The 108430-nt window shown below is 45.6% G+C and overlaps 1 protein-coding gene across 1 annotated transcript; it reads left to right on the top strand.

Moving 5' to 3' along the window:
* Positions 1-38406: 38406 nt before the first annotated feature.
* COQ8B (coenzyme Q8B) lies at positions 38407-107168 on the top strand. Its single transcript, XM_066581222.1, has 18 exons — positions 38407-38447; positions 40458-40546; positions 58817-59066; positions 60037-60119; positions 63652-63835; positions 65589-65861; positions 71531-71597; positions 71711-71788; positions 78475-78594; positions 81093-81178; positions 81267-81407; positions 82478-82559; positions 82712-82805; positions 84561-84702; positions 87381-87488; positions 88176-88241; positions 89335-89421; positions 104695-107168. The coding sequence occupies exons 5-18, from the start codon at positions 63659-63661 to the stop codon at positions 104992-104994; spliced, it is 1821 nt and encodes a 606-aa protein (XP_066437319.1). The 5' UTR covers positions 38407-38447; positions 40458-40546; positions 58817-59066; positions 60037-60119; positions 63652-63658; the 3' UTR covers positions 104995-107168.
* The last annotated feature ends 1262 nt before the right edge of the window (positions 107169-108430 follow it).

Raw genomic sequence — 108430 nt, 5'->3', positions numbered from 1 at the left:
TATCTTTCTGCGTATTTGCACAGGAAATGTCCCCATAGAAGTCAATAGGGGTGCACAAATGCGCTTGAAATTCACAGGGGGATACATGAAGCGCTGCGTAATTGCATCGAGAAAAGAACATCTGGAACGAATTAGCCATTTCAATCGGTGCTTTTGTTTGCCGTGAGCAAATGAATGTGGCTTGCGGGCGCAAAAAGTACAATAAAATACGCTGGTATGTGCGCAAAAAAGCCTCATTCTGTGCGCAAATGCATTGCAGTGAGGTGCATGCAATTGCAGTTCTGCTTATGTGAAGCCGGCCTTAGGCCTCTTGCACACAGGCGGATTTTTGCTGCAGAATCTTGGGCTGCGTTCGCCTCTGGGTTCTGCAGCAATAACCCTCCATAACACGCTATGGAAAAAATGATTCTTCATGCACACGAGCGGGAACCAATTGCGGTTTCCGCTTGTGGATGAAAAATCGCAGCATGCTCCATTTCATAGCGGTTTCCACATGGATGGCTTCCGTGCGGACCGTCCGCTGTACAGATGAAGAAACTAAATGGCAGGTACACGCAGACGCCACTGCTGCCAGTGCTGGATTCTGCATGCAGAATCTACCGCGGCCGTGTGCATGCAGCCTAAGGGTGCATTCACATGGGCAACAGTGAGTCGTGCCTGACATTCTCAGGCGAGATGCACAACACACGGACACCCCGTCTGTGTGCTGGAGACCGAACATCTGCATGAAAATAGGACATTCTGCGATTTTTATGCATCTCGCAGCATCGCAAGAGAAAATTCACTAATGTAACCCATTAAAAATAATGGGTTGTATTTTCGTGCGAGTTTTGTTTTCTCGCAGCACACGGAACTTAGATGCCAATACACGCTCGCTGATTTGTTTTTTTTCTAATGCACCCATAAACTTTAAAGGGGTTGTTATGTTACCGGACGGCATTCCCCCTATACCACCTGTGCTAATATAACGAAAGCATTAGTGCTTATCCCTCCTCTGCCACCACAATCCAGATCTGCAGACCCACTGTGGTCCCAGTGTTTGTTGTGGCTTACCCCATCTCTGCCACTGCGATCCAGATCTGCAGACCCACTGTAGTCCTCGTGTTTCTTGTGGATTACCCTTCCTCTGCCACCGCGATCCAGATCTGCAGACCCGTTGTGATGCCGATGTTTGTTGTGGCTTACCACTCCCTCTGCCACTGCGATCCAGATCTGCAGACCTGCTGTGGTCCTGGTGTTTGTTGTGGCAGATCACCATAAGTCACCTGCTCTGCTGCAGTGATAGTGCCCATCTTCCTGGCAACTGTGCTAACATCCTGGGCGCCATGATGCCAGAAGTTCAGAACGGTGACGCTGAAGCGGTCAGGTGACTTCTGGTGGCATTATACGCACAACGAAAACTGGGACCACAGCGGGGCTGCAGTGCTGGATCGCAGCGGCGTTGGACAGGTTAGTACGCATCCTCTTATTTCAGCACAGTTGGTGGTATAGGGGGAATGTTGTCTGGTAACGGGGTGATTTTGGACCGAGAATACAGACCCATATAGTACATGCCGCGATGTATTGTTACACGTAACATCGGTTCACCTAAAAGCCCGTCTAAATACAGCAATTTAATTCAATAGGTCTGTGTGCTTTCTGTATTCAGCCAGTAAAAAATGTCGACTGAATATGGACAGACAATACGCCAGTGTGAATGGGCCCTATTGTTTATAAGCGACTAAGTGTGTAGTTTTTGTGCCGATTCCTGCCTATATAGGATCTACATGGCACAGATTCTCAAGGGAAACTACGCATCGAATAGAGGGAAAACGCCGCGGTGCGGCTACTTTCACTCTACTTTTACTGCACTAGGCCATTCGTGTAAGTAGTCCAATAGGTACTCCTTCTCTGTACAAATATGCAGGAAAATATTGCCTGCCGCGTATTTTTGGAATCAAAGGGTTCTATTCACTTTGTATTGTGTGCGCAAATTTTTCATGCATAATACGCTGTGCAAATATGTTCGTGTGAATCCAGCCTAAAATGAATGAAATCCGCAACAAATAGTGCATGCCGCAGGTTTGACAATCAACGGCATGACTCAAAATCCACAGCGGGTTCTTCCCCCTGTCAGTGAATGGCGTTTGTTAAAGGGCTCGTCTGGTTACTGCTGTAGCGGAGATGTGAAGGTCGGGTGCAGATGTGTTAAAATAACAGATCCAGCAATAGTTACCATCCTCAAGCCTGGCGATCCTCATGGTCTGTCATGGTCTGCACACCCTGCTTGTCTTCTGCATCCTCCGCTGGCAGCACAAGGTGATTGCTCATCTTGAGTGATCATCTTGTGCTGTAAATGACACAACGATGATCGCTCAAAAGTCGCCTTAAAGCCCGAAAGCGTGAACTGTAAGAAACTTCCTGGAGCCTCCTGACTGGAGATAAAAGTTTTTGGACAGTCATACCGTTGGGGCTGCGATAGCAAAGAGTCTCCAAATCGCCGGAGAACGATTTGCGCTTGCAGAGGAAAAATCACAGCATGCTCCATTTTTGCGCGGGTTACATGCGGACGGCTCTCATTATAGTCAATGGCAGATGTCCGACGCACGGCCCTTCTGCAATGACATTGTGGAAAGGTTGCGGGTACACATGTCATCGCCAAGCAACAGTGCAGGAAAAATAAATATTTGGGAAAAAAAACAACTATACTGTGCATGTCCAACGGCGAGCCGTCCGGACCATCCGCAGTACATATGAAAATGAAACAACACAGGGAACGTAATCTGCTGCGAGAACCTGCATGCGGTATCCAGCTCTGCCATGTGCAGGCGGCCTAACTCTCGTATGTTGGGAAGTCATTTCAGGCTCAGCTGGGGAATCCTTGAGTAGTTTCGGAACATCTGCCTGGAGAATCCGGTGGCTCGGTGGCTGTGCTGGATTGGCCGTCGGGGAGATCTAGAGCCCATAAGAGGAGAAGCGGGACCCCGCCATCCAGATGTTGATTGAAGTCTGGATGTCTTCCCACACGCCCTCCCTGAAGTAGTCTACAGTCGCCATATTGGTTTAAGTGAGTTGTTGTCCGTTTCATACGGGTGGACATAGTTCCAATAGTTTAATTCAGTTTTGGACTTGGCAGACTTGAGTCTATAGGATTAAGGTCTCCCTCACACAGGCGCTTTTTACCGTGATTAGTGCGGCGTGATTGGTTTCAATGGAGCCTCTCAGACAGCCGCTCGATCATGGCGCTTTCCAGTGATTTTTGAGTGGTCAGTTCTATTTTTGACGTTTAGCGCTCCTCATCAATGGTAAGGCATGCTAAACTCCGTTGTCGGCTGTAGGGAGCACTAGCCGAAAGCGAAAGTAAAATCGCGGCGGTTTGCTGAACGCCTGTGTGAGGGAGGCCTTGGTCTCTGGACATGCTTTATGCTATAGATTTATTAATATACATAATTATTGAATACTAAGTAAAGTCGGGTACGCCTTTAAATAAATACTGTGGCCTTTTATAATCCTAATTGTGTGGTTTGTGTTATTGGTATTTTATGTCACGATGCATAGGACCCCATGGGTAATATGGATGGAAGTGGCCAAACTCTCAGGAGTGTTAGAAATAAAAACAACCATATTATAATAAGTTTAAAGGGTTTTCCATGTCAAAAATATTGCTGACCTCTGGATAAGGGTCTGACTCTTGGCACCCCAGCCAATCAGCTGTTTGAAGCAGCCGTGGCATTCAGGTAAGCGCTGCGAGCTCTTCATTGTGTACCAGGCACAGCGCTGCACATCATGTGACTGCCATAGCCCCTTAAGATAGCTGTTTGGCTGGGAGTTGGACCCCCATCAATATGATAATGAGGACCTACCCTAAAGACAGGTCATTATAGTTTAGTCCTGGAAATCCACTTTAAATGTTCATGATTGGCTTAGTTTTTTGTTACTGCAATAGAAAATGATTATATCTCTGGAACAAAAAAAAAAGTTATTACAAAACTTTTTTCTGCCGATTTATAGGGTCATTTTATACACGGAGGTTGGAAATCCTCTTTACAACAAGAAGGAATATGTTATTGGTTTCCTGTTTGCAAAAAGAGAGGAGAGAAAAGCTGAGAGATAAGAGGCTGCTTGCCACAAGTGATAATGTAAACCTCAGGGGGAAAATGGCTTAAAGTATGACTTGATGGGAACAGAGCTTCCTCCTCTGGTCGGGGCGTGCCAATCCAACACATACATGACTCCTCGGCTTCATACACAGCCCCAGCTGGGGACGTATTGTGGGTGCACAGACGTGACTGATGTATGACGCTGCCATGAATGTCACGCTTGTCAGCAGATTACTTGTGACTCAGACATGCGTCTGCCAGGAATAAGCTGACTGATGCATTGTATCGCTGCTGGCCCTCGGGGCACTGAAGCACCAATCACGACACCACTGATACCTAAGCACTAGACCGCAGGATGTCCAACCTGTGGAGTACAATGCAATTACTAATAGCCGCCATCCTTCCAAGAACTTTAACGCCTTAATGACCATCCAATTACATACTATATAATTTATAACTTTTAGTTAAAAAAAAAATTCGGAGGGGGGGGGGGGGTGGTAGATGTTTTTTGTTTGTTTGTTTGTTTTATCTTTACAGTGATCACTGTTAGGGCTCATTCACATGAGTGTATGAGTACATCACTGCCAAATGTTGCAGCGTTGTACTCATCGCAGCCCATTCGCTATGCCTTCAGAGATCGCGTATGGGCTGCAATAGGCATTGCGCATGCCCCGGACTATGAAATCACGGACATGCGCAGTGTGACTTTTTTTCCCTCAAATTCCACGTTCTGTGCAGCATGGGGCTCCTTATTAAGCGCGGCCCTGTCGCAGGCATTGCAAAAGGGAAGCATTTCACTAGGCAGCCATAGGGCTCTGTATGAAACCTGGAGAGATAGAGCATGCTTCGATTTATTTCTCCTGCATTTTATTTGGATGTCCTGTCGCAGTTCCAATGCAGATGTGAATGAAAGTCGACAGACAGGAATACACGTGCGTAATACGCTGTGACAATACGCCTGGGTGAATGAACCCTAAGCTGTAGGTTAATAGAAAAGCCACTACATTAGAGTGAGAAGGGGGGGGGGGGGGGTGCAGTATTTTTCTATTGATGGCTTGCATTTTTTTAGTCCATAGCTTTTTCCACAGGGCAGTGTGCTCAAGGATTGGCATTTTTTTCAGGCGTTTCACCATACTGTTTTTTTTTTTATGAAAGAAAGTTGGAAAAACTCTCTCTATAGAAAAAACATCCAGATATAACATCAGTAAAGGCGTAATCTTCCCCACCCTAACATGCAGAATTTGTCACACATCTAGAAATGGCTTCAATCTGGTCTGTGTCACCGCGCCAAAATCTACAGTTAATAGAGAAAATGTAGTTGTCGACCACAGCACACACGACACCTTAATGGTAAAGGGAGGACACTCCTGGATTAATGGTGCACGCTCCAAACCAATCCTGGATCACGGATCGGTATACTGCATAGTCACGTAAAAAGATGAAGAGCTGCACTCCAGGGAATTTTTGCCTCAAAGATAGCTTTATTGTGCCCACACAGACCACGTTTCAACCCGATACACCACAAAGACCCGTGGTGTATCGGGTTGAAACGTTGTCTGTGTGGGCACAATAAAGCTATCTTTGAGGCAAAAATTCCCTGGAGTGCAGCTCTTCATCTTTTTACATGAAAGTCTACAGTTAGGATATGTTCACACTACGGAAGAATTCCGCCTCTGAAGACACAGTCCAAATCTATGGCTTTCTGCGACTGTTTTCACGGCCCGATATCGCCCTCGCCATCCAAGGCAAGGCTTTTTTTTTTTTTACATACAGCTGAGGCAGCAGATTGCGGAGTTCTCCCATTGTTTGTAATGGGGCTGCTAGCTGTGATCTTGAAGCTAGATGGAACATGCTGGGTTTTTTTGTTTTGTTTTTTTCTTTAGCACCGCAACGCGATGCAGGAAAATACATCGCTGATGTGTATGAACCTATTCAAAAGAATAGGGTTCATATTTGTGCGTCTCGCAACACACAAATCTCGCGTGATTTTTCTCAGCCGTGTGAAAACGGTCTAAACCTGTACAAAATAATGAGCATTCCGCTGATTTTAAAATGCACAGCATGCTCACTTTTACATTTCACATAGATTGGGCTTTCAGTCCGCAGCGCCTAATTTCACTCTTCTAATTCTGCATACTTACTTGTCCGATATTCTCGTTATCCTTGTACAGAATTGTACCTAGAGGAGGTGCCATCCAGTGCTGTTACTGGTATACCGCTGATATCCGCGGCCCCACCACCCAGATATTTAGTATCGATTGCTTATATGTCCAAACACTCATCTACAACTGCAAGGATACGTTTGCAGATAAACTGAAAAATATCCACAGCAAATTGTGTGGATTTTCCTTTAAACGATGGAAAAAATTGTATGGGTGCAGAACAGGGAATTATGTGTGTAGAAATGTTCTGCTTTCATGTTGGCGGGACACAACACTTTCCCTGCTACTTCGTAGAGGGAATATAAGCTGTCATAAACAGCGGTCTATATACTACTAACGGTACCTTTACACGGGGCGATTATAGACCGAATAATCGCTGGAAATAGAGAGTTTGGGCGGTGGTCCTCCAATATATGAGCAGCCGCCAACAGGGCACTAAGCGACAAATTGCTTATTTGTCGAAGTTGCTTGGGTTTTAACTCTCCTAAAAACCAAGTAACTGTCATGCCATGTAAACAGGAGTCACTCAATATTTGAGCGACTGCCTGTTTACTGTGATTGGAGGTGGGCAGCTGAAACGTTCTCCGGCCCTCTCCCCCTCCATTCGCAGAATGACAGCACAGGAGCGATAGTTGCGGAGATGGCTGTCAGGCAGTAATACGCCAGACAGTCCTCTTATGTAGAGGTAGCTTAACTTACTCACAGGTTGGGATTTAAAGGAGTTCTCCCACCAAACACTTGATAAGGGATAGCTAGCTGATTGGTGGAAGTCTGACTGAACGCCCACTAATCCCAAGAATGGGGGTTCCCAATATCCCTGAATGAATAGAGAGATGGTCAATTATGTGCCTCACCACTGCAGTCATTTCACTGGGATTGCTGGAAATGGTTGAATCCAACAGTCTCCAACAGTCCCATTGAAATGAATGGAGATGAAACATGCATGCTCAACCTCCGCTCCATTGTATCGGGGACTTTTGGCACCAATCCTCTCAGAATCATTGAGGGTTCCAGCAGTTGGAACCCCACTGATCAGCTAGTTATCCCCTATCATGTGGATAGGGAATACCTCTGTAGTACAACCCCGTTAATCTAGCCATTCTGCTGTATTACAGCAAATTCTATAGGGAGTTGTAATATAAGCAATTTCCTGATCTACAAGTAAAGGGAACTCTGCTTTTCTACACAATGCTTTCTGCACCCCCAAGGCCCCCAGATTGCACCGGTAATAATCATTCTACCCCCTTGATTGTACAGGTAGTAGATGGCAAAATGCAAATACTGCTTTCCGGTAAGATAAGCAATAAATTCTGAACGGCATATGGAAAAACATGAAGCTTTGAATAAACAGCTGCAGCGGGTACATCCGAGAGCAGAGAACTCTCTATTACACATAGGACTTCCTGATAACATGGAATGAGCTCAGACGGTTACACAAACACATTTACACTATTAACCAGGACTTACGCGTCTCCGACAGGAAGGAACCGCCATCTGACAAATAAACACAGTAAATACACCGTGTTCTCTGCGAAACCTTGGAGTCTTTTACATATTACATAACGGCATTAAGTTGGGAGGATTTCCTAAGCGCTAGTAGTAAGAAGCAGCGAGATTCCATCGGTGTTGTATCTCACATCAACCACCCCAGAGGCTCATCCAAAAACCAGAGCGAGCCATCCATGTTAGGGCTCATTCACACTCGCTGTTTGCCGCCCTTCAGGCTTTCCATCTCCGTGTTCTATTTCTAGAGAAGAAATTAATACAGAATTAATCCGATCCGTTTTTTTTTGGCCCCATTGATTTCAATAGGTTTTTAAAAAACGGAAAGCAAACTGAAGGCTTTTAGTATGTCTATGTTTCATTGCGTTTCTGTTTTCATCTTTTCCAGAACAAATAGCACCGCAGACTACCTTATTTGTTCCATTTAAAAAGCGGAAACCAAGCTGAACGGAAGCAAAATGAAGGCTTTACCTTCGCTTTCCATTTCTTAAAAACCCATAGAAATCAGCGGGGACAAAAAAATGGATTTGTTTAATTCCGTCTCTTAGTTCAGGCAAAATGCTAGTGTAAATGAGTTCTTAGACGATTGTGGAGATATATTAACCCCTTACTGACCGCCAATACGCTTTCTTTTTTTTTTCAGGGCGGACACTAAAGGGCCTTATCTTAATGCATACACCTTTTTACATTGCATTGGAATAATGCCTGCACGAGTCTTCTGTGCTTGTAAGAGCTGGGGCCTGACTGTCTGATGACAGCTGGGCTCCAGCTCTAACAGCTGGGAGCAGGCAAATCTACAGTCCCAGTCATTTAACCCTTTAAATGCAAGGTCAATGCGATCTTAGCATGTAACAGGCTGAGGGCTCAGTCACACAGGCACATAAGGGCGCCGATGTGCCCGTCTTCCTGCACAAAGAAGACGGCCGCACCTGCAGTACGGACGACTCTCCACAGCACCGGAAGAAAGAACACATGACCGGCAATGGAGCCGGTCATGTGTTTGTTCTGCCGGCAGTGTGGAGGATCACCCGTACTTGCAGTGCGGCCGTCTTATCCTGCAGGAAGACGGGCGCATCGGCGCCAGATGCACCCGTGTGACTGAGCCCTGACAGAGGGATGGAGGATCTCTCTTCCATCCAACAGACCCCTGCAATCTGATCACGGGATGCCGATGTGTTGCTATGGCACTTGAAGGCTAGAAGATGGCCTCCGGTCTGCCACCTATGCTATAAAGCCCAACCAAAAGGAGATTCTCATTGGCCAATACAATGCACTGCAATACTGAAGTATTGCAGTGTATTATAGAAATGATCAATGCTAATGAAATTCAAGTCCTATTATGGGACAAGAGTAAAAAGTGTAAAAATATAGTTTAAAAAAGGGGTCAAACCCCCACTTTTCCCTCCTTACTATGGAAAAAAATGCAATACAAAAAAAAACCACAAGTTTTGTATCACTGCATTCATAATGACTCATGTTAAAAAGATTAGCTCATTATTTAACCCTCATGGTAAACAGTGAAAAAAAATATTAAAATAGCTAATTGCTTCACCAAAAAACATGGAATAGAAAATGATCAAAAAGCTGATGTCCGGTTTAGGGGCGCTCTCTGACTGGTTCTCTTTGTGGAGGTACTCTCTGGGTAACAGTATTTACTCAAGGAGGGTCTTTTGTGCAAAGATTTTCAACAAGCTTTGTGTATGGCTTCTAAAACCTTCTGGAAAGTTAATTCTTAGAAGTGGCCAACTCTGTTCTCCCATTGTTTATAAAACACAGCTGATACAACCAGCTGCTTACTGTATCCACTGTGTAGGGAAATGTCTGGAAGTTCTCAGAACTGGGGATGTGGGTTTATACAGAAGAACCATTTTTTGGTCTTTCTTTTAACAATCGCACTGTAGAACACTACCGTCAGCTACTTCCTAGAAATGGCTGATAACAGGAAACAACGGGACTTAAAATGATCCAAAGAGCCACCCACCTGCAATAACATCACGGGCTACAGGAGTGCAATACAACCCTTCCTGGTGTCAGAATCAGGTATTTCTGCTCCCTGGACAAACTCTTAAAATAATTTTTCGGGACTTTCAACTATTAAAGACCTGTCCTCAAGATAGATCATCTATAGTTGATTGGCATGGGCTCTACCACTTGGGATCTCCAGTGATCAGCTGATATTGGGCCCACGGTCATTGTGGACAGAGCTTTGTGCACATTGCAGTGGCCTGGGATGGTAGTGCAGGCGCAGCTCCCACTGAATTTATTAAGAGTCTGCAGTGCTAACCTGGGTCGTTGCAATGTTGACAGCACTATCTGCTTCTAGCTCTATCTTCAGTCACAGTGGGCTCAGTGAACAGCTGATCGGCAGGGACCCCTATCCTATGTATAGGTAATCAATTGTTAAAGGGGTTGTCCCGAGCCAAAACCTCAAAATTTTCTATTAGCCCATTCCCCCTGTCACCCCCCGGCATAAAGCAGCCCTTTAAAGCGGTTATAAACCGCTTTCCTACTTACCGTTTTGAAGAAAGAATAACTTATAAAGTTCTTCTTCCAAGATGGCGCCTGTGATGTCCCAGGGTGCGTTCCACGGTGCACCGCGCTTCCAGGAGGCTTTCATGCGCGTTCCCGAGACGCCGGTCACGTGAGCAGGTGACTGATGCCATCAGTGGAGGCGTGAAATTGTACTGAATGAAACGCCGCTCCCGTGCAGTGATAGCTCGTCTGCGCATGCGCAGACGAGCTGTATCGCGCGGGCACGCTGGAGCAGCTCGTTCACAGCGGGGAGAGGACAGTCTGCGCAAGCGCGTCTAAAACAGACTGCTGAGGAAGAAATTAGATGGCACCATGGCGACGGGGACGCAGAGACAGCGCGAGGACGGAGACAAGTGAGTGAATAACTTCTGTATGGTTCATATTTAATGCACAATATATATTACAAAGTGCATTAATATGGCCATACAGAAGTGCTTACCCCCACTTGCTTTCTCGGAACAACCCCTTTAAGTCCCAGAAAAGCCCTTAATGATATAGCAGAGGGAACCTCTAACCTGCTATACAGAACCTTTCTAGCACAGGAAATACTTCTACCCTAAGGGTGACTACCCACTAGCGTTTTTTTTCCGCTGCGAATTTGCTGTGTCTTTTTCTTCCAATTGTCAATGGGACTTTCTAATGTTAAAAACGCAACGCACGAAAAACGTGCGTTGCGTTTTTAACATTAGAAAGTTCCATTGACAATTGGAAGAAAAAAACGCAGCGAATTCGCAGCGGGAAAAAAAAACACTAGTTGGTAGTCACCCTAAAGGTGGCTTTACTGAATAGTTGCTTGAGCGAATGTTAGGCCCCTTTTACACGAGCTGATTGTCATTTGAATGAGTGCACGAGTGACATCACTGCTAATTGGTTGGCATTTGCTTGCAGCCTGTTTAGACAGGCAGATCATCGTTGAGAATCACTAACTTCATGCGAATTCCTATGTACAACACTGAGCGGGGAGCGTTCAGACGTAACGAGAAGTGAGCAAGACAGCTATGATTTTTATGCCGGCTGAAACTGAGTGACGAACAAAAAGTGCGCGGTGGCTCGTGTTTAGATGTAACGATTATCACCTTTGTTCGTTTGAGCGATAATCATTACATGCAAATGGGCCTTAAGCGACAATTGTTCTATGCAAACATGGCCGCAACCAGGTGACAAGCAAGAGAGAATTCGTTCACTAGTTACTTAGATTCATCTCACCTAAGAATAGTCGCTGGTTCATGAATTATCATCTGGTGTAAACGGGCATCAACTAGCCAACAACTTTGCAGGGAGATGTGCGCCTCTCACTGCATGCTAATTGACTGCCGCCTATTTTGAACATTTTGCCTGCTCACTGGTTCCTGAAGACATATAAATTCCTGCGAGTGATCCTCGACTGAAGAATCCCTGTTGGTCTTCGAAAGAATGCTTATTGCTAGGGGCTCTGGCTGGTTTTGGTTCAGCAGTGAATGTTCACTCGCAAGTTTTTATGGGCGTCCAGTGGACCGGGCAACCAAACCGTAAGTTGAGGAGGGGGTGAAATTTCAAATACATGCCCGCCAAAGAATCTAACGCCTCCTAACTAATTATAGGCCCAATGAGACACAACAATTATCGCTCAAAATTCATTCAAAAGCCATCTGTAGTGCGATAATCGTTGCGTCTAAACACCCGGCCATCATGCACTGTTCGTGTAATATTCGTCCATCGATGATTTCCAGCAAGCTAGAAATCACAGATGATTCTTATCAGCACCGCACGCTGATTTTCTCAGCGGGAAACCAGCTGAAAGCACCGAGAACAAAGCGGCTGTTTGCATATATAAAACAACTGCATTGTTCTCAGAGCTATCGTGGTGGTATTAGCTACTATAAAGTATGCAAAGATGATCGCTCAAAACTGTCAATCAAACTGGCGTAAATCCGCAGCGGAATAACGCAGTTATTAGGTTCTATTGAACCTAATAGCTCAGTCCTCACATGCGGTATTCTGTCGCGGGTAAAAAAAAACATGTTTTTCCGCGGCGGGAGGTCTCCATTAACATAGTATTCATGGAGACCGCAGAAATACATTGTAAAAAACCGCGGGCATATCCTGGTCTGTCTGTGGACATGACCCTGAAAAAATCCGAAAATAGTCATGCAATGGGTTTTCAAATCCACAGCATGCTCTATTTGGTGCACAAATGCTGTAGACTGTCACCGGGAAACTTGTGGAATTCATTCTCTGCTATGAAAGGAATGAATTCCACTGTGAAAATCTGCATCAAAACCCTTCGATACCACAGCGACATACTCCTTCACATAGTCCTGGAAGGCATCTAGGGACACAATGGCACAACCCTTTATTGCATGGCCATCACTTCTGATATATGATATTAAGGTGTGCCTGAGCAAACCTGGCAACCTCCCGATGCTTATCTGTACTGTACACAAAGTGTCTATATGCTGATACAATCTCTGTGCAGCTCTCTACTAATGATGAAATAAATAGACAATAACACAATATACAAAACCCCCACCCCCAGCATATTTCTAGGAAGTTGTAAAGCGTTTTATTCAACCATTACTTTGTCCTATCTGATACTGAGAAAGCTGGGTGACAACTAGTGATGAGCGATTAGTGGAATAATGTGGTCAGGAGTGATCTGCAGGGAGTGTATATGTGCTCTCCTCTAGAGAAGGGATAAGGAACAAGTGTGATGGCTCAGTCATTAGGCCGGGCTCACACAACTATATGCGGAAAAACCTGTGTGAATCATGCAAGGTTTTACCGCAGTGGAGCCGGTCTATCGCCGGGTATGGCAGTGATATTGTACTGTGCATGACAGCGTATCTCAAGTTTTTTCTTTGTTTACATATCACACGCTGTCCCTTCGCAATGGCGCATATATATATATACACTGCCAATATGCAATGTAATTGCGCATGAGTGGCGTTGATTATGCGCCCATAGAAAACAATGGCTCTCTCACATGTAATGTGTGACAAATAGAACATGCTGCGTTCTATTTTGCGCTAATGTATTACACAATGCATACATGCAAACAGCATAAGTTAATGTATTTGATTCCCCGCGAAATACCACATATCACACACACATACAGCGCATGCGTAATACGTGGTAAACTTGTGCTCAAGTTTTAGGTTCAAATCCGTATGGAGATTCAGATCCGACAACATCTGTATGGAGTTTATATGCTCTTTTTGTGCTTATTCTTCTCCTCCTCCGGAGAAGAAAGTACAAACTGGTGTGGTGGCTCAGTTGCAACGTTGAAGTCCTAGGTTTAACTCTGACCAAGTGCAACAACTGGATGGAGCTTTTCAAAGTCCAAGCAGATGCTTTCCTCAATGAGATTTGAACCTAGGACTCCAGCACTGCAAGGCAACAGTGCTAACCACTGAGCCACATTAATTGAAGAGGCATTATATTATATTATATTATATTATATTATCCCATCCCATCCCATCTCCCTTACAAATTTGGGAAAGCCCATTTTTTTGTGACCTAATCCTGCAAGAATTGGCTTAATTTTACCTGCTAGCAGATCATGATGAGCAACTCAGTGACAATCCATGGCTGCTATTACAACTCCAAAAGGGTCTGTCACCCAGCTTTACCTGGCTCCTGAAAGGCAAATCAATTTAGTAAGGCCCCTGCAACACCAGTGTTTTGGGGGTCATGTGCTGTCCATGTTAGTCCAAGGATAGCACACAGCCCCATTATAGGGCTATGAGAACATGCACTGACTCTTTTTTTTTCATGTAAACCGAATTTCACGTCGTATTCTTGTCCATATTAAGGAATGAGAAGTAGGACAAGCAAATGCCTGTAAGTGTGCTGCCTGTCCGTAAATTGGACAGCACCTGCACAGATGTGCGTGCGCTGACCGATGCAAGTTGCGCCTGAGACGGGAAATGTGCCGGATGCCTAATGCAGTATAGTTAACCCCATCACTGCAGGACTAGATTGATTTGCCATTCAGGCGTTTGGGAAAGCTGAATGATAATCCTTAAAGGTACTGTAATGCTATCAATAACTTCAATCCCGGTGAGGGAAGGAACTTAATCTTCAATTCTTCCGTGGAAATGCTCTGATTAGACCCGGAGAACTGCAGCCCTCCTCAGTGCTGAGCCAGATGTGAGGTTTGCTGTCGGGCAAGGGTCAGTCACAAGCCTGCGCTGTTTTTGGGTAGGATGAGTCAGGCGTCAGCAATAATGCGTAAGTAATGTTTGTCATCAAGCCTGTTGAGCAATCCTCACCATTAGTGTTCCTAATAATGTAGTAGATGGGTACATGCAGAGGAAGTGCAGTAGTTGTGGGGTGTGAGCGCTGGTAACAGAGGTGAGGGGGGTTGTAACAAGCATATAGGGCAACGGGGCGATTAAATCCCTAGTAGTAAAGTGTCATCTATGCAAACAGTGTAGCATTATGTTCCTTCTGCACATGTCCTCTAACATAACACCCACTCACAGGAAATCATGAAGGAAGGGGGGTTATTAAGAAAAAAAATGTGCATGTGGGCATTACGTCCTATAGTGCCATCTTCAAGATTTGTGGGCACAGTTTACAGCACCTTCAAGTATACCTGAAACCGGACATGGGGATTTACAGTGACACAAGCATGACACATAGCAGCAGGCTGCATAGAGATACTATCACCTGCCACATTACATGTCCAAGGATGTCATTAGAGCCATTGTGTAATATTGTGTAAGAACACCTAATGTCCCAAGAACAGTTTAACCAATAAACAGCTGAACAGAACTTGTTAGAATAGGACATCTCAAGAACTGTACTGTGAGAGGCCACTTTATTAGAGACCCGCACCTAGCAATGTGTTGGACCTCCTTTTCCCTCCAGAACTGCAGCAATTAGTAGTGGCATAGATTCTACTAGATGTTCAGATCTTTCTACAGGAATATCGGCCGGTGCGGACAGGAAGCTTTTTGTAGTTGGTGCAGATTAGATGGAGGTGCTGACATGTTCTGATCAGCTAATAGGAAGGGGTCATCGATCCATGCTGCTTGTGCCAAATTCTGACCTCCCATCAGCACGGTGCAATAGAGATCTGGATTCATCTGACTCAACTTGCTGTTTCCCTTGCATATAATGGTGCTGGAACGGGTCGTCTGCTGATATAGCCCATCTATGTTAAAAAATGGCAAGCTGTGCACCCAGACAAAGTACTTGGAGCACCGGCAATGTATTTGGCTGCAATTTGCTTGACTGTGCACTTTTGGTATGAATGATTCCTGACATCCTCCTCTGACCCCTTTGGCAATGAGTTGTTTACATCCACAAGATCTCTTTTAGCTGGATGTTTTTTCTCGATCACACCATTCTCTGTATACTCTCCACACCGCTGCAAAAGAAAACCCCACAAGGTGAAATCCTGTCCCCGGCTAGTCTAGCACCGATGATCCCGCCACATTGGAAGTTGATTAGCTTGCTGAATTTTCCCATCTAATGTGGATTCGCACTGAAACTGATCCATGGAAACCGTGTCATGTGATTTTATGTTGCAGTCTGGGGTCACCAGCCCAATTTCAATAAAGGGAAGCTCCAATTATGGAAAGGCTGGTGTTTTAAAAACTGCAATTACACAAGCGCTAGAGGCAGCCGATAGCGCTCCTATTTTTCTGGCAATTGCTACGTTGCAACTGTAAGTGCAGATGCAACCCTGTAATTACGCAAGCGTTAACATCGTGTACTAGCGCTTGTTGCCATGCTGCTCCTGCGCTCACAGGTGCAGCCCAGCAATTGTCAGGAAAGTGCGTGTTTTCAAATCCTTATAAAGTAGCCATTCAGGGTATAGTTTTTGTGATGCTTTCTATTTACCCCTTCCAGATGTTCACTATACATGAATGGCATATGTTGGATGTCACTGTATGGAGTGGGCTCAGGAGCCAAACCAGGTCTATACACAGCGGGTGTCAGCTGGCTTTGACAGCCGTTACCCACCCTGAGGGTGCGGGCAGACGAGCGCATAAACGGCGCGTTTTTGCGACCAAACGTATATACGTGACCATCTGAGGCAATGGTTTCGAATGTATTCGTTCACATGGGCAATTTTACGGCGCGTAAAAACGGCAATTCGAAAAAAAACGGAACATATGCGACCGAAATACGCGCCAACGCATATTCGATCGCCGAAAAGACCGTTTGCAAAGTAGGAACAAACGAAAATACGCTTTCTAGCTCTGGTCGTGATCGGTGAAAAACGATCGCTCGGGCGATTATACGTTGCGCTCGTGCGAACGTAAATACGCCTACGCTCGTCTGCCCGCACCCTTAAGAGCAGTGATCAGAGATAACTCAGATCCCAGCTGATAATACATTTAGCAGCAGCATTTAATTGTCCTGATCGGGACTGTGCAGCACTAAACATCCCCCCACCGCTCCCATCATGAGATTGCAAGACTTTCTAAAGACCCCCAGGTTTATCTATTAAGACGTGACCATGGCACATCTTAATGAAATGCATGTCCGAATCCAGTATAATGCAATACTATCAAACAATCACAAGTTCATTGGGGCCTAAAAAAATAAGAAAAAATTATTGAAATAATAATTTTAAAAGTTTTTAAAAACTCCCCCTTTCCCAGTCGCTGCATCTAAAAATGTTAAATAAAATAAAAATTGTTTAATCTATAAAAATGTAATCCATTAAAATAACACATTATTAACTCTTGCACTTTTTGGTCATCCAATCAACAAGAAAAAAATTGAATAAAAAGCGACCAAAGGCGGGGTTCACACAGGGCAGATTTGCTGCAGAAATTCCGTCTGAAGTTTCACCGTGGCGATTCCGCCTGCGGCCGCTAATCCCGGGATTAGCCAGCCATGTGGATGAGATTTTTCAGAAATCTCGTCCACACGGGACAGCGAATCCATCGTGGCAAAGCTGGCAGAAGACGACACTGCAGCACGGATTCGTCGGCCGCAGCACGTCCATTCTTTTTTTTTTCCCGTTGCAGCTGCGCTCTTCTCTATGGGAGCGACGGCGGCAACGAAAAAGTGTGTGCGGCCCAGGCACTCCAAAACCCACGACTAAGTGCCGCAGGTTTTGAAGCAGCGCTTTACCTGCAGAAATTTAGCGTTTTTTCGCTGAGGCCAAACCACAAGATTTCCGCCAGGAATTCGCCGGTGGGAACCCAGCCAAAAAGTTGTATGTTTCACAAAACAGTATGAATGAAAACTACAAAAAATGACCCCCAAACAGCTGCATTGACAGAAAAATAAAAATGTTATGGGATCACATGGCAATAAAAAGTTAATTTTTTTAAAAGGTATTTTATGTAAGTAGTACGGTACTACGTAAAAACCTATATAGCTATGGTATCGCAATAATTATACTGACACGCAGAAGAAAGATATGTCATTTTACTGCACCATGTACGCTGTAAAAACAACCCTCCTAAAATGTTGGTTTTTTTTTCCATTTTTCCCCACTTGGAATTTTTTATACATTATATAGTGCATTAAATGGTACCTTTGAAAAATACAACTTGGCCTGCAAAAAGCAAGCTGTCATGTAAGTATGTTGTCAGAAAAATAAAGTTCAAATTCTTTTGAAAGTGGGGATGGAAAAAATGAAAAAAAAAACTAAACAAAAAGGGCTACAGAGGGAAGGGGTTAAAAGACAATCTTATGGCATATTCACATGAGCGAACGCAATATCACTCTGAGAAACTGACCGATATCGCACTAAAATTTGCGATTCTGGGTGCGGGTACAATGCATTTTTGCTTAACCCCTTCATGACATGGCCTATTTTGGGCTTAAGGACGCAACAATTTTTGGCGGATTTTCTTCTCCGTTTATCAAAAGCCATAACTTTTTTATTTTTCCGTCGACGCGGCCGTATGAGGGCTTGTTTTTTGCGTGGCGAACTGTAGTTTTTATCGATGCCAATTTTGGGTACATAGACTATATTGTAAAATTTTTTTATTTTTTTTAATGATAGCAGAGAGAGAAAACGCATCAATTCTGCCATAGATTTTTTTATTTTTTTTTACACCGTTAATCATCCAGCATAAATGAGACTTTCCATTTTTTCTGCAGACCGGTACGGTTACAACGATACCAAAATTCTAACATTTTTTTTAGGTTTTCCCACTTTTCTGCAATAAAAACCCTTTTTTTGGAAATCTTTTTTCTATTCTAAATTGCTGCATTCAAAGTCACGTAAGTTTTTTTTTTTTTTTTGATGTACAGAGCTCTATGAGGGCTTATTTTTTGTGAGACGAGCTGTAGATTTTATTGGTACCATTTTGGCGTACATACGGCTTTTTTGATCACTTTTATTGCGTTTTTAGTGAGGCAAAATGCTAAAAATGAGCATTTTGCCTCAGTTTTTTAGCTTTTTTTTAGCGTTTTTTTCTGTGCACAGTCAAAAGCATGTGCAACTTATTGTACGCATCGTTACGGACGCGACAATACCAAATATGTGGGGTTTTATTTATTTTTTTACCTTTTTTTATGCTAATCTGAGAAAAAGCATAAAAAATGGGGGTTTTTTTCTCTTTTTTTTTTACATTTTTTTTAATTCATTTTTTAAATCTTTCTTTTTTTTTACACTGTTTGTGTCCCTCTGAGGGACTTTAACCACTGCCCTGATGATCGCTGTCATAAGGCATGGCAGAGCTACTGCTCTCCCATGCCTTATCGCTCATACAGCGATCTCAGGCATAGGCAATACAGGACGCCAGTGTCTGGCGTCCTGTTGCCATGGTGACAGGCCGGGCTCTCGCGATGACATCGCGAGTTCCGGCCGGAGACACAGAGGGAGCCGCGCTCCCGCTGTGAACTCTTTCCCTGCCGCGATCTACTTAGATCGCGGTAGGGAAGGGGTTAACAGTGGCGGGCGCATCTCTGATGCCCCCCCGCTGTTGCAGCGAGACGCCGGCTGTGAGTGACAGCCGGCTCCCGCTGCGGGATAGCGCTGGATCATATGTGATCCCGCGCTATCTCCAGGACGTAAGTTTACGCCCTGTTGCGGGAAGTACCCCGCTCCCAGGACGTAAACTTACGCCCTGCAGCGGGAAGGGGTTAAAATAGAGATTTCATTGCATTTGTGTACTTGCGCTTTTCATGTACGTAAAAAAATCGCAAGTGCTTTCAATGGTTTCACTGGTAAAAAATCACATTGCATTCACATATAAATCATATGGTATACCAGTGCGTTGTGTTTTTTTAACAGATCCCATGTGAAATAATAGGTGATTCTTGGGAGAAATCAATGAAAAATAGGACATGCAGCATTTTTTTTTTCAATCTTGCATTGCTGCAAGAGAAAAATCGCTCATGTGACACATTAAAATTGAGGTTTCCACGTGCAAATTCGATCCATATTGCTATCAGACAGAACTCACATGTGAAACTCACCTGTGTGAATACACACTTAGGGCCTATTCAGACGGGCGTATATCGGTCGGGTTTTTACGCCGGCCTGATATACGCTGCCCCTCCCTGCAAGGGGAGAACGTGGGACGGAACGGGCGCTAGTTAACTGAGCTTCCGCCCCTTGTCACTGTTTGCAATGGGAGGGGGGGGCAGGGGCGAAACTTTGCCCCACCCCCCGTCCCTCCCATTGCAAACAGTGGCGAAGGGCAGAGAGGGGGATGAGAGCTCAGTGCACTAGCTCCGGGCCCACCTCCTTCCCCTGCATAGTGGGACAGCGTACATTGGCCAGGCGTAAAAACCCCACCTATATACGCCTGTCTGAATAAGCCATTACAAAGTCATCGCAGAATGGTAACACAAATGAATCAATGTCCAGTATCACGTGACACTCTATGATGTCACTAATAATGGCGGAAGAACATCACATTTCATAACCCATAGAACAGATTTCTATCTGTGGGAAATAGTCGTGTCACCAGAGGTAATGCCATGACACCATAGTCATCAGTCATAATGACCAGCTAAGGCAGCTTTCACATCTGCGGCGGGGATTACGTTTTCAGGGAGAAGGAAAGGGGAATTCCCATATCCGAAAATGTCCATCGCATGACGGAACCGAACAGCGCCGAACCGACCCCACTGACTATAATAACATAGTAACATAGTATGTAAGGCTGAATGAAGACAATGTCCATCTAGTCCAGCCTGTCTATCCTACTGTGTTGATCCAGAGGAAGGCAAAAAAAAACCAAGGGCAGAAGCCAATTTAGCCCTTCTGGGGAAAAAATTCCTTCCCGACTCCCTAATGGCAATCAGACTGTTCCCTGGATAAACCCCTAATAATTCCTACCTGCCTGTATACCCTGATTGACAATTAACCTAAGACTTGTATCCTATAATGTCCTTCCTCTCCAGAAAGACATCAAGTCCCCTTTTAAACTCCTCTATGAATTTTGCCATCACCACTTCCTCCGGCAGAGAGTTCCACAGTCTAACTGCTCTTACAGTAAAGAATCCCCTTCTATGTTGGTGATGAAACCTACTTTCCTCTAATCGTAGCGGATGTCCTCTTGTTACCGTCATGGTCCTGGGTGTAAACAGATCTTGGGAGAGATCCTTGTATTGTCCCCTCATGTACTTATACATGGTTATTTGATCACCTCTTAGCCGTCTTTTTTCCAGGGTGAATAATCCCAATTTTGATAGCCTCTCTGGGTATTCCAGTCCCTTCATTCCATCTATTAGTTTAGTTGCCCTTCTTTGAATCCCCTCAAGCACTGTGACATCTTTCCTGAGCACCGGTGGCCAGAATTGTACGCAGTATTCCATGTGAGGCCTGACAAGTGCCTTATATAGTGGGAGGATGATGTTCTCGTCCTTCGCCCCTATATCTCTTTTAATGCACCCTTAGACTTTATTTGCCTTTGCAGCAGCTGACTGGCATTGGTTACTCCAGTTTAGTCTATAGTCCACTAGTACCCCCAGATCCTTTTCCATATCACTTTTCCCTAGTGGTACCCCATTAAGTGAATATTGGTGACATCCGTTTCTCCTGCCCATGTGCATAACCTTACATTTATCAACATTGAACTTCATTTGCCATTTTTCTGCCCAAGCCCCCAGCTTATCTAGGTCCGTTTGTAGCCGTGCATTGTCCTCCGTTGCATTAATTATATTGTATAATTTTGTGTCATCTGCAAATATTGATATTTTGCTGTGCAGCCCCTCTATCAGGTCATTGATAAATATGTTGAGCAGAGTGGGGCCTAATACTGAACCCTGTGGCACCCCGCTAGCGACTGTGGTCCAATCAGAGTACGAACCATTTATTACCACCCTCTGCTTTTTATCATTGAGCCAATTTTTTACCCAATTACACACGTTTTCGCCCAGTCCAAGCTGCCTCATTTTATATATTAGCCTATTATGTGGCACGGTGTCAAAGGCTTTAGAGAAGTCCAGATATACGAGATCAATAGATTCTCCCTGGTCCAGCTTAGAGCTTACTTCATCGTAGAAACTGATCAGATTTGTCTGACATGAGCGACCCTTCATGAATCCATGCTGGTGAGGAGTTATTCCCCTGTTCTCCTTGAGGTACTCATCGATGGTGTCTCTCAGAATCCCCTCGAAAATTTTTCCCGTTACTGAAGTGAGACTTACTGGCCTGTAGTTACCAGGCTCACTTTTGCTCCCTTTTTTGTAAATTGGAACCACGTTGGCAATGCGCCAATCCAATGGTACTACACCGGTCTTGATAGTGTCTAGAAATATTAGATATAGCGGCCTAGCTATCTCGTCACTTAGTTCCCTTAGTATCCTTGGGTGTAATCCATCTGGGCCCGGCGATTTATCAATTTTAGTCTTCTTTAGTCGCTTCCGCGCCTCCTCCTGCGTTAGGTATGAGATATTTTGTGATGGGTTCATTTTATTCCCCTGCATCTCGTGTGGCATTTCCTTTTCGTTTGTGAATACACTTGAGAAGAAACTGTTTAGTAGATTTGCTTTCCCTCCGTCATCATCAATGATCTCTCCTGCATTATTTTTTAAAGGGCCAGTGCTCTCTGCAAATCCTTTTGCTGTTAATATAGTTGAAAAATAGCTTCGGGTTGTGTTTGCTGTCTTTGGTGATCAGTCTTTCCGCCTCCTCCTTGGCAGTTTTGATCGTATCTTTGCATATTTAGTTTTTTTCCCTGTACGATTTTAGCGCTTCTTCGCTGTCTTGTTGTTTTAGTAGTTTGAACGCTTTCTTTTTTTCGTTTATTGCCCCTCTTACCGTCTTGTCGAGCCACATTGGTTTCCTTTTAGTTGAGTTTCTTTTATTTTTAAAGGGAATGAACTGCTCACATGAGGTGATTGGGATCCTTTTAAACTTTTCCCATTTGTCCTCTGTACCGTTATTTTTGAGGATGTTGTCCCAATTAATGTTACTGATAGTAATTCTGAGCTGATCAAATTTTGCTTTACTAAAGTTTAGTTTCTTTGTCGCTCCCTGATAAGGCTTCTTATTGAATGACAGCTGGAAGTTGATTATATTGTGATCACTGTTCCCCAAGTGGCCCTCAACCTGCACCCCCTTTATACGTTCCGGTTTGTTAGTTAGTACTAGGTCCAGAATGGCCCTCAGAATGGGGTCAGTTTGGTTTCTGCTCAGCTGCCTGATATTTTACCTTAAAGGGGTTGTCCCGCGCCGAAACGGGTTCTTTTTTTTTTCAACCCCCCCCCACCCCCGTTCGGCGCGAGACAACCCCGATGCAGGGGTTAAAAAAGATCACCAGACAGCGCTTACCTGAATCCCCGCGCTCCGGTGACTTCTTACTTACCCGGTGAAGATGGCCGCCGGCATCTTCTCCCTCCGTGGACCGCAGGGCTTCTGTGCGGTCCATTGCCGATTCCAGCCTCCTGATTGGCTGGAATCGGCACGTGACGGGGCGGAGCTACACGGAGCCCCATTGAGAAGATAAGAAGACCCGGACTGCGCAAGCGCGTCTAATTTGGCCATTAGACGGCGAAAATTAGATGGCAACCATGGAGACGAGGACGCCAGCAACGGAGCAGGTAAGTGAAAAACTTTTTATAACTTCTGTATGGCTCATAATTAATGCACAATGTACATTACAAAGTGCATTAATATGGCCATACAGAAGTGTATAGACCCACTTGCTGCCGCGGGACAACCCCTTTAAGAAGTGCTGCGTGCACGCTATTTCTTCCAGTATTTTGTGCCAGATCTACGACGGAACCTCCGACCAGAGGCTCCAACACAAAGGTGAGGGCAGCCTAATTCTGACGCTTTCAAAACAGTATGTGGAAGAATGTTTTGAACCATCGTTAATCTAGATAGAAGCTTATAATTCAAACGATAGTAAGGTTACTGGCGCCCTCTAGTGCTAATAACCTAAACTAGAGCACGGGGAACTGCTTCTTTAAAGTATGTTAGGTGTTAGGTGCTCTCTGGCTAATGGCTTAGATGCTGCAGTCAGCATTGGTGGTCAACTGTTTCACAGAGCCAGCATGCATCGGGTCATCTCTTGAGCAAACTTCATTTGAAAACTTGGCACAATTCTTTACAAGTATGCCTATAAGGCAAACGCACATCTATAGGCCTCTAACTCGTCAAGCCAGAAACCTACTTGCACAGTGATGAGGGGTAAACACCCTGAAACAGCTGTCTGTGCATGGTTTTCTGGCTTGGTTTTCAATTCCCAAACATTGTTTTAAAGACCTGTTTAAAGGGTCTGACATTGATTTGAAGGAATGCTGCCATCCAATAGGTGGCGCTGCAGAAGTACTGTTCCATCTTCCTTATTTGCATATATTTCCCAGAAGAGCATGCGTGGCCTTATAAGTCTCCTCATTCACCTTCTAGGTGTGTCCACACCCCTTCTAAGTGCTCTCCTTAAGGAGAGACGATACCCCTCCCGACTAATAGTGAGAGGTCTACCACATACTTACACTGTCTATTGGGACAATAACTGCTGCCGTATCAAGAGGAGAGGGAAGGACTAAACATTGGGACTACTATGGCATGTGGTCTACAAATAAATTTACATGAGGACGGTATCTTGGGGTGCCTAATGTCTATTCCTCACTCTCTCGGGAAGGAAGAAACTATGTATCAGGACCCAACATAATCTAGACTCTAGTTCTGTGATTGAGCTGTGCACGCACGTGGTTAAAGGGGTTATGTGGACTTTACCATTAATGACCTATCCTCAAGATAGGTCATCAATAGTTGATCGGCAGGCATCTGCTGCTCAGGTCCCCGCCATTTGTTGATCCCCTGGCCAGTTGTCAGTACATACAGTGCTGGAAACAGATAACACTGTCTGTATTACAGCGGCACAATTTAGCACTACAGGCATAGTTCCCATTGAATTCAATGCTAACAGAGCTTGGTGCACCAAACCGGGCTACAGCAATACGGACAGCACTTCTGCTTCCAGCCTTGTCTATACTGACACCAGTGCCGAGAATTAGCTGATCGGTGGAGATCCCAAGCGAAGGACCCCTGCCAAGCAACTATGGATGTCCTACCCTAATAATAAAACTTTAGACAACCCCTTTAAGTTTTACTGCTGCAATGGCAATTTCTGAACCATAGACTGCAGATACTGCAGTAGACCATATGCTATAGAGCAGGGGTCCCCAACCACTGGTCCACGGACCGGGGCCGGGCCGTTAGGTGTTTACTGCCGGTCCACAGCACCGCCGGGAACTTTTGCGCTCTCACACTAACCTGCTAAGGCCCGCAGGCCGAATCCGGCCCACTGCCTCGTGTTATGTGGCTCGCGGCGTGCCAACGCTGCTCACCACTGAAGCGATTACCAGCTGGTAATCGCGCTGTTACCGCTGATCCTGGCGCACACTGACGTCAGTGTGCAGCCAGGATCCTCCTTCCCGAGTCCCCTGCTCATTAGTTCCGCCGGAGAGGACTCGGAGAGGAAGCGTGCCGGGCTACACACTGACTACAGTGTGCGCCAGGTTCAGGGCAAACAGAGAGGGAACGACGCTGACAGCAGGGAGGAGGTAAGTATATGGGTTGGGGAGCTGCTTATTACTGGGGGGGGGGGGAGCAGCTTATTACTGGGGGGAGCTGCTTATTACTAGGGGGGGGCTGCTTATTACTGGGGAGACTGCCTTTTACTGGGGAGACTGCCTTTTACTGGGGAGACTGCCTTTTACTGGGGGGGCTGCTTATTACTGGGGGGAGGGCTGCTTATTACTAAGGGGTGGGGGCTGCTTATTACTGAGGGGTGGGGGGCTGCCTATTACTGGGGGGGGGAGCTGCTTATTACTGGGGGGTGGCCTGCTTATTACTAGGGGGGCTGCTTATTACTGAGGGGTGGGGGCTGCCTATTACTGGGGGAGGGGCTGCCTATTACTGGGGGCGGTTGCCTATTACTGGGGGGAGGGCTGCTTATTACTGGGGGGGTGGGTGGCTGCTTATTACTGTTGGGAGTGGGAGGCTGCTTATTACTGGGGGGGCTGCTTATTACTGGGGGGCTGCTTATTACTGAGGGGTGGGGGCTGCCTATTACTGGGGGGGAGGCTGCTTATCACTGGGGGCGGCTGCTTATTATTATTACTGAGGTGGGGGCTTATTACTGAGGGGGGGGCTTATTACTGAGGGGGGCTTATTACTGGGGGGTAGGCTTAAATTATAATGTTGCTATGGGGGTTAATATTATTAATTGGGCCACTTTGGGAGTCGTTTTTTCTGGGGCCACTATCAGGATCACTATTAGAGCTCGTTCACACGGGTGTAATTGTTTTTCGGTCGCACAAATATGCTGCGATTTGCGCAATCGAAAATCGCTTATGCCTGTATATTTGCATACGTAAAAAAGAACGCAGATGGGGCCCATTAAAATGGTGTGCAAATATGCAGTGAATACATCGGTTTCCTGCACATTCACCATGTATTTGCGCGGCCCATTCACTTCAATGGCCTATTGGGGTGCATAGCAACAAAACAGGTCATGCTGTGTGACAATATACATCATGTGAATGAACTCATTGACATCAATAGCTTCTATTCACTGCATATTATGTACGCAAATACGCTTATGTGAACGAGCCCTTACTATACTGACTTAGGCCCCCTGCACACGGGCGGAAATTCCAGGAAATCTGGAATTTCCGCCTGTGGAAGCTGCCATAGGATTGCATTAGAAAACGCAATCCTATGCAGATGGCTGTGATTTGTCTGCATGAAACCTCGCACAGAAAAACAAATTGCGGCATGCTCTATTACTGTGCGGGGCAGCCGGCACATCACAGAGACAGAGCTGCGGGAGCAGGTGAGTGCCGCGCTGGTCCCTGCAGGGGCTTGGGTTGGGATCCGACCCGGCCGTCTGCAGGCGGCCTTACAATCGGCCCTTTGAAGGTCACCATAAGCCTGATGTGGCCCTCGGTGAAAATGAGTTTGACACCCCTGTGCTATAGTGTGAGCGCAGAGCGCTGCTGAAGGGGCCGCATATATTGTATTTCAGCCGCACTTCAGTAGCGGTGAGCGATTCCAGCAACCTCATTGGTTGTTGGGTACACACCCCCCACACCTCAAACTGCTATGCCAGCTATGGTCCTTGCTGGTGTGGAAGCAGCTGCCTCAACCTATCACAAGGCGCCTTCTTGAAGCGCTGAGGACTGTGGCGCCAAACAACAGAGCGTCCCGCGAGTAGGAGGAAGAGCCTCCTCTGTGCAAGCAGCAGCAGCCTCCGCGCCTGTACACCTCTTAGGACCTAGGTTAGTTTTCAAGGTAATCCTGCGGGGAGGAGGGAGAGAAATTATATGGTGCCCTATGTGTGTGCTAAGGAGGGGGGTGAAGTATATGATATGGTGCCCTATGTGTGTGCTGGGGGAGGGGGGAGAGATAAATTATATGCTGCCCTATGTGTGTGCTGGGGGGGGGGGGGGGGGGAGATAAATTATATGCTGCCCTATGTGTGTGCTGGGGGGGGAGTAAATTATATGCTGCCCTATGTGTGTGCTGGGGGGGGGAGTAAATTATATGCTGCCCTATGTGTGTGCTGGGGGGGGGGGGGTGGAGATAAATTATATGCTGCCCCATGTGTGTGCTGGGGAGGATAGATTATATACTGCCCACTGCCCTATGTGTGTGCTTCCAGGCGGGAGGGGGGGGGCATATATTATACTGCCCTATGTGTGTACTGCCAGGACATTCTAAATGTCATAATTAAATAAGTATGCACTAAACTCCAACCCCCTTCATAACCCCGCCCCATATAACCAAAGCCCCCGCCTATGTCCCGCCCTAACCCTGCCGGGCCTTGTAAAAATGGTCTTGCTTGAAGACAGTCCTGGTGCCAAAAAGGTTGGGGACCACTGCTATAGAGGCACCCACAACCCTAGTGACATTTGTTAATTTCAGAGCTGTCTACATGGTGACGGCAGCCCTGACAATTACCAGTCATCACCACTACAATGAGGTCTCTCTCCTGTACAGCCTGACTCTGGCCACTGATATTGCTTGTGCCCTGATAGCACCCAAAGATTGCCATGATAGAAATGTACATCATGGTACTGCAACCTGCACTTTTGTCATTGGTTGGGAAAGTGTTAGGGTGCTATTACACAAGTACTGTTAATGATCATGTAATAGCACTAATTGCCGGGCTGCACCTCCACTTGCTGGTATAGCCCGGCAATTGTTGGGAAACACATACGCCAGCTGCAGCTGCGTAATGGCAATCTTAATTCCAAATAAACGCACAACTGCACTGATCATTAAGCTCTTCCTGCTCCACGACATAGCCATATGTGTAGTTACATTGTGGGGATAGTAAGGGCATAGGAGCTATACTCATGGCATCCCATGGGACATGAGTCCTATTGGACTCAGGTCCCAATTTCACCATCAGTAGCCGACTGTAATATATAGTCTGACTCCTAGTGCAACAGCCAGGAATGAGGCTAGCTCAGATTCCAGACCTTTAACCCCCAAGATACCATGGCCAATAGTGTCTGCAGTTTTTAAAGAGTTTGACACAATAAGGGGACTCCCTCTTGGTACTGTTGTATCTTGTCTCCACCAGAAGAATGGGTGAAGACAAGCTGTACGCCCACAACCAACTTCCACAATTTGATTAATGAGGCCAGAGAATGGGTGCGCATTATCTCCCCTCTTGCCTGGTGTCACTCACCCCACCGCCACTGTCCCTTATCTTCTTCCTGGCTCCAGCACTGTGAGTCTCCTCGCTGCTGTCACATATTGCATCCATCATGTGAGGCCGGCGAGGAGACTGACAGAGGGTGAGGCTGGCGGAGCAGGGACAGGAGAAGGCAGAGCGGTAGGGGCAGTGACAGTGGGGAAATGCAGTGAAGGTGGGGGATGACAGTGCTGACACGACGCCGTCAGGGAAGGTCGCTGGGGGAAGTATGAGAGCGGAGCAAAGAGGCCAAAGCAGTGCCGGCTTGGGGGGTTCTCGTGCGGGGAGCGCCGACGCCGGCAGGGAAGAAGGTCGCCGGGGGAAGGGGGGGGGGGTATGAACCAGGAGCAAGGAGGCCAGAGCGGTGCCGCTTTCAGGGGTTGCCAGGCAGGGATATTCATATTCACAGCGGGGGAATGTAGTTGATGTGTGTGTGTGGGGGGGGCTCACAACGCCGAAGCTGCAAAGGAAAAAGGTTGCCGGGGGAAGTATGACAGCGGAGTTTGAAGCACACATCGGACACTGGCAGGGTACCAGCAGAGGCAGCCTTGACCCATTTTCCACCCCAGCCAATCAATCTGTAGGAGTTAGTTGTGGGCATGCAGCTTTTCTCCAACCATTCTTCTGGTGCAGACAAGATACAACAGTACCCTCCCTCTTTCAGGATATTGGCCACCCGCATGGCACGACTCTGTCGTGCAGTGCCAATGGGTTGCTAGGGCACTGCCTAACAATGGTCTTTGGGTCTGCTATGTATGAAAGCCTATTAGGCCCAGCCAAAGGCCCAGGTCTAAAGGTATATTCACATGGCTAATTTCTGCCACAAATTTGAAGTGGAATTCATGTTGATCTGTGGCAAATTTGCATCCCATTACTTGCAAGAGGAATCAATGCCGTAGACGCAGGTTTTTTTTCCCCACACAAACTTTAAATCCACATTCAGAAAAAATAGAAACACTATGTCACTTCTTGATACAGATTCCACTGCAGGGAATCCACATCGGAATTCTGCACAAGGTTTTGTCCATTGAAAAGGGCTAAATAGAGGCACATATACAGTACGTGGCCATATATTTGCAGTATAGTATGACCTTGACAGACAGCCAAAAATACACTGCACTACATAAGTAGTGCACTGTATTCTGTAGGCAATAAACGATCATGTGTTCCCATCTCATTGTCAGACTCGCACATATTGTAAAGAAGAGTGGAAAAACACATAAATCACCATTTCCATAATAAAATATGCTTTATTATAGCAACCCCCCCTACATATTTATGTAATGTCACTTCCCATTGCAGATTTCTGCCACTAAATCTACACCGATTCCTTGTCCAATTCCGTGACAAATCCTATTCTATTGAGCGAGAATCTTTGCCATAGTCTATACGGCACAGATTTTTTCTACATGTGGATTTCAAATATAGCACTGTTTCCACACAGAATCAGCATCAGGACTTGCATACATGGATTTGCCCATTAAAAAGGGTTAAATTTCGCATGTGGATCCATAGACATATTTGCAAAACTGCTGCAGAACTGCATAGCTCAGCCGTGGATTTCTACTGTAGTTTTTTTAGGCTGAATCTCTGCAGAAATCTGTGTTGGATTCTGCCATCTGAAGATATCCTTACTATAACAGTAATGCATTTAACCTTGGTCCAAAAAGGGGTTAAGAGGGTCTTCCGGGTATGGAATGTTTTTTCTGATTGATGGGTGAAAACATATATATCGGTGGTGGTCTGACTGCTGGGACCTCCACCACTCCCCTAAACAAGGGTTCCATTTCCTCTGACCTAGCTAGCCCCAGCATTGAGGAGGCCATTGAATAGCGCGCGGTTCGCGCTTACGCAGTGTCGCTCCATTCATTTTGCATGGTATTGCCGGACATAGCCGAGTACAAAACGCTCGGTTATTTCTGTCAGCCACACTGAAATGAGTAGAGTGGCGACCACTCATGTGCAACCTGCACTCCATTCAATGACATCACTGCTGGTGGGAGAAGCCATCCAGAAGTGAGGAGGACAAAGGGGTGAGGGGGGATAGAGTTGGTTAAGTTGCCAAAAAACCAGAATACCCCTTTAAAGTTACAGTACAGTTATGTCTAGTAACCAGCCAGGCACCTGCGTGTTCATCAGGAAGTAAACAATGAATGTTCCTGTTGAGTGACAGCAAACAGAGATCTTGAAATATATGAGGAATTAATACAGAAAGTATATAGGAAAATTCTACAATGAATTACCTTTATTTGTAGACAACCAAAATACCCCTTTAAGTAGCGATTCTCCTGTCCTGGGATGGGGATTATAATTGCATAATCAAACACCGAGAGGGAGGGGGCTCCATCGTGACTCTGTAGTACGGGTTCCCCTCTTTATTTGTATACGTGGGTTTGTCATGTATGTGTAGAGGGGCGCTGACCACATATACCAATCACTAATAGTAACCGAACAGCTCTGTATAACCATCATCATAGGAATACTTACAGCCCAAGAACTCATTCCTTCTGGAGTCTTCTACAGAAATGCCTCAGTGGATTACGCAGAATTTAAGCCAGAATAAACTCTGTTGTAATTAAGTTTATCCCAAATGTTGGACGGGACAGAAGCAAAAGAACAAAAATACATTGCATCGCTTTCAGAGTTAGTCATAGAAAATAAACACAAAAAACTTCCCCAAAAGTTCTGCCTGGATGTGCAGTAGAATTCTCACACCCTGAATAGTCTGATAAATCCCCATATAGCACATACCACCAGTGCTCCCTGCTTTATATCAGGTTATTTAACCCTTTAGAAGACCTTGCGTTAATACATTCATTATAAATGTTCGTAACTCTGAAGTTCAGTCCTGCTATAAAACTTGCAGTATGATATCCGCAGACTGAGAAGATTAATTAGTCGCCAGATTAAAAATCATTACATGCGTTACAGTAACAAAGTTCTATATTGTGCAGTAAGTGATACATACGTGGTGGCGGCTGCTGATGGCACGGGGACTCTCGCAGTCATTGCCCCGGCGGTGGTGGAACTGTCAGTGATCAAGCAGCTTCCCCACCCCTCATATGTACCAGAGTCAATAGGAAAGCAGCCAAGGTAGAAGCCGTGCCCAGAGCTATTAATATAGATGTAATTAAATATCCGCCCCCTGGGCAATGTACAAGAATACCAAAGGAATGACAAAAAAAATAGGAAGTTTTAGGACTTAGAAATAGTTTTGAAGTTCTACTTTGGACTGCAGTGCGGCTCAGGCTTGTATCACATTTTGACAAATCCAGATGGAATGTTTCCAGTTTTGGACTGTTAAAGGGAACCTGTCGCCTCCTAAACTAAGTTATGGTTCAGCTGAGTCCAGGGTGTGATTTTGCTACTTACCGGCATTCCTGTTCCCACACTGTCACCTCAGGAAGTCAATGATCCATCTATCCACATGACTTTTCATTCAGTACATGCGCGCGTGATGGGGGTGCGGTAGCCTCTGAAAAACGATTATCTTTGTTCTGTTTGATGACAACACCGTTTTCCTATACTGTAGCATATTTTTAGTCCGTATTATATGGGTATTTTTTACGGACAGCATACAACACCATTTTTTGCATTGGCGTATTCTGACCTATGTTTTTAATAAAAGAACAGACCTAATACACAAATGCCAGTGTGAATGAGCCTTTACTGTAAAGCTACTGTGCCTTTAAGAGCTAATAGAGAGGAGTCACATGATAGCGGTTGGAGTAAGAGCCGTACCGCGGCTATATAGGAGTGAAGAACTGGCATTGGGAAGGAAAAGTGGGTGGAGCAACCATGAATTTGGTAATTGGTGCCTACTAGAGATGAGCGAGCACCAAAATGCTCGGGTGCTCGTTACTCAGGACGAAATTATCGCGATGCTCGAGGGTTCGTTTCGAGTAACGAACCCCATTGAAGTCAATGGGCGACCCCAGCATTTTTGTATATCGCCGATGCTCGCTAAGGTTTTCATTTGTGAAAATCGGGGGAATTCAAGAAAGTGATGGGAACGACACAGCAACGGATAGGGCAGGCGAGGGGCTACATGTTGGGCTGCATCTCATGTTCACAGGTCCCACTATTAAGCCACAATAGCGGCAAGAGTGCCCCCCCCCCCCCCCCCGCGCACTGTCAGCATAAAGATCGTTCTCCTGTTGGGGGGTCGTCTTATACGCCCCATCGCCTTATACGCCGGTATATACGGTATATTTTTTTTTATCTTTACACATTTCTGGATGAATTGCAGGGAAGGGCTTCTATATTTAAGCCCTTCCCGACAATTCATCCAGCGCACGCCGGCAGCCCATTGCTTTCAGCGGAACCTGCTGTATTGCCAGCTCCATTGAATTCATTGGGCTAACATCGTTCTTCTCTGCCACAGCTGTTACTGCTGTGGCAGAGGAGAACAATCTTTATGCTGACAGTGCGGGGGGGGGGGCACTCTTGCCGCTATTGTGGCTTAATAGTGGGACCAGGGAACTTGAGATGCAGCCCAACATGTAGCCCCTCGCCTGCCCTATCCGCTGTTACAGCTGTGGCAGAGAAGAATGATTTGTCTTCTATATGTTTTCAATGGGGTCGGCGCTGCTGCCGCCGGCCCCATTGACCGCATATAGAGAAGAGAACAGGAATCGCAGATCGCAGATAGGTGCGATCTGCGATTTCTATGGCCTAAGAAGGACCGTTGGGGTTCTTGAAGCCTAAAATACTCCTAACGCTCTCCCTATAGCAGCTCCGGCATCAACAGCACTTTCCCTGAACTATGTCAGAATGCATCTGTGGCGAGCCGCGGGCGGGCAGATTTTAATACTCGGGTGACACCTGATCTCGCCAGCCACTCACTGCAGGGGGGTGGTATAGGGCTTGAACGTCGCAGGGGGAAGTTGTAATGCCTTCCCTGTCTTTCTATTGGCCAGAAAAGCGCGCTAACGTCTCAGAGATGAAAGTGAAAGTAACTCGAACATCGCGTGGTACTCGTCTCGAGTAACGAGCATCTCGAACACCCTAATACTCGAACGAGTATCAAGCTCGGACGAGTACGCTCGCTCATCTCTAGTGCCTACTTATTTGAGGTGGTTTGATGAGGTCATGAAAATGGTGGTGAAGCTAGAACAGATGGGTGCCTCTACCAGGAGGGTGGGCATCAGATATAGTGTGGAACGACCATAAAAAGCCTGGTATACGGAGCAACCTTCCAATGAAGATACTTCTCACAACTGAATAAAGATTGAATTTTACGTACATAATCGTTCTAAAGCCGTATTTACAGGGGCAAATACAATAGTGGTCCGAAAAACTCGAATGCATATCTCACTTGCAATTCTGCAATTTTTTTAGGCAAGTGCAATGCATTTTGCTAGAAGAACGCAACACATCGCATCGCTGGACATGCAATTTATACATGCATTTATCACACATGTGAAAATCTCATGTTGTATTAATAGTAGAAAATAGAAAAATCACATTGCATGGCATGCAAGTACAATGCAAGTTCTTTAGTTTCCATAGAAAATAATAGGTGAAGTACAGGACATGCTGCGATTTTCCAATCTTGAAATCTTGCCCATAAAAATTAACCCATTTAAAATACTGGATTCTTTTCTCGCAACGCACAGGGATTTCGTGTGAAAATCGCCCGTGTAAATACACCCTGAGTGTATATCCCAGCTTGACTGAGGAAGAGGCATCTTGCCTCGAAACATGTTTCTTTGTTGGTGCTTTATATAATAAAGTTATCAGTCTTCATTCACTTGTCAAGAGTATCTTCATTGGACGGTTGCGCCCCGTACCAAGCTTTTTATAGTTGTTCCATGCAATATAGGATGGAAGGGATTGAAGCCTATGGCTGGAGGGAGTATGCAGATATAACATCACCTCTGGTGTTGGGCGTCACTATAGAAAGATGCAACTCCTTGGGGTGAAAGCGGACTCAATAATGCTGTCTCTTAAAGAGAAAACAGCGCAGTTTACTGTTGGGGACTCCTCTCAAGAGCAGGAACGCATACTGGTTCTGTTTGAAGTTCAACTTTTCTTGTTGACCATTCATTAAAGTTGGCGTTGGAAATGCAAGAAGTGGTCGAGTGACCTGAGAATCGTGTGGCTGCAGTGCACCCCGAGTCGCCTACTATTTCATCCAGTAACTGTCATCCTCTGATCCATCATACTGCAGGTATGCTATAGCTCCCCCTGCTCCACTCCCTGCAGCGAAAGATCAGTGCCACAACACTGTGGCCCTCATGTGCATACGTAGTTCCATAGAGAATAGTAGCTAATAGGATGGGGTCCCGAGTGAAGAACCCTGCTGTATGACATCCATATACTCAAATAGGGCATATGAACATTGTATTCTTTGAGCAACTCTTTAAATGGATTATTCCATTTGGACAACCCCAGTCCACAAGCCTTGTTACGGCATAGAGATATCACAGGGAAATTACCTGCTTGGAATAGTCTGCTATAGAGAGCTGCTGCAAAGAGCAGCTCTCACTCTGGAGGACTCAGCATGATCATGTATGTTTTACACAGTTACACATGCATTTGAATAGGTAGTGTGTGATACCATACTTCTCCTGTAGTGGCCGCTGTAAGGGAACTAGATAGCTGCGACAAGCTACTTCTGACAATCATATCTGATCAGTTAATTTTGACCCATTGAACATTCCTTTACGCCCCTTATTTAAATGACCATATATACGGAGCTATTTAGCTGCGTCCAAAAACAGGGGGGAAAACACGGCCATCTGAAACATTGGATTCCAGTGTATTCAATCAGATGGGCGATTTGTAACCGTGTAAAAAAAATCGTGCCAGAAAAAATAGCACATTGGTAGTCGCCAATTTTATACGCTGCGTCCAAAGATAGGTCTTGCCCAACGTTTGGCCAAGATACGCTGGAAGCTCCCATAAACTCCTACAGGAGCTGAAAAAAAGGAGGAGGAGGGAGTTTAGCTGCATCCAACGCTGGAAAAAGACAGGGGCCTCTATTTAAGCATTAGTAGTCATTCCGAGGATTTTTGCCGATCGAGAGATTTCTGAGCTACAGCGTATTTTTTTTGCCGATACACAGAAGCTGCCCATGTGAGCAGCAGAAAATACGCAGCTAAAGATTGGGATTTCATTGCGGCTATTCTTCATTCATAAAACAATATAGGTCAGAAGCGGCGCTCCAAAGGTGTATGGAAAAAAGTGGAAAAAGGACTGGTGTAAGGGGGGACTCACCGCAACTGAACCGGTCCTGCGAACTAGGAACCGGTCAGTTTGTTGGTCCACGTGAGCCTCTTGTACCAAGGTGTGGTAAGATAAGAATCAACGATCCTAGGACATCCCGGAGGGAGAGCAGCTGAAAGGCGACTCCAAACAATGCGTTTAAAGGGGTTGTCTCGCGCCGAAACGGTATTTTTTTTCGGCGCAGGACAACCCCAAAGGATGTGTTAAAAAAAAAAATTTTATTACTTACCCGAATCCCCGCTCTGCGACGTCTTCCTTCTTCCTTCACCAAGATGGCCGCCGGGATCTTCACCCACGATGCACCGCGGGTCTTCTCCCATGGTGCACCGTGGGCTCTGTGCGGTCCATTGCCGATTCCAGCCTCCTGATTGGCTGGAATCGGCACACGTGACGGGGCGGAGCTACGAGGACCAGCTCTCCGGCACGAGCGGCCCCATTCACCAGGAAGAAGACTGCACAGCGCAGCGCAAGACATCAGAATTAGACGGATCCATGGCGACGGGGACGCTAGCAACGGAGCAGGTAAGTGAATAACTTCTGTATGGCTCATATTTAATGCACGATGTACATTACAAAGTGCATTAATATGGCCATACAGAAGTGTATAACCCCACTTGCTGCCGCGAGACAACCCCTTTAAGGAGGAAAGAATATGCAATCAGGATAAAGGAAAAAACACACACTTTAGCGCTCCGTTGAACTGTGTCAATACATGTAAGGCTTACTTGTTAGGGGGTGCCTGGACTCCTGGCACCCCTCACATCCAGAAAAGCAGAAAATCCAGTTGAGAAAAGCGTATTCCTGTAAAAAGGATCAGACGCAATTGTTCCACCACTGAGACCTTTGAGAAGCAAGCCAAACTACTATGTGATAGATTCAGAGATAAAAAAAATCCAATAACTCTCATCCACAATTCTTATATGAAAGCTAAAGGTGAGGAACGTGTCTTGAGAAAGAACAAAACAAAATTGGAACCAGAAAATAAGGGAGTATTACGCTTCATTACAAAATATAATAATAAACACAAAGAACTCAAACAAATTATAGTAAAACATTGGAATATACTCAAAGCCGACCCCTACTTACTGTCAGATCTCCCATCAAAACCAAACCTGACGTACCGCAAAAATAAAACTTTTGGCAATATCCTAGCACCTTCTTGCCCTCGGATGACTAACTCCAAACCAATTACAAATACATTTCTTCAAATTTCAGGATCCTATAAATGTGGAAAGACCGGCTGTAAATGTTGCAATAACATCTGTAACAAAAGAAAGTCGGTCGATTTAGGACCAACCAACCCACCCCACCAAATAAAACAACTTTTAACATGTAATACTGAGAACCTTATATATTTAATTGAATGCCCCTGCTCATTACGTTACATAGGGCGCACTTCAAACACATTACGTTGCAGGTTAAACCAACACCGTTACAATATTAAAAGACAATACTTACTGCACAGTGTCTCCAAACATTTTTCATTACATCACAATGCAGATCCTACAGGACTATCAATTACTCCACTTGAACAAATTACAGCAGGTGAACATTCCAGATTAAAAGAGATGTTTTATATATATAAATTCAACACACTACATCCCACAGGTTTAAATGAAACTCTAGAGAAAATTTATTAAGAAAAGTTTTTTAATTCTGTCATTTTATGTATAATGATTTTTTATAATATTTATAATAATAGGAAATTCTATAGGGATGTTTATCTATTGGCTATTTTATGCATTTTATCAATGTATTACTAGATCTTCCCAGTAAGATTTGTTAGTTTTTAATATTGCAATGTAGTATATTGTTTATGTAATATGTCTGTATTCATTAACAATGAGTGGTTCTTGATTGTTATATTAGTTATATTTAATATTGGATATATCCTATGTATATGTTATACCCTAGACATATCTATCCCCCTCATGCAATCATCGTGCAGTTATAATAATTAACATAGTTTGTTTCCCAATCCCTTTCCCTTCCCCGTGTGACCTAGATCGCGCGGTCATGTGATGTTATGTTTTCTAATTTTGATGCGGTTACGCACCCGGGTAATTCTGCAAGCGCTTGTCCCATCTGGGCTACCATCAGGTGATCACATAACATAACGCGGGCCAGTTCGACTCAGTATACGCCCTCCTCCTCCTTTCTCTTCCCATGTGATCCTGGCCGTGCGGTCATGTGACGCCACGCCCCTACGTTTGGACGTGATCACGCTCCATGCGGCACCTTGTGATGATACTAACGTCACTGGGAGGGAATTCCCATTAGTGACGCTACACCACCACGCCCCCCATTTGAAACCAGGGATACCAAATGCTCATTCCCACGTCATTAGGAACGCCCTCTCCCTATGGCGTTGTGACACTCTGCCCTTGCCCTGGTTTACCATACGATCACATAGACGTCACTAAACGGCGCCGCGCTACCACGCGGACGCCGTTCAGTACAGTTCCATCCATCAACATAGACCTGCTGCTGCATCATACGATGTGTTATATAATACCAAGGGGATGACATTAACATTATAGGGATAAGACATTCTAAGAGCTTTTATGTCTTTCAATACACCAATAATCGAAAGATCACGCCCACCTAGGGGAGTGACAGAGTAGACCGTCCCCTTCCTCCCCCCATCCCCCCCCTTCCCTTGTCTTTCCCATTTGTATGTTCACTATTAATAGAGGCAGTTTGCAACTTGTTTCTTATGCTTGAAAAAGGCTTGGTATAAGCCGAAACGCGTCGCAACACTACAAATTTGTTTTATATACAATAAATTGATCTACAGGAATACGCTTTTCTCAACTGGATTTTCTGCTTTTCTGGATGTGAGGGGTGCCAGGAGTCCAGGCACCCCCTAACAAGTAAGCCTTACATGTATTGACACAGTTCAACGGAGCGCTAAAGTGTGTGTTTTTTCCTTTATCCTGATTGCATATTCTTCATTCATGTGATTTTACACAACACATACGGCCGTGTGAAAGAGCCTTTAGGCTGGGTTCACACGGGGCGGATTTTCTGCGGAAATCTCGTGGCTTGGCCGCCCTGAAAAGCTGCAAGATTTCTGCGGGAGAGCCGCAGCTTCAAAACCTGCAGCATTTTGCCGTGGGTTTGGGAGCGGTTCAGCTGCCAGCATTCCTTTGTGGCTTTCTCTCCTCATAGAGAGGATTGAGGCAGCACCAAGAAAAAAAAAAGAATTGACATGCTGCGGCTGTCAATTCTGCACCGCATCGCCAGTACCGCATGGCTTTGCTGCGATGGATTGGCCGCCCCGTGTGGATGAGATTTTTGCAAAATCTCATTGACATTGCTGGCTAATCCCGGGATTAGGAGCCGCAGGCAGATTTGCCATACATAATTTCCACGGCAAATCCGTCCCGTGTGAACCCACCCTTAAAGTGTGTTGACACATAGCAGATTTGCTGCAGATTTTCCACAGCCGATAATCTGCACTAATTAGCGTGGATTTTGGTGCAGATGTCACCCCCTTATTTGAAGAGGTGAATGCACACTGAAAATATACAGCATAAATGGACGTGTTGTGGATTTTGTGCAGAATTCTTCCGCACCATGTGGACGAGATTTCTAAAATCTTGTCTTGCAGCTTGCACTGTGGATTGTATATGCAGAAATTCTGCTGGGACAAAGTGCAGCATATGTGCTCCGTGTAAAGATACCATTAGGGTACGTTCAGACAGTGGAATTCGCAACAAAACTTCTGCTGCGAATTCCTCTTCTATAAACAGCGTAAAAATCCACATCTCTGTGCCATGGTTTTTGGTGTGGATTTAGCCCTGTCAATGGGCTAAAACCACTCACAGAATTCCAACGCAGAAACTAAAAAAAGTGATGTCACTGTTTTTCAGTTTCTGCGTCAGAATTCCGCATGCAGATTTTGTCCATTGAGAGGGCTAAATCTACACCAAAAACTAGAGCAGACTGCCATAGATTTTGACGTCGCTTTTAGAGGCAGAATGAACGTGGAAAATTCTGTGGTGTATCCCGCCGTCTGAACGCCCCCTTGGGGTGTGCTCACAGGTCGCAGATTTGCGACGGATTGAGTCGCATATTTTGGTGCTGATCTGCAGCAAATTTCACCTTTTCAATTCAATTTAAATGCGTGAATTCTGCTGCAGATGTGAACCAAAATCCGCAGCAAATCAGCAACGTGTGAATGCACTCTTCAATGTCCTGGAACAAAATTCCATCCTGGGATAGGGGGTATGTTACACGTCAGTGTTCTCTGCTGTTGTCCCTTCAATCCGCAGAATCAGGGTTTTCGTTTTTGGCCACCCAAGGTGGCCAGTGCAATTTTCTGACTACCTAGTACACACTGAACGTGGCCAATCAGAGAGCAGGTATGGGGTGTTGGTAATTTAACACTACCAATACATTTTGAGGATTAGGTAGATTGAAGACTGCATAGGCCATTTTGGACAACCCAGAATCGGCGGATTAGCGGTACAGAAGACCGACAGCAGGTAAGACAGACTGCCCCTGTCTAAAAATCTAAATATGCTTTCAATTATCCTTGGAAATATTTTCCTTTATTTATATGGAACTGATCTTAAGGAGATATCTTCTCCACTCAGATCTACAGCTAAATTTTGAATTTTGTTTCTTGTTAACTGAGAGTAGTGCAATGTGGGAGTTCAGCTGCAAAAACTTGCAGAACCAGGTGCATGTGCACATAGCCTGAGCATTGCAGAACTTCCCGTTTGACGTATCTGTGTAATTAGCTCTATGACTGTCTACAATGATCACTATGGTTGATTATTGCTCTTTGTAAGCAGAATAGCTCCATGTAATTCAGGCTTTACAAATATCTGATCCTCATAAATAAAGGAATCTAAAAAGTTTATGTTCTCATTTAGAGTTGTGCGCCACGTCATCCTGACCCCCCTAGTTCATCATTACAACGGCTGAACTGAAGGAACTACTCTGACAACAAAAAGCATAGGAGGTGAATATGGCCTATTTTATTACATTCCCAGTCCATTATAGATATAATGTTTTAGTCCTGGAAAACCTTTTTAAGGAGCTGCATAGGTGAAATGCGTAAGCCTATGCAGATTATTCGCTGCAGAGACAATGCTCCATATGGACCTACCCTAAGGCCTCATGACTGCAAAATCTTGCAGCGGAATCAGACCCGATGCCCAGACAGTGACCACCCCCCCCCCCACCCCCCCCGTAGACCCATACTCACCTGTCCGGATCTGCCGCAAGTGTCTCGGCTGACGTGCAGTGCAGGGCATGACATGCCGGCGATGAAACAGATCCGCAGCGGGACAGACTGCTTCTGTTTCCTGTAATGAAAGCCGTCCATGCAATTTTTTTTTTCCGCACAAAATTAAAGCATGCTGCGATACTTCCCTGTTAGTGGGGGGGGGGGGGGGGGGATCGCAGTTGATTTCCGCTCGTGGGAGTGGAAGGATCTTTTAACATGGCATGCTATGGACGGACATTGCTGCAGAATTCATGGCAAGCTTCTGGCTGCGGATTCTGCAGCCATAATCTGCCCGTGGGCATTGGGCTGAAGGCTGGGGTCACACGGGCTATATTTTCGGTGGAAATCTCGTGGTTTTGCCACAGCAAAATACCGCCGGGAAAGTGCTGCTTCAAAACCCAGGACACTTAGCTTTGCTGCATGCTTTTCTGTTGCAGACGGTTCTTCCATAGAGGAGAGCGCGGCCACAGCAGAAAAAAGAAAGAATGGACATGCTGCGCCTGGGAATCCGCGCCGCAGCGCCAGCTTCTGCCGGCTTTGCCTTAATGGATTCGCTGCCCCGTGTGGAGGAGATTTTTCACAAATCTCATCCACATGGCTGCCTCATCCCGACATTAGTGGCTGCAGCGAAAGTCCGCAGGGAAATTCCACGGCAAATCCACCTCGTGCGAACCCAGGCTAAGGCTAACTCCACACCGGCTAGCACAATATGGAGCTGAGAATCCCGCCCCCATATTGTGCTCCCTCCATGTGAATTTGAGGCATTTTCATGTCAAAATAGCTTTGCATCACTTTGGGGATATAGCACTCCTGCTGACAGGAGGAGGATCGCAGAGTTTCTCTCTTTGTTTTCTAATGGGAGAATTCGCATCGCACCTATCACGTGGCACGATCTGTCGCCGGTCCGATTAAAAACAGCGAGTGCTGCGATGCGAGCACACGCAGTAAGATAGAACATCCCACGATTTGTTTCCTGTATCGCGGTGCCATGCAGGAAAACATCACTCATGTGTATAACCCCATTCAAAAGAGTGGGGTTCATATTTGTACGTATCGCAATGCACAAATCATGTGTGATTTTCTCGCCTGAGTGAAAGCAACCTCAGGACCCCTACACAACGGCGTATTTGTACATGTATTTGTACATGTATTTGCACACACAAAATTTGCTTGCGCAATACACAGAAAATAGAATCCTTTGATTTCAATGTGTTGGTTTACTGGCACGCATTTTGCGTGTGCAGAAAAAAAAGCAACATGCTCCATTTTCCTGTGCATTTGTCCAGAACGACCTGCCACTCATCAAAGAATTTGACCATTTCAATGGCTGGGAGTATCGGTGCATATTTTTTTTGCACGTGCAATAGCATATGACTTGCGGACGCAAAGAGTACAGTAAAAGACTCAAGCATGCAAATATGCAACAATCATCCCGTAGAAACGCACTCTAATAAGCTTACACTTGTGTGAAGGGGCCCCCGATGCTCTGGAGGACCCGGCGTATCCATGTATTATCCAAACAGATTGATTTAATTGAGAACTATGTAATGCTTCATCTCTCCCGTGGTGGCGCTACTCAGCAGCTAAACATTTGCAGCAGGTCTCCCAACAGATTACAGCAGATCACTTGGGTCATCGCAGCAGGATACTCTGTGATCAGTTTATTGTCGGGGGAACTCTCACAAAGAAAGGGACTCTCCAAGCAGACATCCCCTTTAAGTGTCCTTTTTTTTGACCATATGAAGGGTTGTCTGCTATCACAGTGAACGTCGCCCGGCCATGTATCCCACAGTCATGTCGTTCCATCCAGTATGATATCCTGACATTACCACTTGGAAGATCTCTATTTCCTCTGGGCTAAACAATACTCACATAATTGTACTCAATGTCTTGTGCGCCTGACAATCAAACCTCCTGTTCTCAATATCTCTTCTTCCTGCAAATTGTGAGAATTTGCCAATGAAGTTATAATTTCCAGTCCCGAGCCAGCTGGAGAGGAAACTGCAGTCTTATTTATTGGCTATATTTGGGCTTTACATGAACCAGACCCGAAAATGTGAACGTGATAGACCAGAGACTTCAGATGATCCCCCTCCCTGTCATCGGCAGCCTTTGTATCATCTCCTTATTTGACAAACTCTTATAATGACCTTCATTGAATACACACAGATCTTGGTGTGGTATGTTAAGATTAGGGGCTTATTCACATGGCCAGGTAAGCAGAAATCAGGCGCAAGAAAATTTCACAGATCCGCTATTATTGAATGGCTGAGAAATCGCATCAGAATAGTTCATGCTGCAAAGAGCCTTATTGACTATAGGTTCATGTGTGAATAAGAGCCTAGGCTCGGTGCGCACTAGCCGGAACCGCGAGAGACTCGCACACAACTCCCATCAGACAAGACGTAGACATAGGCTGTCCGGTACAGACGCACACAGCACATTAATGAGCACCGGCATCTAATACTTCTCATCTGTGAAACAGACAGGAATAGGACATGCCATGGGTCCGTGTAAGAACCTACCGGTGTACAGCCTTGTAATGGGTCAGTGTGCGGTCCGTGGAATTACACAGACAGCCCTAAAATACTCTAGTGTGCACCTAGCCAAAGGCCCAATGTCCACAGGCGGGTTTAATTTGCAGGGCACCCGCATGGAAGATCTGTAAATCAAGCCGCCCATAGGGAAACATGGGCGTCCGCAAATGGATTAAAATATGGGGATTTGATTTGCGGACCTTTTGGTCTGGAAAACAATTCACAGCATGCTTCATTTCAGTGCGAATCCCACACGGACGGCCGTCCGATGCGCGGCCCATCTGTAATTTAATTGCGCATCGGACGGCCATCGGAACACCCAAAAATAGGACATGCCCAGCATGAAGAATGGGGTTTATATTCGTGTGAGATTTATATGTCTCGCAAAGCACAAATCTCGCATGATTTTCTCGGCCATGTGAAAGCGGCCTCAGGGAGCTTTCACACAGGCTATAAGAGGGTGTGTGTGAGATTTGTGTGCCCTGCAACATACAAATCTCGCTCAATTTTTACGCCCGTGTGAAGGCAGCCTCAGGCCTCATGTCCACAGGCGTTTTTCCACCGCGTATTACACTTGCAATGCACGGCGGCGTGATACGTGGTTAATGGAGTCAATAAAAGTCAATAGTAGTCCACAGCACGCTCGGTTTTTCAGTGTACCACGCGGCGTGAGCCCTATACATTTGTATAGGCAGCATATGCAATGTGGTCTATACACAATGTATTGCTATTTGTTGCAACCCCGCTATGAGACAGAGCGGAAAATTCTGCTGCAAATTTTACGTGGAAACTTGGCCAGATGTCGCGCTTGCCAACATGTGTTTTACACGCGGGTGTGAGGTGTTTTTCATTAAAAAAGCGCCTTGCATCACTTTTGTGAAACTGCGGTCCTCTAGTGCGTGTTTCCTGCGCTAGAGGGTCACAAGTGTTTCTCATTGATTTCAATGGGAAACATCGCATTTGCATGCGCATCGCACGGCATGCGAGTGCATGCAGCGTCTTTAAAGGTCCTATTGAAAACAATGGGCAAGGCAATACGATGGAATGTCAAACCAGAGGACATTTTGAACCTCGCAGCATCGCTGTGAGAAGGGGACAAAATGTACTCACGTGAATAACGCCATTCAAAAGAATGAAGTTCGTATTCGCGCAGGTTTTGTGCGTCTCATAACGCACAAAACCTGCGTGACATTCTTACTTGTGTGCGTGTAGCCTCGCAAGTAGATTTTAATGTAGATTTCAACTCCTTATTTGAGATGGAATCTGTGCTAAAAATTGGTGGTATAAATGGATATGCTGCGGATTTAAAATCCATTCCTCATGTCAATTCCACTGTGGATTCCGGGCACATTTCTCTGTACCATGTAGATGACATTTGTTACAATCTCATCCACGTGACTCAGACTGTAATTGCAGCGGACTTTCTATGTGGAAGTTACCCACAGCATTTACGCTATATGTGAACATTTCCTAAATGTTAAGAAACCATCTCAGTCACCAAAGGATGGTCAGTCAGGGAGGAGGGGGATGCAGCTGCAGCTGTGAAGCAGGGAAGGTGGAGCAACAGAGGGGGAAACATCTGATTGGATCAGAACACAAAGCACATCTCTCATATCCTACCAAAAAAGCCCACCCATTCGGCACGCATGGAGGGAGAAAATGTGCATTAAAACACCTAAATTTTAAAATATGCCAATTATACTCAATATTTCTGGCAACATCTGATATCTAAAAATCCCAGCAAACAACAAAAGTTTCAGCCGCCTCTGCATTTTGATACATGGTCACCATTAATTCATTCATCAACTCTCTGATTTGGCTCACAGAAGGGGGTCCTCAGCTGTGATCATCCCTCTATGATGTCCATATTATTAGCGCACATGGGACAGGGGTTATTCTGAGGAAACAACCCCTTAAGGGGGTGTCACCCCTCCCAGAATGTGGAGCTTGGGTTGAACAGCTGATCGCTCCAGGGCCTGCACTGGGCACCCCCGCAAATCAGCTGCTATTGTCAGGGAAAGCCGTAGCAAGCCCCACATTTCCAGCAGGGAAAATGTAGTGTTGCAGGACAAGATATCATATGAATGGCCATCTGGCAATACCAGCGGCTCTCCATTCTGGCTCTAAGAGGGGGGTTCTGAGCAGGGGAAGCCACCCTATGAAGTCTATATGCCCCGAATAGAGTATATGAACATGGGGGATGTGCTCTTACCATAACTCCTTTCACGTCTTAGGATCCTGGGCTTTATTCCCACAACATGGTAAAAATACGGCGATGGATTAAAGCTCCTGCTCTTGTAATCTGGCAGGAGCAGGTTGGGTTCTTGGTTGTCAGAGACAGCTAAGGACCCGGAGGAGAAGACAGAAGTAGTTCTTAACTGCTTCTGCCTTCTATTTCACAGGCTACATAATGCTTAGTGAGAGCTACGTAGAGAATGCAGGAAGCTGCAGTTTGGTTTACCATATTGGACCCAGTGATCAAGTGATCTTGAGCGAACCCCGGCATATCAGAACTGCAGGGTCTTAGCAGACCCCAGCCTAGCTCTCACAGTGATTGTTGTCACACTAGGGGGATGCTTTTTCCTGTAACTTGTGCCCCTATGGATGCCCCAGTTACAATGAAACTGCTAAGTAAAAAAACATGACATCGTGAATGTCCCCCAGAGGTCTTATATGACATCAAGGGAGACATAAATGCTGAAAAAAAGTTACAAAAATAGGTAACAAAAATTACAGAATAAAAGTGAATAAATAAAATTTTATATATATATAATTTTATTTATTCACTTTTATTCTGTAATTTTTGTTACTTATTTTATATATACATGTATACCCTGTTTCCCCTAAAATAATACCTACCCTGAAAATAAGCCATACCCTGGTTTTTCGGGGAGGCTTGAAACATAAGCCCTACCCCAAAAATAAGCCCTAGCTGCATTACATAAAAAGAAACCAAATACTTACCTACCAGGCTTGGTCAAGGTCCTCCTGCTGCTGTCTGGAGCTCCGCTGTGCATCCTGCAGTCCTCGTTTACCCAAGGAAGATCACTTCTTGGTTATGGGAATCATAAGTTCCACCTCCAGGAAGCGATAGCTGTGATTGGTTAATTGATTGGCTGAGCAGTGGTCAAAAAAACAATCACAGCCATCGTGTTGTGGAGGCGGGATTAATGAATTGGCCAATTAATGCCGCAGCTCAGTGTGTCGGAGCACCGGAGAGCAGTGGGAGCATCCTGGACAGAGCCTGCTAGGTAAGTAATATAAGATGCCCCCGAAAATAAGACCTAGTGCCTCTTTTGGGTCAAAAATTAATATAAGACAGGGTATATATATATATATATATATATATATATATATATATATATAAATAACAACCCACTGCCATCACCAACGTAAGCCGTTGCTATATCCGACATGTAATCTGAAATTATACAAATTGTATATCAAACCTTCCGAAACAAAATGGCGAACCCATTCCCTTACTTTATTTTAACGTAAATATAATCTTTTTTTTTTTAAAGTACTAAAAATACATTCTTTTTCTACTTTTTGCACATATTACCGCTAAATAAACAAAAAGAAAAACAGAAAAAAAAATTCAAATACAAAAGGTATAAAAAAATTGGACTGTGCTAGACCCAGCCGCTATAAATTAATGGCACTGTGTCTGGTATGCAAGGAAGTGGCTGATGTGCTGGCTACTTCAGACAGCAGTGAAGTAGGGGGGTCCCAAGCCATGAACCCCCACTGATCGCATATTGATGACCGATCCTGAAGATAGATCATTAATATTATAGTCTTGAAAAAGCTCTTTAAAACTGAGCTGGCTTTATAGGAACAGCACTGTCATGGCCAGCTTCTTCTCTAGTGCACTCCCTATCAGTGCAGACAAGGAAATAGCACAAAACCACACCATTTAAAAGGCTTGTGGGAAGATATATTAGGGCAAATTTACTTAGATTGGCATTTCATACGTAAATAAGTAAATTATGTGCTCAGCTATTAATGAAAAATGTATTGTTTAAACCAATTATTTATATGTTTCAGCACTAAAAAAGACAGTTTTTCTTAACTCAAAAAAACCATAAACAGATTTCTTGCAAATCATAATTGTGCTTTAACCATTGAGCCACCTCTGTCCTAATCAGCACAAATAATTACTTATTGATAGAAGAAACTTATCATGCGGTATTTGTATCTGCACCTTTTATTGCCCTTCTAGGAGTCCACAGATGCAGGAAGCGCCCTGTCCCTGAGCTGTCACCACACACTTGACTTCACAGCTTTGTCTGAATCTTTGTTTGTACGTTTGGGATGACCATGGTTCATACCGCTCCCATTGATGTGGAGGGAAATGTCGTACATACCTGATCTTGTAAATAACCATTTTCCTTCAGATTCGCGGCTCCTAACGGGGCATCTGATGGCCTTTGATAAGGTTTGCCAAGCTGACACTTCCTCTTACTGATGACACAAGAGACATAAGTGTTAGCCAATAACAGGAGCATCATGAGAACTACACAACCCACACATGTTTATATGTACTGTAATAACACATACTTACCTGCACTGCTATATAGTCCACGGCTCTGGCAGAATAAGTAGAGAATGCCTGGAAGTTTGCTAGATAAGCACGGACTATAGATATGTCAGAGCTGACACGTGAAAAGTTTTGATCAGCGAAGGTCCCACAGCTAAGACCCCTGCAGAGGGCTGCAGCGCTCACCCATTTCAGCAATCAGCAGGTATCTCAACTGCGGGACCTCCACTGATTAAAAATTGTGACTTGTTGCTCTGACAAGTTTGTAAAAAGTGCAGTTATTCTTTAAGGCCTCATGCACACGGGGCAAATTAAGCAGCGGATTCCACACTTGTCAACAGGCTTGGGCGATCCGCTGCTCAATGTACCTACCCATTGACATGTGTGGAGATTCATCTCTCCACGCACACAAGCGGATTTTATTTGCAGACGCTACGTGCTGAGAATAAAATCACAGAATGCTCTATTTTAGAGCATTGCAGAAGTGTTGTGATCCGAGTCATCGGCTAGTCGACGGTGCAGGAAGATCTGTACTGCGCATGTGCGCCGGTGGCACATCTGCAGTACGGAAAAAGAATTCATCTGACAGGTACGCAGGGTCGCAGGCTGCGGGCACAGAAGGATTCCGTGCGGGATTTCCCACATAGAATCCGTGCGTGCCCATGTGCATGAGGCCTAAAGTAGTTATACATTAGTAAATGGATAAAGTTGTTTAGTGATGCCACTGTAGGAATAATAATGTCATGTCACCGGACAAGAATAAAACACAGCTGGAAGAATAACCAGTCGGACTGACAAGAGCTGGTCTCCTTGTTCTACACCAGGAATGTCCAACCCGCAGCTTCAGACTGCATGCAGCCTAGGATGGCTATGAGTGTGGCTCTACACAAAATTGTAAAAATTACTTGAAAAACATTATGAGGTTTTTTTTACACCAACAGACGTTATATGTGCTTGTGATGACTCAGCGAGGCAAGTAACCATTCTGTTAGGTTGTGCGGTTGGGACCTGTGGTTCTACAGGTTTCCATGAGCACACCTTCACAGCTAAGGGTAATTGAGCTGGCTGGGACCAGCGAATCCCTCTGGTCTGATGCACATAATTACCAGCTTCTCTTGCCAGAGAATGCTGGTCATTTTATCCTGTTTATGCATTCTGTGTTAATCCCACTCTGTGCTTGGTGTTTTACATGTCTAGTCTGTAGTGTAGTCTCTCCCCTACCCTGAGGACGGTGGGTGATGCCTGACACTGTTCCCAATATGTCACTACATTGTCTGACTCTTTCCTCTTGGCATGCGCTAGCAGTGGGTTATCTGTATCCATGTGACCTCTGAGTGGGGTTTCTGGATTCGGTTTCTCTGTCACCCTAGGGTTTTGCGTTTATACATGATGTATGGTGCGTGTCTGTGCATATGGTCAGACATGTGTGTGAATAGTGTTGTGTTCATTGGGTCTGTACAGGGGCCAGACAAGGTGAATGAACAGTCCTGTTCTATGTTGCTTGCAAGCCCCTGGGTTGTTGGTGTGAACAGCGACATGTTTAGTGTCTGTGTAGTTTTCCAGACATCGTTTGTGAACAGTCCTGTTCTGTGAGTTGGTGTGAGTTGTGTCCTGTCCTGCTGTGGATCGTTTGCCATCCAAGTATGGGTAGGTCCCTAGGTTCCAGCGCAGGGTCGTCCTTATCGGGACGATCGCTCTGCTTGCAGGCAGGTTTTCACGTGATGGTTGTCCCGTTAGAGTAGGTATAGGTTATGTCTTCCAGTGAGACCAGTTTGCAGTCCTAGCTTTCTGTACAGTATGCATTTGATGTTTGCTTATGGCATTTGTGTGAATGCCGTCTTGCGTCCATGCTGAGGCCTGGTGCCCTGGTGTGCCCAGCGGACGTAATCTAGATTATTAAGGCTGTAGGGCTTAACGATTGCAGTCACTGCATGTGTAACCAGGCCCAAAGTGGGCCCATATAGGCTGAATCTGGAGGACCCGAGGCCGTAGGCGGTATCTGGCAGCAGCGGGATGTGAGCTTCCACTCACAGACAAGCTCGCACAGATAACGAGGCAGTTGACGGCACGTACAGGTCTTTGACTCTCTGACTAAATCCTAGTCCGATCTGTGTTTGGTCAGCAACACAAACCTGGTATTGTATTCAGGGAGGCAGATAGATGAAAAGCCTAGAAGGGACCCGAACTCTGGATCCCAATCAGTCCAAAGAGAAATAGCAATAGAGCAGCATATATGGTGCACACACTTACAAATAAAGATGCACTTTATTTCTCCTTGGCACACTGTTTTGATAAAGACTTTTGTTAAGTCGAAGCGTTGCTGTCAGTGTGCCAAGGAGGAATAAAGTGCATCTTTTTTGTAAGTGTGTGCACCATATATGCTACTCTTTTGCCATTTATCTGACCTAATCAGTCACTCCAGGTCCAGCATGCGGCAGCGATACTCCTTTCATCCTTCCGAGTCCTGACCGCTTCTATCTAGTATCAAGGTGAGGACGAGATGTGGTGGTCTCATCTTGGCTAGGTCACGCTGCGTCCCTCCGCTGGTGTCAGAAACGGGCCCGTGGATGTGAACTGCATGTGAGCGCGGACAGGTTTCTGTGTCCAGGCCTGAATGCAGAAGTAGGTATTGACTCAAGGCCATATGGTCTGGTGATTGGGGTTATTTGGAGGATGCTGGGGGTTGTTTGGAAGACTGTGACTGTGGAGGACGCTGGGGCACGTGCTGAGGACGCCTGGGGGACTGTGACTGTGGAGGACGCTGGCGGTTCTTCAGAAGAATGCGACTGTGGAGGACGCTGGCGGTTGTTTGGAGGACTGTGACTTTGGAGGATGCTGGTGGTTGTTCGGACTATGACTGTGGAGTACACTGGGGGTTGTTTGAAGGGCTGTGACTGTGGAAGATACTGGCGGTTGTTCGGAGGAATGTGACTGTGGAGTACACTGGGGGTTGTTCGAAGGGCTGTGACTGTGGAGGACGCTGGCGGTTGTTCGGAGGACTGTGACTGTGGAGGACGCTGGCGGTTGTTCGGAGGACTGTGACTGGAGGACGCTGGCGGTTCTGTGGAGGACTGTGACTGTGGAGGACGCTGGGGGTTGTTCAGAGGACTGTGAATGTGGAGGACGCTGGGGGATGTTCGGAGGACTTTTTACTGTGGAGGACTGACTGCGGAGGACACTGGAGATAGCGTGAAGGATGTAGGGGGTTGCGTGGAGGACGCTGGAGGATTGCGTCGAGGACGCTGGGGGATGTGTGGAAGATTGACTGTGGAGGACGCTTGGGGATTGTGTGGAGGATGCTTGGGGTTCTGTGGAGGATTGACTGGAAGATGCTGGGGGATTGACTGGAGGGCGCTGGGGGTTGTGTGGAGGATTGACTGTGGAGAGCGCTGGGGGTCTGCGTGCAGGATTGACTGTGAAGGATGCTGGGGGTTGCATGGAGGACTTTAGGGGACGCTGGGGGATCGACTGTGGGGGACGCTGGGGGATCGACTGTGGGGGACGCTGGGGGATCGACTGTGGGGGATGCTGGGGGATTGACTGTGGGGGACACTGGGGGCTGTTCGGAGGACTGTGGAGGACGCTGGGGGTTGTTTGGAGGATGTTGGGGGCTGTTCGGAGGACTGGTGGACGCTGGGGGTTGTTCAGAGGATGCTGGGGGTTATGTAGAGGACTGTTTTTTATGTTGCTCTGTTTTCACTTATAATAAAAAAAAAAAAACTTTAAAAAATCAGTTACGTAATAATTTAGATAAGTAAATTTTTTATATTAATTATCACAAACTTGGAATCTGCTTGACAATCTTAAAAGACTCCCTGAACAGACTGCTGCATAATAAGAATTATTAAGTGAGGACTTTTTTGCATATCTGTGGTGGATATCACGAAAATTATGCCCGGCCTATTTTTTTTTTTTGCCTATCAGCTGTCATTAGTATTTGTGTATTTAACCGCTTAAGGACCAGGCTGTTTAGGGATCTTACCCATGTGGTAGTTTTATTGCCCTACTTTTTTTCCCTCAGCCACCAAAATTAATTTTGCTGCATTTTTTCCCCAGTAACATATAGGGCTATTTGGTGGGTTTTTTTTTCAATTACTTTATTTTAGTGTAAATTTACTATCTGTTTTGGTTGGTGTTGACTTTAGGACATATTATTATTTTAGGGCGGATTCAGATGATCGTATAATGGCTGGGTTTTCATGCCCAGACGATATACGGTGTCCCTCTCTGCAGGGGGAGGAAGCTGGAAGAGCCGGGAGCAGTGCACCGTACTCCTGCCTCCTCTCCACCCCCTCTCCGCCCCTCGCCACTATTTGCAATGGGAGGGACGGGGACAGAGCCAAGCTCCCAGCATAGCTCCGCCCCCGCCTCCTCCCATTGCAAATAGTGGCGAGAGACGGAGAGGGGGTGGAGAGGAGGCGGGAGCTCAGTGCACTGCTCCCGGCTCTTCCAGCTTCCCCCCTCTGCAGAGAGGGACGCCGTATATCGGCTGGGCGTGAAAACCTGGCCGATATATGATCATCTGAATCCACCCTTATCCTGTAATTTTTTTAACTTATTTTCGTAACTATTTTTTTTTTACCATCTATGAACCCCATAACCTCATATAAGACCTCTAGAGGTCATTCACAGGGTCTTTTTTTAATTTTTATTTTTCACTTTTCCCCTTTAGCTGGGGCATCCATAGGAGCCCCAGTTACTGGGGAAAACATCACCATGTAGTCACAATAGTCACTGGCAGAGCTGATCAGGGTGTGCTAAGACCCTGAGCTCTGCTATATCAGGGGGACGTGGCGGTCACTTGATTGCCGGGTCGCATACTGGAAGAAACGCTTCCACTTTTATTGCTTAGTACATGGCGCTCATTGAGCGCTATGCACCCGGGAAAGGAGAAGGCAGAAGCAGTGAAAAAAAACGCTTCTATCTTCTCCTCCAGGTCTTCGGCTGTGTCTTGACAGCTGAGGACCCGACCTGCTCCTACCTGATTGCAGGATCAGAGGCTTTAATCCTGTGCCGTACATCTGCTAATCGGACGGGGTTAAAGCCCAGGACCAAGCACTGTATATTTACTGCGCTTGGTCCTTAAGGGGTTAATGTGCGGCCCAAGACAACTGTTCTTTTTTCAATGTGGCCCAGAGATGCCAAATGGTTAACCCCCCCCTCCCTGATTTACACTATTCTTTTCCTGCCAACACAAAAAGCCTGATAACATCACCGCCATTACCTCTATGCTCTTTCCTATTAGAGGGGTTGTTCGCTTTCAACAATGTCTTTTTGTTGGAAAGATTCCTTGCAGCTAAGCAGATCACAAGGCATGTGGAACCTATAGCTCTTTATATAAGGATCTGTTTAACCCTTAAAATACCGGTCAGTTTTCAGGTTTTCGTTTTTTTGATTGTTGGGTCGCAAGAACCATAAACTTTTTTATGTTTCCATTGACCTAGCCATATGAGGGATTGCTTTTTGCAGGACAAGTTGTATTTTTTTAATGGTCCCATTTAATGCCCCATATAATGTATTGGAAAACTTGCAAAAAATGTGTGGGGTGAAATGGAAAAAAATGAAAATGCTGTATCTCTCATTCCTGCTTTTGTATCTGGTCTCCTAGCAACTTGCGAGCGAATCCACGCCCGTACGCAATAATAATTGTATATGCACTGTGGGTCGTATCCATGGAAATCAATGGAGCCCATGTTGGGTACTATTGTACCTTGTCACCACCGGAAGCTTGGGGTTTGACTGGGCTTGCATGGAGGAACGCCCCTGTCACACCCCTAGCTGCTGATTGGCTGAATTCCTGAAGGTCCTTGAAGGTCCTAGCAGCATCTGTATGGATTTTTGCCTGACTTGGAGGGTTAGGGTTACATTATGAGCTCTAAATGCTTCCATGTTACAGCTGTATATGGAGACATGTGTTACAGCTGTAACATGGAAGCATTTAGAGGTAATAATCCCTAACCCTCCAGGCCAGGCAAACTTCACTATAGACGCTGCTGCTGATATCACTGTCCCCAGAGCAGGGGTCCCCCTTCCATCTTCCCTGGGCAACCGCTACCCAGCACCGTACATAGTGGAAGGGTAGCTGACCGCCAGGGTGCAGCGTGTGCTCAGCGGAGGAGCAGTGCACTTTGCTAAGCGAGAAGTGGAGGAGTTTGGTGATCCGCGGCGAGACGGACAGCCGCAGCACATGGCACTTTGGCAAGCGAGGAGCGGACCACAGGACTACTCCTGCTTACAAACTGAGGAGAAGCAGCGCAGCACTTCGTCCATCGGCTGTGAGACGGACGCCACTTGCAGTTCCTGGGGCCATGTAGGCAGTGCAGGTGACCGGCACGGTGTCTTCACCCTTTTCATCAGAGGACTGCTGCACTTGGACAGCGTTCCCAGCCAAGTATCTTCCCGGCCGGCCGGACAACAATACAGCCAATCGGGAGCTAGGGGCATGACAGGGGCGTTCCTCCATGTAAGGGCTGTCAAACCCCTGGCTTCCAGTGGTTACAAGATACAATAATACCCCTCCATGTTGTTTGTAATCATTTTCAGGACCCCTAACGTTTTATTTCTCCCTCAATGGGAGAGTATTGGGGCTTGTTTTTTCAGGGCAAGCTGTGGTTTTTATTGCTACCATTTTTGATTACTTTTTATTCAATTTTTATTAGGAGACGGGTTAAGCATAAAAAACGCAATTCTCACAATATAAACTCATTGTCAAAAAAAAAAAAAATCAAACACTTAGACCACCTGCAGACGGCCGAGTCGGATCCTGCTGTGAGAATTCTCGCAGCGGGATCCGACCCGTGCCCCTGCAGTGACCAGTGCGGCTCACCTGCTTCCGCGTCTTCTCCGCTCTTCTATGTGCCGGTTGCTGCCCAGCCGGTGCATGCGCTGAGAAGAGCCTGCGCGTCACTAGTGACGTTTCTGTGCGGGCCTCTGCGGGGCTCGCACAGAAATAGAACATGCTGCGATTTGTTTTCTGCGCGTGTTTTCACGCAAACAAATCGCGGATGTGTGCATAAGTTTGCATTATCTATTGCAATCATATGCCAGCGGGCACGGGCAGAAATTCTGCGGGAAATCCCACCATGGTATTTCCGCCCGTCTGCAAGAGGCCTTAGGAGTTGTCGGAATGGGCCTGTTCGGCCGCCTTTAGCCTTGCTACAAGATGTGCTACGGGCGGGCATGGATGCTCTAGTACTTTGTTGTACTGCCTCTAGCTTGGATACAAGATGTGATACGGGCGGGCATGAAGGCTCTAGTACCCTGTTGTATCGTCTCTAGCTTGGATGCAAGATGTGATACGGGCGGGCATTAAGGCTCTAGTACCCTTTAGTACTGCCTCTAGCTTGGATACAAGAAGTGATACAGGCGGGCATGGAGGCTCTAGTACCCTGTTGTATCGTCTCTAGCTTGGATGCAAGATGTGATACGGGCGGGCATTAAGGCTCTAGTACCCTTTAGTACTGCCTCTAGCTTGGATACAAGATGTGATATGGGTGACATGGGGGCTCTAGTACCTTGTTGTACTGCCTCTAGCTTGGATACAAGAAGTGATACAGGCGGGCATGGAGGCTCTAGTACCCTGTTGTACCGCCTCGAACTTGGATACAAGATGTGATAGGGTGGGCATGAAGGCTCTAGTACCCTGTTGTACCACCTCTAGCTTGGATACAGGATGTGATACAGGCAGACATGGAGGCTCTAGTACCCTTTAGTACTGCCTATAGCTTGGATACAAGATGTGATACAGGCGGGCACGGAGGCTCTAGTACCCTGTTGTACCACTTCTAGCTTGGATACAAGATGTGATACAGGCAGGCATGGAGGCTCTAGTACCCTGTTGTACCGCCTCTAGCTTTGATACAACATGTGATACGGGCCGACATGGAGGCTCTTGTACCCTGTTGTACTGCCTCTAGCTTGGATACAAGATGTGATACAGGCGAGCATGGAGGCTCTAGTACTTTGTTGTACCGCCTATAGCTTGGATACAAGATGTGATATGGGCAGGCATGGAGGCATACAGGTTCCATATGATATCCTCCGGCATGTTGGTCCACATGTGCTATACATGAGCCTCTAGATTGAGCAAACTGGCAAGCTGTAGAAGTTGGCGTCCCAGATGGTCCCATACATGTTCTATTGGTGATAGATCTGGCGATAGGGCAGGTCACAGAAGTGTGACAATGTTGTGGGGACATTCCTGTGACCCCCTTGCTATGTGCGGCTGAGCATTATCCTCTTGGAAGCCGCCATGAGAGGAACACATGTGGCTGCAGGATGTCCTGAACATATCGCTGAGCTGTCATTGTCCCTCCTAATGGCCCGATGGAGGACAATTCATCAATACGACCATCCAGTTTCTCCCATCCCAATAACGCTCCCCCTAACAGACTCTGGTAATGGGGTGAAATCTCTTCTTCGCGTCGTAGAGGCGTCTAGTGGTCAACAAGCTCTACACAAGCGGAAGAAGAGGCCACTACACACAAGGAGCCTCCGAGAGCCTTTTATAGGCCAAGGGTGGAACACTTCTAGGGCCTCAGGTGACAAGACCGTTCATCTAATCACCACAACTCTAATCATGTGTATATCTGCCGGCGGGCTCCTTCACACTGGTGATCGCAAGATCACCGCAAAAAAAATCACGGGAAAAAAACCCCCCAAAAAAACGCAATTTTGCACATGGGATGTTTGAGCATCAGTGATGCTTGTTCTTGCAAAAACATCGCTGCCATTTGTGATTTTTCTCGTGCGTTTTTTTCAAGCGATTTTGCCGTGATTTTTTTTAACGCAAAAGTCAATAGGACATTCTAATGTTAAAAACACATGGCACAAAAAACACAAGTTTGTGCTTTGTGATGTGATAAAAAGGAGGCTCCATAGGGAAACATGGGAGATAGAGAAAAAAATACAAAACGCAGAAAGATGGGGCATGCTGCGATTTCTTTTTTTCTCACCTCGCATGAGTGAAAACATCGCAAATGTGAAGGAAACCACTGAAAATCATTGGTTTAATAACCCTGTATTTTCATTCACTCAATTTTATTGCCAGTGTGAATCCACCCTGAGATGGAACTGCATGCCGAGGTTTACAGCAAAACAACAACCCCTTCTAGGACGGGATTTTTTAAAATGAAAAGTGTATGTTTGTGTGTATTTTTTTTTGGTGTTCATCGTGTTTCATTCTTAATTCATTTACAATTTTAGACATTTTACTTTACAGCGGGCGGCGAGTATTGTGGTTAATTTTGGTTTGATATACAATATGTCCCCTCAATGCCCCCAATTTTAGAGGAAAACCCCTTTTTTAAAAAAAAAAAAGTTAAAAACATTTTTTTATGTAAAAATGAACACAAATGTGTAGAAACGTACGGCTATCCGTTTGATGCATATATTCTAAAAACGTACAGGTATGTTTACATTAGCATGTTTGTATATATTGTTTTCACGTATATTTAACATATCTGTTAATATGAACAGCCACTAATACTACTGGGGCCAATGGAATAGCAGAAGTAAAAACATACCTTGTGATAAGTCACGCCCCTAGCCTCACCTCTAAGCCACGCCCCTTTTATATTTTTCAGTGAAAAAGCTGACAACCCCACATACGGTCCAATGTTTAAAAAAAATGCAAAAACACTGCCCTTCTTCCAGTTGAATCCAACACAAAGTCCCATGTAAAACATATAATTCTCCCTCCTTTTAGTAGTTCCAATTTACAAACCGACGTAACATATCACCTCCGATATACAGCCCCATATACAATCCCCACTTCAGCCTTTGATCAGCCTGTAGAGGGAGCTCTCTACTGCTGCTTCCAGAAGCAACGCCCCTTCTGTCGGGAGACCACGCCTATCGTATACTATTCCACCTATCAGGAGTGACTCCATTCTAGACCGGACGCATATTAGCATCTTCTGCTTAGCTTAAAGGGGTTGTCCCGCGGCAGCAAGTGGGGTTATACACTTCTGTATGGCCATATTAATGCACTTTGTAATGTACATCATGCATTAATTATGAGCCATACAGAAGTTATTCACTTACCTGCTCCGTTGCTAGCGTCCCCGTCTCCATGGTGCCGTCTAATTCTGATGTCTTCTGGCGTTTTTAGACGCGCTTGCGCTGTGCGGTCTTCTGCCTGGTGAATGGGGCCGCTAGTGCCGGAGAGCTGGTCACCGCGTCGTCATCATAGCTCCGCCCCGTCACATGTGCCGATTCCAGCCAATCAGGAGGCTGGGATCGGCAATGGAACGCACAGAGCCCATGGTGCACCATGGGAGAAAACCCCAGTGCATCCCTGGGAAAGGACCGGCGGCCATCTTAGGGAGAAGATTTTTATAACTTCATATTTCGTCGGATCGGTGAGTAGCAAGCGGTTTAAAAACCGCTTTAAATTGCTATTTTATGCCAGGGGGGTGACAGGGGGAATGGGGTAAGGTAAAATTTTGATGTTTGCCGCGAGACAACCCCTTTAAGCAGCGCTGCTGATTAGAGCCACCTGATTGGCTCTTCAGCACCACGTGACTATACAGCGTGCAAGCGCATTGCCTTCAGCAGCCGTGCGCTACACACTACACTTCAGCAGCACGGGGTTAGGTTTAGGGTTACCTGAACCTAACCCTAAACACGAACCCTAAAACTAACCCTAACCCCGTGCTGCTGAAGTGTAGTGTGTAGTGCACGGCTGCTGAAGGCAATCCGCGTGCACGCTGTGTAGTCACGTGGTTCCGAAGAGCCAATCAGGTGGCTCTAATCAGCAGTGCTGCTTAAGCTAAGCAGAAGATGCTAATATGCAGACCGGACCATAACTAATACAGTACTACAACTACGCTCTGCGTCACGTGACCCCCTCATGCCCGCCGCTTCTAACCTTCAAACCATCAACAGCCGGCAACCAATCACATCTCTTCTCTCATTCACCACCAGGCACCTGATGGATGAGACCCGCGCTGCGATTGGCCAATCCTAAATCCGTCGCTGATTGGCTGTAGAGGAATGTTGCATGCCTGGTAATTCCTGGCGTCAGAGAAGCTGCACTGGGTTCAGGAGTATAGTGTACGTGACCGGATGCGTACGGGGTGAAGAAGTCGCTCCGGTAGTACGGAGGACTGTTCAGCGCGGTTGTTGCCCTCAATAAAGATGGCGGCCACGGTTGCTCAGTGAGTGAAAGGCTAAGGTGAGCTGCCTAATGTTCTTACACGGTATTTGTCAGCATATAAACTGCTTGTGCCGTGTGCATTAGGGTGTGGTAGGCGCTGGAGACTGATGAGGGGGTTATCTAATGTCCCCAATGAGGACAGAGCAGAGTATTGTGTGACACTAGTAATAGTCCATTATAACACATATATCAGCACAGGGCACACAACACTAGTGGTCTGTCATCACTTCAGGGATAGTTCTATATTTTACTATACAGCCCTACAAGATGGTGGTTTATCGCTGGGATATGTCATCACTTTATGATTGCTCTGTGTTTGACCCCGGGCGTATTGCCCAATTGCCCTGGATTTGGGGGGCAGCCCTTGGCGGCAGGAGAGGTGGGCATACCGCTGTGAATGGAGGAAAACACAACCTACGCTTGTCCGCCTGTTAGCATCCCCACCAGTCAGCGGATCGTTCAGTCTGCTGTCCGTGCAGTGCAGCCATACGTGGTCATAGGTGGTCAGGGAGGAAGCCCCATAGCCAGCTCCACCCGCATTAAAATCAATGGGAGCGCTGCCTCCCAGTACACTCCATGGTTCGGTCAGGGTAGGAAGTGTAATAGTAACCATCGCTCTCATCAGTTTCAGTGCGGGTGAAGCCAGCTATGGCGCTTCCTCCCCGACCACCTATGACCATGTCCGGCGCGGTCCACTGGTGAAGATTGCACACAGTTGGAAAATGGGACTCCCCAGCAGGTTTCTCTCCTGGGCTGCCCATCGTTTGCAGCCCTGTGGTTGTGATACCGATAGTAATGACAGCCTTCCTGCATGCAGTGGGCATCCCAGTGGTTACACGGTCGTCTAGACTGGCCCTTCTTTTGTGAAGGCCCCCACTGATGAGGACGGTAGGCATCCCTGCCATCAGCTTATCTCCAATAAAGCATTACAGAGTGGGAAGATAACGTGATGTAACCTACGTCATTCTTTATTTGTTACCCCTTCCAGACCAGAGTGACGCGGAATAGAAAAAAGTTGTGATCTTGGAAAGAGACACAAGTGAGACATTTGTATATACAGAAATATACCGGGTGAGTAAAAAATGAGAACCCTCTTCAGTATGATGTTTGTGTTGGACGGGTGGAGGGGTACGGTAACAGGTCGTAGACGTCGTGGTCTATAAATCGGATGTCATACCTCTCCAACTGCCAGTAGTATTCTACTATAACCCAGGTAAGAGGAGTAGTTGGCTACTTCCCGTCTCACTGATGTCCTTCTTAAACTGCACTTCTCAGAAATGCTTGGTATCCTTACAGGCTATAAATTAAAGGGGTTGTCCAGTTGTAAACTATTGATGGCCTACCCTCAGGATAACTTAGACTAAGGCCCTCCCACACTTTACAGCACATAGGGTGACAAATGAATACCATTATTAGCGATCAAAGGCAACAGTTTGGGCATCATTCCATGAAAGGTAAACGGTGCGCCAGTGTTCTATAAAAATACAGCCCCCAGATGATCTTTTACCTTCCCCCGACAACTCAACCCATTTTTTTGGATTCCATGGGATAGCAATTCTTGCTAGTCTTGTGTCAGGGAGGCGTAGAATGCGTCTAGCAAAACAGAGTCGGCACTTAATGACCTGGTCATGGAGTGGCCGCATACCAGGGTGATGGTTAACTTCTTCATTCCTAACCTGATCATGGCAAGTGACCCTTAACAGGCCATAAAGGCACAGTTGTTGCAGAACCGCAAGTCGCCGGTTGATACGTGTGGTCAATTTCCATGCATCAGATGCATTTAGTGCATTTGGGATCATGATAGTGTTCAGAAGTTGTAGCTTTGTTTTTAGCCCATATAGGGCATAGACTTTGGAAGGTTGCCCATGCCTTCCTGATACGACACTAGCCATCATGTTCAGCATCGTGTCCCGTCATTGGTGATTGTACTGTCTTAGGTAGACAAACTGGTTGGCCTCTTCCAACCGCTGTTGTTGGCTGACTGTGAGTATGTGATATACAACTGGCATAATCTGTGTCTTCAAACAGTTAAAGGGGTTATCCAGGCAGCGCCTGCCGGGATACTTCAGAGCCAGAGCAGTTCTTCTGCTCCAAACCACAGTGTATCGGAACGGACACTGTCTCGATAACCCATTTAGTCCATAAACCAACCATCACCACTTCTTGTTCCAGAGCTGATTCTGTTTGTTGGCGTTTGTGGAGGGGCGGTACGAGGAGAAGTATATCAACCATAAAGTCCATAAACTGTTGTAGTGGATTATGTCCCACAATCCCAGCTATATTCAGCCTGATTGCTCATTTCATAACGTTCAAGCACTAGGTTGAAGAGGAATGGCGATAGAATACAGCCACGTTGGACACCTGTGTCAATGTTGAAGAAATCTGTGGCTCTAGGATCAGGGTAGATCATCAATAGTAGATCAACGGGAACTGTCACATGGTACCCACACTGATCCGCTGTTCTCCGGACCAATGCACTGAGCTGATTACTGCAGGAAGCAAACTTCTGTTCCCACTGCAGTATGGTAGGTATTGCAGGCAAACGTTTTATTATAGCAAATGAGAACTTGATCTGCAATACCAAGTTTGGCCACTGCAGTGGGAATGGAGCTCTCTGCTATTTTATTATTATAAACACGATCAGCCAATAAATTAGCATTTGCTTGTTCGTTGGCTGATTGATCGTCCTTTTACACAGGTACCAATGGGCTCTCGTGGCAGCTGGAAGCCTGCAAGGACTTCAGTGTCTGCCATGTAACCAAGCCTATTAGACCCCTGAGTCTAATAGGCTGCTGTCATAGACTTAGTAGAAGTAATACATAATGCAGTGTACTATCCTAGTGATCAAACAATCCTATCTTCAAGACCTCTTGAGAGACTGAAAATAGTGTAAAAAAACAAACAAAAAAAGTTTAATAGAATTTAATTGAAAAAAAAATCCAGTTAAAAAAAAAGACATTTCTTTTCCTCACAAACTTTTTGTGGATTAAAAACACCATTTTTGTTTTTTAAGCGGCACATAAGTATTACTGAGTTTACAATGGCTCAAACAATGAAAATATTTTGTTTTCTCTCTTAGCGAATGCCATAAAAATTAATTTAAAAAGTAATGCCAGAATTTCTATTTTTCTTTTGCTTGACCCCCAAAAACCGTAACAAGAGGCAATCCATTGGGCTAAAGTGGTAAAAATAATGTATATAAACTTTGTATCATAGTGGTAGCGCTAGATAAAAGTATGAAATGTATCATGTTATTTTTAGTAAATGGTGAACGCTGTGAAAACAAAACCCAAAAAACAATGGCTGAATTTCTGTTTTCCGCCTCATTCCCCCATAAAAAAAATTATATATATAAATAATATATAGCCAATCCTGTGCTGTCAGGCGCACGTGATATGCAAATCAGAAGTGCGGAACAGTAAAGTTTAGAGGAAGTTGTGTTGGGGAAGTTGTGTTTCCCCCTGGGAAGGACTAGGGCCATTGGTTATGAAGTCCACACTCAACACAGATGGGTACAGAGACATTCTGGACAACGTGGCATTACCTACCCTGTGGCAATACTTGGGTACAGCTCCGTGTCTTTACCAACATGACCGAGCGTCATGTCATACAGCACACCGTGTTGAGGTTTGCTTTGAGGAGCAAAATGTCTACAGACTTCATTAGCCAGTCTAAAGTTTGGATCTCAATCCCATCGACGAACCAAAACGCTGAATTTGATCACCACCTATTTGTGTCCCGAGTGATGCCATTAAAAAATACAAGTCATCCGACAAAAAGCAAGCCCTCATATGGCTATGTCAACAAGCTATGCCTCTTGCAATGCGGCTAGGAAAATTACTAGGTCCTAAAGACACAAAATAGTCTGGTTACTCAGGGGTTAAACATCTTACGATATCTCAGCAGTTCCTGTCCTGTACGTTTTGGAGTAGTGCAGTTCCAGAAATGACTATTAGGGGACTTGGAGAAATGTGTGCCAGAAAAAAAGGTGTTTTCCGCCCATTAATCTGGAGACACCTGATTGGGTGTATCTACTAGACCAAAAAAGCTCCTGAGCTCTGGGTCTATCACGCTCCAAGTTTTGGTCTATGACCGTCCAAGGGTTAGACCACTGCTGAGCTCCTGTCATCCTTGTGGGTATGATTGCTGGACATTGCCATGTTAAGGCACTAAGCCTGTGGTGGATAGGATTCAAAACCCTGTGTTTAGTTAGCGGCCAGATGGCCAGTTATTGTCTCAGGCATCACAGTGCATATGGCAAAACAACAGTGTAAATTCTGTCTCATACTGCTGAATTGCTGCAATAGAAGGCTGGAGTCCACAGTTTTTATACTAAAACCATGGCCCATCTGTGGGGGGAAAGATGTTCGTCCCAAAATGTGATTGATTCCCCCGTTGTCATAGGATATAATGTTATATGAATAATAACATTTCTAGTAGGTGGATATATCCATACTGTCCTATGCTGTATATGGAAAACACTTATGATCTACTACTGGCCGCTCAATTAGCCAAGTCAAATCTGCAATTAAACCAATTTGCCAATTCTTGCCATAATATATACGCCTGCAACTTCGCTCTGACATCTTATTTTGCATTTCAGGCCTAGGATGTGGAGCGAGGTGGTCCTGGTGTTACAGGGGGCATCCCGTGTGGCGCAGGCAGTGGTGAAGATGGGCTGTGAAGAGTTGTCTATAGTGACCACTACCTCCACATTGGGAAGGGGTGTTAAGTCTTTGCAGTCTATGGCAGAGCGTTGTGTGAGCACAGCATTTACTAATATGCAGGTAAGTCAACTGTGTGGCTGCTTGTTGTCACTTTTTACTTGGGTGGGTGGAGTATGTATTAATATATTTATATTAATTTATCTGTACAGTATTATTCCCGATGTGAAACACCCACAACTTACATTTAATTTTCAAAAAATTGCAAATAAAATCATCATGACATCATTTATATGTGTTTCTGTTGAGGGATTCCAAGGAATCCACAACGCGCTTTTCTATCCAAAATAAATGAGATCTGGGGGAGTGTGCGGGTAGCAGGAAAATTGGAAAGGGTTAATAGGCAGCATTGAGAATTACTCTATACTGCAATACTTCAAGAGAGTATCTGCACTCTTTTTTTTTTTTTTTTTAGAAAAATGTACAAAGTAGGTGATTTAGAAGCATTTTTGCAAACCATTGTATCAGCTCATTTTCTATATTTTTGGCAGAAAACCCCTCTTCAGCTACTCAGCTAGGTGAATACGGGGCTGAGACATCCGTCTTCATCTCATTGCACAGCAGAAGGAGCTACAGCTGTGCCTGCACTGTTACCTCCAGTGCAGCTGCAGACATGGCTGTTCCCATGTAACATGTTTAAATATTTAAAGCAGGCTATATTAACCCCTTAGTGATGGCCCTATAGTGTTTTTACGTCCTGCGGCTGCATGACTTGTGAAGGGAGATCATGCGTCGATCTCCCTCCATATATCACGGGTGTAATCTGTTTCTTACAGCTGACACCTGGCGACAACAGCCCTGATTAGCTGCGCGGCTCATCTGGGCTGTTAACCACTTAAATGCCACTGTCAGTGGCATTTAAATAATGCTCAGGAGTCTTGTGCCAACGCAAACTACAGGACGTCCTGCTAAAAATGAGCCCTCGCACAACTATGTCAACGGAAAAATAAAAAATCTATTGCGTGCAGAAAATGGTGGCCGTAAATTAAAAATAAATAAATCTTTGAAAAAAAGCTACAATTAGTACAGCAAAAAAAAAAACCATATATGTTTGGTATCATAGGAATCATACTGACCCATAGAATAAAGTTATCGGGTCATTTTTATTGTAGTACCATATGTGTGCCATAGAAACAGGAGGCACTGAAAGATGTCGGAATTTCATTTTTTTCCCCATTTCTCTCCACTTAGAACTTTTAAATAGTTTTTCAGTACATTCTATGGTACATTGAATAGTACCAGTGAAAAATACAACTCGTCCCGCAAAAAACAAGCCCTCATACAGGGACGTCGATGGATAAATAAAGGAGTTATGATTTTTTTTTTTAAGGGGGGGGGGAGGAAAAAACTAAATAGAAAAAAAAACTAAAAAGCTCTGTCACTAAGCGGTTAATAGAGATTTTTACAAAAACACTACTTTCTCCTGTGCCCCACGGATTTGCCTGGGGATAGGGGATAACTTGTAATTCGAGGACAACCCCTTTTAAGGTGTTAAAGGACGAGTCCTCCAACCATCCTTATTGTGTCACAGTGCGAGTCTGCGCTCCTTTCCACCTGCTGTGAAAGATCAAATGTTGGTAAGGACCTCAGGTTTTGGGGATGAATGTTGGACCCCCTTTGAGCATCATGCTCTTGCATATCTGGGCTAGTTGGCGTAACATTACAAGATGGGAGCACCCTGTAAACTTGTCAGACCTTTGCTGTTCACTTTCATTTTACAATCTTGCTACTTTAAAGTTGTACAACTTTATTGTTTTTTTTTTGTTTGTTTTTTTTTATTGGTTGGATACATTCACTCATTGTCATTTCTGTTTAGGTCAATAAGACAGACTCCCGAGAGCGCCCGCCATCTGCTGATTTCAGTGCCGATTCTTGGAATGTGATGTCGGAGTTGCCTCCAGCTGAAGAGGCGCCATCTTCCCCGACAAACCCTGGAGAATGGCGGAAGAAGGGCCCCAGTGTGACCAGCACAGGGCAAATCAGGGCATACAGCACCATTAGAGGGTTAACAGCTGACGAGATTCAGAGAGCGAGGGAGGCTAAACTACAAGGTGGAGCAGAGGATCATGGGAGGTCCAAGAGACAGAAGGTGGGGGACCACTTTTAATAAATATCAAGTTGCCAAAATCTGTTCTGTACTTGTCTTCTAGGTCTGCACTCTTACAACGTCTTCTCTCAAGTGTCTTGTACGTCCAATATTCTGGGCTGACTAATGTCTTGTATCTTTATAGTGGTGAAAGTTCTGGTTCTAGAATATCAAACTCCTAAAACATTTAGAATTAATGGGAATCTGTCAGCGGGAACAACCTTCCCAACCTGCAGGCATGATGTTATAGAGCCGGACTACCTGAGCAGGTGGAGATATAGTTTTATGGGGGAAGATTCAGTGTAACTTGTATTTTATTCATTTATATCTCTGCTCATTGTAAGCTGAACAGTCCAATGGGCGGAGCTATCAGTGATGGACAGCCTTCCCTGTATGTACAGTCATACATAGCTGTCAATCACTGATAGCTCCGCCCATTGGACAGTTCAACTCTGAATGAGCAGAGATATAAATGAATAAAACACAAGTTACACTGAATCTTTCCCCATAAATCTATATATCAATCTGCTCAGCTCTTTCGGCTCTATACCATCATGCCTGCAGGTTGGACAGTATATTCCAGCTGACGGACTCCCTTTTTAAAGGCAATTTTCAGGGAGTTATGGCCCCTTCACTGATCAGCTGAATGAAGGAATGCTTGTGTAAGTGGTGTGGTCTTTTCATTGTTTCCCAGGCAGACTTGAATGAGCGAGCTGTGTTAGAAGGCACAGTGGGCGAGGGTTTGGTGCTTACCCAAGCAGTTCAGTCAGCTAACTGGTGTAGATGCCAGGTATGAAACCCTTACCAGTTTGATATTGATTGCCCAGTCGAAGGATAGACTAGCAATGTTATAGTCCCAGAAAACCCTTTCCAATTATAAAAATGCCTACCTGCAACCACCAATAGGGGCAGCTTGTTGAGCTGTTATGCTATTGAGTTCAATGTATAAGCAGTATGCGCTAAGCTCCCCCTAGTGGTGACTGTGGGTAGACAGAATTACATAATTTAAAGGGGTTGTTCCATCTCAGCATTTCCTGGTTAAGATGATAATCTCAGTTGCTTTCACAACCACCATGACAGGCGTTAAGGAAACAGCCGAGTGCCGCCGCCTTACGCTGCTTCTGGTAACTCCTATTGAAGTGAATGTGAACTCTCAAAGTTACTGAAATGTTTCCGCAATGCCCATTCACTTCAATGGGAGTTAAGGAAACAGCCGAGAGCAGCAGCCTTTCACGGTTTCCATAACTTTTGAGATGATCGAGAAACCAACCGTGAGTTTCTCATCTCGGCCAGGAAGTCCTGAGATGGGGCAACCCTCTTAAAGGGTAATTTAATCTTACCAGAAAACCCCTTTATCTAGTGGATAACTAGCAGAGTGGTGGGAACCCCACCACTAGCCATAATGGGGGTGCTGTTTTTCCCTGAGAGACTGGCCAAATAAATGGAGTGGCAGCATAGGCGCACTCGTCCACTGCTCCATTCATTGCGCTGTGAGTTCTGAATATAGCCGATTTCAAGTGCTTGGACATCTCCAGTGCCCTCATTGACATAAATGGACCTCCGGACCTAGACAAACAAAGATGGCAGCATCACTTCTCTGACTACCTGATGTAGGCGTGGGATTTGGAGCTTGGTATCGGGGGAAAAAAAATCGCTGTGAAGATACGTTACACTAATCAGTGCAGAACCTTGGACCTTCTATGATAAAAGGCGCACAGCAAAATGGTGCTGACATTTAATACAAAATAATTACACAATTAAACCTTTTTATTGCCTGCTGATCGGATATGTCAGAAAGGTCACGTTGGTGAGGATTTGGCAACTGGCCCTCCCACCGTTGACACAAATAAGGAGGTCCTCTCCTGTGGTGGTCACCTATGCACTGAAATGTAGCGCCCTCTCTTGGTTAGAATTAAACCCATGGCCGCAGTGGTGCAAGGAAGCCGCCTTAGTCACGTTGGGCTGTTCCTATAGATAAATCTACAAGCCATCAGAAGCCTAGAGTGTAAGCTCCATGGGGCAGGAAGATGGAGCTTGAAAAGTAGTGTGCAATAAAGCCTGTATCCGGATCCATATCCATAGCAGTCTTCGTGTTTTGTGTGTAGATTGATTTTCTTTTCTTCTTTTTTTTTGCGTTTGGGATTTTAGGAGCCCTTCATGTAACCAGTGAGCGTCCAGAGTACCAATAAAGCTTTGTCACATGAAGTGTCTGGTCTTCTCAGTACGCGTATATAACATACATGACCAGGGGCAGATAAAGGGAACCTCTCGCCTCCGAGCAGCACATAAACTGAAGTTCTGGTGGTCTTCAGGGTGGAGCCAGGGACAGATTTTCTATATCCCCCCCCCCCACACACTCCTTGTTTCCGCGGTCTTTCCTGGTCAACTCCATGTGCGGTTTAAAAATCTGACTCTATTTTTTCGGACTGCGGTACGCATGTCTTAGTTTACTGTGCTTTTCTGAGGTGATGGATTCCCTTTAACCCTTTAAGGTTTATTATTACCATGTCAGCGCAGCAAGCCCTAGAGAATTTACTGATGAAATTGGAAGTGGCAAATGTGTACAGTGATACTATAACCTTATGTCCTGGCCAGCATTTCAGCACTAGAGCTGTCCATGGAAATCTTCCGGGGTTTAACTGCATTGTCAGTGCAGCAACCCTCAGAGATTTTCCAGGCGTGCCACTAAAGGGGATAAAGGTTTTTTTTCAGATTTAAAGAAATTCTTTGTCTAGATAATGTTGTAAAATAACCTCTTAATGACAACACCTATATTTGACGCAATGACTTCTGACTTGTTTTTTTAACCATGGCTTTTTAATTTTTTAAACAAAAAAGGGAAAAGTTGTACAAAAACAAAAATGTTTAATTAACGTGAGCCTGTGGTCTTTTGATCTCTCGGATAATAGTGTATTGTATGTGGGGGTTTTTTTTTTTTTTTTTTAATTGCCAGCACTCGCTATAGCTGACCTGTAGGTCGCTGTTAGGGCTTCTTCAGATGCCATATTTGCGTGCTCTTTTTTTTCTTTTTTTTTTTTTTTTAACGTGTGTAAAATATATGCTTGCAACGCACAGAGAATAGCTCCCATTGACCATCAATGGGTTTGCCCTCATGAACATGTTTTGCACACGCATTTCGTGCGTGCGGAAAAAAATGGGCACTGCTCCATTTTTGTATGCAATTATGCACCAAGGGCTCCATGGAAGTCTAGGGGAGGTGCGTTAGTGGGAAAAAAACATCTGGACCTCATTATGCTAAATAGCCTTTTAAATCACGGAGGGGGATGTTGTACGCACATGTAAACTGCCCACGCGTGCACAAAAAGTACATTGCAATGCGCCAATACATGTGCAAAATCTACCTCATCAAACCTCATTTACTGTGCATACGTGTAGCGCTGAAGCATGCATAGTTGCGCATACAGTCGTCTGAAGACACCCTCTGGCCTCCGATTGCTATGGCAAACCCACATTTTCATGGTGGAGAGCTGAAGATGTCCCAGAGGGAGCGGCCTCCACTGTAAAGCCTTACTTGCCACAACGTTGATGGAGTTAACAGGGGATCGGTGTTACATTTTGGGGTAACCTTTCTAATCTCGGAAAACTTTTTTTTAAAGAATATTTCCACTTTTTAATGTCAAAATGTAAGTCGTTTCACACTTATCACAAACCCAAATAAAACCTACATTATAAAATTTAAAAAAAATCCCCTTTTTCTCCCATACATGTATAATTACTGAAAGTAGACCTGTGGCACAATGCCAGCCAGAACTTTACATCAATGGACACCTTCATGCAACTTTGCAGAAAGTTGAAAGGTTTGTTAAAAATAGAAATGTCGTAGCATTAAAGGGATTGGGACAAATTACAGAGGTATTCCCTATCCACAGGATAAAGGATAACTTTATAATCCACTGAGCCATCCCGAAAATGGGGGTCTGGTCGGTCCCCAAGTGAATTGAGTGGAGGGTGTGCAGGAGAGCCGCTGCTCCATCCACTTCAGCTGGTGATCGTCAAAATGCATGAACTCGGTAATCACATGTGCTGTAATTGAAGTAAATGGAGCTGCAGGACCGGACAGACCTTCGTTCTCGGTGTTGCCCTGGTCACATCAGTCAGACTCCCACCAATCATATAGTTATCCCTTATCCTGTGGCTAGGGGATACCTTTATAGCTTGACACAACCCCTTTAATGTTTATGGCTAACAGTCTGACCCCGGCAGGCCTGAGATGTGCACGGTGTACTAAACTGAAGAGATCCTCTGTCTTCATGAACTAAATGGACTACATCTTCTAGATCCAGATGCCGGTGAGTGTCTGTCGATAAATGTCCACTTCGGGTACATCCATATCAGCAAAGGGACACAGAAGTGTGGGGGTATTTCCCATGTACAGGTGACAACAGAGAACATGAGGCAACTGTCGTTCACTTGTATTGATGCTCCTATAGTTAACTTCAACGAGTAATTGCAGTTTTTCCAAACTTGCCATGTCAGAGTGAAATGTCAAACTTTTTGATCAGTAGGGGTCCCGCAGCTGAGGGGGCTGTAGCACTCGCCAGTTCCTTATTTTTCATTGCTTACCAGTTCCCCTTAGTAGCTGAAGATGGACACATACGCTTCTATAGACTTCCGCTATAAACCTCTATGCATTCGTCTTCAGCTGCTGATAGGCAGTGAAGACCGCCTTAGGGGCACAGCGCTCTGGTAAGCACTCCAGCCCCCTCATTTGGGCGACCAGAGGGAGTCCCCCGGGACCTCACTGATCAAAACTTTTAACAAACTTTTGACACATTAAAGCAACACGTCAAAAGTGCAGTTACTTTATAAAGTTGAGGGCGCTTATAGGGTGATAAAAGTTTAGTGACAGAATCCTCACCAAAAGGTAAGTGAACCCTTTCAAAGGAGTTGTGCCATTGGTATGGAGGTGTGTGACCCCTTATACCTCGCTGATTGGGAGACCCCAAAGTAGATGGAACAGAGGTCCTTAAGGGAATGGAATGAAGGTTGCACATGCACAGAGCTGCTTCATTCATTTCAGTGGGAATGCCGGAGGTTACTGTGTTCTTATATCGGGCATTTCCCATGCTCGCGTATATCTTGGCACAAACCCCATTCACATATGGTGTTAAGAGTCCTCAATCTGCAACTATAACTGGCAGGGAAACTATGTACTTGCAGGTTTTGTTGTACATTTTTAGGCTAGGTGTATATTTTGTCTGTCCACGTGACCTCTTACAGTTGCATTCAACTATACTATGTGCAAAAAGCCACTTCCGTGACTTTTTGCCCTTTCTGATGCTTCCACTACTTTTTAAAAAGTTGGTGCAATTTAGAAAAAGAGGATAGAATCTTGACAAACTCGAAAATTATAACACACCTATTCCACCTCACAGCTGGCAAAGATTTGACTTCCAGGTGCGCCAGAGATGCACAAAATTTATTAAAGGGGTTAACTGGGTTGTTTTTCTTTTTTTTTTTGTTTTTTTTCCCTCCTCAAAAACCTATTCCCCTTTGCAGCAACATAACAATATATTCCAGTATAGGGCCTTCTTCAGCTGCTGGGAGGAGCCCAACATGGCCGATGGAGCGTGAAAGTGCAGTTACTCTTTAATCTGCCTCTACTACTCCTTTTATCCTTTAACCGACTATACGATATGTTTTGTCTACAGCTCAGTGAAAGAGCTAGAGAGAGGAAGGTGCCCGCATCCCGGATCAGTCGCATGGCAAATTTTGGGGGTAATTTTTCTTTTTCTCTTTCCTTATTTTTTTGTGGCTTTTTTAAAATGTATATTTATATATAATTGTTTTATGACATAACACTGACTTCCTGCACCTTACCACTGACTCAGGCCTGGCCGTTAGTCTTGGAATTGGCGCACTGACAGAAGCAGCTAAACAGTCTCTGAGCAAAGAAAAAAAGTCAAGAGGTGAGTGACGGGTAAAAAAAAATAAAATAAAAATGGTGGTATAGTCACACTTCCAAGTTTAAGTTGCTCTCCCCCCCCCCCCCCCCCCCCAGATTCTTGGGTGTAATTCACATTGGACAGCACACAGACACCCCGTACAGGTGCTGTCTGATGTGCAGGATATTGCATGTCTGCATGTCCTAATCTCATCCGAGAATCAAACCAGAATGGGAGTACCGGTGATAATTCAGATAAAGGGATTGTCTTTCTGTGTGATTTCTGTTCATCTCTGACTTAGACAGAACTCACATGAAAAACCAGAGCATCAGACCCCTTTTACTGTCAGGATAGGCCATCGATTGATGATCAGTGGGGGTCTGTCACTCGCTGATCAACTGATTCCTGGTGCCACTGTCAGCATGGACCGTGCAGGAAGTGGACTGCGCTGTCCATAGTATAGCGGTCCACGTTGGTATTTCTAACATGGCTCCAATTGAATTTAATGGGATCTGTGCCTGCAGTACCAAAACGGACCACTGCAATGTTGTCAGCACTATCTACTTCAGCACTGACAACATTTACATCAAAATCAGCTGATCCCTAGGAATTCTGAGCGATGGATCCCTGCTTATTATCTATTGATAATGCTGAAGATTGGCCATTATTTCTATTGATTTCTATTGAGTCCCAGATGACCCCTTTTTACATCGGCAGTTAATCGTGAACATTCATTCCAGCATTTGTTTATATGTTCATCTGCCCATGTTAAGGTGCTGCAGATCACCCAACGAGCAAGCAAGTGCTCATTCACATCTTTCATGAGACACAAAAAATCCTTGTTGCCCATGGTACATCTCCCAGTGTAAACCGGGGGATCTCACAACAGCAGTGAAATAGTACAGGGAATGAACAATCATTTATCCTGCATATTGTCTGAATCGGCCTGTGAAGGCCAGGGGTAAACAAGAGCCAATCTCATTGACCAGCGCTTTTATCTGGCTCTTGTTGTTACGTGTATACGGACCCTTCTTGGGGTTAAGACATCCATGTGCTTTATAAAGTCCACAATAAGACTGCTTGTGTCCTTGAGGCTTTTTGGGAGCAGGACCCCATTAACTGGCCCCTATGTCCGGTGTTGCTGCCCTTGTTCTGGAAGCTCCCGCATTGATAGCTTCATGTGACCACTGCAGCCAATCGCTTGCCTCCGCGGTCACATGCCGTTCACACGTATGACAGCTGAAGCCAGTGTTTGGCTGCAACGGTCGCATAAATGAACTGCCAGTAAAAGTGCAGACATTATTTTCCATAAAGCCCCGGGCGATGGATACAGCTTTACTTGGCTTGTGTTGTACGTGTACGCTTATGTACTGTATACTAGGTCTGTCTTTAACCCCTTAACGCTGCAGCATGTACAGTTTCCTCCTGTGCGTTCGGGGTTTGCATGTAGGGGGATTAGGGTTGATCCCGCTCCACACAATGCAGGTGTCCGCTGTTTTTATACAGCGGACACCCACCCGCTACAGCTCAGATCAGCATAATTGCTGGTCGTAGCTGTTAACCCTGTAAATGCTGCATTTAAATCATATGTGCACTAATATATATATATATATATATATATATATATTATATATATATTTTTTTTTAAGTTTTCTTTTTGTTTGTTTTTTTTTCCCTCTCTTTGGGTTGTGGGTAACAGCTTGCCGCTGCTTTAGAATTCTCCCTGCTGTCAATATTTCACAGAAGGGGAAATATAAAAACAATCACAGAAAACGGCCATATACCTACTGACTAAGGAGTGCATATAGATGCATCCTCTCACCATGCAGGTAGCAGACTACCAAATGAGGGAGCTAATTACACCTATGAGGGACACCGATGAGACAGCCTCTCACACAGCTTCTTAATATAGAGGGGGGTGGCTGCTTGGTGTATACTCCCACACAGAGTGGATACAAAGAGTCAGATCTGATACATGTAGTCCACTATGCAGACTAGCAACCTTTTAATGACGCCATAATAGTTTGGCGGGTTGCCCTGCACCTCAAAAAGTGAACCATGTTGGTACTGCCACCCTGGGCTCCCCCTGGAGTCTTAAAGCCACGCTGCATGTGAATGATAGATAATAAATGCAAGACATTGTTTGGATTTTGGCCAAGATACATGAGCCCACTAACCTCATCAAGGTTACTGGTGTTGTAGTGGGTCCCTACACTAATATAAATGCATCACAGAAGGGGAAATATAAAAACAATCACAGAAAACGGCCACTACTTACTGACTAAGCAGGGCATAAAGCTGCATCCTCTCACCATGCAGGTAGCAGACTACCAAATGAGGGAGCTAATTACAGCTGTGAGGGACACCGATTAGACAGCCACTCACACTGCCTCTTACTATAGAGGGGGGTGGCTGCTTGGTGTATGCTCCCACACAGAGTGGATACAAAGTGGCATCTCCCTGCTCAGCTTTCAAATCCCCTGCGTCAGCGCTGTGGATGGAAGCGCTGTGATTGGATCAAGCGCCGGCCAATTACAGCCAGCGCTGTGATTGGATCGAGCGCTGGCCAATCACAACAAGTGCTCGATCATTTGCAGCCAATTACAGCGCTGATGGTGGGGAATGACAGAGCCGAGCAGAGAGGACCCTTCCCTGACTCGAGTATAAGACAAGGGGGCTTTTTCAGCGCACAACAAATGTGCTGAAAAGCTCGCCTTATACTCGAGTATATACAGTAGTTATTTGATTCAGAGTAAACAATTCCACTTTCTCGCTCGTGTCATTGGGGTACACAGCAAAAACCGAGGGATATAGCTACTGCCACTAGGAGGCGACACTAAGCGCAGAAAGTGTTAGCTCCGCCCTCTGGCTATATCCCTCCTGCTGACACCAGGCTAATTAGTTGTTAGCTTAGTGTCTCTTAGGAGGACGGTCACGCCCGTTAGGGCGGAAGAAAGGGCCAGGGCTAAACAGTGAGGCAGGTCTCTCCCCGTCAAACCCAAGTGATAGAGGAGGGTGAACAACCCGGTACTGTCCAGATTGTTACTGCCCGGCCCGCCTCAGAAGAAAAGGTGGCACATCCGGATCTGTATATCTGCATGTGACCCGCCATCAAAAAGCCCTCCCATTCTGGTGACAAGGGTCCGCATTCCCTACCCCTGGGTAGGCGATGTCATAGGGGTAGGCTGCTGGAGCTGGGGAGCCGCTATTTTGTTTTCTCCCCTTGTCTCGCGGCGGCAGTCGGCGTAGCTTTTGCGCAAGGTGGTCACGATGCGCAGGAGCCCCCTAAACAGCGTGAGGTCCCAGCGGGGACCTGCAGTAGCAGAGCTGAATAGTTGGGGGAGATGCCCAGATAAGTGGTACTCTTCTTTGGGAGATCCAACAGCTGGGGAGTCTGGGGCAAGTATCTCCCCTCGTGGGGGGGGGAATAGGGCACAGCTTACCTGGAGGCGGTGTTGGGCGGCATGGTTCGGGGCACAATTCCCCAGAAGGGGGCGTGGCTCGCGCTCTGACGAGGCACGTTCCTGTGGCCGCGGGGAGACGTGGCAGCTGAGCGGCGGTAGATCCAATTTCGGGATCCCCGCTGGTGGCACACCTGGTGGTGACGGCGGGGGCTCAACAGCAGGGACCCCAGTGCAGCCTCGCAGCAGTGGGGCGGCGCCCTGATCGCTCCATCTGTCCGGAGGGTGGGGGGCGTGGCTCCCGGTGTCGGGCGTGGCAGTACAGCTGCTCTTCTGCGGACCTTGTGTAAGGGGCGTGGCTAAAGGCAGTGATGTGTGCCGTTCCCCCCCCCCCCCCTTCCCTCGTGCTATAAGAAGGGGAGGTGACCTCATCTAGAGTGTACCAGCCTATCAGGAGACAGCGCGCCGGGATTAAAGTTGCCCTGCTCTTCCTCTCCTTGCTGCTTTCTGGCTCCTATGCAGTACAGACAAGTCCTCAGAAAGCTCTTTCGTGGACGGACTCCGGCCTCTTGGCTCCCCATACCTCGTCAAGGACCTAGGGTAAGCTCTGCCTGGCGGCTAGCTCCCCCCTCTCGCTGCCTATTCCTCCTGCCGGCAGTTGGCATAGTAGTGGATAGTTACAGTTTTGCCCTGTTGAAATTCCAGCCCCATGTCCGACCCCAGAGCTCTGGAGGCTGGACCAGGAACAGCAAGAGTAACGCACTTTGCTTGCTCGCGCTGTAATCTAAAGTTCGCATTCGGACAGGCTGAGCCTTTTTGTAAGGATTGTTCCCCTGCTAAACAGGTGATGATACAAGCCACGACCCCCCCCCCCCCTCCCATTCAGCCCTCACTTATGGTTGTGCCGGAGTGGGCCCGCTCCTTGTCCCAGTACAGGGTCGAGTGATTCTCCCAGAGGCAAAACGCCAGCTTCTTCAGAGTCAGGTACTATCCCTTCTATCACAGCGACTGGTATCAATCCGGTACGCAATGAAGGTCTTGAGTCTAATGGTCTCGTCTTTCGAGGCGATTCCATTTGCCCGATTCCACTCCCGCCCCTTGCAGTGGACAATACTGTCAAGGTGGGACAGATTGGCGTGCTCGCTCGATCAGAGGATAAGGATTCCACCAGGGGTACAGCAGTCACTTCAGTGGTGGATGGACTCGCCACACATTTAGCACGGCAGGTCGTTCCTGCCCCTGCAGTGGCAGGTGCTGGCTACAGATGCCAGCATGGCAGGCTGGGGGTGCACACTAGGGGATCTAGTGGCACAGGGGACCTGGTTCAGGCAGGACTCCGGTCTCCCGATAAATGTGTTGGAGCTGCGGGCGGTATTCCGGGCCTTGCAGCGCTTTGCACTGCAGCTGGAGGGAACTCCGGTGCGAATCCAGTCGGACAATGCGACCGCCGTGGCATATATAAACCATCAAGGCGGAACCCGCAGCAGGGGGGTCATGAAGGAAGTAGAAAGAATTCTGGCATGGGCCGAGGATCATCTTCCCGCGATATCAGCAGTCTTCATTCCGGGGGTCGAAAATTGGGTAGCCGACTTCCTCAGCAGGAGGGAGGTCGACCCAGGGGAGTGGGGGCTGCATCCCAAAGTTTTTCAGGACATGTGTCAAAAATGGGATCGGCCAGATGTCGATCTAATGGCGTCTCGCTTCAACCAGAAACTCCCAACCTATCTGGCCTAGGTCAAGGGACCCCATAGCGCTAGCAGCAGATGCACTAACGGCTCCATGGACGGGGTTTCTACAGTCCACTAGTACCCCCAGGTCTTTTTCCAGTGTATATTGGTGACATCCGTTTCTCCTGCACATGTGCATCACCTTACATTTATTTATCAATATTGAACTTCATTTACCATTTTTCTACCCAAGCCCCAGTCTTATCTAGGTCAGTTTGTAGTCGTACATTGTCCTCCGTTGTAATTGGCTTGTATAATTTCGTATTGTCTGCAAATATCAATATTTTACTGCGCAGTCCCTCTACATTGATAAATATATTGAACGGAATGGGGCCTAATACTGACCCCACTAGCAACAGTGGCCCTATCAGAGTACAAACCATTAATTACCATCCTCTGCTTTCCATCTCTGAGCCAGTTCTTTACCCAGATGCACACGTTTTCGCCCAGACCGAGCTGTCTCATTTTATATATCAACCGTAGAAGCTGATCAGATTGGTCTGACATGATCGACCCCCTCATAAACCCGTGCCGATGAGGAGTCATGCTGTTGTTTTCCAGGATGGCGTCTCTCAGAAACCCCTTTAAAAATATTTTTACAATTATTGAAGTGAGACTTACCGGCCTGTAGTTACCAGGCTCTCTTCTTGACCCCTTTTTGTATATTGGAACCACATTGACAATACGCCAATCTATTGTTACAACCCCGGTCTCTATAGTGTCCATAAATATAAGAAATAGCGGTCTATCTACCACATGTCACTAGGTTCCCTCAGAACCCTTGGGTGTATTTCATCTGGGCCTGGTTATTTGAGGATTTTAATCTTTTTTGGCCGGCTCTGCACTTCCTCCTGCGTTCGGCAGGTGATATTTGGTGTGGGTGGGGGGGGGGGGGGTTGTTTTATCCCCCTGCATCTTGTATGACATTTCTTTTTCCTTTGTGAATAAACTTGAGAAAAAACAATTTAATACATACGCCTTACCCAATCATCTTTTATGATTCGTTAAAGGGTAAGGGCCAGTGCTTTCAGGGCAAATTCTTTTACGGTTTAATATAATTTAAAAATACTTTTAGGGTTATTTCCATTTCTCTCCACTTAGAATTTTTAAAAAAAAAATTTTTTTTTTTAGTACTTTAAATCAGGGGTCCCCAACTCCAGTCCTCAGGGACCACCAACAGGTCATGTTTTCAGGATTTCCTCAGTGTTGCACAGGTGATGTAATTATTGCCGATGCCTCAGACATTGCCACAGGTGTTCTTACTATAGGAGATCCTGAAAACATGACCTGTTGGTGGTCCCTGAGGACTGGAGTTGGGGACCCCTGCTTTAACTAGTATCGCTGAAAAATACAACGCGTCCCGCATAAAACAAGCCCTCATGCAGCTACATCGAGGGATAAGTAAGAGTTAAGATTTTTTTTAAAGTGGGGAGGAAAAACTGAAAATGGGTGGAAAAAAGAGGTTGCCTCCTTAATGGGTTAAATTTCTGAAAACCTCCCTGAATCGTTCTCTTGCTGGCGGTGCAGTGTGTCACGTAAACTCTGATTTACTATCACACCTGTTTTTTCTATTATTTTTCAGCTCCGACTGTCCTGGAAGCAAACTCCATTATGAGTGAAGCCAACGCTGAGAGAATCGTAGACACGTTATGTAAAGTTCGGGGGGCGGCACTGAAGATCGGGCAGATGCTGAGTATACAAGGTGATTGGGATGACTTCTCCAAGGTCTCGCACATCATGTTATGGACCAGAATGAACTGTAAAGCCGGCCACTTAGTTCTGAGCCAGCTTCTGTGTTCTAGATTGAGTTTTCTCCTGGAAGTCTTGAGCTCTGGCTTCCTGCAGCCACCACTAGGGGCAGCGCATGAAGATGGATTTATTGAGTTTAAGCAAGCTGCCTAATTCTGTATATAGTGGGATCTGCATGTTATACAACACATATGTACTCCGAGTGGAACCATTCAAGAGTGCAACTTGCCCAAAAAAATCCCCTCCTACAACGATGTCAACGGAGTACGGCTCTTACAATGGGCAATGAAAATTGCTTGGTCCTTAAGGCAAAAAACAGGCTTATCACTAAAGGGTTAAGCTAGGAGTACTCCTAAGAAACGTAGAGGGTTTGGAGCTCCGTAACTGCCAATCGTGGGTCATATTCCCATAAAGACAGATTATAAAATTGCCCAGCCCAGAATTTTGCAACTATTCCAAGCGAACGGGCCGCCTCTCCTGATATTTGTTTTAGTAAGTACTTCCAATCTCTGTGAAATAACGCTGGTGCATATTTTCTTCTAACTCTGCATTGTGCCATTCCTCTGTTATTACCCTTGAATATTTATGAATAAATTGACAATTAGGTGTCACTGCTCATTTTGTCAAATGGGTGTATCCCTATACAGTCTGGTCTTTCAGCATTGACTGAACAGTATCGCCCTACACAGGGACACCTCCAAACTGATGACACCCAGTTGTCAGTTTAATCATAAATTACCAGGAGGAATAACAGAGGAACAGCATAACGCAGAGTCTTAAGAAAACTATTGCCCTGTAGATGACTTGAACCCGCCATCCTGTGAGCGTTCAGATAATCATGCATTGCAGCACATTTATCTTTGTAGTCACAAGGCATTGTCTGACATCCGGCTGTCATGGGAGCCATCGTCCCTCTGCGGAGGATCAATGACGTTATAGAGGGAGCATTGATCGGGACATGTGAGGGGTTAACTGTGCGAATTGTAGTTCTCGCGATGACCAACATTGTAGTGGGACCGCGGCTGCCAGTTACAGCTGGCTACCCCTGTGGACAATGTGGCCTCCACTCCTGAGCCCGCATCATTTACCTCTCATACATTTTGCACAAACCTCTTCCCCTCCCATAACGTACATGTATGTCATAGGACGTGAAGGGGTTAAACAGACTTAGTGTCTTATAAATGCATCATCCACTATCTGTTGTCATGACTATTCATGCTGTATATTGGTTATTGGTAGATGACTATCCGGACGACAGAGATTTTAATTTGTCAAACCAAATACAGATAATGCTTTTAACTTTTCTTTCTTTTTTTTTTTAAATTTCATGGCCCATTTAAAGGGAACCCGTCACATTGTTATAAGCACCATAAATTAGGTATCTGAGCTCATAGGACAGGTGAGCTGGAATCTGGGAGAGTATTTTTATACTTACCAGCCTCAGCCCTTATAACCGGTGCTCGGCCCGTCCACCGGACCCTTATCTGAAATTAGTGCATGCGCAGAAACTGCCTGCAGCATGGACCGAGCCCTGGTTTCCAGGGCTGACAGCGAGGGAACAGGGAAGGCTGCTCCCAACTCAACATCCCCTGTGCTATGATCCCCTTTAATAGAGGTCCCACCCTTTTAATTAAAACCGCCCCACAAGCACATCATCTCTGTCCTGCCGACCCATAATGAGCGGTTTTCATGAAGGTAACTCCATACACTTGTCTGCACAACAGCATATGGTTTCACCCTATGTATATGTTAGGGGTGAAAATCCATTGGAATTTAATGGGATAGTTTAAACTTTTTTATTCTCCAAGATCCAATCTTATTAGGGCTGTCCAGCGAATAACCTGCTATCCCCTATCTAGTGATGGGTGAAAATGTGGGGCTGCAACCACTGGAACCCCACTGATTCAGAGAATTAGGCTATGGATCACCCCACAATGAAGTCCGTAGCAGTTGCCCAATTTGCTCTATTCATTTCACTAGGACTGCCGGAGATAATGAAGTCGGCAATCTCTAGCAGTCCTGTGAAAATGAATGCAGAATGCACATGTGCCACTGCTGCTGTGCTCATTGCAGAACACTTTGCACCCCTGTTCTCTCTGACTAGATTCCCACTGGTCAGCAAGTTACCTCCTATCATGTGGGTAGGGGATAACTTGTGTTTTTTGGGGACAAAGGGCCTCTGATCTCTGCAGTCACTCATGGGCCACCACATAGCGGTCACATGGGCTCGTCTAAATAAGATGGCTGTTACAAAGTTGCAGCATTTTTCATCTTGTGACTAGACACTTTATGTATAGACCGCTGATAACCACTTTATGGAGGAAATATTTCCGTCTGTAGTCCTTTTTAAATTTTTAATCTAAGAAGAGTTTTAGCCCTGCATTATTTATTTGGTTATCTGGAAATGGCCTAGTATTGTTTTCTTATTGATACAGTTTTGCCTTCTTCCAGATAATAGCTTCCTTAGTCCGCAGCTGCAGAAGATCTTCGAGCGGGTGAGACAGAGCGCAGACTTTATGCCTTCTTGGCAGATGACCGTGAGTACAGTTGTCTCTTTCTTGCCCGTTTCGGCTATAAACTGGCGGTGGACCAGTGAAATCACAGACATGGTTGTTTTGTCCACAGAAAGTTCTGGACGAGGAGCTGGGCCCTGATTGGAGGGAGAAGTTGTCGTATTTTGAAGAGAAGCCTTTTGCAGCCGCTTCCATTGGCCAGGTCCATCTTGCCAGGCTGCTGGATGGTCGTGAAGTAGCTATGAAGATCCAGGTCGGTCGCCTTCACTTGTTTTACTTGCATGTATTAATCTAGGCTGCTGTATAGTATTTTCCCACCATTTAAATATGCTCATCTACACATGCGTGTTTTTTTTCCTCAATGTGACGAGAGGAATAAGGGCTTATTCAGGCAAGTATGTTTGATTGCAGCATAGGTGCGCAAAAGTCAATCGATGATGTCCAGACAGGAGCAGGACATGCTACATTTTTTTTATTGTCACAAAAAAAAGTTTTGTAAAAAAGAAAACCAAAAAAAACCACTTGTGAATTAGCTTAAAGACCTGTTCGGCAGCAGTCTATCTCCAGATAGAATCATCCAACATACCTGGTACGTGCATCCTCCAGACTACTGCAGTCAGAGGGAGAATTGCCATGGTTCATGTTCGGGGGGCCCCGAATTGCCCCAACCGCGATGAGCTCGCAAGGTTCTACTTGGTTGCCATAGCAACCTGGGGCTTTCTGAAGGCTCCCATGGCTGACTTGACTGCCTATAAAGATATGCCTGCGGCATGACTTGATAGACTGCCCGTCAGAACGCGATATAATTCAATACTGTAGTATTGCATTATACTCTGAGTGATCAAACGATCACAAATTCAAGTCCCCCATAGAGATTTAAAAAGAAAACCCTGTTTTTAAATAAGTTAGCGTTATTCTTTTTTTTTTTAAATTAAATGTTTTTATTGAACATTTTTCAACTTTTTTTGTTGTCTTAGACATACCAAAAAACACAACTGTACATAACTATCCCCCCCCCCCAAGGAGCGTTATTCATTATTAGAAATAATAAGCGTTTTCTTTTTTCATTTTACTCAACTTTTAAAAAAAAGTTTTTCAGTACATTATATGGTACATTAAAAAATTATAACTCATCCTGCAAAAATCAAACCCCCCAGAGTTATGTTGATGGAAAGATAAGAGTTGAGATTTTTTTGAAAATCGGGAGGAGAAACCAAAAATCGAAAAAGAAAAGAGGGCCGCGTCTATAAGAGGTTATTTGTACATGTTTGATATGTGGTGCACACAGCACAGCTTTAGTTACATGTTTCTTTCTGTACCCAGTACCCTGGAATCGCTCAGAGTATTAAGAGTGATGTGAAAAATCTGCTATCCATCCTGAAGATGAGCGTAGTTCTACCAGACGGTAAGGAATCCTTTATTTTCCCTATGAATGTGTTCACGCCTCGACCGCCAATCCTGAGCCACACTGAAATAAAATGAATTTTAGGAGTTTTCATGTTCTATCCGTTGTTACAAGTTTCTTCTGCACTTCAGGTCTTTCAATATTCTTTACAGGTTTGTTTCCTGAAAACAGTGTGCAAGTCCTACAGAGAGAACTGGCGTGGGAATGTGATTATTTACGTGAGGCCAAGTGCGCCAAGACCTTCAGGTAGGACTGCCGTCGGTGTAGGGAACCTGTCAGCAGTTGGAATTGTTTGCCCTCACACTGGCATTCAATGCTGCACAGAAAATCCTCAGCGTTTGCAATAGCAGCATTGTGAAGGAGATTTTCAAAATCTAGTTTTCACGCTGTGGGGAAAATCCGCCCAAAATCCATGCAGAAATTGGCATGTTGTGCAGAATTTAAATGTGCAGCGTGTCAATAAGCTGCAGTGAATTTGCAGTACAGATTTCACCTCTTCAAATGAGGGGGTGAATTCTGCACCAAAATTTGCGTTCAACTGCGCACCAAGTGATGTGGATTAGCTGCATATACTAATTCCACCCTGTGTGGACATATCTTAAAACCGCCTACAGCTTCAGAACACTGATGTAGAGCCAATTCTAAGGTCTCATGTCCATGGAGAAAATCAGATCCGCTGCGGATTTGTACCGTGGATTTGGGCTGCGGATGCACTGTAATTGTCTTTTATTTTTCATGCGGGAGATCAATTGAGATATGTGCTCTATGAGCTCCCGCACGCGTGATCCACACTAAAATGGAGCATGTCCATTTTTTTTCATGCTCCAGAAATTTTTTGATTACTATCTGCAGGTATTTATCTACCCGCGGGTGGTCAATGCATTCCTATGGGTCGCGGATCCGCGTGCGGGAAAAACGCTGTGGATTTTAATTCTTATTTTCCCCGTGGACATGAGGCCTAAAACTTTTCTGGTTATAGTTCCTGGACTAAGCATACCTTTTGTAAGCCATGCTAATCAGTCTGATGAGCGGACCGAACCGTCTGTGCTGCCTGGTGTGTGTGTCATAACAGCACCCCTCTCTGCCCCTGCGATGTGGATGACACCTCCGTCATCCAAAGGAAGATCAAAATCTTGTGCGTTGCTGGTAGATTATGGACCGGCACATGCACAGATGAAGGAGCAGAGCATGGGGAAAAAGGGTCAAATGATCTGTGCTTGAGCAGCAGTCCGTGATCCTCCAATACATGCACGTGATTTTGATCATCCTATGTATGTCATCCACATCACAGAGACAAAGAGACGGGGGTATGAAACAAACTCCGGGCAGCAGAGACGGTACAGCTCGTCCACCAGACTGTTTGACTGCCATTAGCATGTGGTGTGGAAAAACTTAAAAAGGCTGTTTACAAAGGTATGCTTGTCCAGGGAATGTAACCGTATGTATTTTTAAATCTGCTCTACATCCGTGTTCTGTAGCTGCTCAGAACTGCTGACTGGTTCCCTTCAAGTGAATCCTTAAAGAGATAGTAACTTATCACTTATCCACAGGATAAATGTCTGATTGCTGAGGGTCCCACCATGAGGACCGCCACTGGTGAGGAAAATGGGGGTCACAAGCTCCTCTATATGAATGGAACTTCAGTAATGTATGGGACTATCACTTTATTCAACTCTATAGGACTGCAGAAAATAGTTAGTCGACTATCTCTAGCAGTCCCGTGGGGGTAAAATGAGTGGAAGTGCCACGCTTTACTGTCTCTTTATTCATACCAAGGAACTTAGAACCCCCACTCTCTTGATGGGTGTAGGTCCCAGAGGTGGAACCGCCATCAGTCAAACACTTATCACTGTGGACAGCCGGCTTGATCAGTTTTCATTAGGTTGGCGAGTTTCTCCTCCACCATTGCCACAGTTTGTGTGACTTACGACTCTTTAATAGTATATTGTGTATTCTGTAGACTGTCCCCTTTTGTATATATGTTTCTTCCCTGACTTTCAGGAGTCTCCTGAGCGATGATCCTTTCTTCAGGGTTCCACAAGTGATAGATGATCTCACCACCAAGAGAGTGTTGACCATGCAGTTGTTGTCTGGAGTCCCTTTAGACCAGTGCGCAGAGATGGACCAGGAAACCCGCAACCAGGTCAGATAACTTCTGTATTCGGATGTTAGATTGGATCCCACTTCATCTTCACTAGACTCTGTAGTATTCATATAAGGCATGTTGCTGATGATGTTGTTGATCGTATACAGTTCTTAGGGTATGTTTACACAGGGCAGAAATGCTGCGGAATGTCAGCAGAAAATTACACCGCATTTCAAGAGATGCAGTGCTCATTTCCAAAGTCTTCAGCTGTTAGCGCACTTTTTCACCTGGTACCCGGCAGCTTCTAGTGCACATGTGTCAAACACAAGGCCCGCGGGCCGAATCCGGCCCGCTGCCTTATGCTATGTGGCCCGCGGCATGCCGACGGCCGCTCACCACTGTAGTGATTACCAGCTGGGGTGCCGCAGCTCCCCACTTGTAATCACACTGACAGCGCTGATCCCAGCGCACACTCTGACATCAGAATCCTTCTCCCCAGTCCCCTGCTCTTCAGTTCCGCAGGAGAGGACTCAGGGAGGAAGCGTGCCGTGCTGCACACGGGCGCATAGGAACTTTTTCCACCAGGCTTTTGCACTATTGAGCAATTCCAGCAACCTGATTGGTTGTCTGGGTTGGCTGATTCACAGTGATTGGTTGTTTGGGTTCGCTGATTCACCAAGCAACCAATCAGGTTGCTGGAATTGCTCAATAGTGCAGAAGTCTTGTGGAAAAAGATAATATGCCACCCGGGCTCACCACGATCCTAGGAGGAGCAGCGCTGACAGCAAGCAGGAGGTAAGCATATGGTTGGGGAAGGGGGAAGTTAATATTGCTGCTGGGGGGTGGGGAGTTAATATTGTTGTTGCTGGGATGAGGTTAATATTGCTGATTGCTGCCGGGGGTGAGGGGGTTAATATTGCTGGTGTGTTGGGGGGGGTGAGGGGGTAAATATAGCTGATGTGTTGGGGGGGGGGGGGTTAATATTGCTGCTGGTAGAAGGTTAATACTGTTGCTGGGAGGGGGTTAATATTTCTGCGGGGGGGAGGGGTTAATATTGCTGGGAGGGTTAATATTGTTGCTGGGTGTGGGGGAATAATATTGTTGCTCGGTGGGGGGTTAATATTGCTGCTGGCAGGGGGTTAATATTGCTGCCGGGTTGGGAAGGGGATGGGGGGTTAATATTGCTGCTGGGAGAGGGTTAATATTGCTGCGGGGGTGGGGTGGTAATATTGCTGGGAGGGGGTTAATACTGTTGCTGGGAGGGGGTTAAAGGGGTTGTCCCGCGCCGAAACGGGGTTTTTTTTTTTTCAACCCCCCCCCCCCCGTTCGGCGCGAGACAACCCCGATGCAGGGGTTAAAAAAGATCACCGGACAGCGCTTACCTGAATCCCAGCGCTCCGGTGACTTCTTACTTACCCGGTGAAGATGGCCGCCGGCATCTTCTCCCTCCGTGGACCGCAGGGCTTCTGTGCGGTCCATTGCCGATTCCAGCCTCCTGATTGGCTGGAATCGGCACGTGACGGGGCGGAGCTACACGGAGCCCCATTGAGAAGATAAGAAGACCCGGACTGCGCAAGCGCGTCTAATTTGGCCATTAGACGGCGAAAATTAGACGGCAACCATGGAGACGAGGACGCCAGCAACGGAGCAGGTAAGTGAAAAACTATTTATAACTTCTGTATGGCTCATAATTAATGCACAATGTACATTACAAAGTGCATTAATATGGCCATACAGAAGTGTATAGACCCACTTGCTGCCGCGGGACAACCCCTTTAATATTGGTGCGGGGCAAGGGGTTAATATTGCTGCTGGGTGGGGGGGGGGGTTATATTGCTGCTGGGAGGAGGTTAATATTACTGTGGGGTACCCTGTTACTACTGGGGCCACTGTGGGGATCGCTATTACTAATTGGACCACTGTGGGGGGCAATATTTTTACTGGGGCCACTATGAGAGTCACTATGACTACTGCGACCACTATAGGGGTCACTATGACTACTGCGACCACTATAAGGGTCACTATTAGGGCTCGTTCACACGGGTGTAATTGCATTTTGGTCGCACAAATACGCTATGTATTTGCGCAATCAAAAACCGCTTATGCTTACGTATTTGGGCATGCAGAAAAGAACGCAGATGGGCCCACTGAAATGGTGCGCAAATATGCAGTGAATACATCGGTTTCCTGTGCATTCGCCACGTATTCACTTCAATGGCCTATTGGGGTGCGTAGTAGGTCCTGCTGTGTGAAAATATGCATCATATGAATGAAATTACTGAGATCAATGGTTTCTATTCACTGCATATTATGTACGCAAATACGCTGGTGTGAACGGACCCTTACTGTACTGTCTTACCATCGGCCCTTTGAAGGTCCCCATAAGCCTGATGTGGCCCTCGGTGAAAATGAGTTTGACACCCCTGTTCTAGTGAATGCAGCATCGCTAGTCAGTCAATGGGACTTCCACATAACCTGACTAGCGGCGCTGTGCTCAGAATAGTCCGACGGGTACCGGGTAAAAAGTGTTGACAGCCAAAGACTTCGGAGGTGAGCACTGTATGTTCTGAAATTGGTTGAGGGGTACGCAGCTGATTTTGAGTCAAAATCTGCACCAGTGCTGCAGATTTTGACTCCCTTTTGGATGCAGAATTTGCCGTGGAATTTCCACTGTAGACATTCCGCAGCATTTCTGCCCAGTGTAAACACACACTTACAGATGTCTCTGCTTTCAGATATCCTACAACATTTTACGGCTCTGCCTTCAGGAGGTATTTCAATTCCGCTTCATGCAGACTGATCCAAACTGGTCCAACTTTTTCTATGATGCTGATATAAACAAGGTGAGACTGACCGAACACATTCTGGTGGTGTTCAAGAAGAATAGTCTATATCCACCTTTGCAGCCAATTTCTATTGTTCCAATACATCCTAAATGGGGAAGAAAATGTTTGTGGATAGTCTTGATTGACTTAATTTTTGTCATACAGTTGTTATGCAGACCTTTGTGTCTCTACGGTAACAGGCTACAAACTCTTTGTACTCAGACCCTGCACTCGTACTCTGTCTCTTGCTTCTATCTGTCTCTTGCTTTTTACTAACATACCTTGGGTAAGTTTGTAAGAAGAACAGAGGAAGGCAAAAGACTGCAGAATCAGAATACACAGGGATTGTTTGTATTCTGTGCACGCACTGATCTGCCTAGAAGCTGCAGATACAAATCAGTTGGCAATTTTAAATTAAAAGGATACTTCATTTTTCAGTTTCAAGGTGTATTAAAGGGAACCTGTTAGACCCATAAACTACATTAGAAGACTCAAAGCTGAGGGAACAGGAAATCTGGGGAGCTGTGTTTGATACTTACCAGATGCCCCATTCCAGCATCGTATACCCGTGAAGTTAACACGCGCACAAGGCATAACTCTTCAGGCTTGCTTTGAGACAAAAAATGTTTGCGACAGGCATAACCTTTGAAATGGAAGGCATTCATATATAAATTCTAGTAATAATCTCTACTTGCTCCTCTTCAGGTGATGTTGTTGGACTTTGGAGCCAGCCGAGGGTTTGGCGAGTTGTTCACTAATGATTATATTGAGGTGAGTTGTTTTGGCAGCACAGACATTGTTGTAGGTCCTTGATGGTTGCTTGTCTGTCAGGCACTTTTAGGGGTGGCAAACCGGGCAATTGTCCAGGGGCCTTATTTATTACCACGGCATCCCGAGAAGCAAAGTATCAAGCCCATTATTATATTGTGGTGTACGTTGAATCCTGGTATTGTGTGGGAGGCTGAAGGATCTATTGTTTAGATTCTGCTTATTATTTGTGAACCATGTGGTGGTTATAATAAGGATTGTATGACACTATGTGGTAGTTTTATGTGGACTGCAACCTACAAGAAAAGCTAACTGCATAAAAATGCAAGATTCTTAACACAGATTTTGCTCAAAACATGGGAGCCCATCCATCACATCCAGATGTACCTATTTGGATGGGTTTATAACGCTAAAGATACTTTTCCTTAGGAAAAAAGTCTCCAAATGAATGGAAAGCTTGGATACCTGCCTATTTACTCTCTCTGAAACACCTGGGACAGATGGGTAAATAGAGTGCATGACAAAAGTATAAGCAGTCATTCCTCCACTATTGCACATGCAACAAAAAACAAGTCCGCAATTCCATCTAATTGTAACGGTGCACTTGGCTGTAGCAAAAACAGTAATAGAAACACATGCATTAAGAGCTAGGAACCCATCCAATAAGGTTTGCCCGGACGTTGCGGATGGGCCCACATGTCTTGTTTGAAATGTGCACTGAGAACCTTGCATTCTTATGTAATAGTATAATCAGTTGTGCAGTCTTAGTCAGATATTAAATGTATATGAGTGCTGAGGCACATGTTTGTTACCGTATTTGTCACAGCCGTGGCTTATGCGCACCTTCACATTTAATTTATTTGGAAGTGATGACTCTGTCTTTTGTTGCCACAAGAAAATCTGTCTGAAGTACAACTCCTTTACTTGTCATCCAGGACCTTGTTTCTAAAAACCATCCCTATTCTTCCTAATACAGTGTTAGGACACAGGTCACCCGCCACCAATATCTGGTCATCGGCCGCTCTTTATCATACATCGGCCATGGTTTTTAGTGCCCAGAGTTTTTGGTGACTGCCCCTTCTTGTGTCTCATGCAGGTTATGAAAGCAGCAGCAGAAGGCGACAGAGCAAGAGTTCTCCAGAAGTCCAAAGATCTGAAGTTTCTGACTGGATTTGAAACTAAGGTAAATAGTGTAACGTGAGAGGCCCAGCGTAATCCGAAAACGTACAACTTTTAACAGTTTTTAATGTCAGAAATATCACTTACAGTCTGTTACTCTTTGAAACTTTTTCTTTACATAATGTAACCTGTTTCAATTATTTAATACGTTCAGTACTTTTTAGCAGGGCCACAAGTGCCAATGGTGTACCGTTTGTGCTCTGTGAGTGCCGTAAGAGTCAGCAATTGTGTGCTTGACTGGAGATCCCTGCAGTGAGAGTTCAATAATGGCTGCTGGATTTGGGATCTGCAGTATGTGTCGGGATAGTTGGGCAACTTTTTTAGTGTGGTGTTCCAAATGACACACTACCAATTACATGCCATTACTTGTGAATGAATCTGACTTTTGTGGCTAAGGATCTTTTAACACGGTTTAACGTGTACCTGAGTTTTCAAAAAAAATGTTGAAAAGCAATGCAGCTGTTCGCACCCAGTTTGAGCTCTATCTAATTTTCTATGTAGATTTTCTTATTTTTCTGCTACTTTGCTGTTTGCAGTCTATTTATAGGTTGGGTGTCCTAAGCCAGCCATTGTGCTGGTACTGGACTGGATGGAACTTCCTCTCCCACATTTCCCATGCTGCCTTGCACACCAGTAGCTGCAAGGCTGCATCTGAATGCCTGTTACTAGAGAAGCAGAATGCCTAAAGACAGGCAGTGGATAGCAAAGTTGCTGGAAGGGAGACACTTCATTTTCATTGGTAAAAGAAAAACAATTAATGCAATTATTAAAAGATTAATGATATACATATAGGGTGTTAGATGAGCCAAAGTTGTATGAAAAGTTATGGTCCATTTAATGTGAGCCAATTAACGAGTCTCAGTCAATGATATTGGCACTTGTCTCACTGGCCTTCACATAGGCTCATCCAGAATGCCACAGGACGAACAATCACTTGTCCCGATACAATTTCTTCTTTGTCGGTAGCACTATTCCCCCCTACCCCTCCCCCCCCATCCATTTACAAAAAGAGATGGGCTGCTGACAAGTATATTTTTCCACTTGCACAGAAAATCCAGTCAAGAAGTGTTTGCTTGTTCAGCAACTGACTGGGTCAACTTCAGGTGGACGGTTGGGGCTAGTGAATGTTCTTATGAACGTTTGAGCCTGGTTATTGGCCTATGAAAAAGGGCCTCAAGTCCAATCATTAACAAGAAAACGAGTGGCGGATCCATATTTCTACCTGCGACTTTAGTTACATAAGGACTGGTAGAGGCCCGCCACTTCGACTGTACAAAGAGACATTTAATGAGCTCTTATCTGACTTTGTATAGTAGGGAGGGGTTGTCTGGTTTACAAAACAATTTCAAATATACTTTTGGGGAATTCGGAGTGAATAGAGAAGGAGGGAACCTTGAAGACCCAACATGTCCATTCAATCCATAGACCATGCATTAATTTCAGTGCAAACGGCATAATGCTTCTCTCCTCCATAGTGGTCGCTGCAGGGAAACTGAACCCTTGTTGACTGCTTCTCCCACAGATCACAATCAGCCTGGCTGGCTGTGAATACTCAGCGGGTTATTTAATAGATGAGGGAATATCTCATTTTGGTGATATTTTGGCTCCCAACACCGACGTCTGATATTTCATGTCTTGTGGTTGGGTGTCATACTTAAATCTTGTCTCAGATGTGTCTCCTTTATGTTGTTCTATTGTAATAAAGATGTTGGAATGGAGCAGAACTAATTGTTTTCACACCACTTTAGTCAAACATCGCAGTGACTCCAGGATCCCACAGGGATTTACCCATAGGAACCCGTCTGCTGGCACTGGTTACCCAAGAAGATGCCAAATTATGCTTTATACATGCTGTAAGGTCACCCTATATGAAACCTCTGGTCTTCACGAGGCATTATTACACCATACTGCCCGCCGTTTTGTCATTTAATCAGAGGTGGATTAGCGCTGGGATTCAGGTCGTGTTCCATTAATATGAACATGCTTGGTTCTGAGATGCTGGCAGTAATATATAATGATGGCTTTTATCAGTAATGACGAGCCAGACAGAATCTCTCATAATGTCTCCATCTCTCACTGTTCTCATTAGCTCGTTTCTACCTATTGTGCTCTGCTAATTATCTGTCCAGCTGAAAGCTTTAGTTACTAGAATTTTTAAATGAGATGAGGACGACGTATCCTGGTGAAATGACATCATTTTATTGCAGCGGCCCCGATTCCAAGGGTATTTAAAGATGGCGCTGTATTACGAAAAAAAAGGACGGATCTATTTCAATGGAACCTGTCAGGTCCCTAATGGGTCCATGTCTGCAGACAGCGCGGTATAGCGACACACTCTGATTTCAGCAGTCTGTCACTTATACCAACTTGTTCAGTGGTTTTGTATACCTTACATATGAAAGTTTGCAGCGCACGGCAGAATGGAGTCCGGCGCAGCTCATTAATAGATATAAAGTTACTGCTCCCTCTGCTGTTAAATGATGTGTCTTTCCGTTGTATATGGAGGGACCTGTTACTCGGAGGAAGGAAGGTGATAGGGGATCAGTGACTATATGAATATTAATGAGCTGCTTCAGACTAAAGGCTCATTTACACGAAAAGACAACCTTTCAAACGATTGAAAGATTGATAGTTTTAGCGATCATTTTGCATTACGTACTAATTGGCACTAATGACCATTAGCACTTTATCAGCTTCATTTGCGTGCAAAGGAGCCTCCAGCAGCTGTTTGCAAATCCCAGCATGTGGTCTGGACTTTGCACTCATCTGCATTGTCTTTGCATGGGCTGTCAGCTGAATACAATGTAATCCGCTGCTCCCATGGAGAACACAGTGTGCGGTTCCTGCTATCTCCGGCTGAACGATGGATTTTATGCTCGCCTAAAAATCATCATTCAGCCGAAAAGCGAAAGGTGGAAGCGTTTACACGCAATGATTATCGCATGAAAGCCATCATTTGAACAAAGCTTGAGCAAAAATTGTTGCATGTAAATGTTAAGTTCTACTGCGCCTGCAAACTTTCAAAAGTAAGATACACAAAACTGCTGAAGGGATCGATACAAGTGTCAGCGGCTGTCACTATACTATACTGCTTGCAGATTAAGGGACCACGCAGGTTCCCTTAAATAAGTAGAGTGGGACCCCTGCCTTCTATGAATTATACTTGCCATTCGAGGATCTGGAAGCTCTCCTGACATGTCTGAGTTAGTAAATACTTGTATTCTTCATGAAATAACACTTCTGGAGCATCTTTTCTTGGAACTCCGGGTTGTGCTATTACTCCGTTGTTCCTCTTGGAAATGTATTGACAACTAATTCTTTTTTTCCTCTCTGTTCTGACATTCTAAAGGGTCCTTCTTTATTATTTCAAGATGGCCTTGGTGATTCTTAGACTACCTGATGTATACTGAGTACTGCAGGCTGCTTTGATTGGCCAGTGCTGCTCATGTGAGCCATGCTGGCCAATTCAAGATCAGCATTCATTTTCTAACTTGAGATACACAGTGCATCAAGTAGGGACAGGAGCGCCGACACCATCTTGGAAAAATACAGAGGGGCCCCAGGAACAGGGAGACTTTACCTGGTGCTGCTCTATAACTCCCCGTCCCCACTTCCGCCCAGGACACAGAGGGAGCAGGACGTGTTTACAGAGCTCCTGCAAGACACACTCCCAAAGACACCGGGACCCTCTGGAGAGACAAGTAAAGCAGCTGCGGGGGACGGACATCTCCCCCGCGTGCTTGGCAGAAGTCCCCCACGCCGAAAAGGAGCCTAGAAGACCCCCGGCGGACCCCCCCGGCGCAAACCGCGGGAATCGGAGGGCGGAGGCGCCATAACAGGGGAAGCAAACCCCGCGACCAAACCCCACAGCCAGCAGAGGCCCTACCTTCCCTGGAGATCCCGGTAAGACCGGCTGGTCCGGACGCACACCCGGGACACACGGAGGGCTCCAGAGCGCCGGGACCCGAGCTACGCACAGAGCCGCGGCCCGAACTTCCGGTCGCGGGGCCGTGGCTGACTCCGGCCGGGACTGTAGGAGGAGAGAGGATCGTGGGGCACCGCGGAGGGGAGCGGGAGACCCGCTGAGGGTGACAGATCCACCGGAGGGCTGCCGGGGCTCCCGGGCCGAACGGCGGCGGAAGCCGCGCCATGATCCCCCAGACGCGACAGGCCTTACCTGGGACAGCAGAAGGTGAGAAACCTGTGAGGGCGCCCAGATAACTTGAGGGACCCCCCGATCCGGTGACAGCCCCTGGGAGCCGACCGGGACATTGCGGCCTAGCGGCGTCATAAGCCGCGGCCTAAATTTTCGGCCGAGAGATCCGCGGCAAGCCCCGCCCATAACAAACCCCACCCACCGCAACAGGCAGGGGAAAGAACGGAGAGGCACCTACAGAGGGAGGCGACATTTTAAAGCCACAAGGGCGCAACAGTGGCAGAGCAAGGCCACGAGAGGCCCGGCAACCTCGCTCAGAAGGCCACAAGCGGCGTAGGACTGTGTGGGACCACCATCCCACGAGCATCACCCCCAACTACAACAAAAACTAAGGCCACAGGAGAGAAAGGGGAAAAGAACACCCAGACAACGAAAACACAAACCGCAAACCGAACAAAAAACTCTAGACAAACAGAAATGAAAACATAAGACACTAGATGAAAAGCCACATCCACACCAAAAACAAACCGCAACAAAACTAGAGCAGCCTGAGGAACAGAGAAAGAGCCTTTAAAACAAACAACCCGCTTAACCACTTGATTTTGAAAAGTCAAAATATGGACAAATATCTAAACGAGAGAAACGCGGGCACCTCAACGCGAGCAACACGTCAGCCAGATACAGACAAAACAACCACAGGAGGGAAACAAAAGGGCAAACCCCTCAAAAACACCAAAGAAAAAGAGAGCAAGACCACGCACCAACTCGCATCCCCCTTGAAGAATACCCCACCGCGTACAACAGCCTCACCAAACTCTGACCAAGAGACAATGGCCGCCTCATCCACGCAAATGAACGAGCATTCCAGGAATAACGACGTGGACATGACACAGGCGACATTAGTGGCACAAGAGGTCTCAAAACTGCTCCTCCCCCTATTTGATAACAGACTGGAAACACTACACAAATCTATAAATTCAGCGCTGTCTCAAATTACGGACAATACCCAAAGACTGACAGAACTAGAAACGAAAACCCAGAACACGGAACAAATCATAGCAACCCTAGAAGCCTCAATACAAAGAAGCCAGTCAGAAACAGAAATGCTGCGGGAAAAAATCGATGACTTAGAGAATAGACATCGCCGCAATAACCTCCGCTTTGTGGGAATACCCGAGACGGTAACCAACAACCAGCTCCTAACCTACCTAACCACCGAGATACCGCAAGCACTTCAACTGGATATGCCCAGAGACCCCCTAATAATAGAAAGAGCCCACAGAATCGGCCCACCAGGGGATGGGCGTAACAACAGAAATAGACCCCGCCCGGTGATAGCCAAATACATGCACTGGGCAACAAAAGAGACAATCCTACAAGCCTACAGACGACAAGGAGAACTAATAATACAAGGATCGAAAATCCTGCTATTCCAAGACTTCTCGGTGGCAGTATCACAAAAACGCAAACTATTTACCCCAATCTGCCAAGCTCTACACGAACGAAACACACGCTTCCAACTGCTCTACCCAGCAAAATTAAAGCTCCAAGACGGCAACAAATCCCTAATATTCAATACCCCAGAGGAAGCAAGAAGACACCTACAGATGGCAGAGAACGGAGAACAAGGCTGAAAAAGAATGGAAAAAGGAACTGTATTGTTGCTCTTTATTACAACCCTGTTCCGTATACAGTGGATGTGGCGAGCGCCACGCGAAAAGAAAAGGCGAAATAGATGTTTAAAGTTTACATGTTCATTACTACTATGTTTCTCACATTTTTATGTTGTTTTTTTCTTTTCTTCTGACCCAATTGACCACTAAAAAACGGACCACTAGGGGGATCAGGAGGCCCCGCAGGCACGGCGCGATCAACACCCGGTTGCATCCGCGGCTCGCTGGGACCGAGGGATGCGACAAAAAAAAAGAGGCAAAAGCTACGGTAATTATAACCAAACCACACCAACCAACATGCCTAGAGACCTAGAAACAACAGAATACCAAACACCCACCACAATACAAACACTATCTTGGAACGTAGACGGACTTAACACACCCATTAAAAGGAAAAAAGTACTGACACACCTGAAACGATATAAACCAGACATAGTGTTCCTACAGGAAACACATTGGAAGAAAGAGGGGAGGGGAGAACTTAGAGCACCATGGATAGACGCATGTTACACGGCCTCACACACATCAGCATCACGAGGGGTAGCAATTTTGACTAGGAAAAACATGCCACACACAATACTGCAAAATATAGCGGACCCAGAGGGAAGATACCTAATAGTGAGAATCAAAATGGAGGAACAGACATACACCCTGGTGAACATCTATGCCCCCAATACAGATCAACCAACATTCTACGCCACACTAATAGAAAAACTACAACCATATCTAGGTGACAGAATAATCCTGGGGGGCGATTTTAACAGCATACAAGACGAAACATTAGATAGAACGGGAACATCTACCCAAGCATCCTCAATCACACATGCACTACTAACACTTAAAGAACAACTTAACGTATGCGACCCATGGCGACTCCTGAACCCCACCAGCAAAGAATTTACATGTTGCTCCAACGCCCACCACTCATTCTCACGCATAGACTTTTTCTTAATATCAAACAGCATTTTCGAGCACCACCACCAATCGGAAATCCACCCAATATCCCTTAGCGACCACGCACCGATAGTAATGAGATTACAATTGAGAACCCCGCAAAGGCTAACCAAAATATGGCGCTTCCCCTCTTTCCTATGGGAATCAGAGGACTTTAGAGCATACCTGAAAATCCACTGGAACAACTATGCAGACGATAATAATGCGCACATTAACAACATAAACCTATTTTGGCAGGCATCAAAGGCAGTGATGAGGGGCCACATCATAAGCTACCTGTCTCATAGGAGAAAAAAATTTCAAATGGAATTTGAGGCATTACACCATTCCCTCCTAGAAGCACAAAAAGAACACACGACCGCCCACAACGACAACTCATACCAAACCCTTCTCACAGCAAAGCACTTACTAAACACGTTTGTACACACCCACGCACACTGGCAAAACCAACTAACAAAAAATAAATTTTACAGGTGGGGTAACAAAACGGGACGATTGCTAGCCAACTTGACCAAACAAAGACAACCACACAAACCAATACTGACCTTAAGACAAATCAATGGGGGTAATCTCACAACAAAACAAGAAGAGGTGGCCCAAATACTACACGAATATTTCGAAAATCTATATAGGGCGGAACCAACAAATGTACAAGACATAAATAACTTCTTAGAATCCGTGAACCTACCAAAACTAACAGAAGAGCAAAAATCACTACTAGACGCCGACATACAAGAGGAGGAGGTACGAGAGGTGATCACAATAGCACAAGGGGGAAAAACACCGGGCCCCGACGGATTTTCGACAGAATACTATAAAATATTGATAGCCGACATTGTGCCAGTCCTGACCCAACTCTACAACACAATATACACAAACAACACACAGACAGAAGACTTTGGAACGTCGAGAACGATACTGCTCCCCAAACCAAATAAGGACCCGACAGATCCAAGATCCTACAGACCAATAGCACTGTTAAACTGTGATTACAAATTTCTGTCCAAGATACTAGCCAACAGACTCCAGCTAATCCTCCCATCCCTATTAGACCCAGCACAAAAAGGTTTTACACAGGGGAGGAGTGCTCTAAAGAACATCAGAGCCGCCATAGCGGCGACGGTCGTAGCACAAAACCCTGAGGGCCAGACCACGATGCTACTGAGTCTGGACGCAGAAAAAGCCTTCGATAAGATGGCCTGGCCATTCTTAAATATAATACTGGAAAAAAGAGGCTTTGGACAGATCTTTGCGAATTACTTAGACACGACGCAAATGAACGCCACTACCACCCTCACAGTCAACGGCCTTAACACCCCCAACATAGATCTATTCAGAGGAGCCAGACAAGGGTGCCCTCTCTCACCACTGCTATTTAATCTATCAATAGACCCATTACTCAGGTATCTGACACAAACGACACTTTTTGCAGGGGCGAATTGCGGGGGCACCAAGATAAAAGTCGAAGCATTTGCAGACGACCTTTTATTGATAATAAACAACCCAAGGGAAACACTAACACCTATATTGCAAGACGTCGAGAAAATCGGTAAACTCTCGGGCTATACTTTAAACCTAGACAAGACAGAGGCCTTGCTTCTCAGAGGACCGGCTAAACCCCTGTGGACAACACAATACCCATTTAAGTGGGAAAAACACGCTATACAATATTTGGGAGTACAAATCACAAGAAACCCACTCAAGCTATATAACACAAACATAGAACCCCACATCAAAAAACTAGAAACTACCCTAAACACATAGAAAAATTTTACGATCTCTTTCTTGGGAAGGATAAGCCTAATAAAAATGATAGAATTTCCTCGCTTATTATATATCCTACACTTGTACCTATATTTTTAAAACTAAAAGATATAAAAAGAATAAACTATCTATATAGGAACTTCATATGGGGGGGAAAAAGACCGCGTATTGCACTTAAAACGCTGCACAAATATAGAGAGAACGGAGGAACCAATTTACCAAATATCAGAGACTACAATTTAGCAGCTCAGGCGCGAATCATCCAAGACTGGATTCACGATAAGTCATACTTCACAAACAGACCACTCGAACAGGAAATGGTCGGCGCAACACGACTCCAGAACGTTCTTCATCACACATATGCGGAACTCACAGAAAAAATTAAAAAAAAACCTTTGATACTGGTGGCCTGGAAAACATGGAATAAATTGCGCAAAGATAGCCAAACATCGCCACACACATCACCGTATTTGTCACTAATGAGCAACCCCAACTTCCAGGACGGTAACCCCCACAACATATTTGTGGAATGGGAGGCCCAAGGCATACACACCATAGATAAACTATTACACACAAGAGAACGACGAGTCCTAACACACGACGAAATGAAACAAAAATACCCCGAACTCCGAATTCCACTATTCTCATACCTGCAAATCAGACATTACATCACAGAACTCATACCACGACTACAAGAACCTGATTGGGTACAAACAGGCGACACATGGATGACCAGGAAAACGGGCCCGCGGGGCATGATCTCAAAGCTGTACAGGGCAATAAGAAATATGAGAGAGCAGGAGGATATTGATCCAGGGGTGGGCAAATGGGCCACAGACAACCCCGACTTCACACCGACACTGATAATGAAATCCCTAACCTCGGCACATAGATACTTACCATCGGCCAGGTTCCTGGAGATGAGATTACAAATTGCCCACAGGTCATACCTAACTCCAAGTAGAGGATACCACATAGGAATCTATGACACCCCAAACTGCTTCAAATGTCAAACACCACACGCAAACCTATACCACAGCTTGTGGACATGCCCCTCAATACAGGATTTCTGGACACGAATAGGCGACTACACAAAAACACACCTGACGAATTTTTGCCCACAAGAGCCAACATGGGCAATACTTGGCTACTTAGACCCCGAAATCTATCACTGCTCAAGGGGTGTCAGAAAATTATTACACTTCATAGCAGCAGCAGGACTAAAAGCCATTTTACAGACATGGATACAACCAACAGGGCCTCCATTCAGACTGTTCCTGGACAAGCTAGCGTTTCTGTTTCAAATGGATTGGGCAGAAACATCGCTTTTTAAAGAAAAAAAGGTACAAGCCTTCTTCGAAACCTGGGGAAGCTTTATCCAACTATTACCACAAAGGGTAAAGGATAGATTGAGAAACTGCTTCCACTACACTTGCTGGTTCCAGGAACAAGTGGCAATAGGAGAAACGCCCATCTAGGGCGGACACACCTATCTAGGGTGAAATACAGACCGTGCCGTAGCCATGCGGGGCCTCCATAAACTTTGCAGATCCTCAACGTACAGGTCAGTAGACCAAAAAACAAAAGCTGTGGTCAAAATGGGTCAAAGTTTTGATTTAATGTAGGTAATATGTTTGATTTAATGTTTTATTTTATGTTTTATAAAATTAACACAAAAAATGCAGGTTGATACAAGCTATACCTATACAAAAAACCCTGCAAAACTGTGATGACACCAATTGTTTGCTTTAACCTGTTTAATAAAGACAAAGTTTAAACTCCCCGTCCCCTCTGGTTCCCGGACAGAGTTCTTCTCTGGAACTTAAGCGATGCTTTAATGGCTCAAAGCGTTTTTCATTTTTGTACTTTTTTTCTCTTCATCTAGGGGGCACTCTAATCATGTCCTACTAGATGCATTGGTGTTAATGAAGTGTATCCCTGCATCTCGGGGTCAGGACAAGTTTTAGCTCCTGGAAGTACAACTTTCATACGTTTCCTTTCACTGGTACTTTATAAACAGAGGGCATTCAGAACACAGAATATTAAATGATTGCATGCACATGACCCGTCTTATCCCCCTTCGTCCCCTGAAGTGGAGGCATGAGTGTTTTGGCAGCCCCTCATACACTCGAGATTGTTGGCAGATCAACTGGAATTTTACGTTTGGGGCTTCAGTACATTTTACTGACTTTTTCTCTCTATTCTGCTGAGTTATGGGATTTTGTGGTTTACAAAGTTAAAGTTCTTGACTTAAAGGGCTCCAAACCATAAAGGGAGCAGATAATCGCACAGTTATGTATAGAAATGTTCCTGGGGCGCTCGGTAATGAATATGTCAGATAATCTAGTGATCATGGAGGCATGGATTTTTCTGACCTCTGTCAGACACGCCATTAAAGAATATCACGGAAGGCCCCCTCCTCAGCATCAAATGGGTGATAAGAGACCAGTAGCTTACAATGAACAGTTCATTAAAGCAAATGAGGATTGGCCTGTAATACCACGCCTGGTCACTGCAGTGAGAACGGAGCTGTCTGCTTCCTGCAGAAATCAGTTCAGTGCATCAGCACATCGGCCCGGAGAAGGTCTCAGGTGGCGGACCCCTGCCGATCTACTTTTGATGATGTATGAGCCATCAATAGTTTACAATGGGGCATCCCCTTCAGAATAATACACTGGCTGACGCTTTTCTGTGCTGAATGGCCTGAAGCAATGGGAGGTTGTGCGTTTTGTCCCAGCTTTTTCTACCGCAACGGTTCATGTCTGCGCTGCTCGGCACCCGCTATCCACCCTGCAGTGTTCCTGCACCGTACAGGACGTTGCTGTGTTGTATATCCTGAGCGGCAGAACATTGAAGAGCGTCGGCTTCACGGCGGCCATTTGTGAGTTTTGCAGATTTGAAAGACATAAAGGACTGGAACATCCCTTTAAAGCGATGACCTGGTACATTGCAGATTAGAGCGCAGCAGATACCTCTTAGAACCGGAGCTGAGCAGCAACGTCCGACTGGATTAATTGTCATCATGACAAATGCTGCAGATCATCCGCGTATCATTCACATCCAATCTGTTCTGTTTACTCAGCCATGGAAATCTCCATCTTCAGATGTCTCATCCTCTCAGACGCCGCTGAACATTTCCAGCCTCGGTAATAATCTTCATATCGTCAACCTATTCTGCTGCACTTTACGAATCGGAGGGAACATGAACAGATAAAATCAGACATGGCATAGGGTAATAAACCAGTAGAACAACTGGAGTGAGGGCCTTGCTCACAAGAGCTTACAATCTAGGAGGAAATGGTGTAGTTGGAGTTTTTATAGTGATCTGCTTCCCAGTTAGAAAGGTGGGATGTGATAGAGCCATGCAGACCGTAGAAGGGGCCCAGCTAAAGGCCCATGGGGCCCGGATGCAACATGTCAGGTCCTCCCCTTCCCCCCCCCCCCCCCCTTTCCCCCACGCAACATCTTTTCATGTCCTCCTATCCTGTATTTTTCAGTTGCATTGTTGGGTCTCTTAGGCCCCATGCCCACGGATGGGAAATATCGCAGCGGAAGCAGATCCAGCACCCCCCCCCCCCAGAGACCCTATACTCACCTGTCTGAATCAGCCGCAAGTGCCTCGGCCGGCGAGCCGCAGTGCAGCGCGTGACAAGCCAGCGCGGAGCTGTGACTTCTGCAATGCTCACAGTGGAAGTAACGTGGAATGGACTGCTTCCATTGACTGCAATGGAAGCCGTCCGTGCAATTTTTCGCACAAAATAGTACTTGCTGTTATTCTCCCCCACAAGCAGAAAATCGCATTTGATTTCCACTCTGTGGGCAGGTGAGAGTCGTTTAGCATTGCATGTCTGTTTACGGCGGTTGTCTGGCTGTGAATTCCGCAACGATACATCTGTGGGCATTTGACCTTAAATGACCCATTGATACAGCACAAGCAGCCAGAGGTACTGCTGGGGTCTTACAGACATAGGTTATTTGTCTACAGTGGGGGCATTTCAAGCACTGGTTTTAGTATAATTGTCCCCGGCGGGTGATGCACCTGACGCTCAGGCTTGTTCATGTATTGGATGCATCTCGTTACCTCTGTGTGCCTACACAGAAATGAACGCCAGGTCTGACCTGATGTACATTCTTGACGTAATTTACACCAGTTTTGGTGTAAATTATACATAAATCTGTTGGTCTGGGGCAGCTATACCCCTTCCCAACAAGCACCACGGTCCACGTTTCCCTTTTGCCTCATGTTTGAGATGGGGGCGAGAAATAGGCAGAGGCAGATTAAAGGCCCATTTACACGGAACAATGATCGCTTAAATGACAGTTTGAGTGATCATGTTTGCATAACTCTAAGTAGCTAATTAGTTAGCTACTAAGGAGTTATCCCGTCCGAGCGGGATACCGCCACAATAGCTCCGAGAACAATGCATCTGTTTTGTATTTACAAACAGCTGCTTTGTTCTCGGAGCTTTCAGCTGGTGTCCCGCTGAGAACTGCCAGCGGGATACCAGCTGAAAGAATACTATCAGCGCCGCCCGCTGAGATATTAGCATGTGGTGCTGATAACAGTCCTCAGTGATCTCTAGCTGGCTAGAAATGAGCGATGAAAGAATAGTGCACAAACCGTGTACGATGGCAGCGCGTTTAGACACAACAACTATCGCTGAAAAGACGGCTTTTGAGCGATAATCGTTGTCTAAATGGGCCTTAAGTCTTGTATAGGTCCTGGGCTGTATGAAGAATGTGGACTCCTAAAAGTCTGACGCTGTAAAATGGTCTGATGCTTATTACAAAAATACCAGAACCAAGCTTACTGCATAGAGTGCTAGAACAGAGCTTGCTGCATAGCTACGGTAACAAAACCAAGCTTGCTACATAGTTATGATATCCGAACCAAGCTTACTGAATAGATACAGAGCTTACTGCGTAGCAACAGTAACAGAACCAACATAACTGTACGGACACAGTAACAGAATCAAGCTTACTATGTAGATACAAGAACTGAGCTTACTGCGTAGATACAGTACCATATGCAAGCTTACTACAAAGATACAGTACCGAAACCAAGCTCCATGCATGAATACTTACAAAGTATTGTGAAAAAACTAAATGTATTTCTTACAAATGGCATGCTGTCCTAAAAGTTGTGCCATGTTCATCAAATAACATTGTGTGACTGCTGCGTTGTGGTATGGCCGCTTCAGGTAGATCTGCTATGGAAGATCCTCAGCATGATGCACTAACTGCAGGCCAACTTATGCTGCTGATCGACATTGCTTGTAGTGTAGGATGCTGAGGATCTTCTGTGGCATTTATGTTACCTGTTCTATAAGAAGACAGAGGGTGGAAATGCTGCAGCATATATAGCAGATGCCATGTAGTGCGGAGACCTTCCGTGCTGAACGCACATAAATCTGCAGCGTGTCGGTAATATGTTGCGTTGGAAAGGGTGAAAACTGTTATTTACAGTGGAATTTATTGAGCAGTGTCCACCGCAGATTAGCTGCAAGGCGGCACACAACACTTGGAGTTCAGCGGGTGGAGGGGGACAGTGGCAGTGCTGGGGCTATCTTTTATACATGGATTGAGACTGGCTGAACGCCATTTCAATACAAGCGGGAAACAGGATGTCATGATGTGACCTGCCCTGATCTCCTCCCGTCTCCGCCTCTTCTCTCTTCATCCGATGACTGCTCTTATATATGGATGTCACTTGGCAAGGTTCCTGTGCTACCTACTAAATGACCCTGCACCACCAATACTCAGGTCTCCGAAGAATATTGGCTCTCGTTATAACATGCTGTAGTGTGGTGAGGGGGGCTTGTGGCGCCCCCCTGGTTTAGATGCCGGGTCACTACGCCACTGGACCGTATGCATGGTTTTATCTATATTACAGGAAGCCGTTAAGAACTCTTCAGTCAGAACTGCTTAATCGCTTCCTTTATAACTTTATTTTCCATCTTTTCTATTTGGCACTGTCTGAGCTTCAGACCGCCGCACTTTTTTGGCTGGAAAAAAGTGTTTAGTATTGTTCCAAAGTGAGCCCGAACCTTACACCCTGACCCTGATTCCTGGGCCGACAGGAGGCTTAATTGGTTTATATGGTTAGTGAAGGAGAACTAACTTATCTGCACCATATTTTATCTGCTCCTTCCTTTTCCTGTATGTTAGGACTTGGCCGCACACAACCCGCAGTGACAGCCAGATGGGCACAGCACTCAACTGAGTGCTTTTGTCTGTTCGTTTTAGTAATCAACGGGGTTTCGGCACCCGTCTGGAAGTGGGTGAGACCTACACCAGCTAATGGCTCTGGTCAAGCCTCAGAAAGCCCTATATGTTTCGCCAACGAGCAGTTTCACTAAAAAATGCCAACAGGAATGCTGAAACATGAATATACAACTTGTGTATTCCTACTTGTGCTGAAACCAGCAAGGCAACAGCCTGGTGGCCTAACGTCAAGTGATCTACTATTTGACCACTGCTATTCTTTTTCTTTTTTTTATTATGAGTTCGTTATATTTGGGCAGTTCAGAAAACACAATACCAGCCTTTTTTAAGCTGTTTTTGGCAAGTGTTATTTTTTGGCAACCTTAAGGAAAGAATACAGAGACCACCAGTGGTTGGTTGGGCATTGCTTTATTGGAACGCTTGATAACTGTTCTTCTTTACTATGCTTCTACAGCAGTCTATTACTTTTTATTAATGGGTGTTTTCATGTTTTTGCTGTCCTCAGGTGTTTGAAGAGGCTCATGTGGATGCTGTGATGATTCTAGGAGAGGCTTTTGCCTCAGTGGAGCCATTCAATTTTGGCACCCAAAACACAACCCAGCGGATCCATGATCTAATACCGGTCATGCTAAAACATAGACTTACGCCGCCACCAGAAGAGACCTACTCCCTGCACCGGAAAATGGCTGGCTCTTTTCTTATCTGTGCCAAGCTTAAGGCAGTCATCTCTTGTAAGGAGCTCTTTGACAGTACGTATAGTCAGTACTGGGCACAACGAGAGGGGCACGGGTCAACTACTGACTAAACCACTCCATCATTTTTACTTGTAAGAATGACACGGTTATACTCTTTGTTTTTTAATCCTTATTACCCAGAGAATTACCGATTACAGTCCTACTACTGTGAGAGCGAAGATCCTTTCAGTGGTCGAACATATATGGTTTTGTTGCCCGCCAGTCTGCTGGCTCATAAATGACAATGAGCTTCCAAGTCGTTGGCTCTTGTGCCAAGTGTGTTCTTTTCAGTTACCGTTGGTCTAAAGTGGAATTTGTCTATTTAATGGGATAGATTAAAGGTCTTTTACTTTTCAGCTATCTAAAAGGGTCCAACTTACTTAGGGAGGCACTCAATGAGCAGCGTCTTGTCTGGGAATCAAACGCTTTCTCTGATCCGTATCTCTGCTTTGAGCCATTCAGTTTAAGCATTTCTCTTACACATTTTATTCTTCTGGCTATTTATTGGTTTTATGCTGGCAGTTCTTCTTCTCTCCGAAAACTCAGACTTCTCCCAAAATTGTGGATTGACTTTCATTGACTTGTCATTGGGACATTTTCATTAATCACTTAATCCGCTATTCAGCGTCCTTTGAAGCTGCCTCGTTGTTCAGGAAGATAGGATTCCCTGTGATATTTTCCCTGTTGACAGGAAGACCCGGGAACAATGTAAAATAGGTCATCCGGGTACCAGACGCTGATACGTCTCCAAAAAACCAGATCACAGCTTCTATTTCTTTAGCCAAAATATACTATGAAGATTAGAGAAGTAAATGGATTGCGGACTGCACCTCCCAGTAAGAGATTTATGCCAAACTAGCTTTCTGCAGGCCTCTACTCAACCACGTTCGTTGCTGCCGCCGCTGAAATGCCCGCCCTTAGTTGGCATTGTGCAGGCTTTTTCTAGTGCCTTCAAAGGACCACTAATCCCTCGCTGCTTTTATACAAGGGGATACTAATGGCATACACAAAAATATATATTTAAATATAGACATAAAATTATTGGAACTACACATATAGTTAAGATATTGCTATGATCAGGGAAGAACTGATCTTAAAAGGAACCAGTCAGAAATTCTGAGTGCATGAAACCACCCACAGCAATACAACACTGAATTAGAGCTGATTACCAAACTTATTTGGTTATGGTTCTTGAGAAAAATATGGTTTTCAAATTTTTCACGCTACCCTGTTTCCTCAAAAATAAGCCCTACCCCGATTTTCAGGATTTTCGGGGAGGCTTGAAATATAAGCCCTGGCTGCATTATATTAAAAAAGGGAATAAATTACCTAGCCGGCTCAGTCCAGGTCCCTCCCGCTGCTCTCCGGAGCTGTTCAGCCAATAAGTGCAGCACTCGATGAACCAGTCACAGCCATCACATTGGTTCATTGAGCGCTGCCTTGATTGGCTGAGTAGCGGTTAAGAACCAATCACAGCTATCGTTTCCTGGAAGTGGGATTTATGAATCCCGTAACCAGGAAGTGATCTGTGAGCGGCAAGAAGCACGTCGGAGCTCTGGAGAGCAGCGGAAGGGACCTGGACTGAGCCTGCTAGGTAAGTATAATAAGACCTAGCGCCTCTTTTGGGGTAAAGATTTATATAAGACAGGGTCTTATTTTTGGGGAAACTCGATACATGCTGATGCTTTCCGACTGGTCCGGTGGACGGGCCAGACAGTCTTTGCTGCTTGAAATGAATCCCATGATGTAAATGACGTAGGAGAGGTCAACCACAGAACGATTAAAGTCTAGCACATGCGCTGGGAAGTCACAGACTGACACATGCACAGATAAATGCGATAAATCTGCCCATAAAAGAACCAAATGATCTGCGCAAGCGTGAGATTTTAATCCCCCTGTAAGTGATTTCTCCTATGTCATCCACAGCATGGGACCGCCATTCTCAGGATCAGTGGGCGTCTCAGCCTAAACACAGTTCTAGTAGTGGGGTGAACCTAGATGACTTTTGAGCGGTGCTAGGTGTATGTATACCTTTTACCATGAGGATACCGACACTTCAATATTGGAGGATATCTCTTCAGGTTGATTTTAGTTGTATTTTAAGTTTACTGGTTGTACTGCCATTTGTGGTCAATCACATATTGTCTGCCTCACGTTGAATGATGATTGTGTGTCTCTACCAAAGAAGAAAGCCACAGGTTATTTACTATGTGAATGTACTTTTATTAAATAATTTATACAATTAGCCATCTTCTGGTTTTCTTCATACTGAGGCTGTTATGTGCAATTAATAACACGGCCACCATAAGTTACTTTTATAGGCTTGTTCATCATTGTGCTTTGAGTGCAGAAAATATGCTCTGCCTGTTCATCATAGCAGGAGCATCTCTGGAGCACAGGTTCTGGCTGTTCATTATTACTGGAGCACACTCTACAGAGCATACTCGGTGTTCTAGCTGTACTCCATCCTGAAGTGGGGTTGTCAAGTCATGAGATATTTCTCTAGCCTCAGGATAGGGCATCTGTAACAGATCTGCAGGAGTTTGCTGCTCTGGACCCCCACTAATCAGCTGTTTGTTGGCTTACTGCACTCTTATGGAGGCACTGCAGCAACCTAGTGAATAGTTGATCGGCAGGGTTCCTGGGCGGCTGACCGTGCCAATCTTCTATTGATGGTCTATCCTGAAGATAGACCATCAATAGATCATAACTGGGCGACTTCTTCAAAGTGTCTATCCCTTAATGCAGTGGGTCCCAAACTTTTTCAGCCATTGAGCCCTTTTAAAGCAAAAGTTTCTTGCGGAGCCCCAAAGCGAGACCGAGGGTGTGGTCAAGGGAGGGGATAGGGGCTTGGCTTATCACGGCATTTTGAAAATCTCACCCACTTCGCTGCTACAGCTACTGTAAATTCTGCGGCGAATCCACCCGTGTAGTAATAATGACCCCCGATATTGTTGGCCCCAGTAGTAATAGTGACCCCCTATATTGGCCCTGTGTAGTAATGGCATCCTCAATATTGGTTCCAGTAATAATAGCAACCCTTATTGAAGCCCCAGTAGTAATAGCATCCCCTATATTGGCCCCAGTAATCTTAACTTCACAGTAGCCCCAGGAGTAATATTAACATCCCCCCAGTAATATTAACCCCACAGCCCCAGTAGTTGTAACCCCACAGTGGCCCCAGTAATATTAACCCCCTCAGTAATATTAACTCCACAGTAGGTGACCCCAGTAATATTAAACCCACAGCAGGTAACCCCCCCAACCCATATACTTACCTCCTTTTTGTAGTCAGCGCCGCTTTTCCTCTTGTCTGCGCTGATCCCAGGTGCACACTGACATCAGTGTGTGAGTCCAGAACAATTCCTTCCTTGACCTCTCCTGCGGAACTAAGGAGGAGAGGACTCAGAGGAGGAAGATCCTGGGCGCACACTGACGTCAGCGTGGGCGCTGGGATCAGCGTCGCTGCGCGATTACCGGCGGGGAGCTATAGAACCCCCAGCTGGT

The sequence above is a fragment of the Eleutherodactylus coqui genome, chromosome 10, assembly GCF_035609145.1.
Source record: "Eleutherodactylus coqui strain aEleCoq1 chromosome 10, aEleCoq1.hap1, whole genome shotgun sequence".
NCBI lineage: Eukaryota > Metazoa > Chordata > Amphibia > Anura > Eleutherodactylidae > Eleutherodactylus > Eleutherodactylus coqui.
Note: the sequence above shows the minus strand (reverse complement) of the source record. Positions and strands in the feature narration are given on the sequence as shown.

Excerpts from the sequence above, each read along its gene's own strand:
- COQ8B (XM_066581222.1), top strand. The coding sequence starts at position 63,659 with ATGTGGAGCGAGGTGGTCCTGGTGTTACAGGGGGCATCCCGTGTGGCG. Across the intron at positions 88,242-89,334 it reads TCACTAATGATTATATTGAG|GTTATGAAAGCAGCAGCAGA; the intron begins GTGAGTTGTTTT and ends TGTCTCATGCAG. Across the intron at positions 89,422-104,694 it reads TGACTGGATTTGAAACTAAG|GTGTTTGAAGAGGCTCATGT; the intron begins GTAAATAGTGTA and ends TGCTGTCCTCAG.